Consider the following 128,547-nt stretch of genomic DNA (forward strand, 5'->3'; position numbering starts at 1 on the left):
TCTGAGCTGTCTAATTTAGTAACAGCATCAAGGAGAAAAAATGTCCGTACACAATGTAGCGTTCTTTCAGCAGACGAAAAAGTCTTTTTCGATAAGTTTCATCCTTTGTCACCTTGGAAAGAAAACTACCTACGGTGGAGATGGAGTGTGATAAGAGGGATGATTTTGTAGTGTTTTTCTTTCACTAGCAATGACATGTCACAAACAAGCCACAATGTTTACAGTTGGGAAAGCTAGGGCAGGGAAGTGAATGTGTCTGTGCTGGAAAGGATCTTTCTCGCTGTGAAGGATAATGAAGGACCGGTTGCTTTGTCTAGCGTTGCGGTGCGAGACCGGTTAATGTTGATTTGGTCCGTTTCGTTGAGGTTCGTTGGGAAATTATGAAATTATGACTCCGCTCGTCTGCTGGCTGCTGTCTCATTCGGTGTTTCGAAGTTTTCGCTTCGGCACGGGGGCAAAAAAGTCACTACACACCTTAGCAATCACATTTTCACCGAACAGAACTTCACGAAACGAGGGAACAGGCCACCAAAAAACCCCGCCAGACGTTGCGTGCCCGAAACTGGTGAAGTGAAACGAGAAAGCGAGTAAACGAGGTGCACGTGTAGCTGATAAAGTTATCGTTTTCTCAACGGAACGTTCTCTTTCTTCTATCTATTCCTCGTAAGGACCTCGGAAGCTGCCAAACTTGTCAACAAGTTAGTGCAAAGTTAATAATACTTCGCAAACGACACACTGCTGATGGTGTCTAGGAGCATTTCTTGTTTTTCATTTTGGTTTCAGACTTCTGCTACCCTCAGACACACTCATATTGCTAACAGCAATCGAGCTAACATGCCCGGAACATGGAAAATATAAGTAAAGCGAACAGAAAAAATACACACACACATGAAAAGGGGTAAAAAAGTTGACCTTTCCGCATTGGGTGTGAGTGTGCCCGAGTGCACCTCGGGGCCAATTGCTCAAGGATGTTTTCCCATTTAAAAAGTTCGCTGCCGAGTTGCCGCTGCGAGTTTTGGGGTGACGGTTCGCCTAATCGGGGCTGTTTGGTGTAAGCCAAAGTTTAGCCGAAAGGTTCGAAAGGATCATCACGCTAGTTGTATCAGGCAGCCAAACACAAGAATTTGTCACATTATCGATCGTGTACGACGTCAGCGTGGTTGGGTAGGGTGGTGTGTGTGTGGATATTTTTCTGTTTGCTTGTTTGATTTCGCGAACTATTCTGGTTTGCGTTTGCCTTCTCGGAAAATCTATAATCACTTCAAACTTTCAACGGGAAATGGAAGAAGCTTCAACGCCGGATAAAAGTTTGTATAGAATCCTTTGCTACTCGTACTTCACTTTCCCGTCCCGGACCCGTTCCCGCGCCCGTGTTGTGAAGAAGGTTTTGTTGATACGAGTCAAAGTGTGGTACCGTAATAACCTTTCCCAGTTCCACCTTGCCATCACCTTGCAGCAAGAAGCAAAGTAAGAAGGGAGTGAATTATTGTATCGGAAGTTGAACGGCTCAGTGGACGAATTGGGAGGTGGAACAGGAGTCCGGAGAGGGATATGGAATGGGAAAAAGAGTACGCATCCTGCTGGGCCGGATGATGAAGGTTGTCAGACCACCGGGTAAAATCTATCAGCGCATCACCCGCGACCAGCAGAAAAAGAAAACTGTTGACCTTTTACATTGTGCAAACGATGCAAACGGGAGTTTGTCAGCCGCAACTCAACATGTTTGGCCACGATTTCGACTCCATCCCGCCCGGGGTACGGGTTGAGCCGAAGGTTGAAAGGTTGAGAGAAGGGGAAGGAGGGAGAAGAGGAGCGGGGGGTTTTGTGGATGAAAATCAAAAAGGATATTGTTATCGGTTCGAACACGCAAATCTTGTTAGGGTATGGATTATGTTTATGGTCGATTTGGTGGAGTGTCTTTATGGCGGTGCCTTCGACCCCAAAAGAACCTCCCCTCCGCTCGCATTTGAAGAAGGACGAATCCCATCTCAAGATCCTTATGATGGGAAGAATTTAAGGGATGTGGTAACATTTCTCTTCGTTTTTTTTGGGTTGGTTCGCACTTTCGCTTACGCCAAGCGTACTGGTTTGATGATGCGCGACTGAAGCCCGGAGTTTCCTTCATCAAAATCGAATATAATGGTCGGTCGATCAGCATCAAGCAAGCAAAGTACCACCCATTGATGCGTGTGCGCGTGTGGCACGGAATGCTGTGCAAACGATGGCGCGGATAATAATCAGCGGAAATTGTTAAACAAATATTGAAGATTCTTTCACGCAAAACCATTCCGGTTCCGGTATGGGTTGGTCGGAAACTTAAAGTATGGTATACCTGGACACTCCACCAGGCAAATTGTTTTTTTTTTTGCATGTGCGTAGTCAAAAAAAACCCACCAAGCATCGGAAGAGATTTATTTCCATTTGTTTGGATAAAAGTTTTTCGATCCCGCAAATTGCCTCGCGATAGCAATTATGAAACTTTCGCCATTCGCGGAAAGATGCAGTGGGAGCAGCGTTGTGGAGGAGGAACTCCCGTTTTGCTCACACTTGCGCGCCAAGCAAATGAGCCAAAAATATCGCACACTGCAAAACAAAAATCACCCCAAACTGACTGACGAATTCTGTGGCTCGGATGACTCCCCCTAGTTCTAGGCAGTGGGAGTGTGGGGTGGAAATGTGCAGTCACGACAAAGCACGGTTCACCGTGTTTCGCCACCTTTCATCTAGCAAATCGGGCCGCTAGATCTCCCAGGCCTGGAGGGCATCTTCGCACAGAAATCACGTTGGTTGGTGGAAATCAAAGAAAATGATTGATGTTCAATTTCGCGGAACGGTCCACGTGGCCCACGGGCGGCGGTGGTTAATGGTGATGGCAGAGGGCAGAGAGTTTTGTGAAGATTGTTTTACGTTTCTTCGTCGATGTTCCGGTGCCGGTTTGATTGCGCTCGAAGCCAAAGCGAAAGTTAGGGGCCAAGCTGCAATACACGTCAAAGCTATCCGGGCAGGGAATGCCGTGGCATCTCGGGAAACCTTTTGCGTGCTCGCGTGCCTGCGCCTGTGGGTGCGTTGCGTTGAGTAAGGTTTTTTGTTTTGTTGGTAGGGGCAGGCAGTTGGCCAAAGAAAAAAGCAGCAATCGTCTACACTCGGTTTCGCACACAACAGTTTGTGTGCCGGGCCGTTGTTTTGTGGATAGATGTATCTTAAATTGAATTTATTTCATCCGAGTTGTTAGCGGTTCGGCGTGATTGAGGATGGGGACGAGGTCCGGACGGCTGTAGGGCTATTCAATTGTTTCAATATTTAAACAACTTTTTGATCATTTCGGTGGAGGTGATTGTTCCGGCATGAGACGTAATTGTGCTGAGGCGTAGCTTTAAATCGTTTCACACTGGAAGTTCGAATGTTTAACGTTCGCAATAATAAATGGCTTTTGGTTTGTTGAGCAAGAGCACGGTTGAGGTGCGAAATGGAGTGTTTGATATCATCAACTGGTTTGGTTTAAAATGCATTTTCACGTTTGAAGCCTTCAACGAGGCTAGTTTTATGTACAAATTCACAGGACGAAAAAGATTGTAATTTGAAGGATAGCTTTTGCTACACTTGAAGTCTGTTCGACAAATAAATGTCCCGAGTTAAAAGAGAGTATCAGAGCCTAAAACAAATCTAGAAGGGTGATACAATCTGGTTTCATTTCACTGTTTGGTTTATCATTTTTTTCAGATCCATATAAAGGAGCTCCTTTAAGATCAAATTACTAGCATGAAACAATATCATAAATTGCTTGTTTTAATGTGTTCGTTTTTTTTAAATTGAAATTAAATGAGAGCAACAAGAATCTATTTTCTCTTGTATTCTTCGTTAAGTTTGCAGTTGTCCACCTTGAGATGACCTCGTTCTTTTTGCAGTGCATAACACAGTTTGAAAGCATATTTTTAATATTGTTTTGGAATATCTTGTCAACATATCCAATGAGTTTTGGAAATCATGTAAATATAAGCTAAGAGATATTTAAAGTTTAAATGATTCTGGCATATTGTGCATACGTGATGTGATGTGAATATTAAATAGGTACCTCTTATCAAACTTGAAACTTGCTATAATAAAGATGTAGAAAATAATTATAAATTGTTAGATAACAATAATGGAAATAAAACAGCTTTAGTTATTGTTATTTTATTGAACACAATTTTTAACATTACTCATAATAAGTTATTCCAAAAGAAAGCAAACTGTCGTATACTTGTGGTATATACTGTACTGAAAAAATAGAAAAAATTAAATCACTTTCTTAAAACTTTATTTCACCGTGCTTCATCATTAGAGCAAAATCCAACTTTACGTAGACAATACAGTCACACATCAACTACCAGCGAAATAAACTAAATTGAGTTGAGGTAACCAAAAAGCTGAACCTCAAAAATGTTCCACAGAAAGGCATTTTCATACCTAAATTCGTTCGTGGATGCCCGTCAGCTTGTTGCGACGGTCAAGTGGTGTTAAAAATGACTGAATTATGCAAGAAGCGAAAAAAAGGCAGGTGTACTTTTGAGGTTTTCCACATCCCAATGGTATCTTGCCCATAACGGAATTCGTCAAGCGAGGGATAAAGAATTGTTAACGTTATGAAAACAAATCGCGAAGTAATTTGCTTCCATTATTCTTAGTTTTGGAACGATGAAAAGGAGCGAAGGATGATGTTTTATCTGATTATTTAGTATTTTTTAAATGACTCATTCCGTACGAACGTTGTAGGAAGAAAAGGTACTTTTACACCGCATTTAAGAACTCGTAAAAAATATTCTGAATGTCTCGACATTCGACCAAAAAACTGTCTCCCATTAAACTAAAGCACGAGAAAAGAGCATCTGTAAACCAAACGCACATACACAAAGGTTTTTTTGTACTTCGTTTGTTTGTACATAAAAATGTTCATCGAACAAGAAGCTCCCGCCCGAGCTGTAACCAAATTTGCATAACGAACGGCTTGTGAAATGTAAATAATTTTATAGCATGCGTATGTGTGTAGAGATCAACACAAAGTATCCAATGTCACCGTATCTAGTGTGCACCGACAGTGTGTTCTGTTTGCGTTTCGGCAAATTGCAAATCAGTACTCAGCGCAGGAAGCTCGTCAACGCGTACGGCCGGGGGTGCGTAAAAAGGCGACAATCAAACAAATCAGCTTACTGTTGGAGGCGCAAAGACGATGATTGGAGAGTGCGGAAACAAAAAGAACAATGTACATAAAATTCGATGACATGCACATTAACGTTCATTTAAGGTTAAGAGTTGGAAAAGAGCACGAGGAAAATGTGAGTGTGTGTATGTGAAAAAGATAAAGAGAAATAGGGTAAAAAAGAAATACAGATAAAAGCAAGAGGGAATGAAAAAGTACAATTGAAAAATGTCAAAACTGAGATAGAGCACAAGTTCAAGATGTACAACTAAAATTAGTTTTAACTAAACAAAAGCAATCAGGGTAAGTGATCAAAGTTTGATTATGATATATCATAAATATGGGGATTTTATAGTCTTATAAATTTTACCTTGGGTGATATTGATTCAATTTTCACGTTGTGGGACTTCGTGAGCCTGAAGTCTGTTCAACAAGGATGTATTTTCAATGTGAGTGATAGTTGATCTCAATTGTTGAAAATCTAACTTTAAAAGTACCAAGTATATTCTGGTCTGCAAAGAAAAAACTTGATTCGTGAATTGCAATGTACGGTGAGTCTGATTCAGATTCACTAAATTGAATTTATCAGGTCTATAAATAAGTTTTGACGGTTTTTATACATGCGTTGTTTACTTAAAATTTTTACTTTGGTAAAATCTGGCAACACTGTTATTTTGAAGTGTCATCTTCAGGGTTTGCCTCTTGCTGTCATGTCATCAATTAGTAAACAAATTATTTTCCGAAACCATCACGAGTGACGTTTACCGACGACAACTTATGCGTTTAAGTCGCGCATTGAAGGAAAAAAGGCCCCCTGTACGCTACCAGGCATGACAAAATCATTCTGCTGCACGACAACTCTTGGCCACATGTGGCGGCCAAAGTGACGGAAATTATTTTTCTGAATATAATCGATGCCCATTCGGACCTATGAGGCTTGAAACTCCGTTACAAAAAATTAAAGAAGTTATTTATAGACCTGATATATTTTAACGATTTTCGAATCTTCAAAGATCCTGATCCAGAAGATCAAAGTATAATGAATTCTCACATATTATTGAATTTTAAAAGATTCATAATTGTTCACTAGAAACAAGATTTTATACTTATTTGTTTTAGTTTTGCTTTTGGAATAAGAATATCAGTACTGAGGATATAATGCTGACAATTAATACATCTTAAAGAATCAAGAAATCATGAAGCTTTGGATATTCATTAATCTTATGGCAGTCGATTCCTGTTTGGTCCTTTCGATGTTCCTCATTACAAAATCGTATGAATGACTTTTTTCAAAAGATTCATTAAGCACTACACCAGTGAATTCAAATTTCTCACATTTTTTGACTTAATTTACCCGTACCTAGATAGTCAAGATTACCACCGGGTCGCCCCAAGAAATAATGATTGTCAGCTTATAAATAGATTTTTATCAACTGTGTTGTTCCTACCAAAAACATTTTGATGCTATACTTTAATAATAGATTTTATATATAAATATTTAGCATAGAACTGATGCATGATGCAAAATTGTTAAAAAAATCAACATTTAGTGATAGTGAATGTTACGGTAAGTTTAGCATAAGCATATTTCACTTCCGACGGATTACAAACCCCACTATTGCCATAATTGGTACCATAGCCATAATTGGATTGTCTACTCTATAAGAAAACAGGCAGACAAATCCTGAAACGAATAAAACTTTTGCAGGATGACAACCAGCTCAATCGAAGTAGTACATTAAAACGCAACCACTCCATGAAGGGGCTTTTCGGGGCAAAGTTCGTAAAACCTCGCGTTCACTTAGTCTCCGGGCACTCATACGCATACACGCACGCACGCGTGACTGCGTCCAGCAACCGTGAATGGGCAACCAACATTGATTGAGAAAACCCGGCCAAAGGCGGTCTAAAAAAAGAGAAAAAAGAAAACCCGACCGGTCCAAAAATTATCCTTTCGCAACGGTTTGCTAACGCTCACGCCACCTGATTGGGCTTTTCACGGCAATTCTCGTACTGGGTAAGCTCGGTTTCGAGCCTGTGTTCCGGCATGGCAGCCGCACCTGGCGGGCCCCGGATCGCAAAATGCGATGAATGAAATCATGCTGTAAGATGGTCGTGACGGGTTTTCCCGGTGCGCTCAAGCCTCCGAATATGGGACGGTACCGGTCCTGAAAGGTTCGGTTAAAAGCTCCCCAAAAAACAAGTGTGTGGGCGATCGTCAAACCTTTTGCTACATCAATTGGAAGCATGCTATCTCGTTCTGTTCTGTAAAACACACACACAGGATGTTGGTCTTAAAGGCCTGTTGTTTTTCCAGGGACCCGTGGTGGGAGGTTTTCGTTCATAAATTTGGCGTTGTTGGTCGGGCCTGCAAAGGGCCAGATAAGGCTGCACGGCGCAAGGGCTGGTTTCAGGGTTTTTATGGACCAGTACACAGTACACACACACATATACACAAGCGCACCAGATCATGAATAAAAAATATGAAAGTTGGAAATGTGAAGGCGTGAAGTTGTTCGTTAACGTTTGCTCGTTCGATGAGAGCATTGCGAAGCCGGCTGCACAGCGCTGTCGCTCGTGCAATCGGCACCAGTCATCGGGCGCTATGCTGTAGTTACAAAGTTTGTTTTTTTGTTGTTGTGTGCGTGTTATACACATACTGTATTTTATTTCACTTCATCAAGTGTATATAAGGGGGCTAAACGCTGCAACAATGAAGTTCAAATGTGGTAAACATTTTTTTTTGCCGCTTTTTTTCAAAATGTCTCTCTGCTAGCTGTGCGGTGTGCGCTTTGTTACCAGCCCGAACGCTTTTGTTGTGCAAAACTTTAGCAAGCAATAAAGGTTTTTTGTTTTGCACTTGAACTTGTTTGTTTTTTTTATGTTCAACTCCCTCTCGTGATTTTTTACAGACACACACACATACACACACGTGTATGACTCTGCAGGTATTGTTCTGTGTTTTGTTTCAGGTGAGGATTCTTTCTAGTGAGCCTCAAGTAGTCTTGTGTCGGTACGGTCAAAAAACGGTCAACAACGTGCAAGCGAAACGCAGGAACCCGGTCCCGGTAATGGTAAGGCGAGACAGCACTATCGAGTAAGCCGGGCAAAGACAATTCATAATGGCCATAAATTTATGTCAGCAAACCACCATCGCCACCACCGGCCGTGGTGAAGTTTTGTTGCGCGATGACGTCAATATGACGTCATGCAAATGATTTTATTTACTCGACAGGTTTTCCGCGAGAGCACATGCAGCCAGAGAGTGGCGAGAGAGTCAGCATGAGCGAGACGGCAGAGAAAGAGGATCAGTGTGAGTGTGATCCGGGGGTTTTGAGCCTCTCGGTTCGAAGAAGGACTTTCGGTTTTGGTGAATGAGCTTTCCACTTTTCCTCGTGTGTACCTGTACGGTGGCATGTGCGTGTGTGTGTGTGTACATCCTCTCCCACACGGTGCCAGCCACAGTTCCATCGATCTCCCGAAAGCTCTCCGTGGGAAACGGGGGAAACGATGAGATGACTCTCGCGTCCTTGGATCGTCTTCGGTGAGACGAGTGAAGGTAATGCGAGAAAAAACGAAAGAAAAACCCTTCGGGCCGGTTCCCGCTGTTTGGGCCACCGTTCCCGGTGACGATGTTTGGTGGTCGGAAGGGCCCCTTTTCCCCTCCACCACACGCCGGGAGGAAGGAAGGCGAAACGAACGGTCTGCAGATGAAGACGTTTTGTGTTATTCATTGAGATTTTCATATCCTCATTTCCGGTGCGCCTGTGGGTGAACCACACCAGACACGAAACGGATGGTCTTTTGAGCTTCATTTCTTTCGCACGTTCTTGTTCCTGTTTGTCGTCAGAATGGCGTTTCGATTGTCTTTCTTGTGGGCCGCTTGTGTCTTTCGCGGTCGGCGAAAATCGTCCTCGGGCGGGTGTGTTGTGCGGTTTTGCACGGTTTAGCGACAGCTTCATCCGGCCAACTCGGTAAGCCAACCGTTTGTGACTTGGCTGTACGTATAAATATTTGCCGTACCACCAGCACAATGCCGGTATGATCGAAAATCCGATCACCGTGGTACCATCCGGCCACACGGTTAGATAATTTCGATGATGAGACTTTTGCTGATGTTTTGTATGTTCGTTGAGCGAAATTCTTGTCCGTTTGACAGTTGGCGTGAGAAGCCAGCGGGTGGATGTCGACTCACCTGGGTGGATGTCGTTTATTTCGTTACTTCATTTGAAAATGTTGAAGGAGTTTTAGTATTTATATTACATGGGTTTTGCTGGGGTTTCGAACAGTCCAGGAAGGATATTCTTCTCCAGATCTTGTTAATAAGTTACGCATTAGGAAAATATCAAATTTAGCTTGTTGCTTCGATAGGATCGATATTTGATGCTCTCAAATTACAACTTAGCATATATCTTGTGTATTACCGAATTTTTACAAACTTAGCAACACTTCAAAATCTACTAAGAATGTCAATGCAGCTTTACTGTTGGCTAGTAATTAAAAGTAAGTAGTAAATAAAAGTAGTAAAAGTAATTAAACATTAAAATTTGTAATAATAAATTTGTAAAAATATAATTCTATTAAGATATTTAATCAGGTAGACCAAATAAGGTATTTACGGTGAACAATTCAAAGTTCTTTTCAAACGCCATTCTTGGATTGACGATGACGAATCGTTGATTTGCGGAGGCAAAGTGACTGATGACGACGACATTAAGTCGATTTACGATGACCGAATGGCTGTGTAAACCCTGTTTTATGAAACTTCCTTGTATTTCAATATTTGTAGTATATATTTGGTTTATTGAGGTTGTGTTTTATCTTTCGATATAAATAGATTTACTTTGCCATCAGTATCTTCATGAGTTCTTCGTGGAATGTGTCTTTCGTATGCTTGTTTAGAAGCTTCAAAATGATTTTGTTTTCTCAATGCCTAATCATTGAACAACGTCGCAAGTTCTTTAATTGATACTCTGCAATACTCTGGGCAGCTCCTGAACATGCCATATTAGGCCAAAGTTTCTTCAATGTATCGACTTTGTCATTCTATAATAAAATAAAACAATCCAGGTACCCTAATTCTTGATGTACGTGCTAAGAGTGATTAACGATTAAAGAATCTAATTAATTTATTTTCCCAAGTTAGGTTTCGATGAATTCATTGTTAATGGTGTTATCCGATTGATTTTGTTGTTGCACGTTGCTTTTGGTAACTCTTATGCTTGTTTTATAAGTTTAAAAGTAATGTATGTTTAATGTAGCATCGCAAATATCCTGTTGGATTTACAACCAATTAATTGGCAGCTTTCAAAAAGCAATAATTTCGTATGAACTTGGACGTTTTGTCGTAAAAATTAACCTTAGGATTTTGGAACTGTGATTAGCATCGTTTTAGCACTAGGGAAAAAAGGAAAATTTCACTTCCAAAAAACCGTGCCACCTATTCTGCGGTAAAGCATCACTAAATGCAACAACAACCGCAGTGTGTTTACTCAGCTAAAGTGTGCAAACGCTAACCGTTAACCATGCAACAATCACTCTGAATTATTAAACTCCAAAAACCCAACCTTCGCTCAACCTTTCCGGGCGGTTTGTGTCCGCCCCCCCTGTTTTTAAGCAACTTAACAACAAAAGCAACTTTAATCAATTTATCGCCACGGGAAGTGTGAACTTGCCAGGGGGGCCTTGGGTATAAATAATAGATTTGCACGCGGGACGGATTAGCAAAACTTGACATGCTCACTTTCTGCACAACCAACCACCGGGTTTGGCAAGGTCCATCCAATCCATCCATTGCCATCGAATGGAAGCCGCTCATGAATGAGTCGGCTGCGATGAGACGATGGGAATGAAAAGTTTCACACTGAGACGGTTCGGGTGACGGTTCGGGAAAATGTTTAACCCCCAAAAATAACAGAAGAAAACCCGCCGTCGATTCGTGTAGAACAAAGAAAAAGCCATTGCCCATAACCTTGCGGGGAGGGACATGATGCCAGAACCTCAAAAACATCATGCAACAACACATACAACACACTCGCTTTCCAACGTCATTCGGTGGTGGTGTGTTGGACGGAAATATACGGCCACTAGTATGCAGCAGACGCAGCGTTGCCGGAATGTCTTAGCATGGGATCGCCATGTCAGGCACGCGTTACAGAATCCGACCCGGGGCCCGGGCGAGTGCGTTGAAAATAGACGCAAGTGTGATGACGAGAACGAATGAAGGCACGGAGCGTTTTCATTTCGAACACCATATTAACATTCCATTCGCGTGCCCCGGTTGGGTCTTTTGGGAAGTCAAAACAAAAAAGAAGGAAAACACACACACACACATGAACATTCGAGTGGCGGATTAGCTCTACCAAGCAATGGCATGTTGGTCGATTAGTTACTCAAGTCATCACATTATGGAGGCGTAAGAAGTTAAACCGAATTAAGGCGAAATGAAATCATTTTGGCTATCCTTTGCGGGCAAACGAAAATAGGACTAATTTCGCCTCGAACTGCAAGCCCGTTCTGAGACTTGCGAACTCTTGCGAAGTTTCTCGAGTTCCTGTTAAAATTTTCAATCGACTTCAGCAAATCCGAATAAAGCCCTACGGTATCAACAATGTTGCTTGCGTTGGATGGTTAATTTTTTCCTGCTGTCGAGCAAAAGTATCGACACCGGATCAAACCAACCACTTCCGAGAATGACATCGGACGTGACCTTTCGCGTTTGTATTCTCCCGGGTCAATGGGGAGGAGCTCCCGGGTTGGGGGCTGCTTATTTTGCGCTAAAGACACGCAGATGACGTCGAACCGGCCGTTTGCAGCCACGAATCACAAAGGTCGTAAATTTGCTGTCAAATTTCATCCCGTCCCGTTGCGCTGCTGGTTCTCCCGGCGAACCGACGGCAAGAAACCTTTCGCCTCGTAGGCTTTCGCGTGCACAAGTTTTAATGTTCGCCGATGGCCCACGAGCGCGGTTGGTATGGATTGCGCGTGGCGTGACTTTCACTTGGCTTGGCTTGGGCCAGCTTCTCCATATTTACGTGATGGAGCGCGCGCACATGTGTTTGGGTGCGAGAGTGTGTACCAACACACGGTGTTTCCAGCGGAAATGTTTATGTGTGGTGCGCTCGCGCTCGGAAAATGAGCCGCCGGGGACATATTAAACAGTGGCAATGATGATGTAGCACATTTTCCAGGATACCTGTGTGCCGGGCGTGTGCGAAGAGCCGCGAATGGTCGGAACATCGGTATCGGCTCCTGGATCCACAGGTGGATCGTAGGAGGAAATAAACGACCGGCGGAAAGAGCAAAACTTTCGGCGTACTTAAGGGAAATGCGTTATCCATAGCGCGATACACTAATGAGTATTTCGTACCGGTATCGCAAGCGTCACAGTGCCTCACTTTTGGGGAACCATTTCCCCTGGCCGTTACTCCCGGAGTGCATTTTATTCCCAGTGAGATGGTCATGTACTGAGCTGATGTTTTAAGTTCAGCGAGTGTACTAGATTTTTTAAGAATGAAATTGGATATTTTTCAACGGTCGATTCGAATGTGGCATTTTGCTTTGACCATTTGGCTGTATAGTGTTGGGCAGAACTTTATAGAATCCTCATTATAACAGACCGACACAACCTTTTCAGCATTGAAGAGCTCAGTTGACTTCTAGTGTTTGATGAATCTAAATTTGAGACTGAATCTCTAATGAATTACTGAAAATTCATGTATGTCTAAATGTACTTTTGTTTGTTTCTACGCTTTTAATTTTTGCAACATCTCATTTTTTACAGTTATTTAATTTCCATTTTGTATTGCTGGATATTTACATCCTAATCCAGTCCAAAATCCCATCCGGAATTTCATCCCCCGTATGCATGATGGATAGTCAAGACTACGGGCACAGAAAGACAAAGAAATCCAGAAATGGCAGGTCCTTTGATTTGATTTGACTATCTTATGCCTGTTGAGCTGATATAAAGAAAAAATGAACTTTTAGGGTGCTGGCTGATGATTCAAATGACTTTGTAACTTGATTTGCAGGATTTTGTGGAAAGCGTGTGGCGGTTAGTCCTCCAATCGTTAACATACATAAAAATACAAACAAATCACAAATACATGGTTGACAGTATCGTGTCCTAATGTGAGGAATAAACTTATCATCGTCATGACTATATCTCCATTTAGGACTACCACAACTCCACTGTCCGCTTTGAAACGATTTGAAATGGTTTTACCAGTCGGGTTGTCTGGTGTTATTTACATAGCATTTATAGCGCCGGTAATTTCGTTAAATTACCCTTAAACAACCGCTTATTTACCGGATAATTTAAGGGTAAATTAAGAAAAAAAGTAGCAATTCTTAATTGACCATTTCGTGCTGTTTTGACATGTTCACATTGGGTCTTAGAGGCATGCTGATTTTCCCTTTATTTACTGATTAATTAAACGGTATAGCGAGCAAAAATCTTTCACTGAACATGTACCACTGGTAGAGTAAATGTTGTTAAACGTTTTTAAACCATTTCAAAAGCATAAAAGCATGAAAAACACTGTGTTGCATTCTGGGACGCCATCACACTGCCTCCACAACAAACGAGCGAATGATACAGCTTAACGAAGCAAACTGTTCGAATGGGAAAATGAAGAGCGCGCACTGGGTTTAGTAGCAAAACAACGTCAGGAGATCTAGGCCCGGCATGGCTGGGTTTCTTTGAAATTATTTACCTGTAGTTTTATACCCATCACTGTGTACATTGCGATTGGCCCAGAATCGGATTTTGTACTTAAACCGGCCCTGTTTTCAAATGAATACGCGTTTCCAATAGAGAGTTAAAAGTAAATGTAGTTAGAGTAGATAAAGGAGAGTTAATTGTATATGATAAAGTGTAAACAATTATTTTTCTATTCAGTAATTTAAACAAATCAATCGATAGTTATTATCATAGGAGGATACCTTGAAACAAATGATAACTTGAAATTTCAAGGAAGAAACAAATGTTATCCAAAAGGTCCAAAAGGTCAAAAAGAGTGAAAATTTAATGCTGTGAATAATTCACTTTAATCGGCCTGCTTATTGAAGCAAGATTTACGCCTCATTAATATGGTAAAACTATATATAGATGGAACATTTTATACAATTTTTCATTTATTTTATTACCAACTAAAATTGTATTCCTTTTTTCAAACGAGTAGAATAAATGTGAAGCTTTTCACATAAACGTATTTCCAGTCCGCCGAATGTAAGGACACAATTAAAAAAAAAGTTTGGAGGAATGAAGTTGCACAAAACTTGCACGTGTTTGACGGACGACACAGAAACAACAACGTTCCATTGGCTTTGATGTTGGCCAGATTTTGTGAACGTTACGTTAAATTTTGACAGCAGTGACCAAAACACGACTCCCAAAGTGAATGCATTTTGCCCCATTCGACAAAGGAAGCCTTTGCGAACGCTTACCTTTCGTAGTTCGTTGTTAGTTTGTCGCATTCAAGGTGTTTTGAGCGTTAGGTAAAAGTTTTGCATTTTTTTTGGGTCTAGCACTCTATCGGATAAGTTCGCCTGCTATCCAGCGGTACGACAGCGGCTCACGAACCACCGGCTCACCGGTTCACCGGCGTCCGGGAGCTCGTTCGGGACGGCAAGTGCGTGCGCTGGGCGTAATTGCGATTATCTGCAGTCGGATAGAACTATCGCGTGCTGCAAGTTCATTTGGTAGCACTATCGTTCGTAAATACTTTTTAAATGGCAGCCATCGGTAAAATTCTACGCCCGAGTACAGCTGGACCGTGGCCGGGCCCGGGGGCCGCTGAATTTCCGTTCACCACTGACGTCAGGCGCAGGCTGTCATCAGCAGAGTAAGCATAGTACGTGGCTATCGGCCGTAGGCTACGGTTCCCTTTATCCGCACCCTGGACGGGAGGCACTCGATAGGATTGTCTTATCGGACGCCAAAGTATGGATAAGTATACAGCTTTATATTGTTATTTTCAGTTCGTATAAGGCAAATTAGTACCCTCGCACTCTGCCCTCGTTTACCTCCAAACAAAAAAAAAAAAACAACAGCAAAATTGATAACACTTATTAGCAGCAGCGGGCCAATGCAAAATAAAAATAATCATTTGATAGTTAGTTTCGTAAATATAGCTCCAAGGTATTTATAGCTTTCGGACGCATGCAAAGTTATAAAAATGGAAGCTAACCGTCAGGCGGAACGGTAACGGAACCAGCGCTAGCGCTAGGGAAGGATGGAAATAAAATACTTGTATCAAGTCAACAATCGTGACCGTGGTATGGAGGCGCGGAAGGAATCGCTCCCAATTCGTACGTCTCGTCGGGTGGATATCTGCTCGAACAGGCACACGAGCAAATAGTGAACCCGTCTATAGGGTGAAGTTCGCATTAGCAACCGGTAACCCCGGTGCGCAATGCCAGAAATAGGTTGTAAACTCCACTTTTGCCTGCGATGTTTCTCAATGTCTGGCTACTCATCGCAATGGAACGTACAATCCGGCAAACCCGGCCCTGCCCGTCAACCAAAGTCAAGAAGGGTCTGCCGCTGATGGAACGGCACGGCACATAGCCAGCAAGCTAGCCTTGGCAAAGCGTACGGGCGGCAAGCAACAGAGCGCAACCAAACGGACGCGCCCGGGGAAAGCTTAGTTAAAGATTAATCGAAATGGTTGCCTGCTTTGTGCTTTTTGCTGCGCTCGCGTGAATGGCGCAGCGAAGGTATACCGTTACCGGTAGGTTTGTGTGCGTGTGATTGAAGTTTGTGGGAAATCTCGTACGTGCCTTTTGTACGAGTCGACGAATCCAACGAATTCCGTACCATGCCGCTCCAACCGCCCTTTACATTACTGTTCAGCTGTGTGTGGCCCATCCATCGCCTGGAACTAACTTTTATGGACAGTTTTTTTTATATTGTGAGGCGGGTTTCCACCGTTGGACAGATAGAATGCAGGGTTTGTAGGGTGGGTTGTAAAAATTTATCATATTTTTGTTTGTTTAGCTTTGATTATTTTTGATTAAATTAACATGTTTAAATAATTGTATTTGAAGTGTCAAGTGGGTCCCAATCCCAACAGCTAAAAAATGGATACTTGCTATTTTAACTGAACGTCACGTCAAGCATTCCGATCAGATACAAATCAAAAATAATTAATCGTGACCTTTTAAGTTGTGAGTATTAAATATAATTGTAGCCTTAAAAACTTTGCTGCTTCAAAGGATTCATTTTTTATAAGTCTAATAGGTTACGACATAATTCAAACCTATATTATGGCCGTATGGACAGAAATGGATGCACAAAACAACACGTTGAAACAAAAATTAATCCGTAAGAGACGCATTTTAGCGTTTCTTTTGATTGTAAGGCTAGGCAAGATTTTGTTCTGAGAACTGGGATGATACCAAAAAATATTCTTGTATAAACATATGTACTGTTCTATATTTTTACAACCGAGTATGCCCGAAATAAGGCAATTTGCAAGGAGAAAATGACCTGTAAAATTTGTAAAGAAACAAACTCAACACAACATTGTTGATAATACAGCAAAAACCGTCATATTAGATGAAATAAATAAATATTTTTTTATATTTTAGTTAATCCATTAAGACACTTTTACGTCCGATAATTAATAAAATAAGCAAAATTAAATAAATAAATAAAAATAAATAAATAATTGATTTAGTTTTATAAGATTTATTATCGCGGTAACCCTGCAGCCGTGGTCCGTAGCAAAGCATAACGAAAGGCATGTGCAGGCGTACGGGTAAGTTTGGTGCTATTTTTAGACCACTGAAATGGGTTGTTTCGCTCCAACACGCACCCATCATTACCCCTGCGTAAGCGTTAGCACCGTATCGTCCATCGTCCTGCTTGCGGAAGTCTACCTTTTCGCTACGATCTTTCTTTGCATCCGAACGCGTAACGGTACGCGACGAAAGTTACTCGGAAAGGACGAAAGCAGTACGTGATGGGCTGCAAAAACGGCGTGTTTTGTTGAAATGTTTGCAGCGCAAAATATTTCGACAGTGGCAATGAAGTCAAATTGAAGTGGTGGTGCCCTCAACCTTGGCGAGTGCGAGCGAACGAACGAACGATCTTCAGCGATGGGATGTTCCAAAGCGTAACGGGTTTTCGGTGAGTGCTGATATGTGTTTCATGCTCGAAAGGATGGGAAGTGAGTTTGAGTTTGAGCGAACTAATAGAATCAATTAAATCTGTTTACGTCATTTTGGTTTGATAGCTTAAGAGCAGGGGGGTTTACAGCAAACCGTACCGAACGACAGCAGCAACCGTTGGGGATGGTCATGCTATTGAATGACTTTGAACATTAGGCAAAGAACACCGTCTAAAATGGTGATGTTACCTATTAGTATCTAGTTTGGAAAAGAAGATCAGTTTCCAAAAACAAAAATAAAACAACATGAAAACGTCATCAAGGATCATCAAACAACAATAGCAAACGTTTTGAACTGGTATGTTTCACTATCTTGGCATTGAATATTATGATGCAGTGGAGGATCATTCCCCTTGGAGACCCAGGGCGGAATTGTAGTTGTGGCTTCTAGTTTTAAAATCGATGAAAAGGAGGGGGGGAGCTTTGAGGTCCTTGAAATGAGACAAAGCGAAAAGCGCAGTTAAAAGGGGCCTCTGAACTCACTTTGAATCGGGCAACAGCTTTCAAGAAGCTCGAATTGGTTCGCTCGCTGTGCTTCCGGGAGATTCGCCATGCAACACTCAGTTATACTTCTTCGATCTTCGATCGATCGGAAGAGGTAGCACCTTGTACAGCAATTTTGCTCAAAAACCGCCTAAAGGTATGCAATGTTTAAACACTAACTTTCCCGCTGTTGGAGAAAACTGTCTTCGAAAACTACCAGTTTCCGAATGTTTAGTACCAGGAGAGCATCCACGGAAGAGGTAGCTCCTGGTACTGCGCCGTAAGGTATGCAATGTTTACACACTCACTTTGCAACCGACTTGCATGTACCAGTCGAGGAAGATGGCGCCCAATTTCGTACTTGCATGCAACAAACTTGCATGCAAACTTGCATGCAAGTTCTTGCATGCAAGTTCTTGCATGCAATTTCTTGCATGTAAACTTGCATGCAAGCTTGTATGCAAGTTTCTTGCATGCAAGTTCTTATATGCAAGTTTGTTGCATGCAAGTACGAAATTGGGCGCCATCTTGCGCGCCATATTGCTCGCCTGGTACTTGCAAGTTTTTTGCATGCACCAAACTTGCATTGCAAGTTGGTTGCAAAGTGAGTGTGTAAACATTGCATACCTTACGGCGCATTACCAGGAGCTACCTCTTCCTTGGATGCTCTCCTGGTACTATACATTCGGAAATTGGTAGTTTTCGAAGAAAATTTTCACGACCAACGGGAAAGTTAGTGTTTAAATATTGCATACCTTTCGGCGGTTTTCGAGCAAAATTGCTGTACTAGGTGCTACCTCTTCCTTGGATGCTCTCTTGGTACTATACATTCGGAAACTGGTAGTTTTCGAAGAAATTTTTCTCAACCAACGGGAAACCATCAAACTGCATTTAATTTATCACATAGAAACAAATGTATTATATAACCTAGGAAGATATTTTTGATAAAGTTTTGGTTGTTCAAACTGTGTTTTGCTGTTCAAACTAAACAGCAGTAAGTCTTTGAGAAAATAGAAAAAATAACTTACTCTAAGCTTCTACGAGTTCAAATGAAAACGTTAAATTATTCAACATTTTGGATGGAATGGTTTTTGTTTTTAATTTTAGATGCTTGAAAAGGTGTCACAAAATCCCTGTTCAAGAGAGGCTGAACTAGAAATTTTACTCGGTTGTTCTGCAGGATTTTAATTGATTGTTGGACGGCGTAGGAACTTTGCGAAGCAAAGGAATGCCGATATAGCCCTGACACCATCGAATGACCTTTGGAATGATCCCACAGGATTACGTTTGATTAGATGTGCTAATTTAAGGAAAACATGAAAGAATGTGTGGGTTGCTGCAAAATGTATTCACAGTAAGAAAGAATTCTAAATGATTGACCTTCCAGTATGGTAGAAATTTTTGTGCGTGTAGGTGTAAACCATTTGTTCTTCATACAGGGTTTTTTGGGTGATAGATCAACCCTAGCGTCTAGGACAACAATCGAAGCGCGTTACATTTCAACGATCTTAAAACTACAATCCCGTCAGGCAGACTTAAATGTAAAAAGTGTAAAAATTACTTTATAAAAAAGTTAAAGCTGACGGTTGGTTAAAATATTAGATGAACTGATCTGTAATCTGATTTAAAAGCCTATCTATTTGAGTTGCCAAATTAGTAGGAATAATACTCTTTATACATACGAAACATACAATAATAATATAATACATAGAAAATCATCATATCGAAGTGTTCTCACTATAGCTTTTTGTGTGAGGGAATTAAAATACATTGAAATTTCAAAATGTTAACGATCTTGGTCCGATCGGGTTTAGAATGCGTAGCTTTGATCTAGTGTCAATTGGTAACTTAAATGACTATGAAACTATTTTACTGTTAAGCTTAAAATCAGCTCATTATAGCATCAATTTCTCCCTCAGGGAATCAGTCAAGGTGTATATTGCAACAAGGTTTATCGATCATGACTATTGTGGCTTTTCGTTGAAAAGTAAAAATTTGCATTTAGCAGTAGTTGTAAAAATTGTGTTTCACTTACCCGCATTAATCGTTGATTACAGCACTGCCGTCTGGAATGTTACTCCGGATCACATCAACACAACTCAGGCGCAGCACAACATCACACCATCCTTCTTCGCGACAGAACGTGCCGAAAGTTGCTATGAGGTGCTGCTTATTTCATTTGCCTACCGGACGTATCCACCATGCTTTCTTTGTTGGCATTACAGTGGAATGGTTTTTTTTTATGTTTGCCTACTTAGATGCAGTATTATTTTGCCGAGCGTATTGTTTGAAATGCATCATTTTGTTTGTTGCATAAACCTTGGTGCATTTACTTTGAAGCGTTTCATCTTCAGTTCGCGGGTTTTTGCGCTAAAACAATTGTGTTTCGTTCTCTCCGTACCTCCGACTCCTTCTTCGCGAGGTAAAGCCCGCGAAGCTATTGTATGTGGTTTTTGAAGGTGGTGGTGTTGATGGTGGTGGTATATGCGTAACTAGTATGAACGGTTTAAACAGTATATGCAACGTGCGTGGTGCTTGTGGAAAAGTGGTGGCATGCGGTGCGGTGCTTGGATGGAAGTTTGTGGCAGAGAGTGAACAGTGTGGTGCAATAAGATTGGCATATCACATGACCGAACAGGGTGGACACGATACGCGTGTGGATGACCTCCAGTGCTCTGTACTGTACGCGTCGCTACTATTGGTATCGAGGTGCACAGGATCAGAAAACCAGTTATTACCAGGCTCGGAAAAATACAAAACCATAATGCACACAAAGAAAACTGATTCCATAAAACCTCCCACCCTCTTTCCCCCGCAAACGCCCTGTAGCGCCCTGTTTTGTTCGACCACACTCACGACCAAACCAACTAAAAACCAACCAGTGTGTGTGTGTCCAAAATTCGCCCCTAAAATCAAACCAAAACAGCTAAACAAACAGAAGAACACAACGAAATCAAACCATCAAAGTAATGTTCTGTTTTTTTTCGTATTTTTATTTTAATATATTTATTATATCTAAATTAGTTTATATGTTTTCCAGTTGCATTGCCTCCGCACTGCATCACGCGGCCTTCCTTCGCTGCTGCCAGAATAACAAACCATGCAGTGCAGCTTGTTATGCCTGTTATTTGCACATCATCTGCCCTTTATCTTCGCACACCTCACACTAAACACCGGTTCTGCTTCCGGTGTGTTTAACCGTGTATGTGTGTGTCGGTAATTCTAAGCCTTCGAATGTGCAACGTGTTTGTATTGGTTTGCTTAGGCCTTTCGATTTCGCTGCTGTTTCATGTTGCACAACATACAGCACCACATTCCGTTTAAGTTTAATGCTCAATAACATCTGTTGAGTTTTATCTTTTCAGGCTTTTACATTGTTACAACTTGTTTGTTTTGTTTGCTTCTGTGTGTGTGTGTGTTTGTGTGTCTTTTTTGTTTTGCGCTATTTTGACACCTTAAAAGGGCTACTTATGTAACGATGATTGTAGGTTGCCTTTGGTTTTTGTTGACTGCTGTTCGGGTTTTTTTTCTTCTCCCTCTATGTCTCTCTCTTTCTTCTCTTTCTTTCGCCATTAATTACGCTACAATGAAGGGGTACGCGTTCCTGTCTGTGTGGGTGTCTGTTTTTTTTTAATCACTTCTCCCGTTTATACCGCTACCAGTAGCGTATTCGTACCTCAATAAATAACAAATATTTCCATTCAAAAACGACTGTGGCGAGAGTTTTGCGTTAGTCCCTTTTTTTGTTTTTTTTTACTCTGTTACTTCTTCTTCAACCCTTTTTCCATGCGATAAGTTCTAGTCTTTAATGTGAATCGAGTTGTTGTTCGATTTATCAAGATTTCCCGTGTTTTATAGACGTTTTTTTGTTTTGGTTTTGTTTTTGCTAATGCTTTGCCCAGTCTTCTGGTGGTTTCTCTTTGTTTTTTTTTTGTTTGGTTGGTTTTGTTCTAAGTGTACACATTCATTGATTGGGAGCCCATAATTAAAAACCGTGGGTTATAGGCGTTTTGAAACGCACAATAACAACCCCTTTTTCTCTCTTTCGCTCACGAACAGTGGGTAGTGCGGAAGATTTAAAGGCGCATACTAACATATCTGTAACTCCCAACGTCCCATCGTCGCGAGAGTCTTCTGCAGCCTTTAAATGAGTTCGTCGGACTACCCGCTAGTTCGTGGCAATAAAATAAAGCAACAAAAAAGAAAAGAAAGACACTGGAAAACGCTTCATTAGCTTAATCCAACGAAGGCAAGATCAAACATTATTGCTATTGTTGCAGTGTGAGAGCAAGCGTTACCGTTAGCGTTAGCGTTAGCGGATGCAGACTGTGTTCCTATTCTCACACTGTTTCATACTACCCAGCACAGGGGGTTGGAACGCTTCCAGAGCGTTCCGTGACGGGACACGCAGCCAACCGGCACTTGAAGGTGAGCGGCCAGGCTCGGAAGCGTGCGTCTGTAGCGTAGCCTGTCGCTACAAGCTGTTGTTGCATGAAATCTTGGCGCTTTTACTAATACTTAATAGTGATGAGCATTTAAAAAAACACCCATGTTTAGTTCGAATATATTGTTTATACTCTGGCTAGCTACATGTTTCCTCGTGGTTTTTTAGGTGTTTGTGTGTGTATGTGTGTGTGTGTGTTACGCGTAATTCAACTGCAGGTCTACTAAGTCAGTCTTTTCTTTATAATTTACTTGTTTTTTTTTAACTTTATGTGTGGTTTTGCTTCTAACATTTAACCATTCGCTCCCAGCTGTGGAGGTGTAGGTACGCGTATGCGAGAGTGTCGAGCACGGTTCGAGCAGCAAATCGAAGGGTTGCGGCCCTGTCTGTAAGACCTCTCCCGGCGTGGTACTAATACGTAGGCAGAAATTGCTTTCCCGTGTAGCATTCATCAGCGTGTGGCACCGGTAGTGGCCGGTAGCTTAACGCAACGGAAATCGTGAAGATTTTCAACATGGGCTCCCAAACAATGAAAACACTTTCTCATCACTTCGTACACCCGTTCGAGGCCTCGAGGTTTGATGATGTCGTTTACCGATTTAAACATGTGACCCGACCGTTCTGACGATATTCGATCAGAGTTTTGCTAGCGCTTTGTGGTTTATATTAGACGATACATTTTTTTTTTCTTTTTGATCTGGAAATTACTTCTTGAGATCTTCCAATTGACGACAGCCGTATCGAACTAACTGCACGAAAGGGACATATTGCTAACGGGGTTTATTTGTTTTTTTTTTTTTAATCAATTGACATGTTCTTTTGAAGAACCCGAAATTAACAATCACAAACAAAACTCAAAAAGAAATGGAACCGTTTTTGAGCCTTCGGTGATGTGTTTTTTTCCTTCCTGTTTTTTTTTCTTGCAATAGCCTCGTTTTCTTCATGCAACCAACAGTAACAACATCGATAACAGCAACAAACAATGGACTTTAGCAACGAGAACGACAGATATAGGAAAACAAATTATATATAAGGCAAAACAAAACAAAAAAACAGTAACGAATGAACATTCAGTGCCAGGCGTATGAGTGGTGATGTTGGAATGTAGTTTTCCTTATTTTTTTTGTGGTTCCAAACAGGTTTGAAGACATGACCAGAAATGCACAGAAAACAGATGATGACGGGTGGATGGTGGGTACATGTGTGCGATGTGGTGAGCGGTCTAGTGTTTTGGGGTAGCGTTCTACTTTGTTTTGACTCTACTCGTTTTAGACACATTTCAGGAAACCGATACAGATGTTTTTTTTCCTTTTCCTTCTAGTGTGTTTGTATGTTTTGACATTTTAGGTTGTTGCTTTTACGCTTAAAAGAACCGTTTCGGTAATTAGTTTGTTTTTTTTCTTTGCCTGCATGAAACGTATAAACTAACGACAAACATAATCATAATGATGGATCAAACCGAATGTTTGACATAATTGTGTAATGCTCTTGAATTTGTGTTTCTCTTCGATCCACCTCAGGATGTAACGCTTTATCACCGTTTATGCGATGTATACAATTAGTTTGCATTCGTCGATTGCATCACACTGAGCTCGTGTTTGCCCACGCCAGTCACTGACACTTGGCTGCGTACGTGACGCAGCCTTACCGCTGAACGCTGAAGCACTCCGACCGCAGCCATGCTCGCAGCCGTTTCGTCGTAGTTAACACTGTTCTACACTGTGTGGGCTTACTCGTCGGGCACTAGAATCAGTCGTCGATGAGACACACGTTTGGGTGCGTTGATCACAGCGGCCACAGCGGCCTTGTGTACTCTGCCTTCGAAGCCATTGAACCCGGGGATGCCCGGAGCCGATTGAGATGGTCTGACCGCACAGTGACAACACACGCCCTTACTACACTCAAACCTTGCTCGATTTCTCTTCTGATTGTGTGTGTATGTGTGAGTGAGAGAGAAAGATGTTTAGTTTTGCTTGTGTGGAACTCTCCATCTGCGGGTTTTTTTCTTTTTTCTGCTATCATGCCCCTGTCCTTTAATTTTGCATCGCAAAGTTTCGTTTATCTTGATCTCTTATTTCACCTTCATTTGCATCGGTGAGTGTGTGTATGTGTGTGTGTGTGTGTTTGTGTGCTCGGGTTTCTTTTCGTCAATATTTACTGCTTAATATTTGTTGTTTTGTAGATATTATTGTGCAAATAGACATTTATAAGTAATGCTTTTGATGAGCGTGATTTTTGCAAAGTCGTTTGTTTTGTTTTGTTCGTTGCGAAAATAAGAGTGTGACTGTGTACAGTGTGAGTGAAAGGAAGGAAGGTTCTGCTGCTGTATGTGCGCTGTGGGGGGGGGTGTGTGTGTGGTGAGTGTCTGGTGCGTGCTAGAGGCGTATCTTGAAAGGGTTTCTAAAATGTTAACGTTCTAACACCTGGTTTCGCTCCGGAAGCGGGCAAAACCGATAGCTGTACAGGTGCGTTGTCTGCAGGAACTAATCAGCTACTGGTATACTGACGCTCATGTACATGCGATGAAGATACTGGAAACTAGAAAGAATGCGCACGCGGTTTACGGTGAACTCAGTGACATCACAAGCGGTTTGAACGCATCGCTCGCGGCGTGTGGCGATGGACTTATTAATGTTCGGTGAATGATTGATGTATCAGTATGTTCAAGATATTCTGTTTCGAACTCCTAACCTTAATTGTAAGTAGAATGCTACTCGCTGATTTACACACATCCGACCATTAGCTTAATCTCTAGTCAATTGCACTGCCTGCTATGAAACTCCCCGGAACGACACTAGAACTGATAAATCCACAACCAGTTTGAAATGAGGACGAGAAATAGGAAACAATAGGAAAACTTACGTTACACCTGTACAATACATCGTGAAACAATACTGGGAGTAAACAATGTAGTTATGTGTACTTTTAGCACTAGTTAAACATAAATAGGGACATAATATAGAAACCAATTAATTAAAATTATTGGAAAATTGCGTTAGGACGCTGAATTGAACTTTACTAAAAAAAACCACTCCAAATACGACTTGGAACGACAACTTGAAATCTGTCCCTGTCTATTACTCTCCCGTTTTCTCTCTCTCTATCTCGCGCTCTCTCCTTCACTTCACGCTAGGCATACAGCATTGGATGGCATTGCCCGCACCATTGACTGTCGCGTGGATGGTCGATTAGAGATATTGATATCATCAGTCATTTTGTCTTTTGTTTTTTGTAATTGTTTAATTATTTTGGTTCACTTTGCGCACCCTGGAGCCAAACCCCCGGAAGGGGGAGATGGGGGGTTGGGGCTGGTTTCGTATGGCTTCGGTGATTAAATCATTCACCAGCCCTTTGCGCTTTTGCCCGCAGCAGGAGCCCCGAGTGTGGGTTGCTTCTGCCTTGGGGCTTGTAGCTGCACCTTTCGCTTAGTCCATTACCGCATCGAATATTAGCATTTAAGGATCTAAAGTGTTTGTTTTCTCTGCTTCTTATACTGCTGACTTATCTATACAATATAGCTGCCTTGTCCATGAGAATAGTTTTCCTCCTCCGATGTGTACGTTGTGTCGTGATGTGGTGTGATGCGTGTCTCTTTCGAAACGGGAACGATCGGATGGACATGTGTGATGTCTCTCTTGGTAAGAAGTGGATGGATGGTATGGAACAACATTTTCTTCTCTGGTTTGTATCGTTTCGTGTCGATAAATGATTAAGGTTTCGGTTGTGGTCACCTCTTAACCAGATACGTTCTCGGTGCGACTAGCTTTTAATGACCGGTGCTTATTATATTGAATGATCTTCGCTTCTCGAGATGAATGGAACCTTCATCTTGGAGTTGGGACTAAACAAACATTGAAGTGATACAGTGAACCAAACGTTTAACACACCGTTGAACTTTATGTCTGTGATTGGGAAAAGAGGGTCTGTTTACAGTTTGGAATTGATTTTGATTTTTACAATGTAGAAGACAAAATGTACATTTATTTCATACACTTACTTAACTACATGTACCGATCGGTTGTGTGTGTGTGTGGGTGTGTGAGTGTAGATGTGTGTTTCACGTGAGAGTGTGTAGTTTTTGTCGTTTTTTTATCAATTTGCACAACAAGAATTGTTACAGTTCCGCTTCAGTTTTAACTGTTCTGCCAACGCTCGCAACCATGACGCTGTCTCTGACGGGTTGGCCTTCGTATCATGTTTTACTTACTGCCGTAACACATTCACACATCCTCTCACTCACTCGTATAACAAACCACCAATGCAATGTACACCCGTCCCATTTCGTGTGTCCTTTTTTTTGCATCCGGACGCATGCATACGATCAACAGCCTTCACTTACGAATTTGATTCGCTCACGACTCGCCACACAATTATTCCCTTACGCTGCGCCACCGTTCATTGTATGAAGTACGGAATGTTGTTGTTTTGCTGTTGCTTCTCTTTCGTGTTTGCTGCTTATGTTTCTAGTTCTTAGTCGGTAAATATATGTTTTTGTATATGGATCTATGTATATGTATATATGTATATATATATAGTAAGATCATCTGCTTTTTGAGTTTTGACGTTTTATTTTCTGTTTGGTTTGTTTTGTTCCGTTCCGAATGCATGTTGTCATGTTTAGCCGGTAGAAGTTTTGCGTCCGGGCAAGTGAATGAAGTGAACGCACAGCATTGCGTTAGGAGTTACTGTGACTGCGTTTTTTTTACCACCTCCGTGTGCTTCTCTTAACCATATGTACAGAATTCTTCAAGTCTATTTTTACAACGTCTTTTTTCCCCCTTTTTCCATTAACGCATTGCTGTGAGTGTGTGTGTGTTTGTTTTTTGTTTTGCTTTCTTTTTTGATGATTTGAAGAACAGCTCTTCTCTCTACATTTTTTTTTGCAGAAGTCATGATTGGACTTACTTGTGCCGGGCAATGTGCATGCTTTGGGTTGCATTTTTCGATGGTTTATCTGACTCGCGCAATGTAACATAACATGTATCCTTAGTTTCAGCCCTTTCGCTTTCTGGCTCACACACTTTCTCTCTCTCTTATCTTTTCTCTTTCTCTCTCTTTCTCTCTATTTTTCTCTTTTTCTCTTTCTTCCTTTTTCCTTCTAATAGTCTCTGTGTTCGTCCTTCATCACTTTTCTACAGTTTCCTATGCGTTCAATCTAGCGCTATAACAGCGATGCTGTCGGGAGCTGCTGTGAAATGTACAACTTAACGGCCTCGAGCCCATCTCAATAAGGCGTCCGCTAATACGTCGAGATGTGCTTTTGTCTGTAAGAAGGGAGCAGAAATGTATGTGTGGTTAGCATGAAATACGCATGTCCTTTATGGTGCAGTTATGAAAGTTCCAAAGAGGTTTCTGTTCACCAGCAAACTTCACAAGAAGTGTTGTATGTCGTTTATTATTGTGTACCGGATCGGTATGGTTCAACGAAATTAGGCATTATGGTACATATTAAAACGAAACTAACATTTTCTTTTGATTTCAGCTCAAAGAAACACATTTTCTATTTTGTTTTTCATGGAATGTTACAACATCTCAGATAGCAGCAGAATGATGACAAAAAATAGTTTATCAACGGTTTTTGTTTGCGATCCGTATGAAACACCAGGCACCTCCATCGGCCTGCAGGCGTTTGTACTGTGATGGAGGCGCCTGGTCTTTTATAATAAAAATGTGTAAAATGTATTAATCTAGTTATTATTATTTTTTGATAGTATTATTAGCATTCTTTTTCCGCAATGGGATTAACAAAAAAATAAGTAGTTTGATATGTGTTGATCAATGTGTCAAACTGTATCACACTGAGAAACAGAATGAGAAAACAGTGCACAGTATGATGGATTTCTTAACTTACCGTTTTGTAGAACATACAAGCCTGCCTGTCCTCGTCCTCGCCTTCGGGACAGTCGATGAAACCGTCGCATAGTACGTGATCGTCTATACATCGGTACCGGCCTTGCCGATCTGGGGTAGGACATGCAAAACGCTCCATGCCATCCATCGCTGGTGGACATTCTGTAAATAAAAAAGGACAACATTGCTGTGTTAATGAGAAGTATTCTCAATCCATTGATAAGTTTCTATTGAACATTTCTTATGAGATAAATAATCTGTCAGCAGTTGCAATAACGTTCACGGTTTGGCGTGGAATGTGACGAATTTAACGAATGAGTAAATGTATTTAATTCATTTTTTGTTTCATCTCCAGTTTTTTTTTAATGTACAGAATCGCCGAGACAGAGAATATTACGAAAAGATTAAAATGTGAAGAATGGCCTGAAATAAAAGAAAACTCCTAAAAGAGAAAAGGTTCAGACATCAATTAAGCCTAGCCAAAAAAAGAGTTGTCGCCCGAGACGCGCACAATTGCTATGTATGAGACAGAAAAAAAAGGAAGATTAAACAGACAACATTTCCAAGCAACCGTGGGTGGATGAATCAATTTTCCTAAATGTGCCGATCAGACGCTAAAGATAAGCGACATAGAATGGCTGGAAGCGAAGGTTGGGCGTTCCGAGCAAACCAGCCAGACAGGTAAATCTGGGGATCGAAGAAAGGCTTGCACGGTGGACCCATTTATTCTCGGAGACTGGTAGCGAATTGGATTCAATCCGTGCCAGTATTTATGCCGCGACGTGACGATTTTTGCCTTGGCAAATTTCCATTTTCCCGCAAGCCTCTGCGCACTGAGCCGTGTCGGCAGCCTGTTTGCATTATTGTGTTGTGTTTTTTTTTCTTCTGTTTGTCCTACCGCTTTGCTGGTGACATGAGGCGGTACCCTTGGACAGACAGTGAATAGGATATATTAATAATTTTCTACTGCGATACCGCAAGGAACCTGCGTGGACAGGGAAGATGCTGGCGAGGAGAAGGCGATTCGTACGGTCTGTGATTTATGAAGGACCGCTGAAAATCGATCGATCGGTGCTGAATTAGTCAATTCGTCGCTGTGTTTGAGATTGCAAGAACCAGCTGCACGAGTAACCGCGCCGAAGAAACGAAACGAGCGAGTTAGGGTTGATTGATTTTAATTAAGTACTAAAAACGGTATTTTTAAGAGCTTAACTCTATGACTGTGGGTTGAATATGGACCAATTAATAAAATGCAGTTTTTTCATAAAACTGCTTAAATTGAGAACCTTTCAATTTAAGCGCCGTTAAGGAAATAATAAATTATTCTGCCTTTTCATTTAATCATATTATTTGGCTAATAAATTCCGGACATGAACGCCTGTTTGGGGTTGAAGAAAGGCAATTGGGTTTGTTCTTACAAATTGAATATCGTTTAAAATCAACTGCTACCATCGAACAAAGCCATGTATTCGATCGGTTATCCGCAACAGCAAGCTTCGTCATTCATCTGGCCAATTTATTTACTCTCCCTTACTGTTCGGAACACGTTAGGTGCGAGAGAAATCGATAGAAAGCAAAACGATGTGCGGTACATATAGTTACCCCCGAGACCGAGTGGCGGGAGATAATTATTTGCATATTTCATTGATATTTAAATAGCTACATTATGAATTTTAATGAACGGAAAGAGTAAGCGGACTAAAGGCAACGATAAAAGCTAGATTGCCACCTACTTTCATTCACATCGCCGTTGAACGGCAGGGGGTAATGTGTGGAAAATATGCTTAAAAACATGTTTAAATAATGCAAAATAATGAAATAATATTTGCATATACCGTAACATATTACTCTGAATGCTACAAGGACTGTTCAAACTGGAGGTTAGCAGCCCTTCACACTATGCGCTTTTTGCAGCTTGTGCTTATATTTCCAATGCAGCATCATCTAGTAGCACAGTGTACCGTGTAAATACATTGTTATGTTGACAGATCACGCATAGTTCAACTGATCTCGATAGTGAATGGCAATAATTTATATGGATTTAAACATCAAAATGGATATTAAATAAAAAATGTTGTCCTTTTTCAAACAATTGCTTGATTGTTTCTTGTCAAGACATGAATTCTTCATTCTTCATTTCTTCTTTTAAGCAACACAACAAGCCCAATTGGACTAGTCCTGCCATTTATAGCTTTTCTTTGACTTTATTTATCCGTATAGATAGTCCTCCGTATTGGTCCGGTTTGGTCCGGATGAGATTTATGGTCTGTTCTGTCGTGTGAAGACCGATTGGCTACCAAATGCACCGCATCGTCACCTCTTTGGCCAGTACATGGGTTAGGTACCATAAATGTGCTTAATTCCATCGCTTGAGGCAAGAAAAACCAAACCATCAACTTTAATAATTGATTGGGGTTTTACAGTTCTCTGAGAACTTTGTTAATTTCAACGCCTTTAGAATTTACTTAAATTTTAGACAAGGCCAATAGACAAGCTGTAAAATTGTGAACTCTCTTGTATTAATTTTTAATTAATAATATTATATATTAATATTTAATATTTTAATAATGACTGAGAAAAACTTAAACTCAAATATACAGTTTGAAATAACGCTCTAATAGGCTTACGATCGCTTAGTTTTTAAAAGACTTTATCCTTCCTTTGTAATTTAAATGCTATAGTTTATAAACAAAACAAGTTGAATATCCGTTGGAATGCTAACACCCATGAAATAATTATCAACAGCTGCAGTAGAGACGTTTTCAGCCAAATGCCCAGCTATAAATGTACAAAAATATTAGTTTACATCGGTAATCTGTTATAAAACTCCCTAACCTAGAAACTAGAAATTTCTATCGGTGAAATCTCGCTAAGATCCGTTAATCTGAAGCGCATGTTTCAATTAAGCAAAGAAAACAAACCTGCCAGCAGACTTAACGACGGTATCGGATTATTTATGAACTTCCTCACGGGGGTGGCCAGTTTTGAAAAGGGGCGGCACTAGATTCGACAACAACCAAGTCCCTGCTGGCTAGCAAAAACATCCTTCCGTACGCACCTAGGCGCACTTTATTGTACCAGTACCCGCTTTCACCCGAACGGATTGCTTCACGTGGGACGTGGCACGGGGGGGTGGGACATAAAATCCGGCCAAACAATGGTGAGCGTTTATCGTTCGACAAGATTGGAGATATTCGGGATCCATTTACCCAGCGCCCGTTCGCCACATTACTCACTGCTGCTAAATTCCATATTTTCCTCCCACATTATCCATGGGGTGCGGTGGTCGGGTGGGTTGGGGAAAGAGGATGCTAGGGTTGGGATGTAAAGGAAGGATCTTTTCTAATTTATCGACTTTGCAGAAAACTTTGTCCCACGCCGAAACATCTCAAACCAAAAGTCAACCAAAACCCACACACCATTCATCCGTTTCGGCGTATCGTTTTTCAAACCCCGCTCGCGGTCCGCTCCGGCCTCCGGCCCTGTGGTTGTGTGTCCGGCCCTGCGAGGAAAAAGTGTCCAAGAATATGCTCTACTTTCGGACGGGCACGGGGAAGGCCGGTACCGGAAGGGCGGGTGGTGCGGTGGTACGGAAATCGCTGGATGGATTGCATCACCGCGCCATCGCCGCATGTGTTGCGCTCGACGTGGCACATATTTGCCCAGCCACGCTCGCACCCGTCTATGCACCAGTTCCAGTCAGTTGGCCGTGTGGCGCAGCAGTGTGGCGTCGTCTGCGATGCATTTATCTTCGCAGACCATTTCACTTTTCGCCATTATGTTAAGCCATTTATGTGTGTGCAACCATACATCGGGTGTGTGCAGTTTCATTTCTGGGCTAGCAACGACTGGTCAGCTTCAAATTTGCCACCTACCGAAGCATAACTCCTACGCTGTGACTCCATTAAATATGTCACCAGCATGCCTGGCTTGGAACGCACGCGGAAAAGGGTGCAATCATTTCCATCGTTCTCTATCACCAGCAAATGGGTGCGAAATGGACGGGCAATTATGGCTATAAACTGCTTCGTTAGCATCGTCAGCGTCTTGGAAAATGGACCGTGTTTGGATGAGCAATTAAAAAAAACACTCCCCTGGGAACAAAAAACCCCGTCCCCCCGTCGGTGAACAAAAGGGGCCCCGTTTTCGAGCATCGCAAAGAGGCGAACAACTGAACGACAAATGTTGCAACAATTACCAATCAAATACGGCCGTATTTTAATGAGTGAATGCAGAGCCTTCCTCTGAGCCCCGAGTGGAGGAAACTCGAATTCGTGGAAGAGGTTATGCAGTGTGTAGCCCCGTTTTTTTTGTTGTCTTTAGTCATGCCGCGATGCCTTTTTTTCTACCCCTTGTCGATGCTTTTTTCATCCTTCAGTGTAAAGTTTTCCAGGTACGTAACAATCCGATATGCAGCTACCAAAGGCAGCAAAGGGATTAATTTTCATCCTGCCTTCCAGGAAGCTTGGTTAACCACCGGCGACATTTTCTAATTTTATGCTGCATGCCTCGCATTTTTTTCAGTACAAAAAGGCAAAAAAGCCACCACAAAGAATCATATGACATAAGGGGCAGTGTTTCGAGCGAACGTTCGCTTACGGCTAGCACGGTTCATGCTCAAGCAAAATGGAGAACGGATACCGAACCATGCTACATAAATTGTATGAGTAATTTAAAATATTCATAAGCGAGGCCTAATAAACAAACATCTTGAAAGCATGAAATTTTCACCCGTTTCGCTATATCAGTACAATAAACTTTAAAGTGAGTATAGTAAAAAAGATAATTTTCCATCAGTTTGTCATTGCTGTTGCTACGAACTTTAAGCTCCAGCAATCACGTCGCAACGAAAGCGTTTCTTGGGAACAATTAGTGCAACAATGCACTCGCTGAAGTGGAGTTGTTGAGGTTAACAAATTACGATGGTTGATTCTTGTGTAAACAATTAAAGCATGAAACATTGGAAACAAACAAAAAAGTGCAACTGAACAAAAGCCAACCTTCAAGGAAGTAGTTTAAAAGTATTGATGTTCTAACGGCTGTGTAACAGGCAATTGTTTCCTGGGAGGTGATTTTTTTTTGTTATTGTTTGTGGGAAAGTGGTGAATAGTTTGTGGAACCTCACCGAAGGAAACCCAACGATCATTAATTAGTGTTGCGGCAATGGTTTTAATTAGCTGGCCAGTAAAAGGGGCTGGAAAAAAAACAACAACACTAGAGAAAACTACTTGGAAAATGGCTGAGTGAGAGACTGACGAGGAAATTGAAGAGGAGAGAACTCACGCTTAGGAGAGAAATAAAACAAACTAAGGGAAATGTGACTTGGAAAGGTGGTTAGAATGGTAAGCAGGAATAAAACGTCTCATTCTTCACTGTTTCCCGGTGCTTTCCAGCGAATTTAGACACCTTCAATGCTATGAGAGACTGTGCGCTTCGGTGTGACAACAAAGAAAAACCATACGCTTCAGCGTGATGGCAAGGTGTGGCCCGGATGTGGCAAGCAGTGCGGTGTACGATATGCCGCAGTAAGCGTTCGGACTTGTTATGAAAATTTATGGTTTGCACATAGCGGTGGGCCAAACGTGGGTTCCGTCTTCACCATTGCCCGGTGCGTTCTCGTCCGGTGTTGCTGTCATCTGTGAGGTGCAGTTTGCTGGTGGTTTTATTTTCCTTTTTCTTTACCCATGGCCCAGTGATTCATTGTACACATCGGGCCCAGCGGAACGTCGACTCGTTGTGGGGAAAGTTTTTGTTTTTTCCGCACTTTTTTTTCTTCTCGTAGCACCGGTCAGGTAGTTTCCGTTCCAGCAAACCTGATACCGGGAGCAGCAAAGAAAAGAAGTTTCGAGGCGAAGTTTCTCGAGGCGAGGAATGAGTTGGGTCACTTTCCGTCAGTAAACCATACCTTTCACCGTGGTGACCGTCACTAGGAGCCGCCGCAAAAGGCGATGGTGTGTGCAGCGCGGTGAGAAAGTTTAGATCGCTTGCCGCTAATGCAGACGAAGAGGAAATGAAGCTTTTTTATGCAAGCCGGGCTCTCCTTCCTGCACTGTACTGTCATTTTCATACACTTTGCCCAGACCGCACACTCAACCCAACGGTGCAAGGAAACTCTTATAGCGGGAGCAAATGAAACAAGAAAAAAACACAACGTTAAGCTTCACGGAAACGGTCTCCACTAACTGATATTAATGGCCTTTCTGTAGGTAGGTGAAGAAATCGTTGGTGATACCGCTGGTGCCGCTAACAGGAACTTAATGGTCAAGGTCGTTTCGTAGCAAAAGTAGCATCTTCCGAAGAAAATGCATCAGTTTTAGGAGCGCTGGAAACAAACTTTCGGGGCTGTTTGGTGAAGTCCTTTTACGTTGGAAGTCTTTAGAAAATTGGAAGTCGCGAATCAGCAAAAATTGTTAACATTTAATATAAAATATCTTGTAAATATTTAATATTAGTATATCTTATGCATCTTCAAAAATATTAAATAATTTTATTAGTTGTCATAAAGCTGTTGAACACCTTCATGAAAATTTTCTGGCTCGATCGTGTCTGATTGAAACTTAGTAAAACTGAACATAAACCACTCCATCAAAGATTCGACTTCTTTACGCAGACAAAGGTTCTACATTCAGGAAGCATGTCCTCCATCTTACGTCACTACACCTAGTAAGTCTTCGATCAATTTCAACCAAGTCGATTACCCGGAACCCTCCCTCAACGAAAACGGACGATTTGAATTTACGTCACTGACACCGATACCAGAGCACGACCTTTCGATTTTCGAGCATAAGTCCTCACCCACAACCTCGAGCCGAAAAGTTGAGACTTTCTGAAGCCCGGGTGTTCCCACCTGACCACAACAACGAACTTACACGTAAAGTTGCAGGACGTCAGACAGTGGAAAGTGAATTTTCCATCAACTTTGCAGCGAAAATGGGCACCCAGGGCACCGCACCCTAGCGGGGGCTGATGAAGTGAAACGGATACGTCATTTAATTCCTGCCACTACGGCCATTACTTTCCGATTGCGGCCCGTACCCATACGCACCCGGTATGTGTGTGACCTGCCCGTCGAATCCAATTAATTCGATCACAAGGTTTCTTCTATCGATACGAACACATGGCAAGAAAAAAGGTCACATAGGGGAGAGGAAGGTGTGTTGGTTTTTTGGGAGGCAATATCACTACAGGCCTGCCGGAATTGAACCCAAGAACCGGCCAAGTGCCTAGTACGATAATGATTAAGCGCTTCCGATTTTTTCGCCTCCACTCTTAAGTAACTCACACTCCCGATCGACATTCGCAGACGTCATCTCGAAATGTGGGGCTGCAAAAAGCAAAGAATCGATTGGCATCCGATGAGCGAGAAAAGATGATTGATGGCGAGACCGAGATATCACGCTGTCATGATTTGTCATGTTCAGTTCAATCTCAGTAAATCAACCCGACGCTGCGAACCGTCCGCTTCAATGAACGATGTACGATTTGTAGGCGTGATCGACGACATGCACACGCTGTGTGCGCGTCTGGCTACTGCCCGTGTATATATATTTGGACGGGAATGAAAATGTAACCAAATGCAGTTAGAACACGCTCGTGATAATAATGGAGACGCTCATGATATGCATGATTGTGGGGTTAACTGAAGTACGGATTATTGATTGCCGTCGGTGATGAAGTTACCTTTCATTAGAAAGGCCAGGATGTATCAACTGTGTGTGTGGATACTTCTTGGAAATGTATCAAATGCAGTTAGAAAATGGTTTAGAATTTGCCATTCGCTTGCTTCTTTTGGATTGTTCGAATTCAGCTAAGTTTGCTTGCCTTCTTAAAAACATCTCGGGGTTTTGAGACTTAATTCCATTTGTTAAGGTAATCTATTCCCAAACTTACATCAACAACCTATTCTAATCCTAGATTCATCATTAACATTACATAATGCTAAGTGTATCGCCAATTCCTTACTTAAATGTCACTATTGTTATTGGATCTAGCTGAATCTCAGTTGTTATTCATTAACACAATTGACTTCAAAATTGGAACATTTCACCTTGAAATTAATTTTAAATTACTTAAGCCTTAAGAATAATTAAAATTATACTTGAAACAATAGAACGCTTTAGCAATAGAATATGTTGGAGATATTCGGGTTTGTAGTAATGGAGTTGCCTGGTAGTTCATGATATTCATGATTTGAACGTCTACTACAATATGGATATTTGACTTTGTTTAAATTTAAACTGATTCAACGTATTATCGAAAAGCCCATAGTTCAATAAAACTCCCCTTCCACGTATAAAAAAAAACAACATTTTGGTAGGTAATATTTATCCTATGCATAACGAATCGATCGAACCCTAACCAAAAGGATAATAATCATTTGCTAAGAGCTGCAAGATTTGCAATTATATGCAAGGAAAGAAAGAGATGAGAAAATAATCGCTTTGAATTAAAAAAAAAAGTGAAAACAACATTTCACATTTGTTATGTCACTTGGAATGTCACTGAGGAATTTGTCACTTGGGCATATTGTAAATTAGGAATCAATTACCAGAACACGAGTAATGAACTAAGCTAAAGGATGGGCCTTTTCTGCACAAGAAAAGCCCTGCTTTTTCTCACATATATGTAAGAAGATAATGGGATAGGTGTTTATTGTTTACAATAAAGTGCACCGTTCTGATCGTTTCATTGATTGGAACTAATCCTTTCTCCTTCTTGCGCTAGCTTAAATAAGCCTTTTTCTAGGGATGTCAAACCTCTTTCCCACATATATAAAGTCCACTGAAAGAAAAGAAAACAATGTGTGCGCACCCAGGAGAACATCAAAGTCGTGAACATCAAACATCGTCAATTGAACATCGAACATCAAATGAACCATTTAAAGAACTATAGAACTATAAAAATTTCAGGGTATAATGTTTTTATCCTGGCATTTGATGGGTCCACCAATAATTTGTCCATTGAAGCCGCTAATTCAGTGTTAAAATCGAAGAATTGATAATTATTTCACAAAAAATAACACTCTCGATGTAGTTGGTATATAACCCAACTAATAAAGGTGCCAACTTACATTTAATCCAACGAAAATAGACTCAACCAGAGGGGTACCAATCGAACCACTCTGAGCGATAGCTCGATCGTGCCGAATTCGAGCTGTGAAGCAAACAGCTTTGCACAGGAATTATCTAAAGCAACCGGGACAGTTTCCCGGAACCCTCAGCCTGTGCATCGTAAGTTTGATGCACAAACAACGATGATAAAATTGTTCGCTCGAAGTGCTCTTTAAATGTTGCCGAACGAGCACAGAACAATCACTTTGTGGCAAAACACGAGAAGTCATCAATAAGTTTCACCAGCTCCCCTCCTCCCCCCGCAGGGCCGAACCGGAGCGCCCTGTTAAAAACTGTTCCACGACCTGCTGCGATGTGTGCGATGATGGTGTGATGGTTTGTTTTACCATGCTGCCACCGCAACGTGGGGAGGGGTGGGAGGAGGAGAGGGATGTTTATACTGTTCGGTTCTACCCTCGAGTGCCGTGTGCGTGTGCCAACTTTCGCCACCGAACTTTCTCCTAAGCTGCATCGATCTTGCTTTCGCCGGTTACGTGTCCCCCGGTTAGCGCCCGTCGCTCTGCCTCCTGCTGGCAAATTGCGCTTTGTTGCTCGCTGTTTTGCGAATGTTTGTGTAGGTGGGTGTAGCGATTGAGCTCATCGCTGAAAAATGCGTGAAAATTCCACCCCTTTACTCTTTTCCTGTCCATCGCACTCCTACCGATGGACCACCCCAACTCCCTCCCACCTCATCACCCTTTCAAGAAAATGGTAAATTTCCTACCATTCTCAGCACAGTTTTTCATTCTTTTGCCCGGACCGAGGTGTGCAGCAGCGAATGGAAGAATTTCGGCACAGTGAAGATTTCGCTACGGCAAGGGGTGGTGGAAAAAAGGAAAAACCGAGATGTGTGGGTGCAAAAATTCGCAAAAGTATGTGGTGGCAAAATATCGGTGCCAAGTGCCAGCAAATCCGTCGCCGAGTTCTTCCTGTACGTATTGTCCCATCCGTCCCGCTCACACCCACCCCTTCCACCTATCAGCATCCCAACCGATGCTTGAGGATGCTGGAACGGGATTGAGGTTGGTCGTGGGAAGGATGGGGAGGGGACGGGGTGAGGGCTGGAGCGGTCAGTCGTGCGGGTGGGTGGGAAAACAAATCAAATGATACACCAACCACCCCAATTTGTCTGGACCGTGTGGCGCCAGGGCGATTTCGCCCGGTTTCGGTTGTGCTACTGTCAGAGCCGTTCTCCCGCAACTGACACTTCTAGATTGCATTCGTGGGAATTTTTTTCGCTTCATTCTTATGTGTGTGTGTGTGTGTGTACGAATGGTTATGGTTGTCTTCAGAGTTCCCCTCCCTGGTCTCCCCTCCGTTCCAAATCCAGTCTTTCCCGGTGTTTTGGGTGGTGTTTTTCTCTTCTCGCTCTTAAATTCTGGATTGAAACCGAACCGACGACGGTCGACGGTCGTATCCGCTTTGGTTTATTTTTTTTATCCGTTCCGGCCACACATTGATCGTTTTTCGTAGTCGTTGTGTCGTCATCATGCTGCCACGGTGTGTGCTGCCATTTGCTGTCGTCACCGGTTTGCCCGGCTCGGCCTCGCGCAAGATGGCCGGGATACCGGGCGGATGCCGTGCACCCGCTTGTTGTTTGGCAGTTCGAGATTCGGGAAAGCGCTGCACCCGGGTAAGCGCAATCTTTCCAGGGGGGACAGCAATGTGCTTTTTTTCCTTTCTTGCTTGCTTCTTCCTCTGTGCGAGTGCGCATGTGTGTGTGTGTGTGTATGTCGGTCGTCGCTGTTTGCGTAACCGTGTTCCTTTACGGGTTCGTCGGGTACTGGCAGGCGCGGACCGAAGAAAGAAAAAAAAAGGGCAAACTCCATCGTTTCGTCATCGTTGCACCGCGAATTCGTCTATCTTGGACGAGCGTGTGGGAGAGTATTTGAAATATCCCGCGCGAACTCTGCAGAAGGTGCTGCGGGGGGAAGGAGGGAAAGCTGATGGGCGACGGGATAAAGCCACCAACAAGGCGCCTCCCTGAGATGTTTGTAGCTTGCTTGCCCGGACTTTAGTAGTTTTGATTTTTGGGGAGGAATTTTGGCTATTTTTTCAGGACCCGGTGTCGTAACGCTCGCATCGTAAAGTGTAGCCGTGCTGGCAGGTGATTTTCCGGTGATTCTAGCCTGGGGGCTGGCAGTTGGCAGTTGGCGGACGAAACGGATGCAGGTCACAAGCGTGTGCGTGTGTGCGACGATTTGTGCAACGTTCGCTGGATGTGGAAGTCAAAGACCTCGTGAGAACTTTCCCTTCGTACCGAAGCGAGACAGCAGAATGGAGAAGGGTTCCACCGTTCGGGCGATGCGTATGGAGATGTGGAGTTGCGACCCTTGTTTTTGGCGAAACGGTATGAAAAATGGCGACATTCGCCACTCGAAGGTGCCGTTGAAGCGCATTTTTGCTGTTGTTGTGTGTGAAGGATACAACAAATAGCTTGGAATTTCCGTGCGCGAGGTTATTAGATTTCGGGTTAGACTGCCACCGAGTGAATCATCATTTCCGTTCGTTACAGTGTTGTGCCTTTCTCGCCGCTTGCGTTTCGGTGTTTGTTGGTTGATATGTTGCAACTGCACCACCACTGGAAGACATCCGGCATGGATTGTTTTTTTTTTGTACACATCCCGATATCCTGTTACAGTGAGAACCCTTTTTGGGATATAAAAGCAGAATGGGGGGTTTCGAGGAAGACATAAGTATCGGTTGCGTTGCAACAATCTTTCGCTGGAGGTATGACAGATAGGAAAGTTGTTGTTTTGCTGCCCGATCGAATCGTATAGGGAATTGCTCATCGGATTGGTGTGATTAAAGTGTTACCGATATAGGAGTTGCTTTACGGGAAATATTTTGGTTCATGCATTTTAAGAATTTGTATCAAACATTACAGATTTAGCACTAAAGTTACAGAAGTATTACTAAAGTCAAATTATTGAAAGAGGTTATTAAGTTATTTAAAAATACTTATGGCAATTTTTTTATAATAACACTGATTAAATGATTTGAAAAACGAGCAGATTTCAACCTGGTCATACGGGGTTTTTCCACAGCCACAAATCTGGTGGAATTTGTGTCCAATTGTCCTGTTGCATTTGTCTCAAGATTATCGATTCGATTGATAGCTTTTCTATCTTTTGTCTGTATAACGACCTACAAAATTCTGTCCATAGATGTTGGCCAATGTTGATTCACTGTCCATTTTTTTTTATTACTGTATCTCAGACATATGTTACAATTGCAGCGTAACAATGCGATTAGGTCACTTTTGATCACAAACATGACTTCGATGGTTAACCATAATGAAATTATAGATAAAGCAGCGATACTCTTAGGTTTTCTTGGTATTCATTCGAGCGAATCCGTTGACCTACATTGCTTCATTTCTTTGAATAAATCATTAGTAAGAAGCGTACATGAGTTTTGTTTAGTAGTTTGATGTCTGTTTCTTGGCCAAATAAGATCGAATCAGTTTAGAAAAGAATTAACGCGTCTCATTCTGCACATTACACCTGGGCGTAGCTTACCGGTTTGACCTAGCAATCACACAGGGTGATTGATTTTGGACACGAAAGACTTGTTACTTTTGGCGATACTGCGCAATATACTTTTGCAAGAAAAAAAAAACACTATAAGCGAGATCGATTCTCCGAAATTCAACGAATCGATCCGTATTTAAAGATGCTATAGGCCTTCTAAAATTGACCAAACCAGATGTTCATGTGGTGATAATGACCCAACGACTATTAAGGACTACGACTACTAGATTTAATAAAAAATATTACTTTTTCGATTTGGGCTCTTAATGTTTAAGTTGGTCATTTGTACCGCAAGATTAATGAGTCTGTTCTTCTAGTTATAAGACTAGATAGATGGATAGATGGATAGATAAATTAAGTGAAAATAAAGTTTAATCATATTCAAGGAATCAGTCATTTTCAAACATTGAGCTTTAATGTATACAACATCTGGAATAGAACCAATGATTTTACGCTTAATTTTCAAACCAGTTTTATTTTATTTATAAATAATTATAAATTAATAATAAAAATGAAATAAATTACTAAACACATGCATAAATACATAAAACATAGACGTAACTATTTTACTGAAAATATAAAAAAATAAGTACAATGATTTTTGAAAATATTGCATTAATCAAGTAATTAAAAAATGATATAAAATTATGTTTTATACATTGTTTAAAAACATTTAAAAACAAATGTTTTGGACAACTCCGTAAGAAAACGAATGCATGTAACAATTTTCCTATCACCACCCGTTGAATCCAACGATCGGTTCCTGCAACTATTATGATACACAATGTGTGTACATTGTTGCACTACAAAAGCGATCTTGTTCGGATGGTTTTGCGCGGCAAATGTTTTCGTCCGTGCAACGTTGTTCTACGCTTCATTCCATTAGACGATGCTAGCGGGGGGGCAAAAAATGTCGTGCATTTGGAAAATGTTTTTCCGAGACTGAGCGAGAGAAGTTTGTTCCCTCGTTGAATAAACATCAATTTCAACAAACAACGCCGCCCGTTCTGTGTGTGTGCAATGATGGAATAAGTTCATTTTTCATGACAGTAGATATTTATGATAGGCAAGAAAAATCTTGCATTTCCATTATAATCCCAACAGCACAGCGTGTACATCGACAACGAAGCAAAAAAAAACCTTCCCCTGAGCTGTGGGTAAGAGGAAAAATTGAATATACAATTTTCCATCATCCTAACCGTAATGTTAACGCCATGCTTGATGAAACCTGAGTCGGCAGATAGCTTGCGCCTTCGAAGCAAACCTTCCGAGAATTTCGATCAGGGTTACCGAGTGCCCTGGCCAGCAAATTGAGCAAGGTTCCCATCCTCCCAACATCTCCCCCAAAAAAAAGCTCCCAAAAAACCTGTCACTGTGCGAATTTCGTGACAAAGAATGGGGAAACAAAGGGAACACAATTTCTTTGCCATTTTCATCACCGGCTCACGTAGAGGCTTTCGATTGTTGCTCGTTTTTTCGTCTTTATGTGCAACTTGCTGTTTTATGCTGCATGAGTTTTTTTTTTCCTCCTCATCACTTTCTGCTTACCGTTGGTTCGACGATTGCTGGACCCGCAAATTGGTTCCAGGCACGCGCTGTTTGTCTTACCAGCTTTAACCGTTCGCCCCAAACAGTGGCCAGCGAAAGAAAGATGAGTGCTTTTATCTCGATGCTCGGTTACGGATGCTGGCACGGAACAGTAACAACCTTTTTTTCCCCCACGTTTGATGAAACGATTTTTCTAGCCATGCTGCCGCACCATTAGTGCGACCGAGGGCGTCAGTGCGTACACTGCACGGGTCGCTAGATCTGCGCCGATCTTACGTGTGTGTGGTAAGGGTAGAGAGACAGACAGAGAGAAAGAGAAAGAAAGAGAGAGAGAAAATGGTTCCGTTCTTCGGTCACACGAACAAACCTGTCTGTCTGTACCCCGTGTGTTGGTGGTGGCATGACACGTGTTGGTTGATTTACTTCCAACAATTCCAGCGTTCACCGGAGTAATGGCAAACAAGATAGGAACGAACGCAAGAAAAAAAAATACGAACACGAACAAAATGCCTAAGAGATGGGTTTTTGGTGCCAACGAGTGTCGTACACACTTCCGGGAATTGATCCCCATCGGTACCATGGTCGGCATGAACCGTGAACGATGCATCTGCCCTCTTCGAAACATTTGCTCATCGATAAATTTTCATCTTGCGTGAAGGTCAAATGTCGTTGCGGAATTAAATCGACCCGAGGGTCTTTCTCACCAAGGTGTTGTAATTTCTAGCGCTGACAGGCGACGACATTTGTGCCCTTACTGGCCGTAATTGACTGTGGTAGGGTGTCATATTTTCTCTGCTCTCTGTGTGGAAAGTGGTACGTATGTGTGAAAGGGAAAATAAATGCACTTGGCGCCTTTAACTACTATCACTGTTGCAACTGTTAAGGATTGGAACAAAAAGTTTATTGGGATAGCAGAAAACACAGAGCGAAATAATGACAAAGTAAATTCAAATTTAAAGAAACTGATCGAAGTAACATTTAACAGTAAACATTTAGAATGTTTTAACTCACAGATTGAGGTGTATGCCTTTCGCCATTTTCATTCATAAAGTTAAGGTGCGTTAAAGCTACAGGACGCACGACATATTTCTTGCGATTTTTAACAAAAAAGAGTTTCAATATTTTGTTTTTACATTTTAACTATTGATTATCCTTTTAGTCGTTTTTTTCGACTAACGTTAAAGTACAGTAGATGAAGGTACAGTAACACATTAGCACATGTTCTTCTATATGTAGAAATCAATAGGTGCAGGGCCACGAGATCTGACAAATTTGTCTAAACGGAGCTTTTATCATAGCTTTTGTCAAACTTAATTTTGTAGAAAATCCACGACAAAAAGTTAACAAAATCCAGACAAAATAAGGTATAATATAAGGTTAAGGTATTATATTAATATAATTTTTTGTCGTAAAATTAAATTTTATTTTGCATTTAATGTAATATAAGCCTAATTTTTGAATAAACTATAACTTATATTTCATCATTATTCCTCAAATCTCTTATTATTTACACAAAACATAAAATTATGAAATCAGTTATTTTTTTGGTACCAACTGTCGAAAGCTGCCTCGATCATGTGGGTATTCTTGTCAATTTATGTTGTCAAAGAGTACAATTGTGTGAGCGGCAACGGTATAGTGGTTTTTCGCAGTTGACAAGCTGATTTTATCAGCATTTTGTCAACTCTCGTGGCTACCAGGGAAGAGGTAGCGCTTAGTACAGCAAATGTTTCATGAAATGTTTCATGAAATGTTCCTCGGCTGGTATCAGGTGTCACCTCTTGAAAAACATGCTCTCCTGGTGTCGAAAACAATTGTGTGCGCGGCTACGATATAATCGTTTTCGCAGTTAACAAGCTGATTTTGTCACTTTTCAAATATGTCAGCATTTTGTCAACTTTCAAAATGAATCAGAATGAATCAAATAACAACATCGGCATATTCGAATCAACAAAATCTGTTTTGAAATGCTTGAAAATGAGGAAGGGATAGAGCATAGTTTGTTGAGATGACAAACGTTACAGCCCAATCGAGATTGGTGAGGAGCCGAACAGAAACGAGTTAAGTAAACAACGTATAAGAAAAAACCATCGTCTCCATACGTCCGGGTCATCTCATTTTCCATTAGCTTTCGAATTGAATATTGATTGTCTGCAACAGCCGGGGCTGTGGTACCCACACACACACATGAAACTCTGCACTATCGTCTGCGCTTCATTCGCCCAGCGGTTGATTGGCATGTGCTTTTCTGCGAAGAAGCGTGGAACCATAGCAAAGGTATCGGCCGAATAGCATGTGCCCGCTTGGTGAAACGATGCAATTGCATCTTCGACAGTTTGCTCGGTACCAGGTGGCAAAAGTACATTACCCATTTCCCATTTGCCGCCTGCACCATGATCGCACGACAGGTCCGGAAAACCGGTCGTTTAGTAAGTGACATTCCATTTTCCACCGAGTGTGCTGGTTGGGCCTTGGGTGGGTGTCGATGATCGATAAGTGGTCGAGAAAATTAAAATGAAACGGTACCATCCACACCCGATGGGATTCTGTCGAGCAAGAAAATTTCCCGTGCCGTTGGACGAACGATCATGCATAAAACTGTTTCCCATTCGGACAAATTGATTTTTGACATTTCCGGTGCTGCGCGTGGGTATCGTTCGTGCTGCAAATGATCCCAGGTGAGTTGAAAATTCCACGGGGCGAGCGTATGGCTAGGTGTTTTGCGTTTTAAAAAAGGTCGTTTGACTATTGCTTTGACTTCTGGGTGGCGGAATTCGGTAGCTGTGAGCTGTGAAAGTTGCTTTGTTAATAAGCAATGACTTCAAAAGCATTTATTTGCGTAAAGGACGTTTGTTTGCGTTGGGTATTGAAATTGTTGAAATGACAAACGACAGGTGCCAGCGAGACATTTGCAGCCTCCGGGTACTGTGTCACATGGTGCTGCTCATTTAATTTCACCAGCTTATGCATTTAAGCTAATGCTTTTGTGCTCTAGACCTGATGAAAGCAAGCATTCATCGTATATGTTTACTCAGCATGAGCAAATGCCGGTGCCGGTTGCAGACGTTCGGGGCGAAATGAGAGTGTCCGCTTGTTGGTGCCCATTAACAGTTGGGTGCCTCATTAACTTTCATGCATAATCCTCTTGCCTGACTGTGTGAGTGGGTGTGTGTCGGTTAAGACGCCACCATCCCATTAGCAGACGAGTGAAATACGAATCGAACCATCACAATATTACGCCCCTTACGAAGGCCATTAAGAACAGTTTTCCGCCTCCTTTACTGTAGCTCGTCTGTAGACATGGGAAGCTCCACCTATCAGCATGTAACAGATTACTAGCAACAGGATGTCTGGTGATTTACCCGGCAAGGGTCCCGGGAAAAAGGAAACATTAAAAAAAGACAACCACGTCCAATCCAAAACTCAAACTTTCAAGTTAATCGACCAAATCGTGGTCGTGGTTTTTCACGAGTCCGGTTTATAAACTGGGTTGAAATTTTGCGTGCATCCTCCAGGGCATTAAGCCACCTCCCACCGGGAACGAGACATCCTTTAGGAGTATGCTTAAGGATTCGAGACTGTGGGCAAATCTCCTGAAATTGTGTAATGGTGCGAATTGATCCGAGAAGGGCCAAAAATCCCATGCCAAAGGACACGCGAATGCATTCTAGCTAAAGATAACTAGAGCTGAATAGGATTAAATGTTAGTAAACGGATTAAATTCTAAACAAAAATATATCAACTTGAATACTCTGTAGCTATCAGCAAAAGGTTGTAAAAGAGTTACAAACGACGGTTGTTGAAATAAAAGTTGAAACTATAAAAGAGTTACGATGTAGTAGCTTTAAATTTATCAGAAGAATTTCGTGATTGCTACATCCTTACTGATGTGTTCCGTTTGGACAAATATTTAGAATAACAAAAGACTTTCAAGATTCTCTATGTATAAAACCGCTTCACTGTGTTCGCAATTTACCATAAGAACGATGGTCTACAGAGTTTCGAGTCAATTAAACGTAAGTTTACTAAATGTACGATTCAACCTGTTGACGCTGCTAGCCATAAAATGAAACATTTCAAAATGACAGTTGTCAAGTTCCAACAGACAGTATAAACGGAGGGGAGAGCTAGGGCCACGGCTGAACATTGAGACTGCAGGGGGCAGTAGCGTAAAGAAAGCTAAAAAGGAAAGACGCGTTCGACCACTATTTTGAGTTGTCTATTTATATTTGTTTCTTACTTGCTATCCGGTTGGAGAAATAAATCAGTGAAAACTTCAAAATGGGTCTTTCGTTTGTTACAAAAGTAACAAATTTCTCAAAATAACGAAATGCAGTTTTCGAAAGAGCTTTCTAAAACGGTGTGGTGATCCACAGACGCTACCAATACAACGATAGACGCAAAACTACTTCACGCTCAGAACGCGTCCTTTGTGCGGCAAAAAGATACGGTGCGACGTATAGAAGAGTGCTTGTGCAAATTACGGCGTGGTTCGATTTGCAGGAAAGTGAATTGAATAGATAGTGAGTGTTGAAGAGAGACTAAAGTGTACGGTAACGTGAATTGAACATTAAAAAACAAAATGGACGATCAGCCGACAAAAAGCGGCCATGATGCCGAGGATAATGGTGTTGGTGAAGTGACGCCAGAGAATAAAGGTGCGATTCCAAAGCTTTCCAAGAAGAAGCTGTTATTCCAGGACGAAAGCGACTATAGTGATGGTAATAGTCGACGTGTAACGCGAAGCATGCACAAGCAGCAAGCGGAAAGTGGAATAAGGGGAAAGCTGAAACCCGCACCAATTTCTTCGAAAAGTGTTGAAAGTTCTTCTAGTGAAGAAGAAGTAGAAGAACAGTCAAATAAAGAACATCGACGTGTTAAGTACGAAAGTGACGGTAGTGTTGGTAAAAACCGACGCGTAATGCGCAACACGCGCAAGCAACACGCGAAAAGTGGAAAAAAGAAAATGGTGAAACCTATACCAAGTTCTTCGGAAGGGAGTGAAAGTTTTTCTAGTGAAGAAGAAGAAGAAAAACAGCCGACCAAAGAACAGCGACGAGCTCGGCGTGGAATTTCTCAGAAATTGCCTGTGTTCGATGGAAAGCCTGAAGACTGGCCGAGGTTTTACGGTGCATTTAATGCATCAAACAAAGCATGCGGTTATACGACAAGTGAAAACCTCGTGCGGTTGCAAGATTGTCTTAAAGGTCCGGCACTGGAACTAGTTCGAGGAAAGCTAATTCGACCGGAATCAGTACCACTGGCTATTGACAAGTTAAGACAAGTATACGGAAGAACTGAGCTTATTTTGCGCAATTTGCTAACGAAGGTGCGCGAAACAAAAGCTCCTAAAGCCAATGAAATGACAAGCTTCTTGCCGTTCTCCAACGCGGTTGAAATACTTTGTGAACATCTAGAAGCTTCGCAACTTGAATACCATCTCCACAATCCGCTGTTGATACAGGAATTAGTGGAAAAGCTTCCAGACGCGGACAAGCGAGCTTGGGCGCGCTTTAAACGAGGTCATCACTCTACATCGCTGAGAACCTTCACGGATTTCCTGAACGAAGTGGTGTCTGAAGTCCTCGAAACCACCTTAGAGATCAGTGAATATATGCCTCAATCTTCGAAAAAAGATGCACGTAAGAAGGAAACGGTGATACATCATCAGACGGCGCAACCAGAGAGAAAACCTTGCCTTGCGTGTGACAAAACGGATCATCGCCTGCGTAACTGTTCTGTTTTTAAGGAATCAACACTAAAGCAGAGGCAAGAGCTCGTAACGCAACACAAACTATGCAAGCTGTGTCTTAACGGGCATAAAGGAAAGTGCATGGTGCCATCGAGATGTAATATAGGGGATTGTAACCAAATGCATCACCCTCTTCTGCATGAACAGGTAGGATCTATAAAAATTGACGGTACTAGTGCGCATGTGGATGCAAATGGAAGTATGTTATTTCGCGTGGTTCCGGTAGATGTTTATCATAATGGCATAAAAATAACTGTTCTTGCTTTTCTTGATGAAGGGGCATCTGTAACATTGATAGAACGTCGTTTAGTGGAGCGTCTTGGGGCGGACGGTGTCCCAGAAGACCTGACTATGCGGTGGACGGCTGGCATTGAACGAGTGGAGAAGGGGTCACAGAAACTAAGCTTATCAGTATCATCCGTAGGTTCAACAGAGCTACAGCTATTGAGGGATGCGCGCACAGTCGAAAGCTTAGATCTTCCACTTCAACGATTAGATCCGAACAAATTGAAAGAACGCTACACACATCTTCAAAAAAATCCTGTGCCATCGTATACGGGTAGGCCAGAGATCATGATAGGACTTAACAACATTGATATGTTCACACCCTTAGAAGTTGTTTCCGGAGAAGAAAATGACCCTATTGCAGTGAAAACGAAGCTGGGTTGGGCTGTTTATGGCTACACAAAGTCTGGTGCAACAAATAACAACATCGGGTATCATAATTGCATAACCAATGAAGACCTGTATGAGCTCATAAAAGAACAATATAAATTGGAAGAATCCGTCACCACAACTGCCAGTGAATCCATTGAAGACAAAAGAGCGAAGGAGATTTTAGAACGCACAACCAGACGAGTGGGAGAGCGATTTGAGACGGGACTGTTATGGAAAGAAAAAGAACGAAATTTTCCAGAAAGCTATTCCATGGCGATAAAACGCTTTAAGCAACTCGAAACGAAACTGATGAAAACTCCTGAACTACACAACAACTTATGCCAGCAAATAGAAGAGTATCAACGAAAAGGTTATGCCCATCTCATTACATCGGAGGAGTTACATAACACACCATCCAACAATGTCTGGTATTTGCCGATTAATGTAGTATTGAATCCCAAGAAACCTGGCAAGGTAAGAGTCGTATGGGATGCAGCTGCAACCGTGAAAGGAGTGTCACTCAACACCGAGTTACTTAAAGGCCCGGATCTGCTTGTTCCCCTCATGCAAGTGATCATTGGTTTTCGAGAAAAGAGAATCGCGTTTGGTGGAGACTTGCGTGAAATGTTCCACCAGATCCAGATACGGGCAGAGGACAAACAGTCTCAAAGATTTGTCTTCAGAAAATCTACAAATGAGCCGATGGGAACCTATGTGATGGACGTGGCAACATTTGGAGCGGCATGCTCACCTTGCTCAGCGCAACACATTAAGAATAAAAATGCAAGCGACTTCAAAGATCAATTTCCTGAAGCAACCGAAGCAATCATAAAGCGACACTATGTAGACGACTATTTTGATAGTACCGATACGGTAGAACAGGCCATACAACTGGCGAAAGAGGTCACTCTAGTGCATCGTAAAGGAGGATTTGAAATTCGCAATTGGGTTTCGAACTCAATAGAATTCCTCGAAAGCTTTGGAGAAACAAAGGAATTAGTCCCAATACACTTCAATAAAGATAAAGAGACCTCCAACGAAAGGGTATTAGGCGTGATATGGGATCCAAGAGAGGATATGTTATCTTTCTCAACTTTGATGCGAGACAATTTGAAGCCGTACATCGAAGAGATGGTTGTGCCTACGAAGAGAATTGTAACCAGCTGTGTTATGGGTCTTTACGACCCTCTGGGCTTAATTTCGCTTTTCACCATTCATGGCAAGATCCTCATTCAACAGCTTTGGAGGTCAAAATGTGATTGGGATGACGAAATAAATGAAGACGCTATAGCTCTATGGCACAGATGGATAGAGCTTCTAGAGAAGATCAAAGCCATAAAAATACCTCGATGTTACTTAGACGCAACACATTCGAATGCCATAGAATCGATCGAGCTACATATATTTACAGATGCCAGTGAACACGCATACGGATGTGTAGCATATCTCCGTATTCTGGCTGAAGGTAAAATTCGCTGTAAACTCGCCATGTCCCGTAGCAAAGTTTCACCATTGAAACGACAAACAATTCCTCGCCTGGAATTGATGGCAGCGGTTTTAGGGGCTCGAATCAGTCGCACCATCATTGATACTCATTCATTAAAGATAAAAAAATGCACATTTTGGACAGACTCCAAAACTGTTCTCAGTTGGATCAATTCTGAACAACATAAATTCGTGCAATTTGTAGCTTTTCGCATAGGCGAAATATGGGAGCTTACCAACAAAACAGACTGGAGATGGGTGCCAACTCAACTGAACGTCGCCGATATTATGACCAAATGGGGTAAAGGTCCTCCACTAGATATGAATGGAGAATGGTTCAAAGGTCCAGCCTTTCTTTACGAGCCTGAAGAAAATTGGCCTGCTCAAGATGAAGTTATAGAAAGCACTGAAGAAGACACCCGGAAGATAGTGCTATTTCACTCCGTAATTTCATCACCACAACTCCCAACCTGGCAACGATTAGTTCGTGTTATGGCATACGTAAATCGATTCATCGACAACTGTGTAAGAAAGAGGCAAAAACAAGCAATCCACACAATAGAAGCAACTGAAAGGCTCTCAAAATCACTAAGAGGTAATGTGATCGCTCAAAAGATACCATTACAAAAAGAAGAGTTGGAAAGAGCAGAGACCAATTTGGTAAGACAATCACAGTGGGAATCATTCCCAGAAGAAATGAGTATCCTTAACGCGAATCTTGACAGCTCAGACGAAAGGGCTAAAAGAAAGATAAAGAAAAAGAGCCCAGTATACAAGTATTCTCCAGTGTTAGACGAAAATAGAATAATGCGGATGGATACCAGACTGACTAACAACCCCGATCTTCCATTCGACCAACGTTATCCGAAAATACTGGCAAGACAGAACAATATCACAAAAAGGATCGTTCAGCACTATCACGAGTCCTACGGACATGCCAATAGTGAAACGGTCTTAAACGAGATGCGGCAACATTTTAAAATCCCGAAACTTCGAGCAGCGATCAAAGAGATACGTCGTCAATGCACTTGGTGTAAAGTCTACAAGTGCAAACCTTTTACACCAAGAATGGCGCCGCTACCTATTGAGAGAACAACACCAAACCTTCGTCCATTCAGCGCAGTCGGGGTCGATTATCTCGGTCCATTAGAGGTCACCGTTGGGCGGCGCAAGGAGAAGCGATGGGTAGCTGTGTTCACTTGTTTGACCGTAAGGGCGGTACACCTGGAAGTCGTCCACAGTCTATCAACCCAATCCTGCATGATGGCGATTAGACGGTTCGAAAGTAAGTTCGGGAAGGCAGACGACATCTATTCCGACAACGCGACGTGTTTTCGAGGTGCTGACAGCGAGCTACAACGTATTAAACGGATCTTCTACGAGTGTGCAGAGAAGGTCATCTCGGCGTCAACATCATGGCACTTCACCCCACCTGGAACTCCACACATGGGCGGCGTGTGGGAGAGGATGGTTCGGTCGGTGAAAGAAGCGATGCGGGTGCTGGATGGCAACCGGCCACTGACAGACGAAATCCTTGTTACAACGTTGGCTGAAGCGTGTGAAATGATTAACTCTCGACCGTTAACCTATCTGGCAGAAGATTCATTAGAACCAAAAGCGCTTACTCCTAACCAATTCTTGAGGGCACCTGGGTCGTGTACTGCGGTTTGCGAAAGTTATAATCTAGCTGAAGGATTGAGGAACCAGTTCAAACGCTCGCAGCATTTAGCTGATAGGATGTGGGAGCGATGGACAAAAGAGTACTTGTCGTCCATAAACCAGAGGAGTAAATGGTATGAGGATAAGAAAGAGTTGAAGGTTGGTGATTTAGTGTTCGTTGTCGAGGGTAGGAATCGAAATGAATGGTTGAGAGGTAGAGTTGAAAAAAGAATACGGGGAAAAGACAATCGAGTAAGACAGGTGGATGTGAGACTAGCGAATGGAAAAATCTTGAGGCGAGCAGTTATACACTTAGCAGCTATGGAAATACTGTAAGTCCATCGTTGCGAACGAGGGACGTTACGGGTGGGGGTGTTGACGCTGCTAGCCATAAAATGAAACATTTCAAAATGACAGTTGTCAAGTTCCAACAGACAGTATAAACGGAGGGGAGAGCTAGGGCCACGGCTGAACATTGAGACTGCAGGGGGCAGTAGCGTAAAGAAAGCTAAAAAGGAAAGACGCGTTCGACCACTATTTTGAGTTGTCTATTTATATTTGTTTCTTACTTGCTATCCGGTTGGAGAAATAAATCAGTGAAAACTTCAAAATGGGTCTTTCGTTTGTTACAAAAGTAACACAACCCTTAACCTGACGAGACCGCAATAACTTACCACCATACCGGTCAGGTACAGGGGACGGAACTGTACTCTCTGGTACTATTCTGTTACTCCGGACATTCTTGAACCTAAAAAAATAAAAGTAAATGGCCCATTGTCTACATACGGGCAGTTACTTTATATTCACTTTAGACACACATTGTATGGATCTAATGACGCCATCTCCGCCATTATGTCCAGTATGTTCAACAACATGTTAAAGCTTTTCGATTTGCACAAACATTTTATGTCTTTATTATTGCCGTTTTGGCTGCATGTGATTGCGTTTTGTTAAGCTCCCTTTTATTTTTTTAGTCCCCTAAAGTCCCTTTTATTTGAGGATTGTTCTCCAATAATCGATCATCGATCCTTTATTAGCTGAGAGCGCCATCTAGCGTAAATTTAGCGTACTGCTGCTGCTCGGTTCAAACGAACCGTAGTTCGCAACAAGTTGTTTCTCACACAACAACTTTGGTAAATTTGGTTTATTGAACATTTGGAAAATAAATGATCATATTCCAAAACTCTGACCATGTTACAATGACTGTTATCGAACCGATATGTTTAACCTTTTCCACATGATTTAATCAAATTGCAATCGTTTGAATGTGAGAGCATAGAACAAGCGTGGGACTAAACATCATTACCGGTTTCGGCAATGTATAGTTGCAACTAATTTGATTATTGTTTTAATTATTCATTGCGAATCAAATTATTAACCAGTTCCAGTCAACAAGCAAAAAAAAAAAACCCCCCGAAATACGACACACCCCAACCACCGTCTAGATGCTGCAAAACCGCTCATTAAACTCCGTGTACGTTCTGGATAGAATAATCATTACTCGAACCAGGTTGGCATTCATCACTTATTCATGCACAAAGTTTATTTATAGCGTTCGCCCGAAGAATGATGTTTGCATCTCAAATGATTCGCTTTCGGAGAAGCAGTCGGGTTGGGGTGGTACAAGAGCAAAACCCCATCAAGCCACAACCCGGAACGTGATTCAAGCGCAAGATCAATACCGTACCGTGGGGGGCAGGAGCAGGAGAGTTGCTTTCCGTTCATGCGAGCAAGCAATATGATATAGCAAAGTTGGACTCGCTCGCCGTTTCTATGCTTAATATCCATTATTTTTGGAATACCTTATAACGAAAGTGCTGCAGAGAGTTGAACAGAAGGAGAGAGAGAGAGAGAAAACAGGGAGTTCCGGATCTTGCGGTGGTACTTATTCGAAGCAGTAAGAACTTGCCCAAAAAAGGAGCTTTCCGATCGCAAAGCGATAACCTCAAGTGTCTCTAGTACCGCACCTGATTAAGGATGGCACCGTCGTAGCGGAACACCATCGACGAAGGATACTAAGTTAATTATATCTTCCAAATCAATTCACTGCTCTTGATCGGTAGCAAATCGCACCATTAAAAACAACCATTCCCGCAATGAGATGCCTGGGAAGACCCGTTAAATGCTGCTGTTAAAGCTGCAAATGATTATCTTTGGGAAAATCGCACCACCGCTGTGCTACAAACCGGAAACACGGAGCTTTTTTCTGTCGGAATTCCCGCAAAGATGACAATAAAACAATGACAAAACAAACCAAAAAAAAAAACCGAAACCGAAATACCCCAAAATACACAGCGACCAATAAAATAAACACTTCAAATTGCGCCGTTTGGAATGTTGGTACGGTTGGCCGTGCAGACTACTGGCCTGGGTACGCCTCCAGCTAAAAATAAACCTCGTCGTTAGATCGAGTGAGAGAGAGAGAAAGTTTTATTTTATTATTACTGCTGTTATTCTTGGTTGGCCCTTTCCTGGTAACGAAATAGTTTCCCGACATGAATTGGTTCCGGAAGGTGTGCGTGTGTGTGTGTGTGTGGTTGGGGAGTGGGGGGAGGGGGCAAGGAGCAAAAAGGGTGGATCGCGTTAGCTGACGAGCTTGGTGGTTATATATTTCGAGACCGAAAGCTAAAAGCTAACCGACCTCTCAGCAAGACAATTGAAAGGGCTCACCTTTTCGGTGGGGCGGCCATACAAACACATAAAAAGGTCACAAACGACTCGTTGCCCCTGCGTTCCATGTTCCCAATTGGCGGGAATTGGCGCGGTCAAAGGTAGGGAAATAACAGGTACAAGTGAACAGCAACGAGCATAAAATAAGCGCGCCATTGCCGCAGCAGTAGTGCCGACAGTGCCGAGCGTCGGGCAGAACCAAAGGCTTGATGATTGTGTATTGATCATGCCGCACAGCTAAGAGGGTGCTGGGAGGGACGATGGGGTGAACGGCAAAAAAATACAAAAAAAAACATGCACCAAGCCCAGGGACTTGATTGTGTACGATTCTATTTTCGGCCGGCGCGCACTGAATAAAGCATTAAACTGTAAAAAGGGAAAGCATTGATTGTTCCGGCATTTGCCAGTGTGGCAATTGTTTGTGTGCGATCGCGCGCGTGTATGGGTGTGTGTGTGTGTTAATGTTTGGTTGCGCTCGTACCGCTCGTTGTTTTTTTTTCCGCCCCTTATTTGTATGAAAACGATGCGAGATAGCGGTGAAAAGCTCTCCGAGTAGCACTATTTACCGGCAGAACAATTTGGAAGGTAAGTTTCTGCTCAGAACACTGTAGCGACGCCGTGGAACTGGAGCGGGAGAAGTACCAGAATGGTCTGGAGTTATTTTTACCACCACCATTCCCTGCCAGTGGCTGCTTTTGCGATGGGTTTTTTTGGTTTTGTTTGGTCGAGTCGAGCACCATTTCGTTCATAATTTAATGTCTTAACTCGTCTGCAGTGATGGTGCCCGCCTCCCATCTTAACCGTTTTGCCAGAGCTTCCAGCAAAACAACATCAACGCTTCGAAACAATGGCTGATGAGGGTTTTTTTTGTTGTTGTTTTTGTATATCAACAGTCGCAAAACATTTTTCTCGTTCGCGCAAAGCATAAACGAAAATACTAACGCAGGCAAATAGTAATTTTTTGTTCCATTTTTATATGATTCTTGAATTTGTTTTGGACAGCAAAGGAGTGTAAAATGTCAATCCTCATCTCATTCTCTGATGCATTGTGAGGGGTAGTCACCCGTCATACATTTTGCACTACAGAATGAGCAAGTTACTAAGTTGTGAATTTCGATTTTTTTTGTTTATTTATTATTTAGTGGATTGTTTAACATTGTGTATCGCATTAAACAAACAACGCAAATTTTATCTAATAATAATAATTTGTGTTATGCACAGTCGGTTAGATTTGCATAGCTTTTAGCATTTGAAGCGGGCAAAATTACCAGGCGCTACCTCTTCCGTAGATGCTCTCCTGGTACTAAACATTCGAAAACTGGTAGTTTTTGAAGCAGTTTTTAACTCTGCTTTTAAATTTCCAAAAATCGCACAACCAGCAAGAATTGTTTGGGGCCCTCAACACGACGAGGCCCTAGGCGAACGCCTATTCCGCCTACCGTTTGATCCGCCGCTATGCATAAGTAATAAGAACCAATTATTATTTATAAATAATTGAATTATACGTCAATAACATTTCACGATATCAACGACTAACTATATAAAAAGGATATACCTTAGTTAGAGCAACCTATTCTCAGGCTCGCTCACAAACTAGCTCTTCATCAGTTCACGTGAATTCGCGCTCGAACTATTTCACCAGTACCTCCTAGTACCAGTACCTATCTAGTGATACAAAGCTCACCCTCATTCCCTTATACTTTGTTAAGCTGAGCACTGAAGCTTGCTCAACAATCTGTAATTTGAGTTCCTACACATATTTTTAACGCATGGCCGATTGCCAATCTAGATAAGATTCGATTCGGTAACTTCAGTGTAGTATTCTAATGCCACTTAGCTCAGGATAAAAAGAATGCTTATATCTAAAAAATAAATACCGATACCATTGCTTATTGCGAATTTTTAGTTTGGTTTAGAAGCTTCCAGTCAGAAGGATTGCCAACTTGGAACAGTGAGTAATTATTGGTCTTCGCGAGGCATGAAATCCTGAAGTAAGTCTGTTATGAGTAAAATAGCTCATGATTGATTTAAATCATGAGTTGAACGTCGCCGAGAAGAGTTTTTTTCTAAGTCAACTTACACATGAGTTCAATTACTTCTGAATGGAGTTCAATCGCAAAAGAATTATTCAAGCTCTAATTCAAGTTTTGTTTTAACTCTCTATTAAGATTTAAATCATTCACTCATTGCGAATCTGTTGCATAAAGCTGTTCCATAAAAATACCGAAACCAAACACAAGGTCGTGGTGCTTATTTGTTAATTTTTAAATGTTCATCACGTCTAGAACAAGCTTTCGTTTTCGCATTTCTGTGGAAAGCGTTCCAAATAACCGCTCTGCTGCGTTAATATCCAAGGGCTCGGTAGGGGTGAAGTGGTGGGAAAATATTTTGTTTACCAATTGGACTACCCTCATCAAATGGGAACTCTTCTCCGTTCAATCTCTCACCGGATTTGGCCGGCTTTCGAAGCGAAACAAGCTACCCACCACTCAAGGGTCGCAAACGCAAACGAATACAGCATTCTCATTCTCGTGCCCGTATGCAGCTGATGACTTTTGACTTCGCTTAACGATTCCAGCGGGAACGGACTTCACTACCCATGTTGGCAAAACGGCGTCCCCGTTACGGCAAAGCGTAGGAAATGAAGAGCTTTTCTGTTCCGTGGAGAGCTCCCAATAAATGGTTAGAGTTTGGCGTGGGGTATAAAAATAGATTTTATGTTGTTGATGTTGTTGTTTTTTTTTATGTTACGATTGGGAGTTGCAACGTTCCTCGCTTCTGTGCTCCCACTGATCTATGTCTCCCCCGGGCGAACCAACCGATATGTTGCGTTCGTCCGTCTTGACCGGGCGTCTTTTTGTGGGCGGCGCATGTATTGCGCATCATGTTGTCCAAAAGTCAACAACAAATCTGTTTGAACCCACCCGGTGTTGTGATTTCACCAGCAGTACCATTCCGGCGTCCGCCTTCCATTTCTCGTTCGATCAGCGTCGGGCTACCGGTTCCCTTACCTTGCGACGATACAACAAACTGTAACGGAGTTTCTTTTTATAGATTTAGACCCTGCCCTCGGTGTACAGTTGCGAGGAAAAATCGTCGAGGAAACATCGAGAAGCAGGACCTCAGCAACGCACCCTCCTGCTTTAGCTAAATGTTAGTGAATAAATAAATAATCAGGCTCAAGCGGGGCTCGTGCCACAACGGTGTACGGAAGGTTTATTTTGCCCGTCTTTTCCCAGGCCGTGCCTTCCGATCGATTCGTGCTGCTGACGCAAGCAGAACGGCCAACCACACGAACGGGGGCTCTGGCTGTGAGTGCGCCATTGAGTAGTCAGGGTTAGGACCCAGGCCTGAAGAAGAAGGCCCGGAACGGTTGGCCTCGATTTTCAAAATGCAAAAACCCCAACTCCAGCAGGAACGAGCAGGAGCGGATAAGGAGTTCCGAAACGGCAGCATTAAAAGGTGTGAGAAAGCAAACTTGAGGACGAACACTGAACCAATAAAGGCGAATGGCAATAGGCGCGTATGGCTGCGTGGAATTCCTTTTGCGTTCGGGTGCGGTTCTGCCTTCACCGGAATGGGGCAACTCCATGCGAAAGGGTATGAAGCTTTGAATAATTTTTCGCAAGGGATTAATTTAGTGTTCTGCTCGTTCGTTCTCCCTCCTATTGCTTCTTTCTTCTAAACTCAAATCTTATGACAACAACAACAAAAAAATGGCTGATCCTCATTGTTTCGTCAGCCATCTTCAGGCCGGGCGTGGGCTAAAAATATCTTCCCCGAGTAGCGCTCCGTAGGGAAAAATCGCTGACGGTAAAGTTTAATTAGCCTACGGCAAGGTCAAAGGCTGGGAGGGGGCGCCAACCCCCAAACCCAACACGGTCGCGGGCAACAAGTGTTTCACGAGGTTTCAAGTTGTTCACCCCGTTCCGTCCGACACGGAATGGGTCCGCTTCCTTCAAAAGCACTTGAGCGTGCTTGGAACCCCATGCGCAATTCCTTCGCCAAACTTCGAGGTAGCTTTCGCGTGTTCAGTGTCGGCACATTTTCATGTCCGTCGGCAATTTTCCGCGGTTTTACGTCACACTCGCGGCCGATGCGCGTTCGTTCTGTCCGCACCCGTTGCGATATTGCGATAGTTTAGCATATTATTTCCCACGACACTTCACCTCGTCCGAATCGGTGAATGTTTCCTCCCGCGTTTTCTTTGGGGGCTTTTTCTCTTACTTCTGTACTGCACGCCAAACGGAAGGATACAAGCGATTGCCTGCTCAGCGTTTGACCCGTGTTTGTTGCAGGATGTGTTCATGGGTGCTTGAGGTCACTTTCGCGTCATTTTGAAAATTACCATAAAATTGGACGATAAGATACGAACCGTTGTGATGGTGAGCTTTTTTTGTTAAGCTCAAAAGTATGCAAATGGAAGAAGAACTTCCGAGTTGGCGATATTTGCAGTTAACGTGCTTTTGTTTTTTTGTACAAAAAATAAATTTTAGTTATTTTGTATGCTTTTTATTAATTCTCTTATATGGAAACTCCAATGAGCAAAAGCAAAGAAAAACAAAACACTAATTAATTCTTTGAACTTTTAAAGATCTTCACCACTTAATGGAACCAGTTCATTACACGAGTGGAAACGAAAACAAACCGTCACTTTCACTTTTCGTTTGGTTGCAATGGTCAGAATTATCTGCAGACTGTCTAAAAGCTTTCGGACTTTCGCATGAAAAGGATTCGGACAAAAGCTTTTATCGCTGGCGTTGAATAAATGGAGTGCCCCCAGTATCATAGCGTCGTTGAATGAGAGGCATTCTTTTTGTATCGCTTTGTTTGAGTTGAAAAGTTGGACGAGCTTCTTGCATGTCATGTGGTACAACACGACTGTTTCTGCAGTATTTGGAGCGGTGGAGATTTTTTCCCCACCTTCTTCGTTCTACCGCTATGTTCAGCGTGCTATTCATCTTGCATCAAATTGCTCACGAAGGGAGAGAAAGTTTTAAACGCTTCAAATTTGCTTCGAAATTGCCGAACTTCTTTTTTAATGCATTTTTAATCAAGCCGTTGCTATTTCGGGCACAATTTTCATTGCACGAAGTTTAGAATGCCTATTTGCAAGGTGCCTGCCGGTTGCTAATTACTTTCGAAGGCGCTTAAAGTTTGGTAAATGCTTTCACCAACTTTACCCGCCCAATTGCTGTGGGTCGTGGGCAAATGCGCAGTCGTTTGTGCCTTACAGTGTTTAAAGCTCTTGGGCGAATCCTTGCCTGTGTTCGTCTCCCAATTTCGAGACCACCAACCAACACAGAGCCGCAGCATAGTAGTGCAATAAAATCGATATAAAAATCCAATTCAGCCAACTGTCCGCAAAAGTGTGCTTTTATTGTTCTGCCAAACCACCCCTCTCTCTCAACCACCCACAGCTCCCACCGCCCCACAAACACGTCACACAAAGGCACGAAGCGATGATTGTTGCTGCCGCCGTTTCGGAACGAGCTTCCTGCTTCCTGCTCTGTGGACGGAAATGAAACGACATAAATAGTGCATCGAGGTACGGGGCCGGATTTCGCCAAAAGGCACCACCAGGATGCATAAAAAATATATATGCTCCCCCAGTGACGACCGACCGACCGGGTACGCTGGTGGCCGCCCGACTCCCTCCGACCGGGCAATAAATACTAGCTTATTCATCGGCGAGGTTTGATGCGCCACCGTTTTATGTATCTGTTTGCGAGCTGGTGGAACTCACTCGTTCGGTGCAATCTTACGGTGGTTTTCATTATCTTTATCTGTTCCTAAGCCGGCGGTGTGTGGTTGTGTGTGTGTGTGATTTAGCGTTTCTTATCATTTTTCTTTCCCCTTTTCGTCAACTTAATCCATTCCGCTTACCTCGAGACGCGTAAATTGAAAATCATAAGCTGTGATCGCTTTATGATTCGTTGGGAAGGCAGTGGTTTGTTCTACCGTGCATTCGAACGGAGCAATCTTCCATCGACGGAACGTGTAATAAAACATTATAAAGACAATGCAATCGGTAGGAATCGGTTCACCGTGACCCGGCAATAAATAGGAAGATGCGCGTCAACAGGAAACCTCAAATCGATGCACATTCAACCAGGGCCATCGTGTGCGTAACCAATTTGAATATCGATTATTGGATGATGGGGTTTTTTTTGCATCGCAGGGATATCATAGAGCAGGGTGATACATTGTGTGTTTATTTTTAGCTTTATTTCAAATTATATGCTTATGTATTGTTATATAAGTAAGAAAAAAATTGCTATATGATTTATTGCGATTAACAAAGTGTTTCTTGTCTGGTCTAAAAAAAGAAACTAAAATACGTAATTATTAATTTACAAAAAAGTAGTCTTTGTTTGACCTTGAGTGTTATTATAAATTTTTTAATAAAGTATGATGTTATTTGAATCTTATATGTATTTCAATTTTTATTCGAATTGTACAAAGATTTATGAAACCCCTAAAATGTATCATATTTCCAAAGTAACGCTTGATATGGTGAACCTGAAGGATTCGTAAATCTCCAATAAGTTGTTAATCCCAGATGATACAGTTCTAAAGTGGGACTCAAATCTCGTCAACTCTCTAAAGGTTTTAGAATCTTCGAATATTCACCATATCCCCCAAGAACCATTGATTTTATGAACTTCAAAGAGTTATCTCGTGAGTAATGAATCCCTGAAGATTCAGGTACCAATATAGAGTTGTGAAGAACCATTCATGTGCCTTTTCAATTAGGAACCATCCGGATCTTATCCATATTTCATTATTAATTCGTATTCTTCAAAGATTCTTGATCCTTTGATGATTTGTCATATATCTAAGAGACCACTTCCATATCGTGACCACCTAACGTTCTCGAATCTCAGATGATTCAGGGGTCAACTTTCATGTTGATAAACATTTATGCGATTGTTCACTAAAGTGTCAATAAAATCCTAGTAGTTCTTATTAAATGTACGAATCTCTAAAGATTCATCTTATTTCCTAAGAACATCAGTGAAGTCATCATCCTCAAAGATACATGAATATCTGAATCCCTGATCCAAGTGATTCAGGAATTAGTTTGAGTGTGCACAAGAACCAATTTTATGATTTTCCCGTTTAGAATTATTCAAAACATATCGATTCTTAAAAAATGCATGACCATTTTAAGATTCAAGAAGCTCTGAAAGTTCATCATATATCCAAAGCATCGTATTTACGTCATATACCAATCTCTAATGAGTTACAATTCCCTGATGATTCGTAAATCTCCAAGAAATTATGAAGCTGCATAATCAAGACTCAGCGTTATTTTTTGTGGGCAAAGGCTGATTCTACTTTATGAATCTTAATTAGATTTAGCCCAACACTAAACTGGATAAAAGGTGTTCTACTGTTCATACAGCCTAGGACCTTCAATTCTACAATTCTTCTAATTATGTTAATAGTTCTACCAAAACAATAACGCAATTTCGATACATTTAAAAAATAAGAACTAATTAAGTGATTTATAAAACAATATTTTTGAATTTGGTGAATGAAGTTGGTTCATTTACTTTCCATACCTCGATCAACCAAACAAAATAAATATTTGTCACAATTATTTTTGTGACCATTTAGTAAGTATAAAAATAGACGAAAAATAACTCGAAATATTCTTCCAGCATATACTTTCTTAACATCACCGTTCCTCGGCGTATCTACGATCTACGAGTTCCACTCTCGATGACGTCCGTAATCGTCCACTTGACCTCAGTCCTCGTATCGCTCTTGTAAGAAGCAAAAAAAAAACACTCACTGACTCTGGATAAAACGAGCACTGGTTGGGTTTATTTTTAGTTCAAACAATTTTCTCCCCCTCACCCATCAGCCCCCCCCCCCCCCCCCACGCATCGCCTCAATTTCATATCTACCCCACCATTTGCCACAAATTGCACCGAAACGGCTTCAAAAAGGATCGTTGCGCAAAAGTAACGACGACCATCAGCGAGCGTGTGAACAGCGGGGATAGTGATGGCGCCTACAACCGCACACATCACCGCCCTCCCTAAGGCACACCACCACCACCACCCTCACCAGCGTGACCACGAACCGGGCATGCGATACCCGTGCCTTTGCCGGGGCGTGTAAAATGCACTGATTTATGGGACAGAAATTATCGAGAGGTTTATAGTTGCGCGGCGAAACCGTTGCGCTGCGGTTTTTCGGCGAACCGGCGGACAGTGTGGTGCGAAAGTTTCGGTGCGTGCGGCGGGATTGGCGGGTTTCGGTATTGAAATTGTTGCTCCACCATAAATCGTGCCCTATTATTTTGCGTTTGCAGAGAAACTTTCCCACCGTTTGGCGCAAACTTCTAATTAAACTATTCCACTTTCATTTTCTTGCTCCGAGCACTCGAGTGGTAGATTAAAATTAAATAAATTCACTGTATGATTCGTTATCGTTACGTGTCTGCATCGGGTCCTATCGGCAGGCGGCACTGGCCATCGGATCTGGTAAAACCATTTGTAAACAAGGTGCCTTGTTCCATTGTTCCAGAGGAGCTCTTGAGTGTGCGGCATAAATGTTGCAAGGTGGCCTTCCATGCTCTGGGCGTCGAAGCATCACCATGCCCGAGACGGAAGCGTTCTATCACAACCAAAGGTGAATCTAGTGCATGCGACCGAGAGCATGAGATTAATGGCATCTAATGGAACTGGATATACTGCGACGTATTGATGAACGGAATGCATTCCGTTCCGGCAGAACTGCTGCTGTGGGTTCCCTTGATCCCATAAAACCAGCAGCTTGAGTGCCATTTTGGGACAATGCGTGCTGCAAGGGGTTTGCAATTTTGCAGGTGAGCAGTATTAGTTTGTGGATTAAATTTTAAATCCGTTGCGAAATTGCGTTAGTAGCCACAGCCGCTCGGTCAACACTGTGCCGGTGTGACATTTATGCACCGTCGATCCTTTCCATTGCGTCCACACTCTGCAGTTCTAGTGGTTAGCCAATAAACCTCAGCAAGCAAGAAGAAAAGAGCTGACCTTACCGGAGGCAGGCAAGGCATGACAACTGAATCTACAGACACACACACACACATCCCGTCATGTGTCACATCCGGTGGGAAACACACGGACACGAACCCAGCGGTATTGCGTTGCACAAAACGGTTTACTTTTGACATTTCGGTGACATCGGTGTTGTCGGTCATCCGGGAACCCCCCGTTTGTGCCACTGGCAGTTGCTCGGTTGCAATGTTGTCACAAGTTTCTCACCGGCGCTGGTGAGGTTCAACCTCGCCCGAGCCACGAATGTTTTTATTGCGTGCGAACATGGCGAACGGCCGAACGTATGACGTGTCCAACCATGGCGTCTGTTTACTTTAAAACACCGACAAATTAGAGTGCAGTCGCTGGGACTGGACGCTGCACATATCCGTGCCTAAGGTACGTCCCGCCAGGTCCCGGACTGGCTTGCAGTTGCAGAGATGCTGGGATTTATTATTAGATGAAGTTTTCATACTAAACACACACAGCAACGTTGCAAGCCTGTTGCAAGCCTGGGAACCCTGCGGCAAGGTCCATAGGATGAGCTTGTCCATTTGGTTCTGGACGATGTTTCAGCTGCTCTATTGCTAGCAGCGGACAGCATACCGGGTCCCACAGCAAACAGTGGATAACGTTGAGCAAACATTTTACCTTTGTAATGCATACTTACAGCATACGGCGGACATGGTTTAGATAATTGCAACCGAGCGAAATTGCAACACCGATCGTACCTTTATTCTAATGCAAAACTAACCACCGTAAAATATCCAACGACCTTCTGACCTTATGTCATGACTACAGCAACAAAATGGTATCCTTGCAGCATACAGAAAATAAGGAACTAATGAGCTAATTAGTCGCGTTGCGATCCCTTTTTCTACTGGATGAATGGTGTGCGCTTGCTGGCACTGGCCATCCGTATCGTTGCCCGGGGTGAAGTTGGGACATTCTGCGTACTGTGAGTCTCAGCTCAACACCACCAAGAACGACTTCGGGGCAGAAACGGTCTATCATTCTCCGATCCGTGCTGGACAAAACACATCATTCGCCTACCCCCCCCCCCGCAAGTCCAAGCCTCAAAGTTTCGAAGAGTATCGGGGTTGTGACATGTAGTTGGCAGCCCATCCCGAGAGAAGAAGCTGTCAGAAGAACAGCAGGATGGAAGCAGTGGTGTTAGAAGAGGAAAAAACAATATATCGCTTACAAACGTTGGTGAACGTGAAGTTGGCAGAAAAAAAAACCTGGATCCCTAGCTGGAAGTATGAAGCTCACAAAATAACATAAAAAATACACATACACACACAATGGACTCACTCACTAACACATGTTCCATCGGCAGAAGCTCGGCAGCTTGGCCGAATGGGGGAGCCCCCCGTTCGGCAAGCGAAATGCACGCACGCAGTGATAAATTATTCATCAAGTTGCTCATTTATCACGTTGACCAGCAAACTGACACGCTAACATGATTGACTGACATACACGCAGTGAAAATGTTCTAATCTAGTCTAGTGTTTCCGCCGGTCCGTCCCCATCCGTCCCCATCCGTCCAAAGCCTGGGGGGTTCTTTTTTTTGCCAGCCGGACGATGCATGTTTAGCTGGTGAGCCCGTAAGTTCGTGACCGTATCATCGCCCACTGGATATCACCGGAGACCCTGCCAGTCTCCGCCCTGCCGCGCACCACCGATCCATCCATTGCGGTCGGAGGGTTTTGGCAGTACCGGGTCGGGCCGGAACTTGCTCGGCCCAAACCAACTACATTCGTGTGCGGTCTTCGGGCGCGAGCCACATTAATACGATTAGTGTATGATAATGACACATTTCCATCGCCTACATGCATCGCGGTGACCGACGTGCGGTTAAAAGATTCTCTGCAGCGAAAACTTCCGCACTGGCGTGTAAGTGAGGTACAGAATGATTTTTATGATGAAGTTTCCCAACATTCGCAGCTGGAGTAGTTGCTCTATAGGATTTTAGAATTTGTTTAAAGTATAGATTAAATTGACTTTAACGGCTTTTCGAACCTTAACTCCAAGATAACCAAACTAAGTGCAAATAACAAAGGATTTATTTTATTTCTGTATCAAAAATGGAATTGAATTCAAGGTTTTTCAATACTACTGAGAATGCCTGGACATTGCAATGCCTTAGGTAAAGATCTCTCCAGGTTTGAATTGTACCAGCGGAGAAGCTCAGTTGAAAGTCTCAAGCTTCGCACCATCATTTTATCAGAGCCTTCAGAGGCGACGGATATTAAATTACAAAATAAGATACCCCTGGCACAGCACCAGGGATCGGTTTTGGAGGCAAAAGTTCAACCCACTCCCGAGCGGAAGCTCTGTTCGGTGTTGGTGGCTACCGTCGGTCGTTTGCGTGTTGCGACATTTAGCTGACACATTTGCCACAGCGGGGTGCGGGCAGACGAAATGGCAGAACGGTGGCCAATCCTGCCCAGCGAGTCCAGATAGATGGTGAACTTTGGCAAATTACCGGCCTCGGTAGGATTGGATAAGTTTTTGATATCCGTCCGGTTCTTTAAGGGCGGGAGGTTTGAAAAAACCCCACCAGAGGAACACGCCGGTGGAAAGTACAACCGATGGACCGGGGTTGGATCGTTGCAAGTTGTTGCGGGAATTTTGGGGAAACACGCCGGCGAACAGGCAGTAACCTCGTGCAATTCGCCGGGTGTCTTTATCATTTATCCGAAACGGAAAGTTGAAGTAATTGAGCCGTGAAAGTTGGGATTGGATTGGTGCGAAGAGGAAGTGTTTACCGTGGCACGGATGCGAAGAGGATGATTGAAAGTGTGGTTTGGATGTAAAGCTTGGCTCATCGTGAAAAGCTATTCGGTGTATGCTTTCGCAAGAACGGTTGGAAATTACACGCCGAAAGTAGCTTGGTTAGGAATTTCGAAGAAGCAGCCATTTTGCTGACGATTTATTTAATGCAAAATTTTATGACGCTCATTCTGCTGCTGTTTGCTGCCCAGAAAACCCGTCCCGGCGTAATGGATCTTCATAATGGCCAACTTATTAATGATCACAGTGGATGGGTGGTGCTTGCGCGCAAAAGAACAGCAATTTAAGTCCAAAATTAGACGACTCCCACCGACGTCATTGTCCATCGTCAATTGTCTGATGCGAATATTACAAAAAACCACCCGCACGATCGATAAGGTGGAATTGACACGCACACGAGCCATTGGCAGCTATGCGTGCTCTGGCGGTGAAGACGGTTGAAATTGGTGCGTTTTCAAAATTATCTGCACCGACATTACCATAGGCAGAAGGTAGCTATTGTCAATGTGCTTTTCTTTATATTTATTTCCAGTGGTCCTTCTTCTACTCACCCATTCCCCGGTTGCACCCAAGCGTGACATAAAACGTGATACAAACTGCGATCACAATCAAAGCGATGGCCCCGTAGCCAAAGCCCGGAGTGGGTATGATTTTCCTCACTGTCTTCGTGCGCCCCCACAGCAGGCCCGGGTAGATTTGCGTCATGTTGCGGCAGAAGGTATCAAATTGGCGTTTTTTTTGCAACCCTAACCACCTGCTGACCTGCGGATTTGGTCAGCAAAACCACAACCACGATGGAAAGCGAGTTATGGCCCAAAAAAAGACGAGAAAGCACATTCCCCCCGAGAATCTCAGCAGGACGGTAGACGATGATGTACGGTGATGGTGAATGGAACACGATATCGTGAGAAAGCAAATCACGGTGCCCGAACTTCGTGCCCGAAAGCTTATGGACGTGCAGTGCGAAAAGGGAAAATTTGTTACGATACTCCGAGGCTCGTTCGGTTCCATTTCCATTTCGCTGACCGGTAGCCATTGCTACACACTAAATCATAATGCTTAATCGTATTAATTTCTGGTTGTGCAGATTAGATTTTACGCCACTTCGCGTTCACTTCGCGCGTGGCCTGGCCCTCATGGTGCAGTGATTTTCCTCTCAGCAGCAGTTCGCTTTCGCTTCGCCTACTATGTTACTGCGAGCGTATCACCTTTCCAGTGGAGCCTTTCGGTTCGTTAAATTCACTCCAAAAACCCTTGGTGTGAGGAGGGAGAGCTTCTTTGCTCTTCTTTTGTTATTATGCCACCCGAAATTGAACCGCCTTCCGGTGGTGGCACACTTTGCTGCTAAATATAGGATTAATGACGAAACCATTACACCTGGGTGTCAGGGGCATCCGAGAGCCTCGGTTCGATAGCTATATTTAGGTACGCTTACATTGAGCAATCCATTTTACCGTGTTCGGTGTAGTTTTGTAACATTTAACTGCACCGATAGCCTTCAACTTCGGTACCACACCGGAAGAGTTCCTAGAATTTATAACACCAAATCAATGGTTCGATTGCTCCATTGAGACATTTCTCACCGTCCCAGCTGGAACACGAATAATTGCATCTCTCCAGGAAAGAGGAAGACTTCCTAGAATTGATTTTCGCTATCAAGTACCTTGCCATCCCGAGGGGGAACACTAATAACTGCATCGGTCAAGTTCCAATTCTGAATTCTGCGAACGCTATCGTACCTACTCTGACGGTAGAGAACTCAACACAACCAGCTATAAATCAATCACCATGCAGGTATGGTAAGGAACACCGTTCGATGAACCGGAACCGCTTTGGCAAATGATCGACTGTTGGCAACTTGTGGTCATTGGGATAATCCTGGCCCTTACATTGGGGGGAAACCACAAACCACGTGGTGTAACGACCACGCGGTACTCTGACGCAGTACCCGCTGTGGTACTTCACCTTAAGCAGACCAATCAATTGTACCGCACTGTCACAATCAAGCACTTGACACAGACCACACGCGTGCAGGTGACGCCTATCGGTGTGGGTTATTGATCCGGAAATAATTATTCCTGAGCTAGCTTGGAACGATCACTCTGCAATTCCTGCATTGTATGTCCACATGCGTTTTTTTTCTTCGTGGACTCTCAACTCCTCCTGAGATACGCATCAAGTCGAAGCCCCAAGGTGGAAATCTTTCCCACTGACGTCAGCCGAGGAGAATGCGCGAATGTGGCAGGTGCATGTAAGGTGACAGAACCGTAATGCCGGGTTTTTGTCGCACCCGCGCCGAGCTTTGTGGGCTCATTAGCCTGTTAATAGCAACACGGTGTCGATTGGGATGCCTATTTTAAGACACCCGCAGTGTGTCGGTGCCTCTTTTTTTGCGGTTCCCATTAGCCACCCCGGGCCGTCAAGGACAAGCCGTTGAACTGTTTGGGTTGTCACCGCGGGTAAAGTCACGTGGTCGGAAGCAAGGTTGACTATTTCCCGTTCGACTGCAATGTAAGTGTGTGTAGACCAGGGCACGTACGCGCTTAGCTGTAACTAGGGGCGCCGAGCTTGCTGAGTTTCAACTTTCTCGAACGGCGAAGTTGGCGGGAGCAGTGATCCATATTGCGTTCGATTTTAATTACGATAATGGTTCTCATTTCGAGTGCGAGATGGGAGGGTGTTATATTACCTTCAAACGTTCCAGAAATCGGACGCCCATCGGTTTGATCAGCACTCTTACGGTTGTAATTTCTGCGAACTCGCAGTTAGAAAACCCTTTCTGCAAATAGTAAAATTGCTGGAATCAAGGGTGCGTACACTTGCCCGCACACGTCTGTTCACGAGCCGCAACGCCTGCTATAATCATCGATGGTGGCTGAAGCATTTGGTCTAAAAATATGTATTCCATCATTGCTGTCATTCTAGAAACCTGGTAACATACCTGGTAGAACCTGATCTACCCTGAGACACCCAAAGAGCTGTAGCTGTGCCACTATTTGGGAGGGTTTTATTACAAATATTTTGCTACACATCGGTTGAGTGTGTGAACGGGTGGACGTGACATATCCTTCCCAACAAATTAGAAGGTTTGAGGGGGGTATACTGAGAACTTGGGTTCCTTTTTGGACGAGTGCATAGCCATCGTGTAACAACACATATCGGTAGTGAGAGGAGAGAAAAAAGCCCATGGAACTGTGAAATGATATGTTTGTCATATGTGTGAGTTGACCATTCTGTGAATGATCACTTATTTCGAAGGACGGTCTGCAAATAATTGTACAAATTTGAGACCGTCAAAGGTTAGAACGTGCTGGTGGTGCTTATGGACAACCCAATCAGCCATTTTTTTTACCGTGATTTAGTTCTGTTTTTACCAAATCATTTAGGAGTAATTAACGTTCTTTTATAATTTTAAATATTACTATATTCCTTATTAGTAAACAATAATATTTCGTTATTAAATCATAGAAAAGGCAAGAATAAATGTTGTAAAATGTTTAAAAATAAATAGATATCGTGAAGCAATGAATAAGCTATTAGAAATGATTTCAGGGCCTCCATCACACTGTCGCTACAATTGACGAGGAAATGGTACAGCCTGACACAGAAAATTGCTCGAATTAACAGTCCACTACCATAATCAGCAGCTCTCTACAGATATCATATCCTGAGAGAGCTTGATTATTAAACAGTATCTTCTATTTTTAAATACAAAAGTTCATGGTATCAGCGTGCGCACTTAAAGTGCAATTCACAGAGCAATTCGTCAACAAAAAATACATTACACGCGTTAAATATTTAACTTCCAACGCAATTTAATATGTAAATTAACTGACCTTTCCATTATTTTCGATGCGCTAATATGATGCCTGCGTTGCTATATACCTTGCCCGAACTGTCGTAACCAATGGAAGTCAGTTACCAAATGTTTCGTTGAGACAGGGTGGATGAAATTTAATCTTTTATGTTCTGTTATGCCATAATATCTATAATAAGGCTCTGATGGGCGTAGGTTTCATGATGAAACGTAAGTGAGGGTTTTAAAAATATTTATAAATATATATTGCAGATATCCGATCGCCAATATAAGTACCAAAGTACTCTTATTACATAAAATACTAGCAACATGTTGATACATGACAAACACACAATTGTTTACTTACTTTACATTATAGCGATTATTTACGTTCGTTAATCATAAATTGTAGTACTTTTTAAAACTTTTAAAGTATTTTGGAGACTTTCAAAGCAAAATTGTTTACCATGTTTGAAATTAATGAAAATGTAAAATTGAAGCATAGATTCATCGGAATTAAATCCGAGCGGGAATACTTCAAATGAATAACTAACGATACTGCACGAAAAGTAATCAGTTTTTATACACTGACTGCAAATCCCATCGGGCATTCGAGGTGCAATGTATCTGGGTGTTTTTGTTGCTATGTAATTATCCACCCAGTAGTTGGGGTTCACTTTTTATCACACCGTGCCATTTTTCGGCCCAGTGCACATTGCTCATGCAAATCAGCTGCAGTTGCAAATGGATTGCAACCTTCCGGGTGTGGAGTGCAGCATCAAAGTGTTGGGCGGTCGATGTTTGATACTATTTGCACACTATGCGGTTGGTGAACCAGCTGAAGTTAAATTGGATATTTTGTGAGCATTGTTTTTGTTTGTGACGCTATTTGTAATTCGATACGACGGCCATATGTGTTTCAGCAGTTGCCGAATGGGATTGAAAATTCAGTTTGATGAAAAAAGAACTAACAAATTGTAATGAACCTTTTGTAATTTGATGGAGAGATGTAATTTGATAAGCAGAGAACGGCAACAGGACAAAGCTTTTACTTTGAATTTGTCTATGCTTGGGCATCAATGGTTGCGAATGATTTTATTTAACATAGAATTAAATGCACGATAACAAATTTGGGATTAACATTCACAGGATACTATTCATCTAAGTGTTGACATAATTTGTATTTCAAAGCATATCTGCGGCATTGAGTTCCCTCACAACTAAGCCGCATTCGAAAACATGCTTTTAGATCAGTTGTATGAATCAATTATGAATATTCTTTTAATAATAAATTTAAAAATAATTAATAATAATAATAATTTGGTATTGCGCATTTATAAAATATTAAAGTGACAGTAATGGCAATATTGCCAGCGTTACTCCGATTAGCTTTAAATTGTAGTTAGAGTTTCAGATTAAAATCAATCAACCATTTCTGCTACTCCCAGGTATAGATATCACGGGTCAACGATTAGTCCGTAGTTCACTGCAGTTCATCCATACCGTGCTAAGTGAACCGTTTTCCACCTACCGTCTACGACCCAATCAAAGCCACGGGTAAATGAATCGTCTGCAGCACGTACTGAGCCACCACGTACTTGTCTTGCACTTGCAATCGATAAACGTCGAAGTCTTTCTTTTCCTCCCGGGGGAGCAATGAACGATAAAAACCGGACCCGTCGTTTTCCTTGCCTAAAACTTTCTATACCCCAGACTGCAGACTCGTTGGACCGGTGGGACTAACGAAGGATTCGGTCGTCTAGTGGGTGGCAGGACTGCGACTGCGTTTTGCTAGTGAGACACATATACACTTCTGCAACCACCCACGCACACACAGAGAACGCACAAGCGACAGAAGTGCATCAGCGTACAAATCAGATGCAGCTACATGTGGCTTCGTCAGGTAAGGCGTCTGGCGTCACAAAGGGAAAAGAAAATCAGGATTTAGCAGCGACGTTTAGCTAGCACGGCCAGGGAAACCTGGTAAACGTTGTACGAGGAAATTGAAACGAAAAGAGCTGTCCAGCAAGAAGGAGGAAGATTGAATGGATTAAGGAAAACGGTACGGAAAGAGAGCCAATGCGACTCAAAAACCAGGAACTCTTTGCCTTCAGCTCATTTGATTATCTTTGCTGTTTTGTGTCGTTGAGAGCGAATAGCAACCTAAACTTCAAGATAGAAAAGAAAGAAACTTTTCGTCTGCTTTTCTAGATTTTTTCTTCTTTTCTTTGTCTGCTTCTTTCTTGGCAAGCACTGGCCCCAGATGACAGCGCTTAGGTATAAGTGACCAACATCGTGCTACATCTGTACTAAAAACAACAATTCTGTATTTTATTAGTACATCGTAGTTGAATGATCTTTTTTGAAGGATGTTGTTAGAATATATTTTAAAAGGAATACCTCGTGAAGAATTAGCTTTGCATTGTGCTAAAGAAGCAATATTTTAAATACTTCAGCAACGTATGGATGCATGTGTTGCCATCGTATTTACTTACTTATCAAGCACTACAATCGTCTGTCTGCCAAACTAATATTTAGGCGACTCCTCTGTTCATGTGGAAGTTCTAAAAAGACTTTACGGGCTGGGTTGTCCGTTGTCATTCTCGTAGATCAAGATGTCGCTAACAAGATCTTTTGAATCAGGAAAATCTCAAGTCCTCCTTTTAAAACTACTCTTCTAACTCTTCAACATCACAGTGCTGTATCAGTCATTAATAGGACATCAATATCCTTCACTATTGCTAGTTCTATTCTCACGTAGTTTTGCTAGGTGTATCGCACTCTTGCGACTCGCTCAAGAAAAATCTCACCAACTTCTATCCAAGAAGTGCACTAAACATTCTTCTAAAACAGGGATCGATAAAGCAAACCTAACAGAGCTAACAGCCACAGACAGTAGCTCACGTTATCACGTACTCCAGCACACATATCTCTCTACGTTCCATTGAGCGGAATCGAAATCAAAGCCCGTCAACGGAAAGGCGCGTGGGGCAAAAATGGGCAAAAAACGCGCCAGAACCTCCGGCACCGTAGACGGAATTATTGATATTTTATACCAAAACTAACTCTGCCGCCTGCCAAACGCAAACGCTGCAAACGGCAAGTTGTTTGTGACAAATTGCAATTCCCAAACCCCCGCCACCGTTGGCGCGTGGGTGGCGCGTTGCAAAGTGCACTGCGCGTTGACAAACGGGACGTGGGGTGTTTTCTTCCCTCCGTGTTGTTTTTTTTTTGTGGTGGTGGTCGTCATTCTGTTTTGTCGGCCCCCTCATGCATGCATTCTGGTGGTGCCATTTTTGTGCTAAATGGTGTGCCATTCTAGCGGAATCGCCGGATGCGTTTCAGCCGTGTGCCGGGAATTGGGAAATGGCAAAACATTCCTTATGATGGACCACTTCCGGTCGCTCCCTCCCAGGGGGTGGTGGAATAAGAGTGTGTATGTGTGTGTGTAAATTTGGAGCTTGATGTACTGGTGGAGGAGAAGCTTTCAATCGGGACTGGTTGATTTAGGAAGGCAGTCCGATTGCCAAACCCGCGATATTTTCCCTTTCTCCCTTTCGGAAGGAGGTTGGGTTGTTTTATGAGGTTTTGCTCCTAAGTTTTGAGTGGATTTTGAATGAAAGGCATACCACTCGGAACCGCGTTTCGCAAAAGGGTTTGGGTGCCATGAATCATTGCATTGTAACAGTCACCCGATCGACTCCCACTCGAGACGGGGGGATGGGGGACATCCAAAATGAGATCCATAATTTGTCTTTCGGCGTTCGGCTTTTAGTGCCGATTTCACATCGTCTGTGGCCGTGCCGTGCGATTGCGTGGGTGAGTGCACTCAATAATTTCGGGGCAATAAAACTAGAGTTGGCATATTTTCTTATCGCCATCACATGAATTATAAGCAACAATGGCATAAGTTACGGACAAATGGAGGATCTTATTCTGCCTCTTTCCTTTTTTTTTTTTTGGGAAGGGGATAATGTCTAAAACGTGTTGGCGTATTTAAACTCTTTAGTTTATTTCTGCCAGTCTACAGACATTGGAGATAAAGTAAAGTAAGCTCATCCAGTGGCAATGAAGATGCAAGGAAGAAACCTTAATGGGCACTCCCCAGTGACCTCCGGTCCATAAATACATCACCAGCGGACACCGGACCTCACAGACAGTTGCTTGCAACCAACGAAGAAGGCTCCTGTTTCTGCCGGTAAAATTTTAGGGTCACCTCCCAGATGTCGACCCAACATCTGAGTGGCGGACGAGCAGAGCACCCACTGACTTGCCCCGAATACGTTGACAGGTTTCCACTATCAACCGGATCGGATGGCTTCCAGCCGTTGCCGTTGGAAGAAAAATGCTCCAGCAATGCTGTTTGGAAGAACACCTTCCAGCGATTCGTCCCCGGACTGCGATGACGACGGCTACGGTATCACTTTCATTACCATTCCCGTCTGCAGGTCACCGTCATCATACGGCTGCTCATCCACACGATCATCGCTGTGGCATCATGAAAAGTGACCTGCTCACTTATCGTCCCCGAGTCGTCCAGCGAAAAACGGGCGAAAGGGATCCGCGCCAGGAGTTCCGCAGCGCAACAGGACGTTACTTTCACATGACAGTTTTGGGATGAAGGGACACCATATATTAGTGCGTATTGCTCTCTCTCTCTCTCTTCCCTTCTGCAACCGAACCGTGCGCATGTGTGTGTGTGTGGGTGTGAAGGCGGTATATCTAATGAAAGTTGGCGTGGGCCATAAATTTTCACCGATAATAGCAGAAGCGGCAAGGAGATGAAGACGCTGACAAGGACGAGCTGCCACTTGTGTCCAAATTTTATCGTCCTGTCGACTAAACCAAACCTCATTGCCCCAAATTCGCACACACACACACACGCACGCACGATTCTCCATGAATTCCTACGCACTGGCTCGGCTAAACAAAAGAGGCCAAACCCTGTTTCGCTTTCTTTTGCGCGCATTTCGTATCAATACTCGAGCGGAAGCGTATTCACGTCGTTTCGCATGCCACGGCTCGTGAGCTGGCAATAGGCGTAGGTGTCAGGTTGCCTGCTATTGTTTATCATTTGTCTGCCGAGCGTGCAAATATTGGGCCATGAACACGCATGAAGGGTGATACAACTCAATTCCTGGAAAATTTGGGATTTTTATCATAATTTAGATTAGCAATAATATTCAAAACCATCTCCACCATCGCCAAGTTACGCCACGTTGCTTAAGAATCGTGCGTTCGAACTTTCTTTCTTCGCCCCGTCCAAAAATAGCAAATCCCCTCGTAAGCCTTTATTGGCGAGATTATGGAATGTGGGAGTATTTTAATCAAGATTGATACATCCAGGACGTTCGCAAAACAAAAGCCCACCTTTTAGGCCAAAACCTGTCATTTATCTAGCAACACCACCCGACTGTCAAGCGAACCGGGGGAACAGCGCCCCGAAATTCTTCCTTCAGCGCACCAATTTAACGGCTTTGCGGGCAGCTTAGCTTAGCGGATTTGGAAGAATGTTGCCAATTATGTTAAATCAAATGCAATGTTTTCGGCACAGTTGCGAGAACGATCTGTTGCTGTGGCGGACAGGATTTGATGGGAAACCGCGAATACCGATACAAATTTAATGGTCGCGTGATTGCGGTTAGTCGGTTGGAATTGATGATAAGCATAAATTCATTGGAATCATCCTGATAAGGCGGCTTAAATCTATGGCTGGCGATTGCCAGCTAAAAACCAGCCGGTTTATATAATTGGATTAACAACCGACGGAACCGAGCCAACGCCAGTTATGTTTTACGTTTTTTTGCCATACTTTCCGATCGTAGCAACCATTTTGTTTTGCTATCGGAAACCGTTCCAAATGAATACACGTGGGCATCGGAGTCTTTTTCGTTTCATCAACTGGTGCATTGATGCGTTCAACTTAACGCCATCTGACATGGTGGAATTCGTTAAAAAAAAGGAATATGTTCGATCAAATCATCGTACATTGGCCAGAAACTGATGGAAGTCCTGCAGCAGTAGATAATTCCGTAGCACTTCCTCCGTTCAAGATCACTTGAGCCAAACGCGTTCCCTCTTAAGTGGATATTTTATTGGATGTTAACTAGTCACAAAATAATGTGTGAAAACACATGCTGAAAGAAATCGTTGGACACTGGGCATTGAGTACTCCTCGTCTCCATGATTGTCTCCATCACCGTCTCTCCTGATGTCATTAATACACCAGTAAGGATTTTTCCTCGGATATCAGCGACGACTAAGCTACTAGAGTTCTGGAGTTTGCCTGTGCTAGAACAATGTTGATGTGTTGATCTTATAGCAATGTTTATTACCAATATGCTTGTCACACTACTCAGACTAGACATGTTTCCTTCAATGTTCCAGTGTTTAGAATCCTATCTTAAAACTCACTGTTACTCCGTTCAGATTGATAAGGTACACAGACACTATTTGTATTTCTGGAGTACTTCAAGGGAGCAACTAAGGACGATTGTTATTCGTTATCTTCTTCAATGATGTGCTAACTGCCGTGATCTAAATATTTGAGAACAAATGTTTATGTCCCAGAAAGAATGATTGAAAGGAGGTAATTTTTAGATCCTCCTTCGTGTAAGCGATTATGAAGTCATAAGCATCCTTTGGTTATAATGTAAATTTAAAGTGTTTCATGTATATTTTGCCTTCAACTCCTCTGTGCAACGATTTAAAAATTAATTACAGCTTCTATATACTAGGATTAGATATTAGAATAGGTTTGAGTACCGAGTGCACTTAACTAATATATCGACCTTACACAAAAGGATCATTAAATAATTATTCTATTTATGCCATTGAGATGGCAAGATGAGTGCTAAAGCTATATATGAAGAATAAAATTTGCTTTACTTTTATTATAACGTTAGTAACAGTTAGTAGTCTTTTTTGTAGGCTTTATGGCACAAACATAGCGAAGAAATTCGTGTAAAAAAATTGCCACCTTTTAAAATGTTTGATAATTGGTTTGGAGATGCAGGTCTCATAGCAGGAATCACTTAATATTGACTTAATTATAATTGTTCTAAAATATATTTACGTTTCTAAAGTTCTCTTGAAGCTACTTGCTTCTTGTGCAGTAGCTGCGATAGTATTATCGTCAAAATGTCTGTAAATTTGTCACGGCGTATGTTCGACAGAGTTTTCACGCAAAACCCCTCGTAAATCTGCAATCTTCCAGTCACTCGTACATAAAGCATCCGGATTTTCCGGATCACATTCCGGCAGCTTACGTACAAGGACGGGCGTGTACGTGCGGAAAAGTTGCCACGAAGAAAGTTAGCGTCACAAACTATCCGTGCCGTGCTAATCTCCGAGCTGTCTCGTTTAGCTCACCTTGGTGAATGAGCTTTTTGGGGCAAAGTTAACGTGCGGTTCGTCCTGCGGTTGGTGCAAAACTCCGTGTACTCCCGCAGCTGACGCCCATTCTTCCCCGGGAACGGTACGGAAGTGGCACAACTTTTGGGGTTACTAATATTAAGCAGGGCGATGTAGACATCGTGAGATCGTGAGCTTCATGCACGGGTGTTAGATGAGCTTATAATTTGCAACACTTTACTGGAAGTTTATCGGATGTTGGAGATGATGCCGCATCGTTCGTTTGGTAAGGGACGTGCAGGAGTTTGCTTCATCTCGAATAAGCAGGCACAAATATACACCGGTTATCCCCTGGGAGTACGTTGCAATGCGAATACATGTGCTTTCATGAGCATTAATTACACTTGCAAATGATTCTACCAACCACTCTACCGTTGAGTAATGAGTTTTCGGTACGGAGAGTTGCTCTATACAAGGGCTTTGGCTGTTCTGCGAACGAACCATTTTGCTTTTCCTGCTAAATTCAAATTAAATTGTGTGTTGTTCAACATTTATTTTTACATGTTTTGACATGACACATTGAAATTGTATTAAGTATACGAAAGGGTCAGCATTAATTGACAGGGAGCTGGAGGGGTTTAATCACTGCTTGTCGTACATGAAAATAAGTAATTGATAAAAATTAGTTGTTTAAACGAGTGTGTGTAAATGAATTATTTCACGTTTGCTCTACACCCGTGTAAAGATAAACAGTAATAAGGTGTTTTCAGTCCAGTGGACCATTCCAACGCTAACGGCCATGGAAAAAAGTTTACGCACAGGCGCACAGGCTGCTATGTTCTCGGATAGAAGCCTATTTGGATTTTTGTGTGCAAAATACAAGTACACAATAAAGGTCGGAATCCCTCCAAACTGTTGCCCACATAGCTTACACCCGCCCACAAACCCCCACCCGGAAGGAAATGAATTATCAATCCATCATCTCACCTTGCGCGCCTAAAGGTATGCAAGTTGCATTGCGTCCGTGTAATATTAGTCCATTTTTCCAAATAACTTTTATTGAATTTCTACACCATTTGTTTTGCTGGTAGAGCTGTTTTACGCCATTTGTGTTGCTTCGCGTAAAACAAAGAAGAAAATACTCGTAAAAGCCCATCGAACTGATGGGAGAGTGGGAGTTACGGTGCACCATGGGACTTTCGTTCACGAATGCTCACACGAATTTTTCTTACACTCTTCCCGGTTCGCTGGTCGCTTTGTTCATCCTACTGCTTTGGGTGGTTTTCCCCGTGGGGCAAAACCAAAAACAAAACAAAAAAAAAAACCCTCCCCCACCGTTGCACACTGGGCATGGTTGATGCTGCTTTGTTTTAGGGGTGAGAGTGACAAGCATCACCGTACGGACAGCAGGAAATTGCGCAACAGGTGAGCTTTTCCGTTCAGGTTCACCGTTGCGGGTGGAAATGAATTGTGTGTATGTGTGTGTGTTTGTGTTGCTTCCGGTGTGGATATGGCAGTACGGTGAACCAACCCACGACCTCGCGACTTGCCGTAAGGTTCGACCGAAGCGGTAGGACCTCGCACACGCACATTCTAACCGTGGCACGGATGTAATGTGTGAACAAATGGTGCGTGCGTTTCTCGGAAGTGAGTTGGTCGGTGGTCGGTTTGAAGTGTAGTGTTTGGATATCGCGTTTGAAGGTTAGGCGGGAGCATGCATGGCGTACGCTTGTTTTCGATCCTGCGTAAACACCCGAAGCCAAGTGGTGTGAGCTTCTAAACGCTATTTATTCCCACCCGTTGTGCGGGTCCCACTCCCTTGCACATCTTCTATTCACCGTTCCACAAAGTAGGCTTTGGAAGGAAGACATCCCACCGTGCCGTGGCAGGCTTCCGACGTTGGATTATCGAAAAATGATATGTAAAACGGTAACGGCGCATCGTTACACCATTAGCGAAAATGGGCGACTTTGGTTGAGCTCCAGCAGCGGTCCCCCAGTTACTGTGCATATTTGAAGTAAGACTCCGCTGGGACGGATTGGTCGGTGAAGGTGGAATGGAATTGCTGTAAGAAAAGCTTCCCAAATTGCCCCGTCCACGTTGGGACTTTTCACTAACGTCGTGGGAGAAGAAAACAAGAAAATTTCGAATTTCCCGGGGAACTTTTCTCACACACGACGGCGATAATGATCTGGCGTTTGGGGATAAATTCACAAGAATGTATACCCATTCATCTCAATGGCTGATGTCTGTACGACACACGAACGAACGCTCACAGCGGAAACGCTGGAAATTGCCAACGATTTATCCTGGTTTGTTCACAATTTTCCCATTCCCAATGTCTATGTATGTATGTGATGCACCTGGGACAGAGGGAGTCAACCGATTTCACATTGTGTGTGTGCCCGGTGTGGCTTCGCTCAAGCTTTAAATTTGATCCTTTTCCCATGCCTCATTCCAGTATGTCTGTGCTCCAGCACCGGGTTGTTCCGGGTGGCTCATGCGACTGTCAATTCCCTTTAATCCACTAGCACAATCGACTTAATTTGACCGCAATTTGTCCCCTGTCCTCAGTACACGCCCAACCACGGCCATCGTCTCGCTTGCCTCGTGTAATGCATTCGCTTTTGATCGCGAAACCAACCGCTGAGACGCCCACTGACTGACGTTTTTCCTTCGATTGTCAAAATGATCCAGATCGTGGAGCCTGTCACGTACGGCTTAAGGCGTTCCGGTCGGTGTTGTTTCGTGAATGGGAAGGTGTACAAAGTAACCAAAGCACAAAAAAGGAGGTAGGGAACACAGCTTTATAGCGCGATTGAATCGATCGAGCCGTGTTGGCTCTGCCATTGCTCATTGGAATGCATAACGTGCAGAGCGGACGATGCACAACACGTAGCCAATAAGCCGCGCTACCTGTAGGATTTGAACCGTTTACTCACCGGTTTGCTACTCGAGTGTATCGTTAGTTGGAGCTTGTTTTCTACCCCCACAGCCTCAGATAATGTTCTGCCTTGGCTTGGTTTCGCTCGGGTGGCTTAGCGAGGCTTCAGTCTGCTGTAAGCAAACTGAAGCCGAGCTTTTTTTTTTTCGTTGTTGTTACTTATATATCCCACGCTCCGCAACGACAAACATTCATGATGGCAATAAAATTCAGCCTCCGCATCAAATAGGACTTCACATCGCTTTGGCACATGCAGACCGTGAAGGGCATTTCTGTTGCTTTATTCGCTTTACAGCGGGAAAATCCCACCTAAAACCCAAAGCCACCGTGGAACACATCATTAAATGTGGAAATAAAATATCACCAGCCCAGGAAGCGCCCACACACACACACACACACGGGCACGCCATGAAGATGAGCATGCCAATTTACATTATGCCCACCGACTGGGTGGGTTCTCCAGCATAGAACCGCGTTCATATTGCAATATCTCAAAACATGCTACTATCCGCCTGTCGATGTGGGCATTTTTCCTTCCCAGCTGAGCTCATCCACCACCTAACCGGATGGGGAAGCCTGAAGAGGACACGAAACGGTAGATACCCGACTCTCTAGCCTCGGTCCACTATCCCAGTGAGCTTTCCCATGACGATTGCCATGGTTGCCAACCGGGGCCGACATTCTTTACCGCAAATCGACATCCACTCACGTATCGCTCGGTATGCAGCGTTCCGAGATCGGGTTCGGATTTTGTGTCGTACGGTGCCCCGGTGACGGAGGTGCGCTAAAGCTCGCCACCGTACGACAACGACCAAGAAATCGTTGGACGATGGCATTTATTTTGATTTGATTGTCGTAACCATTTTTAGTGTGTAATTTGATTTAATTTCTAGCGAACGAATCGACCGACGGATTCGGACGCAAGCACGGCATTAAGACGGGTTGAAGTGGCGGCACTTGTTGGATGCGCTGTTGAATGCGAGTGCACTTTGAGGAATGCAGGAATGACGTCGACTGATGGGCAAAATTCTGGGAAAACGTAAATTTTCAACAACGATGTTTTGACCTTTTGTATACTTTCAGATCTTCCATCTCTGGTACGGGGGGGTGAATGGTACCATAAGCCATTTGTTTGGTTTAACTCCAACTACAAAAGTGTGTTTTCAGTGCTTGATTCCAGGAATAGCAGCGAATGCAAGATAACGAATCATTTTGCTGTTTGAAGTTGAGAAAATACTTCAAAATAAATTTAGATAGTACGATATTTATTTTCATCCGAATGTTAACATTTATGGTTGGGATTTCATCTATTTAAGCAACCGATAAACTGTTGCCTCAACATAAAGTTGAAAATTGAAATAGGATATCAGAAACAGCAAGAAATACATTTCTTAGTATTAATTTACAAGGATTAGTAAGAAATGAAATATTTCACGAAATATTTCACGTAACTGGATTAGACCATTATTATGATTTTCGATCAAGAACTATGACCATGATTTAAGTAAAATGAACATTTCTGATTGTTTAATAAACAATATCAAACAGAACGGAGCAAAACTATAGAGTAATACATTTGAAGAGTATTATAAATAGTAATTTTGTAGACAGATAAGATCAGACCGAGTACACCCGGGATAAGGTGACCTCTCACTGTTTGAAGAAGGATATTTACTAGATTAAGTTACCTGGAATTTTGAGCAATACGGCCTGGCCGTTCTCGTTGAGAAAGAAAAAGGTAGATAAGATAAACTCATAGATCTCATCCAGTACTTTAATAAGAGGCTCTCTTAAATCAAATAGAGATTAATCCTGTAGAGTCCGGCACGGGCATTTAAAACCTCGACAACGCGCTGTGGATTTGACTTTGCCTTATTCCAACGTTTTTGTGTCGTGGATTATAGTATCTTTGTGTGTTTAGTACAGGCAGTCCCTGCGATACGCGTAACCTCTTATACACGATTCGGAAATACGCGATTTTTAGAAATTTGATATTTGTCGTTGTGTATAGAACAACATCTAATCAAAAAGGCGAAAAATTGATCAAAAATACAATTCTTTTACATATAAAACTTTTTTTTTGATTTATTTTATAGTATTCTTCCAAAAAGTCACAAAATTCGTTGAATACATTAAGTGCAGAGAAGGCTGTCGACTCTCTGATTTTCAAGTATAAACGAAATAGCAGCAGGATTCGACTTACGCGGAAATTCGAGATACGCGGATGTTTTCCGGGCTATAATAGCGAATCTCGTGGACTACCTGTACCACTAATGGTAACAAAATTATAACAGGTGTTATTACTAAATACTCCATGCATAAAGGTTTATGAAATAAAATAATCCAAAATGGATAAATAACGAACAATCGTTTTATTATATATATATTAGATCCTTGAAGATTTTCGCCATTTAAGACCATCTTTGACAATAATTTGAAAGTCAAACGTCAGCCCCAGTTGCCTTTTATAAGAACGACGAACTTTTATAGCACTTTTTATAGAGCTATCCTGTTTATACAGCTTATAGCTTATAGCTTTATACAGCGTCCTGTTATTCCCGATGTGAGAGGATTTTTTTGTAAAAATATTCTCCTCTTAACACATCCTTTTTTGTGAAGCAACTTTTATTCCAGCTTGCCAATAGAACGCTGCTTAAATATTTTTATAGCACCATTTATAGCACAGTGAAACATGACCAAACAACTTACCAATTTGCGGCACATCGTACTGTCGCTGACCGCGCGTACTGCGCAGCATCATTTGGTTAGCGATGCCGTGCGGGATCGATGGCAGACCGCTACTGCTGCCGCCGGCATCTTGGGCCGAGTCGGCCATCATCTTATTGCGCCCACCGGTCGGTGACGCTCGCTTGCTGCTCGACGCCGACCGTTGCAGATTCACATTGCCCTGTCCACCGCCCCCAGCGGCTGCTCCGTTGAGGTCGTCACCTCCCTCGCCTCTCCCACCGCCACCATCGCCGTTATCATCATCCCGATCGTCCATGCCGCTGGAGGCGGACTGGTTGGCGTCGAAGGTGGCCGTCGCACCGTTCGGACCGTGGGACAGTTGCTGCTGTGCCGCGCGTATGTCGAAGTTGGTCTGCACACCGAACAGTTCCTGCAAGCCGCGCGGCGGCTGCCCAACAAGTGGCCCGATCGGACCGTGGCGTAACCCCACCGGCAGATGGGCCGGTGGCGGGCTCAGCTCCGGCAGCTCATTGCTCGTCACGTGCGTGAGGGTACCTAACGCAACGGCACCGGCATTGCTGCTGATGATGCTGCCACTGCCCCCGACCGTTCCACCCCCGCCGGCGCTGGTGCCCCCGTGGGGCTTCTGGTGTACGGTGCCCATCATTGGCCGCATCAGGTCGACACCGTTCTCCGCCAGCAGCTCGGACATGTCGTCCAGGTCGTCGAGCAGCTGGGCGGGTGGCGGAGGCGGCGGTGGCTTGATGTAAGCATCGCGTGCCATGTGCAGCGAGTACGTACTCGAGAGCACGCTCATGTACGCCAGTATCGGTAGAATCGGTCGGATCATTTTTCACTACTGCCACACACACACACGCACACGCACACGCACGCACTCCCACGCACACACACACACACCTCGAGGTTTTCGGCAGTTCGATGGAGGGGGGGTATTCTCGCGCGGGTTGGCGCTGTTCCCGGACGCGGAAGGACCTGCGAGGACCTTTGGGACCTTTCGAACCAGCGGACTGGATCCTGATGACTGCAGACACGAACGTCCGTTACCGCGCTTAGCCTACCGCAGTTGATGTTCAACAGGTAACTCTCCCACCAGCCAGAAGGTGCTGGACGAACACTTTCCGGTTTGCTTCTTGTTCGGACCGTCCCAGTCACGAAATTCGATTCAATGGAAACGCTCCACCCTTCCACACCCTTCCACACACTATTGTTCGCTGACAGGGGAAAGACTAATGGCGTCGGGACGATGGTGGTTCCAGTGGTGCAGTTTCTGGCGGTGATCGAAGTGAGTAGTCTCTATCTGTACGCGTGTTTCGCGTGGTGTCGGTCGTGAAAGCAAAATGTCGGATGTTTTTCTTGGAATTTAGCGTCACTATAGGAACTCGCTACCACACACACACACACACTACAAGGAATGGGATTGATGCACACCGCCGCCACTAGTATCGCGCCTGATACATTCCTGCGAGATATCGCACCATTAAGCCAGATCGAAGTTGGCGCTGCAAAACGACGACTTTCACGACCCCCGGGTATTGTATTTCCGTTCGCACCGAGTCTCCACCTAATGGACCACTTTCACGCTTGTTCGCTGTTGGCAGGCACTTGCACGCCACACTAACAACCCACGGGTGAGCTGTACGTGCATAACGGACCAACTTGGAGGGGGGTGGAGAGACCAAAATAACCCCCCTTTTTCGCCCAAAAACCCGTTTTGAATATTCACTTGCTTTACTGTCCCTGTAGACACGCTAGCGAAAGTTATCTCTTTTTTTTCGGGGTTTCGCACACTACTACTAGAGGTCAGCCTACTGGACGCTGGTTCCGGGGGCGCTTGTCACAGTGTGGAGTCGGCACGGTTGCTCCAAACCGTTCGCATTCATCGCACGTCCACCTGCAAATGGTACACCGGATGTTAGTACACGCACACATACACACCGCACACACACACCATTCAAATACACGCACGCACACACCCGCGGACACCACGATCAGTCACACGCACACGCAAAGTTTGCGTGTCGCATCGAGCTCCAAAAATAAGGAACGGGAGCAGCTGGGAGATAATTACAGATAATTCAGCCGTATCCTTCGGTTCCGAGCGAATCGATAATTTGGTTTTGCACAGGAATTGCTAGCACTGCACTCTTTTTTGGCTTGCACACACGGCTTTTTTTTTGTTTTGCACAAGGCGTTGAGTTAAACCGACGTCAGACCGAGACAGAGTTGGATGCAGAGAGAGCCTTTTTGCTTTTTTTTTCGCTTAGTTTCGCTTAGCCGATCCGCGACACGGTCAACATTTTTGGGGCACTAATTTTCCACGGAGCCGAACGGGAACGAAGCGGTGAACCTCAAAACACTTCACTCCACACTCTGATGGCGTCACTTGCGGCAGGATGTTTAACAACAACAACGCTAACACTAATGATAACAACACGTTGCGTTCTTGCTTCGAGGAATCGGATCTTCGTTTAGCGGGCTCCCGTATGCTGCTCTGCTAGTGTGTGGCCTGTAACGCGGATGCTTCTGGCTAGTTCGGTAACTCCCGCTCCGGTAACTTTCCGGGCCCACCTTTAGTGAACTAATAATAGTACGCAGGTGATGATGCTGCTGCTGCTACTGGTTCTACTGCCGTTGCTGGTGCTGCACAGTAGGGGGTAAGTGTGACCACCCTGGGAGGCCGCTTTGGCCATGACGCGCGCTTATCGGACCGTTTGAACACCCTACTAGCCTCGTCAAGGGATGGAACGCGAATGAACGGTACCGAACGGTGCTCGTGTCGGTTTTACTGCCGTTCCGTGGCGGCTCCGGGCACCGGGCTCGGCTGGTAACTGGCTTCGGCTTCGGCCAACATTCACTCACATTCACCTTCAAAATTGTAAGGCACAGCAAGCTCTAGCTTAGCGCGTGGTCGTCATGCTCGGGGAGGGGAAAAGGACCACCCCAGGAAAATGAGTTCCACACAGCGACGGTGAGCTTTTTTCCCGCACGCGTAACTTTTCGGTTGTGACTCCGGGACCCAGACACCCTTGTATTTGTGTGAGTGTGCAGTGAGTTCCTGGACGATTTTTTGTTCGGGCAACTGTGAATGGTTCGAACGAACGAAAAAGGCACCGTCGCGGCCGGACCAGGAAGTCGCTAACCGACGCGTAGGCAGCACAGCGAAAGCAGCGATACGATGGCGTACAACGGCGCAGGCGCATCACCTGCGACGAACCGGTCCATTCAGGAAGGTCTCGCACAACGGGCCACACATTATGGTACTTCTTTTCCCGTTGGTTTTCCTTTCCTTTTTCTTGTTTTCGCCTCCTATTTTCGATGGAATTCGCGCTGCTCGGCGGGTGGCGATGTAGCCGCGGTAGCGTGATGGTACCGTTTTTCGCGTCGTCATGTCATGTCGTCATCGTCATCGGGGCTGTTCTCAGAAACTTGGGAAAGCTTTCCTTCTTCCCCTTCTCCATCACTCCCTCCCCTGCTTGCGCGAAAGGTAGAATGTTTCCTTCCAGATTTCAAGCGCGGTGTCATTCCTTCGCTTTCATTGTGTCTTTTTTTTGTTTTGGTTGCGAACTGTTGTGTCGCTGTTGTTTCGCATTTTCGCATGGTGTTCGTGGCTTTGAAGTGTAAAACAATCGCTATCGTCGAACCATCCATTGCAAAAAGCGAACGCATTCCCATGCGGACGAGTGTAAAGTACCAGGCGTCTCCATTGTAAAGTACCAGGCGTCTCCATTGTATTGAAGGTCAGATACCGTTTGGCAGTAAATTGTAATTTGACTCTCGCCACTCAATGGATTGCACATAAACAAATGACTTTGTTCAGATATCCGATTCTTCTTTCCTTGCGTCGTACGAAACAATAGATATACGACAATACGATCGTAATTTTCATTACTTTTGCGCATTTTTCTTTAACGAATTGGCCATAATTTGAGAACATTCCTGTTTGAGTGACGCAAATACACCAATGGAACGCATCTTTCAAGGTGAATCATCAACGGGGATGTAGTGATGACTGCTTTTGCTAAATAATAGCACCATAAACTAGCATCGTGCAATATTATTCGTGTATTATTTATAAGGACGTGCCATAAAGTCGTAATGCTAATTTATGATTAATTTAACCATCTTTTATTATCACAACCAAATAAAACAAATTTGTATCGCTATGAGTCCATGAATGCTGAATGTTAATACCTAAAGTCTTCTTGAAATTTGTAGGCAAAACAAGTATGGAAATATGTTGATGTGCACGTAGCACATCCGAAACAATGGAAATGTTCTACCCATCGGTAGCATTCCGACCTTGATCCAGATTGCTTCGCTCCTATTTCACGGCAACAATTATACGACGTACGGCGTACTGCGTTCCCATTAAATTCTAATTGTCTTCCCATGAAACAACTCGTGTTCGGAAAATCCGACAAGCAACTTCATCTTCATCCGACTACCTCGGAAGGTTAGCGGGTATATCCTGTAACGAAAAACCACCGTGATGATTAATTCGGACGGATTTGTCATGGAAAATTCGCGGTACCGTATTGACATGTGAGAAGGACGTGAAAACCCCACCAAAACCGGTCCAATTCTTGAATCTAGCGTTTAGGTTTGTTTTGGGGCTGGTGTTGTTTTGTTTGTTGTGTTTGAGGGTAATGTTTTTGTTTTGATATTATCAAGGGCTAAACGAACCGCACCGTGCCCATTGTGTCCGGTTCTAATGGGTGATACGCACACACACACGCACATTGCCCTTCGTGTGGTTTGTTTTGTTGGAAACATAAGCACCGTGGTGTGGAAATAATTTTCCGAAAGAATGAGCGAAGACACAGCGACTGCACAGGTAACTCATGAGCGACCCGGCCCCGAGTGCTGGTGTTTTCCATTCAGCTGTTTTTATCCATCGATCGCGCTGTGTAACGGAAAGCATCGGAACAGACAGGATGGTGACCATATCCGGCCACATTCCCCCTTTCCCGCCCCTCCCACAACTCCGTAAAGCTCCATTTGGGTGTCTCATATCGCTGGAGGAGAAATGTTGAGTGCCTGTGGAATGCTTTGTTTCCCCTCTTTTAGCACGCGAAGCTTCCCGACGCAAAAGCATGGAGAAAGAGGACGTTCCGCCTACTTCGGGTTTTGGGGAAAAACACCGACAATTGAAGGTTCGCACAAACATGCTACCGTCACTCTCTTTTTCTTTCTCCGATCACATCCCTCCCACTGCAAAGCACACCCCCTACAACCTAGACCAGCAACGAACATTAGACACACTCACGCTCACGTTAGTGGGGAGAGAAAGAAGATTGCTTTCTCTGACGCCTACGCAACGTTCTGAAGGTGTTCGTCCTGCCGAGCCGATCCCCAACTGACGTACGTTCTGACATCCGCAATACCACCCTCGGAATAACCCACCCCCTCCCTCCCAAAACCGCCCACCCCATGGAATATCCAAACCGCAAAGAACGAGACCAAAACTTTCCACTCACCAATCCACTCAAGCAAGGGTAGGAAAAAGAGAGGAGAGGGAAGGGGGAGTAGCAATTCCGCAAGAAGGACACTGGGTGGGAAATAGTTAGAATAAATTTGAGACACGATGTACTGTGGCCGTGTGGGGAAGGGGGAAGCTTTTTTTGGGGTGACTCCTCACACCCTTCATTCGGCATCGTGTTCGGCCGTTTGACGTAAGCAAAAGCTCATCGTTTGCGTTGTTTTGTTTCTGGCGCTGTGTTGTTTTTTTTTTTGTTGTCCCGTTTGCTCGCTTGCCTCTATATAAATATTGCTTCTTATCACACAGACACACACACACACACACACACACATACAAACGCACATCAATTGCGTGCTGCGTGCCGTACTTTCTTCTTTACCGGGCGCTTGTGTGTTGCTGATATTTATTTCATATTTATTTCTTTGTGCCCATCGGAAAAGCTTCCACATTCACACACTGGTTGCTTGCCTACCGTTTGGATGTCGATCCTTCCCGAACGAACCGCCGTACATGTGTTCGGGTGTGTGTGTGTGTGTGTGTGTGTATGTTCTTGGAAGTTTGAAATGGTTGGTGTGTTTTTATCCGTGCGCTTTGCCCTCATCGTTCACGAACGACATCATCCTGACGTAAACGCGGAGAGGGAGGGACAAAATCGCGAAAAGCCTTCATCAGACTCGTCAAAATGAGGTTGTCCTTTTATTATGTGCCTGTTATGTCCTCATACACAACATCAAAAAAAAAAGAAAGAGTCACAAAATCAAACAAAACGAATCTCACATCGTTGTAAATGTGACCGACGCGTATGTGGTTGTGGGCTACTTTCATTCATGCGAACGTACCAAGTAAACCAACATGTGGTGGATCGCGGTTGCATTCGGCGAACGGGAAATTCGGCTACCTTTTTTCGCTTTCGCGTTCATTCCCTATGAGACATTGTGCTTACTTGGACCGGGGGACAACCGTACAATTTCATTCGATGATGAAATTGTGAGTCATATTGCTGCTTTATGTTATTGGTTTCTTAATGGATGATTGCGTGTTCGTTGGTCGAATCTTTGGCTAGTAGGGCCATTTTTTCGTTAGGCTTTGATTGATCAGGGTTTTAAAAGAGTTTTTATTTTTTGTAGCCAATTTTCTTGCTATGCAACTATTTTGCAGGTTTTTCATTTTGTAGGTTAAAATATTATTTTAACGCTCTTTAAATTACAGCAAAATCAGTTGAATCTTCAGCCAAAAAAGAAAACCCTGCACGTGGGTCTTTGGCAATTGTGGCTCTCCTTTGTGGAAGACGTCACGTCCGAAAATGATGATTTTATCCACGATGAATTTAAGATAGCCGGATTTTTTAATAATTTTACTTAAATGAGAAATAACAGGAGATACAAATAGACTCTAAACATGATTGTGTTCCAAGATGACACCCTTATTTGGGTTTTTGGTAGATAGCCGACTAAAACGAATGTTAATCGTTGGAACCAGCATAATTTAGTAATCAGTAGGTACTCCTTTACGATTTACTACTTGAAAAAAATGGCTTACAAACATATTCTGACAGTGGAGGATCAATCCCCTTGGAGGCCCAGGGCGGAATTTTTAAAGGGAGGCCTATAATTTTGCTACGGTATCGGTGTTAGAGAGGTGTACTTCAAACATGATTTAATAACACCAACAAAGTCTCAGAAAGAAAGCTCCCTTGCGTACATCTCAGAGAACGCCTTCTACGATTTTTCGCTCAGGGTACAGTTTTCAATCGGTAACAATCAGAGAAATTTCTTAGAAACCTGTTTCACTCGTGTTGATGTTTTAGGCGATGAACGACACAATTGTTTTCAGATTTGCGATACCAGGAAAACATGTTTTTCTAGAGGTGACACCCGCAGTGTGGAATAATTTTGCTCATCACTATTGCATTGCATACTATCAAACTCGTGAGAGCGATCGCTAGTGTAAGGAAGATGGATGAAACGGAAAGCATCCTTCATCATGCTCAAACTTCCCATCGGCTGGTACGACATTCCATACAAACCAGCTATTTTCAGATTGCCGATACCAGTAAAGCATCCACGGACAGCGGCGGATCAAACGGTAGGCGGAGTAGGCGGTCGCCTAGGGCCTCGCCGTGTTGGGAACCCCAAAAATTTGTGTCGATTGTGCGTGTTTTGGAAATTTAACAGCAGAGTTAATTTATAGTACAAAATCTAACTAAACCGGTAAAAACTTTATCGAAAATATCCTTGAATTTTATATATCCTTCGTTATATAAAACTTTTGTTTCTATTTGACTAGCTATATCGGCCCGGTTACAAGGCTGCGCAAGAGAAGTATGCAGGGTACTCAAACTACTTCTTCTTTATCGGCACGACATCTTTAGGATGTTTATGCCTACCATTTCTATTTTTATTTTTAACTATATTTACCCGTAGGATAGTCAGTGCTGCGTACGGAGGTTTGGTGGTCCAAATGAAATTTTTTCGTGGTCCTGTCTTGTGCAGACCGACTGCGCTACCAATACACCATCTGGCCGCCCCGTGTACCCTTATATGCCCTATTACTTTAACCTATTCATGTATTCTATTTCTTGAACGGGATTTTTTCATCTGTTCGTAAATGATTCTACCGTTAGATGCTAGAATAGAATCCATGCTTATTTTCACTTCCGCAATATTCGCCAGCTATTGCCATTGCGATACTCATGGTGTAGTATTGTTTTCTCTCCCCGATTGAAACGTGAAAATGTCCAGCCTACGTGTTTCGAAACAGTATTGTGGTGGAGTGTTGTGTTTAGTATTTCGATTGTCACAATTTCTGCAAACTTACAGCCGGTAATGATGTTATAACCGACACAATCTGTCAGTGTACTACGACATAGCTAGCATTGTCATAGATTATGAATAAAATAATATTGCAATCATTAGAACTCTCTTTTCCGTTTGATATTTCATACCTCATGGTTCTTGGAATACCATTTCTGTCTTTCTTGATTATTACTTATTCGAAGCTGGATTGTAGGTTCAGCTTATGTCCACCCATCCCAAACTGGACAGTTCCTTTAAATACTTTATCATATGCCCGTGTAGAATACTGTTCAAACTGTTAGACTGGAATTGTTCTAAAATTTCCAATTCTAAATCCATACGGTTGAAGATCATCACCGCGAAATTGTTAATCTAAATAAAAAAAAAACACGAAAAAAAAATACTTGAAGAAATTAAGTATGTGAAAATACGGCATTGCCGTCATAATGTTATTTAAATAAATAAAATAAAATTAAGTATGCATTGATATAAAAACAATGTATTCAGTGAAGAACCTAATATAGAAGTCTTGCTAAAACATTGTTGGCGATATCGTGCGTGCTGAAAGCGGTCTCGTTTTTTTGCATTGAAAACTCAGTTTGTTTGAGAAAAATTAGTGAGAGCTTTGTGGTGTTGTTAACCTATAATTTGCTACTGATTATCAAATTGTGCATGAGGAGCACGTAGTGTGTTTCATACTTATGTAAATGTGACGAAATGATCGCAAGTGTCTTCACAATGACCGAAGAGATTGGCCCAGAAATTCTTGGATTTCTTTGCGCACGGACAACCGACCTAAAATTGGAGCATCAAATTTAATACGCGAAATTTAATCGAACGATCGAAATTCACATTAATATCTGCAGGGCCACGAGAGTTGACAAATTTTTCCATTGACCAAATCAACTGGTCAACTGGGAAAACCACTTTACCGTTAACGCGCACAGAATTGTTTTCAGATTTCCGATACCAGGAGAGCATGTTTTTCCAGAGGTGACATCTGCAGCTTGGGACAAATTTGCCCATCACAATTGCTATTGCATACTATCAAACACGTGAGAACGATCGCTAATAAGGAAGATCAATAAAACGGAAAGCATCCTTCATCTCGCTTAAACTTTCCGTCGGCTGGTACGAAATTCCATACAAAACCAGCTGTTTTCCGATTTCCGATACCGGTATAGCATCCACGGAAGAGGTAGCACCTTGTACAGCAATTTTGGTCGAAAAACGCCGAAAGGTATGCAATATTTAAATACTAACTTTCCCGTTGGTCGAGTAAAATTTTGCAGCAAATTTGCTCAAAAACCGCCGAAAGTTATGCAATGTTTAAACACTAACTTTCCCGTTGGTCATGAAAAATTTCTTCAAAAACTACCAGTTTCCGAATGTATAGTACCAGGAGAACATCCACGGAAGAGGTAGCACCTGGTATTGCGCCGGAAGGTATGCAATCAACTTGCAATGCAATGCGCCGTAAGGTATGCAATGTTTATACACTAATTTTTCATACAAACCAGCTGTTTTCAGATTTCCGATACCAGGAGAGCATGTTTTTCAAGAGGTGACATCTTCCTTCCCGCTCCCCCCACAACCCCCCCTAAACGTCCAAGATGGCGGACAACATGGCGGCCAAGATGGCGGACAACATGGCGGCCAAGATGGCGGCCAAGATGGTGGACAAGATGGCGGACAAGATGGCGGCCAAGATGGCGGCCAAGATGGCGGACAACATGGCGGACAAGATGGCGGCCAAGATGGAGGATAAGATGGCGGACAAGATGGCGGAAGAGATGGCGGCCAAGATGGCGGACAAGATGGCAGACACAAGATGGCGGACAAGATGGCGGACAAGATGGCGGCCAAGATGGCGGACAAGATGGCGGACAAGATGGCACACACAAGATGGCGACCAAGATGGCGGACAAGATGGCGGACAAGATGGCGGCCAAGATGGCGGCCAAGATGGCGGACAAGATGGCGGACACAAGATGGCGGCCAAGATGGCAGCCAAGATGGCGGACACAAGATGGCGGACAAGATGGCGGACAAGATGGCGGACAAGATGGCGGACACAAGATGGCGGACAAGATGGCGGACAAGATGGCGGCCAAGATGGCGGCCAAGATGGCGGCCAAGATGGCTGCCAAGATGGCGGTCAAGATGGCGTACATGATGGCGGACAAGATGGCAGACACAAGATGGCGGACAAGATGGCGGACAAGATGGCGGCCAAGATGGCGGACAAGATGGCAGACACAAGATGGCGGACAAGATGGCGGACAAGATGGCGGCCAAGATGGCGGACAAGATGGCGTACAAGATGGCGGACAAGATGGCGGACAAGATGGCGGCCAAGATGGCGGCCAAGATGGCGGACAAGATGGCGGACACAAGATGGCGGACAAGATGGCGGACAAGATGGCGGACAAGATGGCGGACAAGATGGCGGACAAGATGGCGGCCAAGAAGGCGGACAAGATGGCGGCCAAGATGGCGGTCAAGATGGCGTACATGATGGTGGCCAAGATGGCGGACATGATGGCGGACAAGATGGCGGCCAAGATGGCGGATACAAGATGGCGGACAAGATGGCGGACAAGATGGCGGACAAGATGGCGGACACAAGATGGCGGACAAGATTGCGGACACAAGATGGCGGCCAAGATGTCGGACACAAGATGGCGGCCAAGATGGCGGCCAAGATGGCGGCCAAGATGGCGGACAAGATGGCGGACACAAGATGGCGGCCAAGATGGCGGACACAAGATGGAGGCCAAGATGGCGGACAAGTTGGCGGACACAAGATGGCGGACAAGATGGCGGACAAGATGGCGGCCAAGATGGCTTCCTAGATGGCGGACAAGATGGCGTCCAAGATGGCGGACACAAGATGGCGGACACAAGATGGCGGCTCAGATGGCGGACAAGATGGCGAACAAGATGGCGGACAAGATGGCGGCCAAGATGGCGGACAAGATGGCTGCCAGATGGCGGCCAAGATGGCGGCCAAGATGGCGGACAAGATGGCGGCCAAGATTTCAGACAAGATGGCGGCCAAGATGGCGGCCAAGATGGCGGACAAGATGGCGGCCAAGATGGTGGACAAGATGGCAGCCAAGATGGCGGACAAGATGGCGTACAAGATGGCGGACAAGATGGCGGACAAGATGGCGGACACAAGATGGCGTCCAATATGGCGGACAAGATGGCGGCCAAGATGGCGGACAAGATGGCGGACAAGATGGCAGCCAAGTTGGTGGACAAGATGGCGTACAAGATGGTGGACAAGATGGCGGACACAAGATGGCGGACAAGATGGCGGACACAAGATGGCGTACAAGATGGTGGACAAGATGGCGGACACAAGATGGCGGCTAAGATGGTGGACAAGATGGCGTACAAGATGGTGGACAAGATGGCGGACACAAGATGGCGTACAAGATGGCGGACAATATGGCGGACAAGATGGCGGACAAGTTGGCGGCCAAGATGGCGGCCAAGATGGCGGCCAAGATGGCGGACAAGATGGCGGACAAGATGGCGGACAAGATGGCGGACAAAATGGCGGCCAAGATGGCGGACAAGATGGCGGACAAGATGGCGGACAAGATGGCCGACAAGATGGCGGCCAAGATGGCGGACACAAGATGGAGGCCAAGATGACAGCCAAGATGGCGGGCAAGATGGCGGACAAGATGGCGGACAAGATGGCGGCCAAGATGGCGGACAAGATGGCGGTCAAGATGGCGTACATGATGGCGGACAAGATGGCAGACACAAGATGGCGGACAAGATGGCGGACAAGATGGCGGCCAAGATGGCGGACAAGATGGCAGACACAAGATGGCGGACAAGATGGCGGACAAGATGGCGGCCAAGATGGCGGACACAAGATGGCGGCCAAGATGGCGGCCAAGATGGAGGACATGATGACGGACAAGATGACGGACTAGATGGCGGTCAAGATGGCGGACAAGATGGCAGACACAAGATGAGGGACATAATGGCGGACAAGATGGCGGCCAAAATGGCGGACACAAGATGGCGGACACAAGATGGTGGACACAAGATGGCGGCCAAGATGGCGGACAAGATGGCGGACAAGATGGCGGACACAAGATGGCGGCCAAGATGGCGGACAAGATGGCAGACACAAGATGACGGACATGATGTCGGACAAGATGGCGGACAAGATGGCGGACACAAGATGGCGTCCAATATGGCGGACAAGATGGCGGACAAGATGGCGGACAAGATGGCCGACAAGATGGCGGACAAGATGGCGGACACAAGATGGCGGACAAGATGGCGGACAAGATGGAGGCCAAGATGGAGGCCAAGATGGCGGACAAGATGGCAAACACAAGATGCCGGTCAAGATGGCGGACAAGATGGCAGACACAAGATGGTAGACACAAGATGGCGGACATGATGGCGGACAAGATGGCGTCCAAGATGGCGTCCAAGATGGCGGACAAGATGGCGGACACAAGATGGCGGCCAAGATGGCGGACAAGATGGCAGACACAAGATGACGGACATGATGTCGGACAAGATGGCGGACAAGATGGCGGACACAAGATGGCGTCCAATATGGCGGACAAGATGGCGGACAAGATGGCGGACAAGATGGCGGACAAGATGTCGGCCAAGATGGTGGATAAGATGGCGGACACAAGATGGTGGCCAAGATGGCGGACAAGATGGAGGCCAAGATGGCGGCCAAGATGGCGGACAAGATGGCAAACACAAGATGCCGGTCAAGATGGCGGACAAGATGGCAGACACAAGATGGTAGACACAAGATGGCGGACATGATGGCGGACAAGATGGCGTCCAAGATGGCGGACACAAGATGGCGGACAAGATGGCGGACAAGATGGCGGACAAGATGGCGGCCAAGATTTCAGACAAGATGGCGGCCAAGATGGCGGACAAAATGGCGGACAAGATGGCGGACAAGATGGCGGACAAGATGGCGGACACAAGATGGCGGACAAGATGGCGGACAAGATGGCGGACACAAGATGGCGGACAAGATGGCGGACAAGATGGCGGCCAAGATTTCAGACAAGATGGCGGACAAGATGGCGGACAAGATGGCGGCCAAGATGGCGGACAAGATGGCGGACAAGATGGCGGACAACATGGCGGACATGATGACGGACAAGATGGCGACACAAGATGGCGGACAAGATGGAGGACAAGATGGTGGACACGATGGCAGACGCAAGATGGCGGACAAGATGGCGGACAAGTTGACGGACAAGATGGCAGCCAAGATGGCGGACAAGATGGCGTACAAGATGGCGGACAAGATGGCGGACAAGATGGCGGACAACATGGCGACACAAGATGGCGGACAAGATGGCGGACAAGATGGCGGACAAGATGGCGGACAAGATGGCGGACAAGATGGCGGACAAGATGGCGGACTAGATGGCGGCCCATTTGACAAAAGATGGCGGCCAAGATGGCGGGCAAGATGGCGGACAAGATGGCGGACAAGATGGCGGACAAGTTGGCGGCCAAGATGGCGGTTAAGATGTCGGCCAAGATGGCGGACAAGATGGCGGACAAGATGGCGGACAAGATGGCGGCCAAGATGGCGGCCAAGATGGCGGACAAGATGGCGGACAAGATGGCGGACACAAGATGGCGGACAAGATGGCGGCCAAGATGGCGGACAAGATGGCGGACACAAGATGGCGGACAAGATGGCGGCCAAGATGGCGGACAAGATGGCGGCCAAGATGGTGGACAAGATGGCGTACAAGATGGTGGACAAGATGGCGGACACAAGATGGCGGACAAGATGGCGGACAATGTGGCGAACAATATGGCGGACAAGATGGCGGACAAGTTGGCGGCCAAGATGGCGGCCAAGATGGCGGCCAAGATGGCGGCCAAGATGGCGGCCAAGATGGCGGCCAAGATGGCGGCCAAGATGGCGGCCAAGATGGCGGCCAAGATGGCGGCCAAGATGGCGGCCAAGATGGCGGACAAGATGGCGGACAAAATGGCGACCTAGATTGCGGACAAGATGGCGGACAAAATGGCGGACAAGATGGCGGACAAGATGGCAGACAAGATGGCGGACAAGATGGCGGACACAAGATGGCGGCCAAGATGGCGGCCAAGATGGAGGACATGATGACGGACAAGATGACGGACTAGATGGCGGTCAAGATGGCGGACAAGATGGCAGACACAAGATGAGGGACATAATGGCGGACAAGATGGCGGCCAAAATGGCGGACACAAGATGGCGGACACAAGATGGTGGACACAAGATGGCGGCCAAGATGGCGGACAAGATGGCGGACAAGATGGCGGACACAAGATGGCGGCCAAGATGGCGGCCAAGATGGCGGACAAGATGGCAGACACAAGATGACGGACATGATGTCGGACAAGATGGCGGACACAAGATGGCGTCCAATATGGCGGACAAGATGGCGGACAAGATGGCGGACAAGATGGCGGACAAGATGTCGGCCAAGATGGTGGATAAGATGGCGGACACAAGATGGTGGCCAAGATGGCGGACAAGATGGAGGCCAAGATGGCGGCCAAGATGGCGGACAAGATGGCAAACACAAGATGCCGGTCAAGATGGCGGACAAGATGGCAGACACAAGATGGTAGACACAAGATGGCGGACATGATGGCGGACAAGATGGCGTCCAAGATGGCGTCCAAGATGGCGGACAAGATGGCGGACAAGATGGCGGACAAGATGGCGGCCAAGATTTCAGACAAGATGGCGGCCAAGATGGCGGACAAAATGGCGGACAAGATGGCGGACAAGATGGCGGACAAGATGGCGGACACAAGGTGGCGGACAAGATGGCGGACAAGATGGCGGACACAAGATGGCGGACAAGATGGCGGACAAGATGGCGGCCAAGATTTCAGACAAGATGGCGGACAAGATGGCGGACAAGATGGCGGCCCAGATGGCGGACAAGATGGCGACCAAGATGGCGGACAAGATGGAGGACATGATGACGAACAAGATGGCGACACAAGATGGCGGACAAGATGGCGGACAAGATGGTGGACACGATGGCAGACGCAAGATGGCGGACAAGATGGCGGACAAGTTGACGGACAAGATGGCAGCCAAGATGGCGGACAAGATGGCGTACAAGATGGCGGACAAGATGGCGGACAAGATGGCGGACAAGATGGCGGACAAGATGGCGGACAAGATGGCGGACTAGATGGCGGCCCATTTGACAAAAGATTGCGGCCAAGATGGCGGGCAAGATGGCGGACAATATGGCGGCCACGATGGCGGACAAGATGGCGGACAAGATGGCGGACAAGATGGCGGACAAGATGGCGTCAAAGATGGCGGACACAAGATGGCGGACACAAGATGGCGGACACAAGATGGCGGCCCAGATGGCGGACAAGATGGCGGACAAGATGGCGGACAAGATGGCGGCCAAGATGGCGGACAAGATGGCTGCCAGATGGCGGCCAAGATGGCGGCCAAGATGGAGGCCAAGATTTCAGACAAGATGGCGGCCACGATGGCGGACAAGATGGCGGCCAAGATGGTGGACAAGATGGCGTACAAGATGGTGGACAAGATGGCGGACACAAGATGGCGGACAAGATGGCGGACAAGTTGGCGGCCAAGATGGCGGCCAAGATGGTGGACAAGATGGCGGACAACATGGCGACACAAGATGGCGGACAAGATGGCGGACAAGATGGCGGACAAGATGGCGGACAAGATGGCGGACAAGATGGCGGACAAGATGGCCGACAAGATGGCGGCCAAGATGGCGGACACAAGATGGAGGCCAAGATGACAGCCAAGATGGCGGCCAAGATGGCGGGCAAGATGGCGGACAAGATGGCGGACAAGATGGCGGCCAAGATGGCGGACAAGATGGCGGACACAAGATGGCGGCCAAGATGGCGGACAAGATGGCAAACACAAGATGCCGGTCAAGATGGCGGACAAGATGGCAGACACAAGATGGTAGACACAAGATGGCGGACATGATGGCGGACAAGATGGCGTCCAAGATGGCGTCCAAGATGGCGGACAAGATGGCGGACAAGATGGCGGACAAGATGGCGGCCAAGATTTCAGACAAGATGGCGGCCAAGATTTCAGACAAGATGGCGGACAAGATGGCGGACAAGATGGCGGACACAAGATGGCGGACAAGATGGCGGACAAGATGGCGGACACAAGATGGCGGACAAGATGGCGCACAAGATGGCGGCCAAGATTTCAGACAAGATGGCGGACAAGATGGCGGACAAGATGGCGGACAAGATGGCGGACAAGATGGCGGACAACATGGCGGACAACATGGCGGACATGATGACGGACAAGATGGCGACAGAAGATGGCGGACAAGATGGCGGACAAGATGGCGGACACGATGGCAGACGCAAGATGGCGGACAAGATGGCGGACAAGTTGGCGGACAAGATGGCAGCCAAGATGGCGGACAAGATGGCGTACAAGATGGCGGACAAGATGGCGGACAAGATGGCGGACAACATGGCGACACAAGATGGCGGACAACATGGCGGACAAGATGGCGGACACAAGATGGCGGACAAGATGGCGGACAAGATGGCGGACTAGATGGCGGCCCATTTGACAAAAGATGGCGGACAAGATGGCAGCCAAGATGGCGGACAAGATGGCGTACAAGATGGCGGACAAGATGGCGGACAAGTTGGCGGACAACATGGCGACACAAGATGGCGGACAAGATGGCGGACAAGATGGCGGACAAGATGGCGAACAAGATGGCGGACAAGATGGCGGACAAGATGGCGGACTAGATGGCGGCCCATTTGACAAAAGATGGCGGCCAAGATGGCGGGCTAGATGGCGGACAAGATGGCGGACAAGATGGCGGACAAGTTGGCGGCCAAGATGGCGGTTAAGATGTCGGCCAAGATGGCGGACAAGATGGCGGACAAGATGGCGGACAAGATGGCGGCCAAGATGGCGGACAAGATGGCGGACAAGATGGCGGACACAAGATGGCGGACAAGATGGCGGCCAAGATGGCGGCCAAGATGGAGGACAAGATGGCGGACAAGATGGCGGCCAAGATGGCGGACAAGATGGCGGACAAGATGGCGGCCAAGATGGTGGACAAGATGGCGTACAAGATGGTGGACAAGATGGCGGACACAAGATGGCGGACAAGATGGCGGACAATATGGCGAACAATATGGCGGACAAGATGGCGGACAAGTTGGCGGCCAAGATGGCGGCCAAGATGGCGGCCAAGATGGCGGCCAAGATGGCGGCCAAGATGGCGGACAAGATGGCGGACAAGATGGCGGCCAAGATGGCGGACACAAGATGGCGGACAAGATGGCGGACAAGATGGCAAACAAGATAGCGGGCAAGATGGCGGACAAGATGGCGGACAAGATGGCGGCCAAGATGGAGGACAAGATGGCGGACAAGATGGCGGCCAAGATGGCGGACAAGATGGCGGCCAAGATGGCGGACTAGATGGCGGAAACAAGATGTCGGATAAGATGGCAGACAAGATGGCGGACAAGATGGCGGACACAAGATGGCGGACACAAGATGGCGGACAAGATGGCGGAAAAAATGGCGGCCAAGATGGCGGACAAGATGGCGGACAAGATGGCGGAAAATATGGCGGACAAGATGGCGGTCAAGTTGGCGGACAAGATGGCGGCCAAGATGGCGGCCAAGATGTTGGCCAAGATGGCGGACAAGATGGCGGACAAGATGGCGGTCAAGATGGCGGACAATATGGCGGCCACGATGGCGGACAAGATGGCGGACAAGATGGCGGACAAGATGGCGGACAAGATGGCGGACAAGATGGCGTCAAAGATGGCGGACACAAGATGGCGGACACAAGATGGCGGACACAAGATGGCGGCCCAGATGGCGGACAAGATGGCGGACAAGATGGCGGACAAGATGGCGGCCAAGATGGCGGACAAGATGGCTGCCAGATGGCGGCCAAGATGGCGGCCAAGATGGCGGCCAAGATGGCGGCCAAGATTTCAGACAAGATGGCGGCCACGATGGCGGACAAGATGGCGGCCAAGATGGTGGACAAGATGGCGTACAAGATGGTGGACAAGATGGCGGACAAAAGATGGCGTCCAATATGGCGGACAAGATGGCGGCCAAGATGGCGGCCACGATGGCGGACAAGATGGCGGACAAGATGGCAGCCAAGATGGTGGACAAGATGGCGTACAAGATGGTGGACAAGATGGCGGACAAGATGGCGGCCAAGATGGCGGACAAGATGGCGGACAAGATGGCGGACAAGATGGCGGACAAGATGGCGTCCAAGATGGCGGACACAAGATGGCGGCCCAGATGGCGGACAAGATGGCGGACAAGATGGCGGACAAGATGGCGGACAAGATGGCTGCCAGATGGCGGCCAAGATGGCGGCCAAGATGGCGGACAAGATGGCGGCCAAGATTTCAGACAAGATGGCGGCCAAGATGGCGGCCAAGATGGCGGACAAGATGGCGGCCAAGATGGTGGACAAGATGGCGTACAAGATGGTGGACAAGATGGCGGACACAAGATGGCGGACAAGATGGCGGACAAGATGGCGGACACAAGATGGCGTCCAATATGGCGGACAAGATGGCGGCCAAGATGGCGGCCAAGATGGCGGACAAGATGGCGGACAAGATGGCGGACACAAGATGGCGTACAAGATGGTGAACAAGATGGCGGACACAAGATGGCGGACAAGATGGCGGACAAGATGGCGGACACAAAATGACGTCCAATATGGCGGACAAGATGGCGGCCAAGATGGCGGCCAAGATGGCGGACAAGATGGCTGCCAAGATGGCGGCCAAGATGGCGGACAAGATGGCGGCCAAGATGGTGGACAAGATGGCGTACAAGATGGTGGACAAGATGGCGTACAAGATGGTGGACAAGATGGCGGACATAAGATGGCGGACAAGATGGCGGACAAGATGGCGGACAAGATGGCGGACAAGATGGCGGACAAGTTGGCGGCCAATATGGCGGCCAAGATGGCGGCCAAGATGGCGGCCAAGATGGCGGCCAAGATGGCGGCCAAGATGGCGGACAAGATGGCGGACAAGATGGCGGACAACATGGCGTACAAGATGGCGGACAAGATGGCGGACAAGATGGCGGACAAGATGGCGGACAAGATGGCGGATAATATGGCGGACAAGATGGCGGACAAGTTGGCGGCCAAGATGGCGGCCAAGATGGCGGCCAAGATGGCGACCAAAATGGAGGCCAAGATGGCGGACAAGATGGCGGACAAGATGGCGGACAAGATGGCGGACAAGATGACAGCCACGATGGCGGACACAAGATGGCGTCCAATATGGCGGGCAAGATGGCGGACAAGATGGCAGACACAAGATGGCGGACAAGATGGCGGACAAGATGACGGACACAAGATGGCGGACAAGATACCGGACAAGATGACAGCCAAGATGGCGGACACAAGATGGCGTCCAATATGGCGGACAAGATGGCGGACAAGATGGCAGACACAAGATGGCGGACAAGATGGCGGCCAAGATGGCGGACACAAGATGGCGTCCATAATGGCGGACAAGATGGCGGACAAGATGGCGGCCAAGATGGCGGACACGATGGCAGACGCAAAATGGCGGACAAGATGGCGGACAAGATGGCGTCCAAGATGGCGGACACAAGATGGCGGACAAGATGGCGGCCAAGATGGCGGACACAAGATGGCGGACAAGATGGCGGACAAGATGGCGGACAAGATGGCGGACAAAATGGCGGACAATATGGCGAACAATATGGCGGACAAGATGGCGGACAAGTTGGCGGACAAGATGGCGGACAAAATGGCGGACAATATGGCGAACAATATGGCGGACAAGATGGCGGACAAGTTGGCGGACAAGATGGCGGACAAGATGGCGGACACAAGTTGGCGGCCAAGATGGCGGCCAAGATGGCGGCCAAGATGGCGGACAAGATGGCGGACAAGATGGCGGACAACATGGCGGCCAAGATGGTGGACAAGATGGCGGACAAGATGGCGGACAAGATGGCGGACAAGATGGCGGACACATGATGGCGGACAACATGGCGGACAAGATGGCGGACAAGATGGCGGACAAGATGGCGGAAGGATGGGGGACAAGATGACGGACACAAGATGGCGGACAAGATGGCGGACAAGATGGTGGCCAAGATGGTGGACAAGATGGCGGACAAGATGGCGGACAAGATGGCGGACACAAGATGGCTTCCAAGATGGCGGACAAGATGGCAAACAAGATGGCGGACACAAGATGGCGGACAAGATGGCGGACAAGATGGCGGACTAGATGGCGGACAAGATGGCGGCCAAGATGGCGGCTAAGATGGCGGCCAAGATGGCGGTCAAGATGGCGGACAAGATGGCGGACACAAGATGGTGGACAAGATGGCGGACAAGATGGCGGACAAGATGGCGGCCAAGATGGCGGCCAAGATGGCGGCCAAGATGGCGGCCAAGATGGAGGACATGATGACGGACAAGATGACGGGCTAGATGGCGGACACAAGATGTCGGCCAAGATGGCGGACACAAGATGGCGGACAAGATGGCGGCCAAGATGGCGGCCAAGATGGCGGGCAAGATGGCGGACAAGATGGCGGACAAGATGGCGGCCAAGATGGAGGACAAGATGGCGGACAAGATGGCGGCCAAGATGGCGGACAAGATGGCGGCCAAGATGGCGGACTAGATGGCGGACACAAGATGTCGGATAAGATGGCAGACAAGATGGCGGACAAGATGGCGGACACAAGATGGCGGACACAAGATGGCGGACAAGATGGCGGAAAAGATGGCGGCCAAGATGGCGGACAATATGGCGGACAAGATGGCGGTCAAGTTGGCGGACAAGATGGCGGCCAAGATGGCGGACAAGATGGCGTCAAAGATGGCGGACACAAGATGGCGGACACAAGATGGCGGACAAGATGGCGGACAAGATGGCGGCCAAGATGGCGGACAAGATGGCTGCCAGATGGCGGCCAAGATGGCGGCCAAGATGGCGGCCAAGATTTCAGACAAGATGGCGGCCACGATGGCGGACAAGATGGCGGCCAAGATGGTGGACAAGATGGCGTACAAAATGGTGGACAAGATGGCGGACACAAGATGGCGGACAAGATGGCGGACAAGTTGGCGGCCAAGATGGCGGCCAAGATGGCGGACAAGATGGCGGACAACATGGCGACACAAGATGGCGGACAAGATGGCGGACAAGATGGCGGACAAGATGGCGGACAAGATGGCCGACAAGATGGCGGCCAAGATGGCGGACACAAGATGGAGGCCAAGATGACAGCCAAGATGGCGGCCAAGATGGCGGGCAAGATGGCGGACAAGATGGCGGACAAGATGGCGGCCAAGATGGCGGACAAGATGGCGGACACAAGATGGCGGCCAAGATGGCGGCCAAGATGGCGGACAAGATGGCGGACAAAATGGCGACCTAGATTGCGGACAAGATGGCGGACAAAATGGCGGACAAGATGGCGGACAAGATGGCAGACAAGATGGCGGACAAGATGGCGGACACAAGATGGCGGCCAAGATGGCGGCCAAGATGGAGGACATGATGACGGACAAGATGACGGACTAGATGGCGGTCAAGATGGCGGACAAGATGGCAGACACAAGATGAGGGACATAATGGCGGCCAAAATGGCGGACACAAGATGGCGGACACAAGATGGTGGACACAAGATGGCGGCCAAGATGGCGGCCAAGATGGCGGACAAGATGGCGGACAAGATGGCGGACACAAGATGGCGGCCAAGATGGCGGACAAGATGGCAGACACAAGATGACGGACATGATGTCGGACAAGATGGCGGACAAGATGGCGGACACAAGATGGCGTCCAATATGGCGGACTAGATGGCGGCCAAGATGGCGGACAAGATGGCGGCCAAGATGGCGGACATGATGACGGCCAAGATGGCGGACAAGATGGCGGTCAAGATGGCGGACAAGATGGCAGACACAAGATGGCGGACATGATGGCGGACAAGATAGCGTCCAAGATGGCGGACAAGATGGCGGACAAGATGGCGGACAAGATGGCGGCCAAGATGGCGGACATGATGACGGACAAGATGGCGGACAAGATGGCGGTCAAGATGGCGAACAAGATGGTAGACACAAGATGGCGGACATGATGGCGGACAAGATGGCGTCCAAGATGGCGTCCAAGATGGCGGACAAGATGGCGGACAAGATGGCGGACAAGATGGCGGCCAAGATTTCAGACAAGATGGCGGCCAAGATTTCAGACAAGATGGCGGACAAGATGGCGGACAAGATGGCGGACAAGATGGCGGACACAAGATGGCGGACAAGATGGCGGACAAGATGGCGGACACAAGATGGCGGACAAGATGGCGGACAAGATGGCGGCCAAGATTTCAGACAAGATGGCGGACAAGATGGCGGACAAGATGGCGGCCAAGATGGCGGACAAGATGGCGGACAAGATGGCGGACAACATGGCGGACATGATGACGGACAAGATGGCGGACAAGATGGCGAACAAGATGGCGGCCAAGATGGCGGACACGATGGCAGACGCAAGATGGCGGACAAGATGGCGGACAAGTTGGCGGACAAGATGGCAGCCAAGATGGCGGACAAGATGGCGTACAAGATGGCGGACAAGATGGCGGACAAGATGGCGGACAACATGGCGACACAAGATGGCGGACAAGATGGCGGACAAGATGGCGGACAAGATGGCGGACAAGATGGCGGACAAGATGGCGGACTAGATGGCGGCCCATTTGACAAAAGATGGCGGCCAAGATGGCGGGCAAGATGGCGGACAAGATGGCGGACAAGATGGCGGACAAGTTGGCGGCCAAGATGGCGGTTAAGATGTCGGCCAAGATGGCGGACAAGATGGCGGACAAGATGGCGGACAAGATGGCGGCCAAGATGGCGGACAAGATGGCGGACACAAGATGGCGGACAAGACGGCGGCCAAGATGGCGGACAAGATGGCGGACACAAGATGGCGGACAAGATGGCGGCCAAGATGGCGGACAAGATGGCGGACAAGATGGCGGCCAAGATGGTGGACAAGATGGCGTACAAGATGGTGGACAAGATGGCGGACACAAGATGGCGGACAAGATGGCGGACAATATGGCGAACAATATGGCGGACAAGATGGCGGACAAGTTGGCGGCCAAGATGGCGGCCAAGATGGCGGCCAAGATGGCGGACAAGATGGCGGACAAGATGGCGGACAAGATGGCGGACAAGATGGCGGACTAGATGGCGGACAAGATGGCGGCCAAGATGGCGGACACAAGATGGCGGACAAGATGGCAAACAAGATGGCGGGCAAGATGGCGGACAAGATGGCGGACAAGATGGCGGCCAAGATGGAGGACAAGATGGCGGACAAGATGGCGGCCAAGATGGCGGACAAGATGGCGGCCAAGATGGCGGACTAGATGGCGGACACAAGATGTCGGATAAGATGGCAGACAAGATGGCGGACAAGATGGCGGACACAAGATGGCGGACACAAGATGGCGGACAAGATGGCGGAAAAGATGGCGGCCAAGATGGCGGACAAGATGGCGGACAAGATGGCGGAAAATATGGCGGACAAGATGGCGGCCCAGATGGCGGACAAGATGGCGGACAAGATGGCGGACAAGATGGAGGACAAGATGGCGGCCAAGATGGCGGACACAAGATGGCGGACAAGATGGCGGACAATATGGCGGCCACGATGGCGGACAAGATGGCGGACAAGATGGCGGACAAGATGGCGGACAAGATGGCGTCAAAGATGGCGGACACAAGATGGCGGACACAAGATGGCGGCCCAGATGGCGGACAAGATGGCGGACAAGATGGCGGACAAGATGGCGGCCAAGATGGCGGACAAGATGGCTGCCAGATGGCGGCCAAGATGGCGGCCAAGATGGCGGCCAAGATTTCAGACAAGATGGCGGCACAAGATGGCGGACAAGATGGCGGCCAAGATGGTGGACAAGATGGCGTACAAGATGGTGGACAAGATGGCGGACACAAGATGGCGTCCAATATGGCGGACAAGATGGCGGCCAAGATGGCGGCCACGATGGCGGACAAGATGGCGGACAAGATGGCGTACAAGATGGTGGACAAGATGGTGGACAAGATGGCGGACAAGATGGCGGACAAGATGGCGGACAAGATGGCGGACAAGATGGCGGACAAGATGGCGGACAAGATGGCGGCCAAGATGGCGGACAAGATGGCGGACAAGATGGCGGCCAAGATGGCGGACAAGATGGCGGCCAAGATTTCAGACAAGATGGCGGCCACGATGGCGGCCAAGATGGCGGACAAGATGGCGGCCAAGATGGTGGACAAGATGGCGTACAAGATGGTGGACAAGATGGCGGACACAAGATGGCGGACAAGATGGCGGACAAGATGGCGGACACAAGATGGCGTCTAATATGGCGGACAAGATGGCGGCCAAGATGGCGGCCAAGATGGCGGACAAGATGGCGGACAAGATGGCAGCCAAGATGGTGGACAAGATGGCGTACAAGATGGTGAACAAGATGGCGGACACAAGATGGCGGACAAGATGGCGGACAAGATGGCGGACACAAAATGACTTCCAATATGGCGGACAAGATGGCGGCCAAGATGGCGGACAAGATGGCTGCCAAGATGGCGGCCAAGATGGCGGACAAGATGGCGGCCAAGATGGTGGACAAGATGGCGTACAAGATGGTGGACAAGATGGCGGACACAAGATGGCGGACAAGATGGCGGACAAGATGGCGGACAATATGGCGGACAAGATGGCGGACAAGTTGGCGGCCAAGATGGCGGCCAAGATGGCGGACAAGATGGCGGCCAAGATGGCGGCCAAGATGGCGGCCAAGATGGCGGCCAAGATGGCGGACAAGATGGCGGACAAGATGGCGGACAACATGGCGGCCAAGATGGCGGACAAGATGGCGGACAAGATGACGGACAAGATGGCCGTTAAGATGGCGGACAAGATGGCGGACACAAGATGGCGGACAAGATGGCGGACAAGATGACAGCCAAGATGGCGGACACAAGATGGCGTCCAATATGGCGGACAAGATGGCGTCCAATATGGCGGACAAGATGGCGGACAAGATGGCAGACACAAGATGGCGGACAAGATGGCGGCCAAGATGGCGGACACAAGATGGCGTCCAATATGGCGGACAAGATGGCGGACAAGATGGCGGCCAAGATGGCGGACACGATGGCAGACGCAAAATGGCGGACAAGATGGCGGACAAGATGGCGTCCAAGATGGCGGACAAGATGGCGGACAAGATGACGGCCAAGATGGCGGCCAAGATGGCGGCCAAGATGGCGGGCAAGATGGCGGACAAGATGGCGGACAAGATGGCGGCCAAGATGGAGGACAAGATGGCGGACAAGATGGCGGCCAAGATGGCGGACAAGATGGCGGCCAAGATGGCGCACTAGATGGCGGACACAAGATGGCGGCCAAGTTGGCGGACACAAGATGGAGGCCAAGATGGCGGACAAGTTGGCGAACACAAGATGGCGGACAAGATGGCGGACAAGATGGCGGCCAAGATGGCGGCCTAGATGGCGGACAAGATGGCGGCCAAGATGGCAGACAAGATGGCGGCCAAGATGGCGGACAAGATGGCGGCCAAGATGGCGGCCAAGATGGCGGACAAGATGGCGGACAAGATGGCGACCAAGATGGCGGACCAGATGGCGGACAAGATGGCGGACAAGATGGCGGACACAAGATGGCGGACAAGATGGCGGACACAAGATGGCGGCCAAGATGGCGGCCAAGATGGCGGCCAAGATGTTGGACAAGATGGCGTACAAGATGGCGGACAAGATGGCGGACAAGATGCCGGACACAAGATGGCGGACAAGATTGCGGACACAAGATGGCGGCCAAGATGTCGGACACAAGATGGCGGCCAAGATGGCGGCCAAGATGGCGGACAAGATGGCGGACACAAGATGGCGGCCAAGATGGCGGACACAAGATGGAGGCCAAGATGGCGGACAAGTTGGCGGACACAAGATGGCGGAAGGATGGGGGACACAAGATGGCGGACACAAGATGGCTTCCTAGATGGCGGACAAGATGGCGGCCAAGATGGCGTTCAAGATGGCGGCCAAGATGGCGGACAAGATGGCGACCAAGATGGCGGACAAGACGGCGGGCACAAGATGGCGGACAAGATGGCGGACAAGATGGCGGCCAAGATGGCGGACAAGATGGCGGACAAGTTGGCGGCCAAGATGGCGGACACAAGATGGCGGACAAGATGGCGGACAAGATGGCGTACATGATGGCGGACAAGATGGCGGACAAGATGGCGGACAAGATGGCGGACACAAGATGGCGGACAAGATGGTGAACAAGATGGCGTACATGATGGCGGACAAGATGGCGGACAAGATGGCGACCAAGATGGCGGACAAGATGGCGGGCACAAGATGGCGGACAAGATGGCGGACAAGATGGCGGACAAGATGGCGGACAAGATGGCGGACACAAGGTGGCGGACAAGATGGCGGACAAGATGGCGGAAGGATGGGGGACACAAGATGGCGGCCAAGATGGCGGACAAGATGGCTGACACAAGATGTCGGCCAAGATGGCGAACAAGCTGGCGGTCAAGATGGCGGCCAAGATTTCAGACAAGATGGCGGACACAAGATGGCGGCCAAGATTGCGGACACAAGATGGCGGACAAGATGTCGGACACAAGATGGCGGACAAGATGGCGGCCAAGATGGTGGCCAAGATGGCGGCCAAGATGGCGGCCAAGATGGCGGACAAGATGGCGGTCAAGATGGCGGACACAAGATTGCGGCCAAGATGGCGGACACATGATGGCGGTTAAGATGGCGGACACAAGATGGCGGACAATATGACGGACAAGATGGCGGACAAGATGGCGGACAAGATGGCGTACAAGATGGCGCACACAAGATGGCGGACAAGATTGCGGCCAAGATGGCGGACAAGATGGCGGCCAAGATGGCGGACAAGATGGCGGACACAAGATGGCGGACAAGATGGCGGACAAAAGATGGCGGACAAGATGGCGGACACAAGATGGCGGACAAGATGGCGGACACAAGATGGAGGCCAAGATGGCGGACAAGATGGCGGACACAAGATGGAGGCCAAGATGGTGGACAAGATGGCGGCCAAGATGGCGGCCAAGATGGCGGCCAAGATGGCGGACAAGATGGCGGCCAAGATGGCGGCCAAGATGGCGGCCAAGATGGCAGAAAAGATGGCGGCCAAGATGGCGGACAAGATGGCGGCCAAGATGGCGGCCAAGATGGCGGACAAGATGGCGGACAAGATGGCGACCAAGATGGCGAACAAGATGGCGGAAAAGTTGGTGGACAAGATGGCGGACAACATAATGGACAAGATGGCGGACAAGATAGCGAATAAGATGGCGGACTTGATGGCGGTCAAGATGGCGGACAAGCTAGCGGACATAATGGCGGACAAGAAGGCGGACAAGATGGCGCACAAGATGCCCCACAAGATGGCGCACAAGAGGGTGGACAAGATGACGCACAAGATATTGGACAAGATGGCGGTCAATTGGGGTGGTAGTGACCCGTGGGAGGTTGTTGATGACTCGCGGGAGGTGGGTTGTGACCCGTGGAAGTGGGTGGTTCCCCGTGGGAGGTGGGTGGTGACCCGTGGGAGGTGGGTGGTGGCCCGTGGGAGTTTGGTGGTGACCCGTGGGAAGTGGTGGGTGACCAGTGGTAGGTGGGTGGTTACACGTGGGAGGTGGGTGGTGACCAGTGGGAGGTGAGTGGTGACCCGTTGGAGGTGGGTAGTTACCCGGTGGAGGTAGGTGGTAACCCGTGGGAGGTCGGTGGTTACCCGTGGGAGGTGGGTGGTACTAAACATTTCAAAACTAGTAGTTTTTGAAGCATTTTTTCGTTGGTTTTCGAGCAAAATTGCTGTACTAGGTGCTACCTTTTCCGTGGTATGCTCTCCTGGTAGCTTACCATCCTGAAAGTCCTGGTTTTGAAGCAGTTTTTCGGTGGTTTTCGAGCAAAGTTGCTGTACTAGGTGCTACCTTTTCCGTGGTATGCTCTCTTGGTACTAAACATTCGAAAACTGGTAGTTTTTGAAGCAGTTTTTTGGTGATATTCGAGAAAAATTGCTTTACTAGGTGCTACCTCTTCCGTAGTATGCTCTCCTGGTACTGAACATTCGAAAACTTGTAGCTTTCGAAGTGATTTTGCGATGGTTTTCGAGCAAAATTGCTGTACTAGGTGCTACCTCTTCCGTGGACAGTGGAGGATCAATCCTCTTGGAGGCCCGGGGCGGAATTATAGTTGGGGCCTTTAATTTTAAAAACGATACAGGAGAGAAGGGGAACATTGAGAGGACTTTAAATGAGACAAGGCGAAAAGCGCAGTAAGAAGGCCTACTCCGCCTACCGTTTGATCCGCCGCTGGGCCGTCCCTAATCACCACCAACACCAGTTATCACTATACCTTTACTCTTCTAAATGAAGCTACAATCATACGTGCGCCAACTTCGAGAAGCTGCACGTGGTGGAATTTACAACTACAGCATCCAAGGAGCACTTTGCCATCGGATTGGTCCGTTCGCTGTGCTTTCGGGAGATTAACCATGCAACACTCAGTTCTACTTCTTCGATCTTATCTTAACTTTACAAAACACTCAAGCACCAGCATTTGGTGGTGAACTTAATCGCTGTTGTTTATCCTGCAGCAGGTATTTATCACATGCAATCTCCAAACTCGGATGTTCAGTCATACGTATGAACGCATGTCTGTTCGCGATGAGCTGCGCCTTTGCCTCCTTTCACGTAAACCAGGTATTGACCAGTTCCGGAACAACACACCGACTGCAGGTGAGATGGGTAATTTGTGTTTGTGATGATATCACCGGTAGCACGGAATATACACGGGAGATTGTGCTGCAACATCGTGCTACAGGATCCTTAAGGTCAGTGTATGAGACCAACCAGATGATGCGTCCACTACAGTACCCGATCCTGTTTCCACGGGGTGAAGCCGGTTAGACTCATGGTATGTTTAAGATACACCGCCGAGGAAGACAGCCGAGACCATCGAGCACGGGGACTAACACAGATAGTGGTGCGTCATCAATGAGAATGATCCCCATATGGAGCCGCATGCAGAGGAAAATTCATCCAATCAAATTACTCCACGTAAATATGCCGCGTATATATTGCATATCCTGGCGGGGGATCGCTTATTCTCTGATGCATTGTAAGGGGTAATCACCTGTCATACAGTTTGCAATACAGAATGAGCGAGTTACTAAGTTGTAAATTTCGATTTTTTTGTTTATTTATTACTTAGTAGTTTGTTTAACATTGTGTATCCCATTAAACAAACAACGCAAATTTTATCTAATAATAATAATTTGTGTTATGCACAGTCGGTTAGATTTGCATAGCTTTTAGCATTTGAAAACTAAAATCCTAGGTCAAGTTTTTGTGTTGGAAGACTACCTACATGATCATTCGCTCACGTCGATGTTTTAGGCGATGAACAAAAATTAACGGTTGATTTCTGTGGTGAGCTTCTACTTACTGAACTATTACAACAATTGGTTATGTTTTAAGCATTTTTTGATCCATTAGGTGCAGAGCCACGAGAGTTGACAAAATACTGACAAATTTGTCCAATGACCAAATCAACTAGTCAACTGTGAAAACCACTATACCATAGCAGCGCAAAAAATTGTTTTCAGATTTACGATACCAGGAGAGCATGTTTTTCAAGTGGTGACATCTTTTTTCCCCCTCTTCCCCCTTCTCCCTTCATCGCTCACTTCTCGGCGCTTCCCGATGATAGTTGCAAATCCCAAGTGCAAGTGAGATGGACGAAATGGGAAGTATCCCTTATCTCTCTCGCTCAATTTTTCCATCGATTGGTACGAAATTCCATACAAACCTAGCTGTTTTCAGATTTCTGATACCAGGAGAGAATGTTTTTCAAGAGGTGACATCATCTTTCCCCCTCTCCCTCCTTCTTCCTTCATCACTCACTTCCCGGCGCTTCACGATGATAGTTGCAAATCCCAAGTGCAAATGAGATGGATGAAATGGGAAACATCTCTCATCTCTCTCGCTCAAACTTTCCATCGACTGGTACGAAATGCCATACAAAACCAGCTGTTTTCAGATTTCCGATATCAGGAGAGCATGTTTTTCAAGAGGTGACATCTTCTTTCCCCTTCTTCCCCCTTCCCCCTTCATCGCTCACTTCCCGGCGCTTCCCGATGATAGTTGCAAATCCCAAGTGTAAGTGAGATGGACGAAATGGGAAGAATCCCTTATCTCTCTCGCTCGAACTTTCCATCGACTGGTACGAAATTCCATACAAAACCAGCTGTTTTCAGATTTCCCATACCAGGAGAGTATGTTTTTCAAGAGGTGACACCTAGTACCAGTCGAGCAAGATGACGGTCGAATAGCCTTCGATTAGCCGTCTATTAGCAGCCAATTAGCCGTCATCTGCCACCTCGTGTCACCTCCCCCTCGTGTCTCCAACCACTCATGTCACCACCCCCCTCGTGTCACCACCCACCTCCGCCTACATGTCCTCCATTTTGTCCACCATCTTGCCCGCCATCTTGTCCGCCATCTTGACCGCCATCTTGTCCGCCATCTTGGCCGCCATCTGGTCCGCCATCTTGTCCGCCATCTTAACCGCCATCTTGGCCGCCATCATGTCCGCCATCTTGGTCGCCTTCTTGTCCGCCATCTTGTCCACCATCTTGGCCGCCATCTTGGACGCAATCTTGTCCGCCATCTTGTCCGCCATCTTGTCCGCCATCTGGGCTGCCATCTTGTCCGCCATCTTGTCCGCCATCTTGGCCGCCTTCTTGTCCACCGTCTTGTCCGCCATCTTGTCCACCATCTGGTCCGCCATCTTGTCCGCCATCATGTCCGCCATCTTGTCCGCCATCATGTCCGCCATCTTGGCCGCCATCATGTCCGCCATCTTGTTCGCCATCTTGGCCGCCATCTTGTCCGCCATCTTGTCCGCCATCTTGGCCGCCATCTTGTCCGCCATCTTGTCCGCCATCTTGTCCGCCATCTTAGTCACCTTCTGTCCGCCATCTTGGCCGCCATCTTGTCCGCCATCTTGTCCGCCATCTTGGCCGCCATCTTGTCCCCCATCTTGTCCGCCATCTTGTCCGCCATCTTGTCCGCCATCTTGTCCGCCATCTTGTGTCCGCCATCTTGGCCGCCATCTTGTGTCCGCCATCTTGTCCGCCATCTTGTTCGCCATCTTGTCCGCCATCTTGGCCGCCATCTTGTCCGCCATCTTGTGTCCGCCATCTTGGCCGCCATCTTGTCCGCCATCTTGTCCGCCATCTTGTCCGCCATCTTGTCCGCCATCTTGTACGCCATCTTGCCCACCATCTTGGCAGCCATCTTGTGTCGCCATCTTGTCCGCCATCTTGTCCGCCACCTTGACCACCATCTTGACCACCATCTTGTCCGCCATCTTGTGTCCGCCATCTTGTCCGCCATCTTGTCCGCCATCTTGTCCGCCATCTTGTCCGCCATCTTGTGTCCGCCATCTTGGCCGCCATCTTGTGTCCGCCATCTTGTCCGCCATCTTGGCCGCCATCTTGGCCGCCATCTTGTCCGCCATCTTGTCCGCCATCTTGTCCGCCATCTTGTCCGCCATCTTGGCCGCCATCTTGTCCGCCATCTTGTACGCCATCTTGCCCACCATCTTGGCAGCCATCTTGTGTCGCAATCTTGTCCGCCATCTTGTCCGCCATCTTGTCCGCCATCTTGGCCGCCATCTTGTCCGCCATCTTGTCCGCCATCTTGTCCGCCATCTTGTCCGCCATCTTGTCCGCCATCTTGTGTCCGCCATCTTGGCCGCCATCTTGTGTCCGCCATCTTGTCCGCCATCTTGTTCGCCATCTTGTCCGCCATCTTGGCCGCCATCTTGTCCGCCATCTTGTGTCCACCATCTTGTCCGCCATCTTGTCCGCCACCTTGTCCGCCATCTTGGCCGCCATCTTGTCCGCCATCTTGTACGCCATCTTGCCCACCATCTTGGCAGCCATCTTGTGTCGCCATCTTGTCCGCCATCTTGTCCGCCATCTTGTCCGCCATCTTGTCCGCCATCTTGTCCGCCATCTTGTGTCCGCCATCTTGGCCGCCATCTTGTGTCCGCCATCTTGTCCGCCATCTTGTTCGCCATCTTGTCCGCCATCTTGGCCGCCATCTTGTCCGCCATCTTGTGTCCGCCATCTTGGCCGCCATCTTGTCCGCCATCTTGTCCGCCATCTTGGCCGCCATCTTGTCCGCCATCTTGTACGCCATCTTGCCCACCATCTTGGCAGCCATCTTGTGTCGCCATCTTGTCCGCCATCTTGTCCGCCACCTTGACCACCATCTTGTCCGCCATCTAGGTCGCCATTTTGTCCGCCATCTTGGCCGCCATCTTGTCCGCCATCATGTCCGCCAACTTGGCCGCCATCATGTCCGCCATCTTGGTCACCTTCTGTCCGCCATCTTGTCCTCCATCTTGTCCGCCATCTTGGCCGCAATCTTGTCCGCCATCTTGTCCGCCATCTGGGCCGCCATCTTGTCCTCCATCTTGTCCGCCATCTTGTCCGCCATCTTGTCCGCCATCTGGGCCGCCATCTTGTCCTCCATCTTGTCCGCCATCTTGTCCGCAATCTTGGCCGCCATCTTGTCCGCCATCTTGTCCGCCATCTTGTCCGCCATCTTGTCCGCCATCTTGTCCGCCATCTTGTCCGCCATCTTGTGTCCGCCATCTTGGCCGCCATCTTGTGTCCGCCATCTTGTCCGCCATCTTGTTCGCCATCTTGTCCGCCATCTTGGCCGCCATCTTGTCCGCCATCTTGTGTCCGCCATCTTGTCCGCCATCTTGTCCGCCACCTTGTCCGCCATCTTGGCCGCCATCTTGTCCGCCATCTTGTACGCCATCTTGCCCACCATCTTGGCAGCCATCTTGTGTCGCCATCTTGTCCGCCATCTTGCCCACCATCTTGGCAGCCATCTTGTGTCGCCATCTTGTCCGCCATCTTGTCCGCCACCTTGACCACCATCTTGTCCGCCATCTAGGTCGCCATTTTGTCCGCCATCTTGGCCGCCATCTTGTCCGCCAACTTGGCCGCCATCTTGTCCGCCATCTTGTCCGCCATCTTGGCCGCCATCTTGTCCTCCATCTTGTCCGCCATCTTGGCCGCAATCTTGTCCGCCATGTTGTCCGCCATCTTGTCCGCCATCTGGGCCGCCATCTTGTCCTCCATCTTGTCCGCCATCTTGGCCGCCATCTTGTCCGCCATCTTCTCCGCCATCTTGTCCGCCATCTTGTCCACCATCTGGTCCGCCATCTTGTCCGCCATCATGTCCGCCATCTTGGCCGCCATCATGTCCGCCATCTTGTCCGCCATCTTGGCCGCCATCTTGTCCGCCATCTTGTCCGCCATCTTGTCCGCCATCTTGGCCGCCATCTTGTCCGCCATCATGTCCGCCATCTTGGCCGCCATCTTGGCCGCCATCTTGGCCGCCATCTTGTCCGCCATCTTGGCCGCCATCTTGTCCGCCATCTCGTCCGCCATCTTGTCCGCCATCTTGTCCGCCATCTTGGCCGCCATCTTGTCCGCCATCTTGTCCGCCATCTTGTCCGCCATCTTGTCCGCCATCTTGTGTCCGCCATCTTGGCCGCCATCTTGTGTCCGCCATCTTGTCCGCCATCTTGTTCGCCATCTTGTCCGCCATCTTGGCCGCCATCTTGTCCGCCATCTTGTGTCCGCCATCTTGTCCGCCATCTTGTCCGCCACCTTGTCCGCCATCTTGGCCGCCATCTTGTCCGCCATCTTGTACGCCATCTTGCCCACCATCTTGGCAGCCATCTTGTGTCGCCATCTTGTCCGCCATCTTGTCCGCCATCTTGTCCGCCATCTTGTGTCCGCCATCTTGGCCGCCATCTTGTGTCCGCCATCTTGTCCGCCATATTGGACGCCATCTTGTGTCCGCCATCTTGGCCGCCATCTTGTCCGCCATCTTGTGTCCTCCATCTTGGCCGCCATCTTGGCCGCCATCTTGGCCGCCATCTTGGCCGCCATCTTGTCCGCCATCTTGTACGCCATCTTGCCCACCATCTTGGCAGCCATCTTGTGTCGCCATCTTGTCCGCCATCTTGTCCGCCACCTTGACCACCATCTTGTCCGCCATCTAGGTCGCCATTTTGTCCGCCATCTTGGCCGCCATCTTGTCCGCCATCATGTCCGCCAACTTGGCCGCCATCATGTCCGCCATCTTGGTCACCTTCTGTCCGCCATCTTGTCCTCCATCTTGTCCGCCATCTTGGCCGCAATCTTGTCCGCCATCTTGTCCGCCATCTTGTCCGCCATCTGGGCCGCCATCTTGTCCTCCATCTTGTCCGCCATCTTGTCCGCCATCTTGTCCGCCATCTGGGCCGCCATCTTGTCCTCCATCTTGTCCGCCATCTTGTCCGCCATCTTGGCCGCCATCTTGTCCGCCATCTTGTCCGCCATCTTGTCCGCCATCTTGTCCGCCATCTTGTCCGCCATCTTGTGTCCGCCATCTTGGCCGCCATCTTGTGTCCGCCATCTTGTCCGCCATCTTGTTCGCCATCTTGTCCGCCATCTTGGCCGCCATCTTGTCCGCCATCATGTCCGCCATCTTGTCCGCCATCTTGTCCGCCACCTTGTCCGCCATCTTGGCCGCCATCTTGTCCGCCATCTTGTACGCCATCTTGCCCACCATCTTGGCAGCCATCTTGTGTCGCCATCTTGTCCGCCATCTTGTCCGCCATCTTGTCCGCCATCTTGTCCGCCATCTTGTGTCCGCCATCTTGGCCGCCATCTTGTGTCCTCCATCTTGTCCGCCATCTTGTTCGCCATCTTGGTCGCCATCTTGTCCGCCATCTTGGCCGCCATCTTGTCCGCCATCATGTCCGCCAACTTGGCCGCCATCTTGGCAGCCATCTTGTGTCGCCATCTTGTACGCCATCTTGCCCACCATCTTGGCAGCCATCTTGTGTCGCCATATTATCCGCCATCTTGTCCGCCACCTTGACCACCATCTTGACCACCATCTTGTCCGCCATCTTGTCCGCCATCTTGTCCGCCATCTTGTCCGCAATCTTGTCCGCCATCTTGGCCGCCATCTTGTCCGCCATCTTGTCCGCCATCTTGTCCGCCATCTTGGCCGCCATCTTGTCCGCCATCATGTCCGCCATCTTGGCCGCCATCTTGGCCGCCATCTTGGCCGCCATCTTGTACGCCATCTTGCCCACCATCTTGGCAGCCATCTTGTGTCGCCATATTATCCGCCATCTTGTCCGCCACCTTGACCACCATCTTGACCACCATCTTGTCCGCCATCTTGTCCGCCATCTTGTCCGCCATCTTGTCCGCCATCTTGTCCGCCATCTTGTCCGCCATCTTGTCCGCCATCTTGTGTCCGCCATCTTGGCCGCCATCTTGTCCGCCATCTTGTGTCCGCCATCTTGTCCGCCATCTTGGCCGCCATCTTAGCCGCCATCTTGTCCGCCATCTTGTCCGACATCTTGCCCGCCATCTTGTGTCCGCCATCTTGTGTCCGCCATCTTGTCCGCCATCTTGTGTCCGCCATCTTGTGTCCGCCATCTTGTCCGCCATCTTGTTCGCCATCTTGTGTCTGCCATCTTGACCGGCATCTTGTGTTTGCCATCTTGTCCGCCATCTTGTCCGCCATCTTGTCCGCCATCTGGGCTGCCATCTTGTCCGCCATCTTGTCCGCCATCTTGGCCGCCTTCTTGTCCACCGTCTTGTCCGCCATCTTGTCCACCATCTGGTCCGCCATCTTGTCCGCCATCATGTCCGCCATCTTGTCCGCCATCATGTCCGCCATCTTGGCCGCCATCATGTCCGCCATCTTGTTCGCCATCTTGGCCGCCATCATGTCCGCCATCTTGTTCGCCATCTTGGCCGCCATCTTGTCCGCCATCTTGTCCGCCATCTTGGCCGCCATCTTGTCCGCCATCTTGTCCGCCATCTTGTCCGCCATCTTAGTCACCTTCTGTCCGCCATCTTGGCCGCCATCTTGTCCGCCATCTTGTCCGCCATCTTGGCCGCCATCTTGTCCGCCATCTTGTCCGCCATCTTGTCCGCCATCTTGTCCGCCATCTTGTCCGCCATCTTGTGTCCGCCATCTTGGCCGCCATCTTGTGTCCGCCATCTTGTCCGCCATCTTGTTCGCCATCTTGTCCGCCATCTTGGCCGCCATCTAGGTCGCCATCTTGTGTCCGCCATCTTGGCCGCCATCTTGTCCGCCATCTTGTCCGCCATCTTGTCCGCCATCTTGTCCGCCATCTTGTACGCCATCTTGCCCACCATCTTGGCAGCCATCTTGTGTCGCCATCTTGTCCGCCATCTTGTCCGCCACCTTGACCACCATCTTGACCACCATCTTGTCCGCCATCTTGTCCGCCATCTTGTCCGCCATCTTGTCCGCCATCTTGTCCGCCATCTTGTCCGCCATCTTGTGTCCGCCATCTTGGCCGCCATCTTGTGTCCGCCATCTTGTCCGCCATCTTGGCCGCCATCTTGTCCGCCATCTTGTCCGCCATCTTGTCCGCCATCTTGGCCGCCATCTTGTCCGCCATCTTGTACGCCATCTTGCCCACCATCTTGGCAGCCATCTTGTGTCGCCATCTTGTCCGCCATCTTGTCCGCCATCTTGTCCGCCATCTTGGCCGCCATCTTGGCCGCCATCTTGTCCGCCATCTTGTCCGCCATCTTGTCCGCCATCTTGTCCGCCATCTTGTGTCCGCCATCTTGGCCGCCATCTTTTCCTCCATCTTGTCCGCCATCTTGTCCGCCATCTGGGCCGCCATCTTGTCCGCCATCTTGTCCGCCATCTTGTCCGCCATCTTGTGTCCGCCATCTTGGCCGCCATCTTGTGTCCGACATCTTGTCCGCCATCTAGGTCGCCATTTTGTCCGCCATCTTGGCCGCCATCTTGTCCGCCATCATGTCCGCCAACTTGGCCGCCATCATGTCCGCCATCTTGGTCACCTTCTGTCCGCCATCTTGTCCTCCATCTTGTCCGCCATCTTGGCCGCAATCTTGTCCGCCATCTTGTCCGCCATCTTGTCCGCCATCTTGTCCTCCATCTTGTCCGCCATCTTGGCCGCAATGTTGTCCGCCATCTTGTCCGCCATCTTGTCCGCCATCTGGGCCGCCATCTTGTCCTTCATCTTGTCCGCCATCTTGTCCGCCATCTTGTCCGCCATCTGGGCCGCCATCTTGTCCGCCATCTTGTCCGCCATCTTGTCCGCCATCTTGGCCGCCATCTTGTCCGCCATCTTGTCCGCCATCTTGTCCGCCATCTTGTCCGCCATCTTGTCCGCCATCTTGTCCGCCATCTTGGCCGCCATCTTGTGTCCGCCATCTTGTCCGCCATCTTGTTCGCCATCTTGTCCGCCATCTTGGCCGCCATCTTGTCCGCCATCTTGTGTCCGCCATCTTGTCCGCCATCTTGTCCGCCACCTTGTCCGCCATCTTGGCCGCCATCTTGGTCGCCATCTTGGTCGCCATCTTGTGTCCGCCATCTTGGCCGCCATCTTGTCCGCCATCTTGTCCGCCATCTTGTCCGCCATCTTGTCCGCCATCTTGTCCGCCATCTTGTGTCCGCCATCTTGGCCGCCATCTTGTGTCCGCCATCTTGTCCGCCATCTTGTTCGCCATCTTGTCCGCCATCTTGGCCGCCATCTTGTCCGCCATCTTGTGTCCGCCATCTTGGCCGCCATCTTGTCCGCCATCTTGTCCGCCATCTTGGCCGCCATCTTGTCCGCCATCTTGTACGCCATCTTGCCCACCATCTTGGCAGCCATCTTGTGTCGCCATCTTGTCCGCCATCTTGTCCGCCACCTTGACAACCATCTTGTCCGCCATCTAGGTCGCCATTTTGTCCGCAATCTTGGCCGCCATCTTGTCCGCCATCATGTCCGCCAACTTGGCCGCCATCATGTCCGCCATCTTGGTCACCTTCTGTCCGCCATCTTGTCCTCCATCTTGTCCGCCATCTTGGCCGCAATCTTGTCCGCCATCTTGTCCGCCATCTTGTCCGCCATCTGGGCCGCCATCTTGTCCTCCATCTTGTCCGCCATCTTGGCCGCCATCTTGTGCCATCTTGTCCGCCATCTTGTCCGCCATCTTGTCCACCATCTGGTCCGCCATCTTGTCCGCCATCATGTCCGCCATCTTGTCCGCCATCTTGGCCGCCATCTTGTCCGCCATCTTGTACGCCATCTTGCCCACCATCTTGGCAGCCATCTTGTGTCGCCATCTTGTCCGCCATCTTGTCCGCCATCTTGTCCGCCATCTTGGCCGCCATCTTGTCCGCCATCTTGTCCGCCATCTTGTACGCCATCTTGCCCACCATCTTGGCAGCCATCTTGTGTCGCCATCTTGTCCGCCATCTTGTCCGCCACCTTGACCACCATCTTGACCACCATCTTGTCCGCCATCTTGTCCGCCATCTTGTCCGCCATCTTGTCCGCCATCTTGTCCGCCATCTTGTCCGCCATCTTGTGTCCGCCATCTTGGCCGCCATCTTGTGTCCGCCATCTTGTCCGCCATCTTGGCCGCCATCTTGTCCGCCATCTTGTCCGCCATCTTGTCCGCCATCTTGTCCGCCATCTTGGCCGCCATCTTGGCCGCCATCTTGTACGCCATCTTGCCCACCATCTTGGCAGCCATCTTGTGTCGCCATCTTGTCCGCCATCTTGTCCGCCATCTTGTCCGCCATCTTGGCCGCCATCTTGTCCGCCATCTTGTCCGCCATCTTGTCCACCATCTTGTCCGCCATCTTGTGTCCGCCATCTTGGCCGCCATCTTGTGTCCGCCATCTTGTCCGCCATCTTGTTCGCTATCTTGTCCGCCATCTTGGCCGCCATCTTGTCCGCCATCTTGTCCGCTATCTTGTCCGCCATCTTGTCCGCCACCTTGTCCGCCATCTTGGCCGCCATCTTGTCCGCCATCTTGTACGCCATCTTGCCCACCATCTTGGCAGCCATCTTGTGTCGCCATCTTGTCCGCCATCTTGGCCGCCATCATGTCCGCCATCTTGTTCGCCATCTTGGCCGCCATCTTGTCCGCCATCTTGTCCGCCATCTTGTCCGCCATCTTGGCCGCCATCTTGTCCGCCATCATGTCCGCCATCTTGGCCGCCATCTTGGCCGCCATCTTGGCCGCCATCTTGTACGCCATCTTGCCCACCATCTTGGCAGCCATCTTGTGTCGCCATATTATCCGCCATCTTGTCCGCCACCTTGACCACCATCTTGACCACCATCTTGTCCGCCATCTTGTCCGCCATCTTGTCCGCCATCTTGTCCGCCATCTTGTCCGCCATCTTGTCCGCCATCTTGTCCGCCATCTTGTCCGCCATCTTGTGTCCGCCATCTTGGCCGCCATCTTGTCCGCCATCTTGTGTCCGCCATCTTGGCCGCCATCTTGGCCGCCATCTTAGCCGCCATCTTGTCCGCCATCTTGTCCGACATCTTGCCCGCCATCTTGTGTCCGCCATCTTGTGTCCGCCATCTTGTCCGCCATCTTGTGTCCGCCATCTTGTGTCCGCCATCTTGTCCGCCATCTTGTTCGCCATCTTGTGTCTGCCATCTTGACCGGCATCTTGTGTTTGCCATCTTGTCCGCCATCTTGTCCGCCATCTTGTCCGCCATCTGGGCTGCCATCTTGTCCGCCATCTTGTCCGCCATCTTGGCCGCCTTCTTGTCCACCGTCTTGTCCGCCATCTTGTCCACCATCTGGTCCGCCATCTTGTCCGCCATCATGTCCGCCATCTTGTCCGCCATCATGTCCGCCATCTTGGCCGCCATCATGTCCGCCATCTTGTTCGCCATCTTGGCCGCCATCTTGTCCGCCATCTTGTCCGCCATCTTGGCCGCCATCTTGTCCGCCATCTTGTCCGCCATCTTGTCCGCCATCTTAGTCACCTTCTGTCCGCCATCTTGGCCGCCATCTTGTCCGCCATCTTGTCCGCCATCTTGTCCGCCATCTTGTCCGCCATCTTGTCCGCCATCTTGTCCGCCATCTTGTGTCCGCCATCTTGGCCGCCATCTTGTGTCCGCCATCTTGTCCGCCATCTTGTTCGCCATCTTGTCCGCCATCTTGGCCGCCATCTTGTCCGCCATCTTGTGTCCGCCATCTTGGCCGCCATCTTGTCCGCCATCTTGTCCGCCATCTTGTCCGCCATCTTGTCCGCCATCTTGTACGCCATCTTGCCCACCATCTTGGCAGCCATCTTGTGTCGCCATCTTGTCCGCCATCTTGTCCGCCACCTTGACCACCATCTTGACCACCATCTTGTCCGCCATCTTGTCCGCCATCTTGTCCGCCATCTTGTCCGCCATCTTGTCCGCCATCTTGTCCGCCATCTTGTGTCCGCCATCTTGGCCGCCATCTTGTGTCCGCCATCTTGTCCGCCATCTTGGCCGCCATCTTGTCCGCCATCTTGTCCGCCATCTTGTCCGCCATCTTGTCCGCCATCTTGTCCGCCATCTTGTGTCCGCCATCTTGTACGCCATCTTGCCCACCATCTTGGCAGCCATCTTGTGTCGCAATCTTGTCCGCCATCTTGTCCGCCATCTTGTCCGCCATCTTGGCCGCCATCTTGTCCGCCATCTTGTCCGCCATCTTGTCCGCCATCTTGTCCGCCATCTTGTGTCCGCCATCTTGGCCGCCATCTTGTCCGCCATCTTGTCCGCCATCTTGTCCGCCATCTTGTCCGCCATCTGGGCCGCCATCTTGTCCGCCATCTTGTCCGCCATCTTGTCCGCCATCTTGTGTCCGCCATCTTGGCCGCCATCTTGTGTCCGACATCTTGTCCGCCATCTAGGTCGCCATTTTGTCCGCCATCTTGGCCGCCATCTTGTCCGCCATCATGTCCGCCAACTTGGCCGCCATCATGTCCGCCATCTTGGTCACCTTCTGTCCGCCATCTTGTCCTCCATCTTGTCCGCCATCTTGGCCGCAATCTTGTCCGCCATCTTGTCCGCCATCTTGTCCGCCATCTTGTCCTCCATCTTGTCCGCCATCTTGGCCGCAATGTTGTCCGCCATCTTGTCCGCCATCTTGTCCGCCATCTGGGCCGCCATCTTGTCCTCCATCTTGTCCGCCATCTTGTCCGCCATCTTGTCCGCCAACTGGGCCGCCATCTTGTCCTCCATCTTGTCCGCCATCTTGTCCGCCATCTTGGCCGCCATCTTGTCCGCCATCTTGTCCGCCATCTTGTCCGCCATCTTGTCCGCCATCTTGTCCGCCATCTTGTGTCCGCCATCTTGGCCGCCATCTTGTGTCCGCCATCTTGTCCGCCATCTTGTTCGCCATCTTGTCCGCCATCTTGGCCGCCATCTTGTCCGCCATCTTGTGTCCGCCATCTTGTCCGCCATCTTGTCCGCCACCTTGTCCGCCATCTTGGCCGCCATCTTGTCCGCCATCTTGTACGCCATCTTGCCCACCATCTTGGTAGCCATCTTGTGTCGCCATCTTGTCCGCCATCTTGTCCGCCATCTTGTCCGCCATCTTGTCCGCCATCTTGTGTCCGCCATCTTGTCCGCCATCTTGTCCGCCATCTGGGCTGCCATCTTGTTCGCCATCTTGTCCGCCATCTTGGCCGCCATCTTGTCCGCCATCTTGTGTCCGCCATCTTGGCCGCCATCTTGTCCGCCATCTTGTCCGCCATCTTGGCCGCCATCTTGTCCGCCATCTTGTACGCCATCTTGCCCACCATCTTGGCAGCCATCTAGTGTCGCCATCTTGTCCGCCATCTTGTCCGCCACCTTGACCACCATCTTGTCCGCCATCTAGGTCGCCATTTTGTCCGCCATCTTGGCCGCCATCTTGTCCGCCATCATGTCCGCCAACTTGGCCGCCATCATGTCCGCCATCTTGGTCACCTTCTGTCCGCCATCTTGTCCTCCATCTTGTCCGCCATTTTGGCCGCAATCTTGTCCGCCATCTTGTCCGCCATCTTGTCCGCCATCTGGGCCGCCATCTTGTCCTCCATCTTGTCCGCCATCTTGGCCGCCATCTTGTCCGCCATCTTGTCCGCCATCTTGTCCGCCATCTTGTCCACCATCTGGTCCGCCATCTTGTCCGCCATCATGTCCGCCATCTTGTCCGCCATCTTGGCCGCCATCTTGTCCGCCATCTTGTACGCCATCTTGCCCACCATCTTGGCAGCCATCTTGTGTCGCCATCTTGTCCGCCATCTTGTCCGCCATCTTGTCCGCCATCTTGGCCGCCATCTTGTCCGCCATCTTGTCCGCCATCTTGTACGCCATCTTGCCCACCATCTTGGCAGCCATCTTGTGTCGCCATCTTGTCCGCCATCTTGTCCGCCACCTTGACCACCATCTTGACCACCATCTTGTCCGCCATCTTGTCCGCCATCTTGTCCGCCATCTTGTCCGCCATCTTGTCCGCCATCTTGTCCGCCATCTTGTGTCCGCCATCTTGGCCGCCATCTTGTGTCCGCCATCTTGTCCGCCATCTTGGCCGCCATCTTGTCCGCCATCTTGTCCGCCATCTTGTCCGCCATCTTGTCCGCCATCTTGGCCGCCATCTTGTCCGCCATCTTGTACGCCATCTTGCCCACCATCTTGGCAGCCATCTTGTGTCGCCATCTTGTCCGCCATCTTGTCCGCCATCTTGTCCGCCATCTTGGCCGCCATCTTGTCCGCCATCTTGTCCGCCATCTTGTCCGCCATCTTGTCCGCCATCTTGTGTCCGCCATCTTGGCCGCCATCTTGTGTCCGCCATCTTGTCCGCCATCTTGTTCGCCATCTTGTCCGCCATCTTGGCCGCCATCTTGTCCGCCATCTTGTGTCCGCCATCTTGTCCGCCATCTTGTCCGCCACCTTGTCCGCCATCTTGGCCGCCATCTTGTCCGCCATCTTGTACGCCATCTTGCCCACCATCTTGGCAGCCATCTTGTGTCGCCATCTTGTCCGCCATCTTGTCCGCCATCTTGTCCGCCATCTTGTCCGCCATCTTGTGTTCGCCATCTTGGCCGCCATCTTGTGTCCGCCATCTTGTCCGCCATCTTGTTCGCCATCTTGTCCGCCATCTTGGCCGCCATCTTGTCCGCCATCTTGTGTCCGCCATCTTGGCCGCCATCTTGTCCGCCATCTTGTCCGCCATCTTGGCCGCCATCTTGTCCGCCATCTTGTACGCCATCTTGCCCACCATCTTGGCAGCCATCTTGTGTCGCCATCTTGTCCGCCATCTTGTCCGCCACCTTGACCACCATCTTGTCCGCCATCTAGGTCGCCATTTTGTCCGCCATCTTGGCCGCCATCTTGTCCGCCATCATGTCCGCCAACTTGGCCGCCATCATGTCCGCCATCTTGGTCACCTTCTGTCCGCCATCTTGTCCTCCATCTTGTCCGCCATCTTGGCCGCAATCTTGTCCGCCATCTTGTCCGCCATCTTGTCCGCCATCTGGGCCGCCATCTTGTCCTCCATCTTGTCCGCCATCTTGTCCGCCATCTTGTCCGCCATCTTGTCCGCCATCTGGGCCGCCATCTTGTCCTCCATCTTGTCCGCCATCTTGTCCGCCATCTTGTCCGCCATCTGGGCCGCCATCTTGTCCTCCATCTTGTCCGCCATCTTGTCCGCCATCTTGGCCGCCATCTTGTCCGCCATCTTGTCCGCCATCTTGTCCGCCATCTTGTCCGCCATCTTGTCCGCCATCTTGTGTCCGCCATCTTGGCCGCCATCTTGTGTCCGCCATCTTGTCCGCCATCTTGTTCGCCATCTTGTCCGCCATCTTGGCCGCCATCTTGTCCGCCATCTTGTGTCCGCCATCTTGTCCGCCATCTTGTCCGCCATCTTGTCCGCCATCTTGGCCGCCATCTTGTCCGCCATCTTGTACGCCATCTTGCCCACCATCTTGGCAGCCATCTTGTGTCGCCATCTTGTCCGCCATCTTGTCCGCCATCTTGTCCGCCATCTTGTCCGCCATCTTGTGTCCGCCATCTTGGCCGCCATTTTGTGTCCGCCATCTTGTCCGCCATCTTGTTCGCCATCTTGTCCGCCATCTTGGCCGCCATCTTGTCCGCCATCTTGTGTCCGCCATCTTGGCCGCCATCTTGTCCTCCATCTTGTCCGCCATCTTGGCCGCCATCTTGTCCGCCATCTTGTACGCCATCTTGCCCACCATCTTGGCAGCCATCTTGTGTCGCCATCTTGTCCACCATCTTGTCCGCCACCTTGACCACCATCTTGTCCGCCATCTAGGTCGCCATTTTGTCCGCCATCTTGGCCGCCATCTTGTCCGCCATCATGTCCGCCAACTTGGCCGCCATCATGTCCGCCATCTTGGTCACCTTCTGTCCGCCATCTTGTCCTCCATCTTGTCCGCCATCTTGGCCGCAATCTTGTCCGCCATCTTGTCCGCCATCTTGTCCTCCATCTTGTCCGCCATCTTGGCCGCAATCTTGTCCGCCATCTTGTCCGCCATCTTGTCCGCCATCTGGGCCGCCATCTTGTCCTCCATCTTGTCCGCCATCTTGTCCGCCATCTTGTCCGCCATCTGGGCCGCCATCTTGTCCTCCATCTTGTCCGCCATCTTGTCCGCCATCTTGGCCGCCATCTTGTCCGCCATCTTGTCCGCCATCTTGTCCGCCATCTTGTCCGCCATCTTGTCCGCCATCTTGTGTCCGCCATCTTGTGTCCGCCATCTTGGCCGCCATCTTGTGTCCGCCATCTTGTCCGCCATCTTGTTCGCCATCTTGTCCGCCATCTTGGCCGCCATCTTGTCCGCCATCTTGTGTCCGCCATCTTGTCCGCCATCTTGTCCGCCACCTTGACCGCCATCTTGGCCGCCATCTTGTCCGCCATCTTGTACGCCATCTTGCCCACCATCTTGGCAGCCATCTTGTGTCGCCATCTTGTCCGCCATC

General features: G+C 46.9%; 1 protein-coding gene across 1 annotated transcript; it reads right to left on the bottom strand.

The window, feature by feature from the left end:
* Positions 1–21,391: 21,391 nt before the first annotated feature.
* LOC128298632 (PE-PGRS family protein PE_PGRS26) lies at positions 21,392–84,341 on the bottom strand. The gene is made up of 3 exons (XM_053034402.1): positions 83,174–84,341; positions 28,131–28,291; positions 21,392–27,543 (listed from the first exon to the last, which is right to left on the bottom strand). The coding sequence occupies exons 1-3, from the start codon at positions 84,000–84,002 to the stop codon at positions 27,484–27,486; spliced, it is 1,050 nt and encodes a 349-aa protein (XP_052890362.1). The 5' UTR covers positions 84,003–84,341; the 3' UTR covers positions 21,392–27,483.
* Positions 84,342–128,547: the final 44,206 nt, after the last annotated feature.

The sequence above is a fragment of the Anopheles moucheti genome, chromosome 2, assembly GCF_943734755.1.
Source record: "Anopheles moucheti chromosome 2, idAnoMoucSN_F20_07, whole genome shotgun sequence".
In the NCBI taxonomy this organism is placed as follows: Eukaryota; Metazoa; Arthropoda; class Insecta; order Diptera; family Culicidae; genus Anopheles; species Anopheles moucheti.

Bases quoted from the DNA above. Each gene is read 5' to 3' on its own strand.
- LOC128298632 (XM_053034402.1), bottom strand. From the start codon at position 84,002: ATGATCCGACCGATTCTACCGATACTGGCGTACATGAGCGTGCTCTCG. The intron at 28,292-83,173 runs GTAAGTTGTTTG...TTTTATTTACAG, and splicing joins GTACGATGTGCCGCAAATTG to AATGTCCACCAGCGATGGAT. The intron at 27,544-28,130 runs GTAAGTTAAGAA...CCCTTCTTACAG, and splicing joins CTTGTATGTTCTACAAAACG to ACAAAAGCACATCTCGACGT.